Raw genomic sequence first — 120,529 nt, 5'->3', positions numbered from 1 at the left:
GAAAATAAAAGACAGGAAGAGGGGTGGGAAGAGCAGCCTTGTGGGGCAGTGAACAGCCCACCAGCACTGGAGAGTGATGGGCCAAGGGCAGCCTCCCAGCAGGGCTCAGGACAAACTTCCAGTTGTACTGGGAAATGAGAGCACTTCCACAGTCCCAGCACACACCTGGAACACCATTCCAGAACTGAGCAGTGGGATGGGTGGGAGTTGCCACTGGGACTCTGAAAGATGACAGAAAAACTCAGCAACAAATTCCAGGCACAGCTCCCACCCCATCCCAGAGTCCTCCTGCTGCTCCTCCCCTGGGACACTCCACCCCTGAGCTGCACCTGGGCTGAACTCAGCACTGGGATATCAGGATCACCTCTAGGCTTGAGGAATGTAACAGTATCAGCTCTAAGGACTGGCCTTGCCTCAGCTGTGGCAGCAGGTGGGATTTGGCAGCACCCCACAGTGCCTGCTGATAATGGGCAAGTTTGGGGTTCAAAACCCCAAGTTCAAGAGTTAAAGGGCAGCTTCAGAATTCAATCCCTACTTACCCGCAGCTTACACCCACATCAGCCAAGGAATGCTGCCAGGCATCAAAAGGTTAAATATAAATCAAAAGGTTCAATATAAATTCCCATTCCTTGTCAGGTTAAGAGCTCCTGACATCTGAAACCCTCCTGCCCCAGACTCCAGCAGGAGTTCTGCCACTTCCTGCAGCGTGGCTGTGCTTTCACTGCACCCTAAATGATTTGGGAAAAGTCAGGGAGCAGTGGGAGGTCCCTCCCTGCCAGCCCAGACACCCCCAACGTGGGTCTAGACCTGTGTGAGCATCCAAGGTCCTGCTCTGCAGGGCTCCCTGGAGAGGGGAAACCTGGGAAACACACAAAGTTATCACACACAGGACAAAAAAATGACAAAAAGAGGAAATCGTGTCCTTCCCTCTACCCAGAACCAAAACCTGAGCCTCAGGGCCACGAGCACAGACAGGGCAGTGACAGCCCCGGCCCCTCTGCAGCTGGGGGGTCCTGATAACCTGTCACATTTGTATTAAAAAACAATTTCAAAAGGGGTCACTAAAAATAAAGAGAGTCGATGCTGAAGGAGTTTTCAGAGCTGAGAAAGATTCCCACGTGTAAGGTGGTTCCAGCTGCTGGTCCTGCCTGGATCCCGGCTGGAACAAACACCTCAGTGGGACAGAAAGCCCTTCTTGGTGCAAATCTTTCCTTCCCTAGGACTTAGAGGAAACCCAGGCACTAGACAAAAGGAGGGATATGGGAATGGAAGGGAAAAGCGTAGAGCTTTAATAATGGAGCTTTTCAGTGGGAATCAGAAATGATCCTGGATTCCGGCACCGGGTCCTCATCTAATCGCGGAAGCAGCCGAAGGGGACAATCCTCCTGCAGAACCCCATCAGGGAGCTGAACGGGTGGCACAGCCCTTCCAGGGCCTTCTGCAGGTGGGAGCAGGAGTGCTGGTACAGCTGGAGCAGGAATTCCCAGATCCATGCGGGAGCAGCCTGGATGGCGCCGGCGGGCAGCGCTGTGTGCAGGGCGAGCGCGGCACCCACCGCCCCCAGCAGCAGCAGCAGCAGCAGGGTGGGCAGGCTCACTGCACACCCCTGCTCCCTGCCTGCCACCTTCTCCTTCCCAGGGCAGCTGCTGCACGGCTTCCTCCTGGGAACCAGCGTCAGTTTTGGAGGGGGGATCCTGTGGATCTGACCCACTTCAGTTTTAGCCCACACGTCCCTCAGCAGGTCCTCCATCCTCGGACGAATCTCCAGAGGTTTCACGTCGGGCAGCTCCTTCTCCCTCAGGGCCTTGACCCGCTGCTGCAGCTCCTCCAGCTTCTCCAGGCACAGCAGGGGGGACTTTTCCCTGCGGATGGACGAGTTGAGGTACTTCAGCTCAATCTCTTCCACCTTCATCTTGCTCACGCCCTCCAGCAGGGGCTCGTGTTCCCGCAGGAAGCGCCTGTCGAGCTCATCCAGAGCCCCCAGCAGGGCTTGTTTCTTGTGCTCCAAGGTGTCCCCCAGCTTTTTGAAGAACTGCCCCACCACGTCCCTCTCGCTGCGCAGGAGCTTCTCCCACTGGGATTTCTGCATGGTCAGCTTCATGTAGCACAGCAGCACCTCCCTCCAGTACTGCTCGGGCAGCTGCTCCTGCAGTTTTCCAGCAGCCTCCTTGGCCCTCCGGTGGGCGCTGTGCAGGTCCCCGATGGGGTGCCCGTGGTGCTGCCCTATGGTGAGGCACTGCCCGCACACCAGCTGCTTGTCCAGCAGGCAGTAAATGTTGAGGGGCTGCCGGGGGTGCTCCCGGCACGTCTCCACATCCCAGGGCTCTTCCTGCCGGCACTTGTCAATGACGGCCTTGAGGGCGAAGTTGACGGGCAGGGATTCCAGCCCCGCAGCCGGGATGTCCACCAGGGCCCGGCAGTTGGGGCACTTGAGGCGCCTGCGGGCGGAGAAGGTGTCGGAGCGCTGCAGAACGCCCTGCAGGCACTCCCTGCAGAAGGTGTGCGAGCAGGGCAGCACCCGCGGGTCCTGGTAAATGCCGCAGCACACGGCGCAGCTCAGCTCCTCCTCCAGCCGCTCCATGGCCTGCGCGGGGAAAGCAAACACAAACAAATTTGGGGTGTCAGCTCTTCCCACCGTCACCTCCGGGACAGGAATTGCCACCTCGGCATTTACTGCCAAGGGGGGGAAAAAGGCAAAAAAAAAAAAGGGGTGAAAACGAAGAAGTTCAAAGATTGCAGCAAAGTCTGAGCACCCACGGCCAATCTCTGTCTCAAAGCAGCAAAAACCACCCCATGGTTTTTACGGTGGGAAACGGTAGAAAAGAGTGGTAAAAGCAGAACTGGGATTTCTGAATAACCTCAGAATTATGAACAATTTAATTTCTCCCAGCACTTCCAACATAAGAATAGACCAAGAAGTGCAGAGACTTTTTTTTTTCTGCCCTAACTTGTTTCAATTGTTCCCTTTGCAACATAAAATGGTCATTGGAACATTAAACAGCCACATTTACTAGAAGCTCTCTCAAGGTTCTGGCACTAAAAATCCAACTCAGCAGCCCTCACAGACACCACCAGCACCAGGAATTAGATTTGTGTGTTATTCCTGGGCTACTTTTAAGCACCAAACTCAAAAACTAACTTTCACTTTCCATCCTTTGCGATGCTGCCTCGTTTTTCTTCGCCAGCTCGGTGAAATCAGTGTTAAACCCCAAATAACAGTAACACTAAATCATAATTCTGATTTTCATTCTGCTAAAAATATGAGGGAATTGGTACCAAAGGTTTCCTTCTCTTTGTGCCCCTTTTTCCTGCCCCTCCACCAGTTTTAATCAGAGACTTTGCTGCTGAGTTTTCAGGGTCAAACCCCACCAATTTGGGGTCTAAATCACAATCTGCAAACAATAACCTGGAGCGGAGCTCACAGTGAGGGAGGGCAGGAGCTCAACACCCAAACCCCAGGGTTCGATCAGCCCCGAGCACAGAAACAAGCCTGGCTTGGCTCACTGGGTGAGACAGTGCCAACAGAGCAACTAAAAAGTTTAATTTATCAGCTTATTTTTAATTTATCAGCACCCAAAACAGCCAGTTCAGGCTGCATGTTGTTAAGTCAACTTTGCATTCAAAACACACTTCGATTAATTCAGCTCTAAGAAAAAAAAAATCAATTCAAACAATCTATGCAGCACACTTTGAGGTAAATTAACACCAAATGTTGGGTCACTTCTTTGAATTCTTTTTTTCAAAAGAGACCTTGACTACAGCTGGGAAAAAATCTCCAAGAGGGAGACATAATTCCATGGAATTCCTAAGAACTGCCCTTTAAAAGCAGAGAGTGTGAGCATCTATAACCAGCTGGTGCATTCTCCTCAGTAAAGACAATTTACATCAGGTCCAACAGATATTTAACAAAAGACCTTCATGACAACGACACTAAATCTATTTTTTACTAAACAAAGGCCATGAGGTTATTCCTCTTCCCCTGGGAAGCCACAGGCCTTTATTTCCCAGCTTTTCCAGTCAGCCACTGTGGCAACACTGGGTTATTAATGCTATGGTTTTAAGTGATGTTCAGACCCTGGAGCTAAAGAAATGTGTCAATAATGAAGGGAGATGAGGAACAAATCTACTCCTCTGCCTAGATAATTATTTTTTATCATTAATTCCCATAGGAAATAAATGTAAAGATTTTTATTTTATTTATATTTATACAAATATTTTTATAAATATTTATATATATGGATTTATATAAAAGGGTTTATATGTTTATATATTTATATATAATTTATATATATATATAAAGATATTATTAATCTTGGGAGTGTCACTTCCATTGAAATGAAAGGAAAAATAAGTTACTTTTTTTCTCATAGTTAGAAAAAAAAAAAGAATCCTTAGTAGACATTCACTATTTTCTCTTATATATATATGGAGTTAATATAATTTTTTAAAATCTCCTTGTTTAAAATCACTGATTCTTCCCAAATCCAGCTGTTGCAGGAGGGAAATTCCCTTTCTAAAGAACACACATCCAGTCTATTTGAGCTGCAGAAGGAACGAGGTAAAATGAACCCTCATCAAACAACTGTTTGAACTCCAAGGAGCCCCTTTGCTACCAGAAAAACGAAGGGAAAACTTCATTCCAAGCAGGATTTGGAATGTCAGTGCTGATTTTTGCTAAAGCACCCTGTGCTTCCTTAATTTCTTCTAGCCAATTCCCGGGAGTTGTAGCAGGGAAGTAAAAGGTTTGGAATTCCCAAAATTTCACCCAGCACTGGCAGCACAGAGGAAATATCCATACATTGATTTATTTCCACTGCTGTTCACCTGCAGACTGCTGGAAACAGGGACTGGAACCAGCAATTGGAAAACACAGAGAGAAGAGGCCCAAAATCACAGAGTTAAGCAAAGAGAAAGAAAATAACTTTTCTAGGAAAAAAATAAAATAAAAGCAGTAGCAGGAAGCTGGGAAATGCTTTCCTGCACAGAGCAGATACTTTTCCTGGCATGTTCCAAACGACTGTGGCAGCAAATCCATGTGCCACATGTATAATAACAGGATAATAAATATTCAGATTTATTGTAAGAGTCCCTGCGCATTCCTTGATAACTCTTCCTCTCCCCGAGATCTCCTGCTCCTCCAGCTCCTTATGCCAGAGGTTGTTTAGAAAAAATGATATATATTTGCATATGTAAATATACAAACTGTGGAACACAGCACCCATCAGTGTTCAGGCGGATAAATAACTGGTTTAGAGGACAATCCCACGCACCCCATTCTACTCCAGAGGACTGAATTTGGCACTGGATAACAATCCATTCCAAGGGCACCCCCAGGAGTGGGAGCTCCAGGCTCCCTGCTCCTCCTGCTGCCAGCCAAGGAAACCTCTGCTGTCTCCTGTGGGAATGCAACCCTCGACTTCAAAACTGTGCTGAACTTCACCCACATCCACGCAGGAATGCCCAATCCCTGTCCCACAGAGATCCATGAAATCCTCTTTATCACCGGCATGGAAGCTCAAGTTTATGTTGTGCAAGAAATAAGAGATCAAATGACGTTACAACGTTTGCCATTTATAAATCACCTTCCTGGTAAAGGAACAAGAAATAAACCCAGCAGGAATCACAGACAAGCCTAAAAAATCCCTATTCCAGCCCATTCCAGCCGTGCTGCTGCGTTATCCCACACCGCGAGTCACAGCAGCGCTCAGCCGGGGATGTTCTGCCCCGGTCCCCACTCCTACACCGGGGGCACAGAGTTTTACACTTTTTGGGTGGTTTTTTTTTTTTTTTTTAACAAAGTTTCGGGGTTTTTAATGACCCGGAGGAGGCGAACACAGCCCTGTCCAACCTGAGGGTTCCCCGCGGTCCGTCCCTTCTCTGGCTCCTCCTCCACACGCACCACTCGACACGAGCTCCAAATTCAAACCCTCCGAATTCGCCCCGGGATCACGGTTACCGGGGATCCTGAGGGAATCCCTGACTCCCGAGAGCGACCCGGGCTGTTTCGCGGATCCCCCCACAGTATTATGCGTTGTTTATGTCATAAAAAAGAGTTCGGTCCCAGCCTCGGTTCGTGTGGGACCCACAGCGATTTTTCGCTCAGCTGGAAACTTCCCTGCCCCACCTCGATCTCAGAGGTTTCTCAAGACCATCATTTCAGTTAAGAAGTTTTCAACAGGCACTCGCGCTGGCGATTTTTAAACCAGACTTCAGGAAAGCTGAGAGAGAGCAGAAACCAGCGCCAGGACTTCGATGCCCCCCGTGGGTCCTTTCCAAGCCTGGATATTCCGCGGTTCTATATCCTCCCTCCGCCCTTTCTTTCTGTGCTGAGATCCCCCTCCATCCCTTATAACTCTGTCAAAGCTTCTGGTTTTGAGCATTTATCCGTCGCTCACCTCACAGCATCGGCGGAGGTGAAGGATGAACACACTTTACCTGCGTCCCTCAGGGTCCCTCCTGCCGCAGCTCCCACGCCGGCAACGACGGGCACCGTCCCCGGCGGAGAGACTGGAAAACGGGATCAACACCTGGAACCCGCCGAGGTCACAGGGATAAAAACGAGCGGAGATGCAGCGAGAGAGCGGGCGGGTCGGCGGGAGGGCAGCGCTCGCAGCCCCCGACCCGCGCCGAGCCCTCACGGAGCGCTGAGGGCGCCCCCGGCCCCCATCCGGGCAGCGCCGCGGGGCGAGGGGGCCGCTCCCGCCGCGCTCCGAGCCGGGATGGACCCCCCGCTCCCGCCGCCCCCACGGGGAGCAGGGGGCTCCACACGGGGAGCAGGGGGCTCCGCACGGGCAGCAGGGCAGCTCCTGGGGCAGAGGGAGCCGCTCCCGCCCGGCTCCTCCACGCCGGGATGGGTGCCCCGCTCCCGCCGCCCCGCAACGGCCGCGCAGTTTGAATGTAAACGGCGGGAAGGGGCGGGAGGAGCCGGGGGCGGGCATGGACACAGGGCAGGCACCGGCGGAGGGCGGGGACGCGGCCGAGGACGGGGCAGCCGCGTCCCCGCAGGGTCCCCCAGCCGCCAGGAACCGGGGGGCTGTGTGTGAGGGAGCGGCTGAGCCGCCCAGGCGGAGGGGACGGCGGGGGAAAGGAGGGCGCTCACCGGGAACGGTGCCCTGGGTGCCGGCATCACAATCGTGGAGCGATCCATCGGCTGAGGAGCGGTGGAACCCCGCCCTGCAATCCCCGTGTTACCAACCCCATTCCCCTTCACGAATTTACCCAGAAGTGCAAACCAGGAGACTGAAACCTCCTGCTTTGGGGGCGCAGGAGCTGACCCGGAGCTGCCGACCACAGAAATCAACATTAACGCGTGTTTAAACTGCACGCTTTTACCGGCTTGGGCTACTGACGATTGTTATAAAGTACCTTTGACAAGGGCCTGGAGCGACAGGACAAAGGGAATGGATTTAAACTGGCAGATGGAAGGTTTATATTGGATATTGGGAAGGAATCCTTCTCTGTGAGGGCAGGGAGGCCCTGGCACAGGTTGCCCATCCCTGGGAGTGTCCAAGGGTTTATTTCCAATTCATTTGAACTAAACTGTAAAGTTATCCTCAGCTGCTGCATTCACAGTGAACTTGAAATCGAGAAATGAAAGTCATTTAATATTTTCATTTAAATCATAATACACCATCCAAAATTCACCTAAACACCTTAAAACTGGCATTTAGAGGACCTCATACAAATGCCTGGGAAATATTTGGAATTATGTTTTAAGTAATAAAAAAGTCAGTGTATCTCCCACTTCTAGTTTTTTTTAGAGTTTGGGGTAAACTGGGGACATTCCCCCTTTGCTTTCAACACTGAACAATAATTACTGGATCCTCTTCTCTATATATTTGACAACCATTATTTTTCTATATTTTAGATTACAAGTCTGTAGCTGTCCATGGTATTGTACCACTCCCCTCCCTCTCCCACCCTGCGCTCAGCAAGGTCTTAAATCTATTTAAACATTTCTCCAAAGATGCTTTTCCAGCTCCTCAACACTCTTAATTTAAAAGTGCATCCAAGGTATTAACATACAACAAGTTTTAATGACAACTCTTTTCAATGAAAGCTCTTCCTCAGCTTTGGAGCACATCAAACACAGGACCCCCATTTAGGATGGATTTACTAGCAAAAATGGGAATTCCTTTAGGGAAATTAGGTTTCCAATCATCACTTTTCTGTGGATAATCAACCAGTATTACCTTTTTTTTTAAATCTATTCTTTGTGCCATTTGAGCTTCACTGCACCAGTAGCTAAAAATGACTATTAAGAGTTTGTAACTTTGCACGTTTGCTGCTACTAAGTTTCCTCTCACAAATATTTGATCCAGATGCAGGACTTCTCTAATTGTTCCCAGCCTCGGCACCAGCTTTCCTGCCAGGAATTTGGTGCCACGCAGAGATGAGGAAACATTTACAGTTAAAAGTGGCAAAAATCTACAAGTTTTAACATGAAGATGTTCTTAAGTTATAAAGCTGCCTTAGCCAGTAATTCATTTGAATAGAAATCCTTTTGTTATCTTGACATCCTATCCATAAATTACTATTTTTAAACAGACTAACCTGCTCCTCCACCACCAAAGCAGGTCACAGCTCCCTGGCAGTGCCTGTGATCCACCAGAAGATGGGAAGTACCCTAAGTCGAGCTGAAATGAGATCTTTTCACTTCAAAAACACAGAAAAAGTTGATTAATATCCAACCTCAGTACGATCAATGTTCCCAAAGGCAATCCAAGTTATGTCTTGTTAAATCCAAGACTCCCAAGCAACTCCCTTTCCCCAGCAAAATATTTAATTCCATTACCTCAAACTGCAACCGTGGGGGAAAAAAAGGCACTGGACAAAGCGGTTTCAGTTTTGCTCCCAAAGAACTCCAGCAGTGCCACCCTGTGGAGGCTGGAATATCTCAGTTATCCATGTTCTGGTAAAACAACAGGTGACAGGAGCTGCTGGGAAGAAGGGCAAGAGGATTTTTCATTTTAATAAAAAGGAAAGGCAAAAAAAAAAGGCAAAAAATTTTGAAGAGCATCAGCTTCTGGTAATTTTCTGTAATTGTATTACATCAGGGAAGTGCCAAAAAAAAAGGCATTTTTGGCAGTAAATATAGACTTTGCCAATGTTCTGAAGGGGTTTTGTGTAAGAAAGCTATTCAGAGTTCAGAAAAGTTGCCACAAGGATCTGTTCTCCTCCTCCCCCAACAAGAAAAGATTCTAATAAAAGCAATTTTCTACAGAACATCCTCCACAAAGGTGGTTTAGTGTGAAGATGGCCATTTACTGAATGGAATTCCCCTTCAGAAGGATTTAATTTCCCTTCACTTAACATGAAAAAACCCCTAATTTATCAGTGAATACACAGAATATTATTAAAGATTTACACCAAAATAACTATGTGCCTCCACACCACACCAAAAAAACCCCTCCCCCCAGAGACTCAGGAAGCCCCTTTCTTCAAACCAGCTCTGCACCTTTCCATGGAAAACAATTATATTGCAGAAAGAAGCACCCAAAGCACCAGAATTGCAAGTTTTAATGTTTATTTTCCCCAAGACAGCCTAGCCTGCACTCTACTTGGATAAATTCACAAGCTAGTTTTCCGCTGCTTCTAGTTTTAAACTTTTAACCATGTTTCTGATGACAAGGAATGCTGCAAAAATACTCTAGTCCAACAAAGAGTTATGATCACAAAATAATCTTTATCCATTCTACAGTGTTTCAGAATTACCAGTTGATTTTTTTTTTTAAACACAAGGTAGATATAGATGCTAATAATGGTGGCTAATCTGGTATGTTTTATTTATTATAGCAAACTGTTGTTCATGCAACACTTGTGCTCAAAGGGGAAGGCACAGCATTTCCTACAATGAGCCACCTTATAAAGAGTTCGGTTTGTACAAATTTGTAACCTCGCCTCGAATTTAGTGTGCAGGACCTCAAAACTGAGGCATTCCTCCAATTTTATAAAAACACTTGCACATCCTTTTTGTGCAAGTTTGAAAAATACAAAGTTTTTTTTTTCTCTCTAAAGTGGCTCAAAATAGATTGTTCATGGCTGCCTACATCTAAGATAAAAAGAGTCTAAAACAATTGGATTAGGCATATTAAAGGTGTTCAAACCATGACTTGATTTGTACATCTATTCACACCTCTTTTCTCGGTCTTTATTCGGCAGTACATATGCACCAAATTTCAATTTTTAGACGTTTCCATATCATTTTCATAGAAAACAAAGTTTGAAAACAAGTAACATTGAAACACAGCACGGTATCCTACCACAACAGAAACATTTTGGTTACAGGACTCAACAAAATCTAAAAATGAGCTATGCTGTAGATTACCACATGCAAAGGTCTTCATGTTATCTTTGAAAATGAAAAGGATGAGATTTTTTTATTACCACATTTTACTGCTTTCTACTATTATGGCAACTTGTGTACTGCAACACAGTCTAGTTTGAAGGGAAAAATGAATGATTTTTTTTTTTTTCCATGCAAAAATCTACAAATTAGTTTTGATGATATGGAAAAGCTTTTCATAACATCAAACATTCATCTGGTGCAAATGCACAGGGAAGCCTTCCTGAAATTCTGACTTTACAAACAACTAAAGAAGCCGCACAGGAAAAGAAATTAAAAACAACTCCAAAAGAAAAATAAAAGAGGGGGAGAAAATAAAAACAAAACAAAAAAAGAAACAAAAACAAAACAAGAGAAACACAGGCTGCAGGAGTAAACCAGAGTCTGCTGCTAAACCGGTCTGGTGTCCAGTGTAAGGTGACACTCCAAGTCGGATGGTTTAGGTTGTTCCAGCCCCCTGAAGGCGACTCAAGCTCCATGCGCTCACAGACAGCATCACACCCACTCTCTCATCACACGGCAGGCCCGGAGCTGGCCCCGAGCCCCCGCTGGGATCCAGCCCGGAGCCCCCGCTGGGATCCAGCCCGGAGCCCCCGCTGGGATCCAGCCTGGCAGCGAGTCCAGACATTCACTCAACGTGTCCATTCACACGGTGCTTCATAGCAAGGCCTGGGCTCATTCTCTTGGACTTATGTGGGCATCCTATTCTCTTATGCTTACGAGGCTTGATGATGATATACTGCATTTCCCCCAATTGCTCTAGGAAGTCGGTGTTCTTTCTCAGGCACTGAAGATCTGTGACCTGTAGCCCTTTTTTTTTTCTTTGAACAATCTAAATAAGCATTCAGTGTGAAGTTTTTCGTTACATTTTGCCACTCATTCTCACTCGCACCCACTCGCCATCTTGACTTCATTTGGGCTTTTTCTGTGATTCCAAATGAAATCTTCACATTTGCTTTCCCGATTTAATGCAGCAGCGGATCCCATGAGCCAAGATTGATGGATCAAACCTTTTTTTTTTTTGTTTTATTCAGTGCTGCATTGTACCTAACTTCCAAAATACCACTCTAAAACTGGAACCCTTCTGCTGGTACATTGGCAGATGAATTGAAACCAAATGTTCCGCCTTGTATTGCTTCTGGAACAAGGCTTGGATCTTCATCAATCTGGAACGGAATGGGAACACTGTGAGTGGGGACAGGGACACAAAACCTCACTAAAAAGCAGCTGCACAATCCAAGCACCATCTCCCTCTCCACCTAATGAACTTCCTTGCCTTGAGTCTTCCCCCCAGTTTAGCAGAGCACTAAAATGAAGTAATCTAAGCTGAAATGTTTTAGCTTTCATTTAGCAGGAAAGGCACCCAATAATATCCTGTTTATGGAATTTTCATTCCTGGAAAAGTATTCTGACAGTCTTCTAAACAGTCACCGTTCTTAAGAGATGACCAATACCATTAAGTCAAGCACGGATTAAAGCCAGACTGCAGTTTCTATTTGAACTGGGTAGCACATATTTGGTAACACAGGTTACCACACTGGATTCAATCCCAAGTCCTGCTGTTTATGCAAAATTTCAGTTGCTAAACAAGACTTGGACATTTATTGCTCACATAAAAGTGAAACTCTGGCACAAACTGATCTTCAAGGTGCAAACAGGGCAGGAATGCAGCTGAGCTCTGCCATTCCTGCAGCTCTCCAGCCGAGCAGAAACCCCTTTCCCTGCCCAGCACACACTGCCATGATTGCACTTCCTTTCTCTGCAATCACGATTTAAAGTGCACACAAATCAAACCTCCTTTGATTTGCCTTGCATGGCTGAACTGAAAACAACATTCCCCATCAGCACATCCCACCCCTGACGTTGTCCCAGCATTCCAAGCCGGGAGCAGCAGGAGCTCCTGCTCGGCACTCCAGGCAGCAGGGAGCTTATCAGAGGGGAAGTGTCAAGCTCAGAGTTAAGGGAACTATTCAAAGCCTGGGATTTTAATCCCTGGAGATGAGGCTTAAATTAGGCCTCAGATCTTCTTTAGATGCTCCGTGGGGAGGGACGGTGGGAGATGTGGGTGGTTCAAACCAGGGCTCTCTGCACTGAACCCAACGAGCCCCACAGAGCAGCTTCACCCTGAGCCATCCCGATAAACCACCCCAAGGGCACTCACATCATCTGAAGAGAAGAACTGATCAATGATCTCATAAGCCAGTTTGTAGATGTCTTCATTTTCATGGTTTTGTAGCTGTTCAATTTTCTCCAGCCCTGTGACAAAGGCACAAGGAATCTCAGGACACCAAGCTCAGGCAAAACAATTCCCCAAGAAAGACATTAAGAACTACTCTGGGAACAGAGTGGCTATGATTAAGGTGCTGTAAACTCCTATTTGACATATTTACATGTATTTTTATATACAGATAAATAACATGTATTTTTGGAGCTCTGACAAGCAGAGTTTGGGCTCAAGAACCTCTTTCCTCCTCCCAGCCGTCACCAATCGCTTGATTTTTCTGCCCTCCCTCAAGATTTGGTATTTTAAAAACTATTCTACTCCACGTTAACAAATCCCCCCCCAGTTTTTTTACCTGTGCCCAAATTTAATATCACTGTTTTTCATCCCTGAGAAGTTTCAGTCAACTTAGATAACAACTAATATAGAGGAAGTCTCAGAGCCATCAGGAAACTAAAGTTATCATATTTCTAGAATGATTTTATGTGGAATTATTTTTTCCAAGTCCACCTGGACATGACTTGTGCATGACTAAGGTAAGCACATCATCCCTGCATTAACAGAAACTGTCAATGAGAATAATTTCTCTAATCAGTAACTGTAACAGAATTAGCATCTAATAAGTTTTATTGCCATTATCCAGCTCCTCCACATTTTAACTTAGGAAAAGCTGGGTATACTTCACCTGACAGGCATGAAAAGGTCACTTTAAAAAAGGTTTTAACCAACACACAGCAGGAAGCCAAAGCATCAATTTCTGCAAAAAAACCCTCAAAATTCAAAATATTGACCCTCCTACCTCCACACTCTTCTATAAGGTTGGCTATGGTTTCTGCTTCATCTTCAGCCATTTTTAATATATTACTTAGTCCATCCAGAACCACTTGCACAACTTGTGCATCTTTTACTGTCAGCAAATTGCAAAAGGGAGGGATTACATTTTGCTGGATTAAGTAAGCCACCTGAGGGGGGAAAGGCAGGAGTTACACCAGGAACGTGGCAGGCAAACAGTGCAGCACAAACACCCACGCAAACAAACTCCATGGAGTCCCAGGACTCAAAGTTACCCACCCAGGTGGGTGGGATTCAAAAATCCCCTTGTAGAGCATCAAAAGGTAACATTTATGTTAATTATTATTATGTAACTATTATTATTATTAAAATGTAACACTTACAGATCAAGTTATAAATATATTTAAGGGCTACAACACACAAGTAGTAGACACTGTGAATTTTTCAGTATCAGATGAGGAGCTTCAACCTCACCTTTGAAAAGCAACAGCACCACCCCAACCCTGCCACTAATCTGGGCTTACAGTGAACTGGTGTAATTCTACTCCTGGGATACCACCCTTGGAATCACCACATTGATGGTTGGGGAGCAAAGGTAAAGGAGATGTGGAGTGCCCAGGAATCCCAGCAGAGCCTGAGTGAAGTCACTCCCAGCTCCCAGGCCACCTGAAGATGTCACGTCACTCCAGAAATCAACGAGCTTCCAACTGGAGCTCACCCTCAAATCCCCTGTGGAACAGGGAAGAGTTCCTGCACAGTGGAGGAACAGACACCTCCATAATCCTGGCACTCCCTCAAATGCACCCAGGACAGGGAGTGGACCTCAAAGTTTGACTCACTTGGTCTTTTCTTCCGCTGATCGTTAAGTTGCTTATTGCCCAAGCAGCTTCCTTCTGAGTACCAAAGTCACCCTAAAAACACAACCACAGGCAGAAACAATCACTCTAGGATTTAAGGCATGCAGCATTCCCAGAAAAGCTTGCACTTGTTGCAGTCCACCCTGCACAGTACCCCTGTACCAGCTGTCTGTAAGCAGGGAGGTAACTCCTAAATCCTGTTCTGCTCATCCCTCCCCTGCAGCCACCTCTTCCAATCGATCTTCCAGGGGAAGGGAAATTTGTTTACACCAAAGCACATGAAACTGCAGCACTCACTCCACTCTCTCCCACTCCTTATCAACAGCTGTCATGTCCTACAGGCAGAGATAAGCACTAAGTGTCAGCTGTGATAAAGCCCTGCGCACACTGCAACTGTGGCTGTCTCTGATGTTCCTCAGCTCAGGGCTGTTTATTCAGTTTAAAAGGTCTCCAATTATTTCTCAAGGATCAAGAAATTGGCAGTTAATAGAACTATTTGTGAATAGTCTTTCTCCCTAAATACTTCCTGCATCCTATTAGCCATCCCCTTTGTTTCTGACAAGGTAGATCCTCGGGAGCACAAAGTGATCTGGAAACTCACACTTCAAGACAAAAAGAACCCCAAAACTGAGAACAAACACAGGCATTTGAAGTCCCACGTGAGCATTCAACACCAATCCTCGTGGTCTAACCTTATCTAGAAGATGAATTATCATTGGAACAAGGTTTGCATCTATTACTGCCTGAACTTGCTGCTGGTTTCCTGCAGTGATGTTAGAGAGGAACCACACGGCTTCCTGCAAGACAAAGGGTGGCAGGAATTAGTTCAGACAGTCTTCTGGAACATTTACTCCCACTGCAGCAAGATCCTGTATCATGCACGTTTTTCCAACTCCACCAGACTCCCCAGACTGTTACCAGTTTACAGCCAAACACTTCAGATTAAAAGGAAAAATTATTTGGAGATTAAAAAAAAAGGTCACAAATGAGCACTCAGTAATTGCCTCCACCTCTGAGAGTGACTGCTGGAGCAGTTTCAGCTGATGGCCAGAGGAGCTCCAGAATGCATGACAGCATCGTGTTTTCCACACATGAGAGTGGCAGGACATGTTCTTTACCTCCCTCATAATGTCTCTCTCCTTGGCTTCAATCAGCAGGGAAACACAACACCTATTACTTAAATGCTTCATTTTCAACAGTTATGGGACCCTTGATAGTCCTTCTGTCCACAAGCCCAGGACTCTCCTTCCAGCAACACCCAAAAGCAGGTGCCTGGCACACTGTGCAAGAACAGCTTTCCCCCAGGAGCCCCTCCCAGTCCTGAATTAAATTAATCATTCAATTAAAAATTAAATTAAAAATCAGATTTTGAACTAAGCCAAAGACTGTGCCTGGATTCTTATGTTAAGCAAAAATCAGGAGTCCTCACCCACCTTTTTAAGTGGGAATCGATCCTTTAGTCAAGAAATAACAATTTCACATTAATTTTTCAGTATATTCAGAATTTCAGCCTCTAATCTTACAGCTGAAAGATTTCTGCCTTCCTAGAAACCCCCCATCACTCCCCAATTCCCTTCCCAACCTCTCTGGAACAACAACTGTTTTAGCTGAATGTTTCTCTCCACGTGAGAGTCTGGAATTTTCACACGTCATTCAACTGAGTCTCCGAGATCAGATCACAGGAGCACTTTCATCAGTGACCCTGTTAGAGATTTAGGATGCCTGGGCTTCTCCTGGTGGGCTTGTTTTGGGCTTTAATCATCGGCAGTGTGGCAGAGGGGCCCCAGAAGTGCCCAACACGCCTCAGATGCACTCCGGAGTCAGCACCCAAAGTCAGTGCCCCCATTTAAAGCCTTTTCCATCCATCCACACACACATCCCCCTCCCCACCCCCAGCTGGCTTGGTTTAAATTCCATTTCTCACACACACACACTCCATTCAAAGACATCCAATTATCTCTATTTCATCACTTCCAAGAGAGTCAGTTTAATTAAAGTGACATTTCACGTATCGAGAACTCCCAACTTTTAAGTCAACAGCCAGATTTAGAAGATAAAGCTTTGATTTCATAAAAATTCAATTAGAAGAAAATCAGGAAACAACATCCTTGTCAAGCACAACTCTGCAGCTCCTCAGAGATTTCCCTGTGGATGTTCATCTCCTGAAAAACCTCAGCACTTGCTGCAAGCTGCCCTAAACCGCTGTGAGGAGCCAGCAACTCAAACCATGGGGCGGAACCCAAGCTCAGCCAAACAGCAAAGTTCTCAACGAGGTGCAATCACTTGCCTTATTAATTTTTTCTTTGGGATGTGTCAGAAGAGCTGGGAAGTGGGAGAGAGCCTCGCAGTTCAGCACCACCTGTGTCTGCTCGTCGGTGCCGGTGACGATGTTCCCCACGGCTCTCAGCGCGGCCGTCTGCACGTGAACACACACAAAAACACCTCAAAACACAGCTCTTCTCACCAAAATATTGTTATGGCTGAGCAGAAACAGCTCAGAAAGCAAAAGGAAACCAGCTACTTTCTCTACTGGCACGTTTTGAGCAGCACTTCCTGCAAGGGATCCAGACTTACTTGCACTTTAACTTCTTGATGGCTGAGAAGAGGAACCAAATGAGGGACTATTCCGGAGTCTATGACCATCTGGATCTGCTCATTGCCAGCATCCGTTAGATATGAGAGTGCCCAGACTGTATCTACCAATATCTGACAGGAAACAGCACAGGAATAGCACAAGTGTCACCAAAATAATTAAAACTGCACCATTTAGAAATAAATGAAAGATTCCTTTCAATTAGTGCTGTGCATTCACACACAGAAAATCTGATTTAAACAGCTGTAAAAATCTGAACATTTTCAACTGACAGCTTACAAAAACTGAGTGTTGTTTTAGCTGACAACTCCTGACTGATTGAAATGCAGCCATTTCCAAAATTCAAATAAGCTTAATTTCACCTACTTACAGACAAGACATTAAATAGCATAATTGCTATATGAACATTAGTTAATATATTTAGACATATTTTTGCAAAGCACAGTTGCCATCAACTCAGACAACTGAGCTACAACTTCACTAGGAAGCAAAGAATCTCAAATTCTCATTTATGTTTAGGCAAAAAGATGAGCTATTTTGTCATTGCAGTAAAGTCTTGCTCATTTAGTTCGCTACTAAATAACAATGTTCATATTTGGCACCTCAGAAGTTGCATCTAAACCTGGTATTTGACAGGTGTAGCAGACACTGTTTTTTCTTTCATTTACATTGATTTTCATTACAGATTTAAGTGCTAGGCAGAAAAAATTCCTGTATTTATCTGTCAATGAATGCTCACAGAAATACAACTGAAACTGCATTTTATTTTTAAGTGTGCAGGGAAAGTACATGCAAATAAACACTTGCACAGACACAGAAATATCAGGGGGGAAAAAACCCAAACTGATACTTGAAAATAAGCAGTTAAAAGATACCAAAATAAGTTTGCCCTAATGAAAGGGAATATCACAGTTTTTCTTTTTTATAAAGAGGTTATTATGACTAATCTATGCTCTTTTTGAAGCTGAAATGCAAAGAAGTGCATAAAAGTGAGTCCAAGTTTGGTTCCTTACATTTACATCCGTGTGGTGAATTAAAACACAGAGTGCTGGAAGGATCTGAGGAGGGAAAGGAACAGATATTTAATATTTTAGAAGTCATTTCTGAAGGCAGACAAAGCCCCAGCTGGGGTTGGGTCCCACTGAGCAGCAATTCCATCACCTCCTGAATGGTCTCCATGGGTGGAGGGGGGTCTTTGTGGCGGCACAGGTTGACCACGACCCAGGTGACGTTCCTTAGGAAGGTGATGGGGATGGATGGGCTGATGAAGCACAGCAGAGGCTTCACTACTCCAAGGCTAATAACATAATCTCGACACTGGGGTCCATCACCTGCTCGAGACAGCACAGAATTAGTGGGATTTCAGCAGCAAAGCTCCATAATTCATGGATTTATAAAAGTGTGGGCGGGGGAAAGGGGGGGCAGACAACACCAAACCATCGACAACAGTAAACAGCCCAACAGCCCTGCAGATTCCATCAAAAACTTTATCAACAACACTCAGAACTTGGAAGGAGTAACACCAACCTATGATATTTCCTAAAGCCCACACAGCTTGCTCACAAACGTTTTGATGAGGTGAATGCAGCAGCCTCAGGAAAAGCGGCACAGCATCTGAAAGGCACAAAAAAAAACCCACGGGACGGTCAAAAAACGCTTCTCAAAACACCAAATATTCACATCCTCAACCTGCACATAGGAAATTTTTCTCCTAGTAAAGAGCTGGGTAAAAGTTCACTCATTTCCCAGGTGATACTGAAATAAAACACTGCAATAATTCTTCCTTCTGCCCTTCAGAATATTAAAAAATAAACCCTGACACTGAATTTGTTTGCAAGTCTCACAAGTTTCCTGCAGCTTGTCAGGGCTCCAGATTTAGCACAGGATTTCTGAATTCAATAAATGTCACTAAGTTATGCACTAAGAATCAACTGCAAAGCAGGGACTTTAAGACCAACCTCACCCACTCCAGTGAACCAACTGCAGAGTTAAGTAGGTGCACACTCTGTTATGGACTGGGAATGTAGGAAGAGGGCAGGAAAGGCTTCCACATTTAGATATTTGATCCTGGTTTATTTTTCCCCCCCCAGCACTAAGGTGCTTGCTTACATAATAGCTGAGTCTATAAAAAACCCATTTACTTTAGATCACAGATTTCAAGAGAAACTGGTATTTTTAGGTGCTCTCTCAATGTAAACCGTGTTTTACTAGAGAGAAATAAATCACTGCAGGAGTCTTAATTCCTGCTAAATAAGGGTATCTTATAATGCCTGCATGCAAGGGGGGAAAAAATCCTCCCCAGCAAGCATATATTCCATATTTTTGGAAAGATCACAACAGACCATTTTTTTTCATTGAAATAAATCAAATTTTCAGGTGTCAGAGCTGTTAAATGGACTAATCAGTGCATACACAGACCTAGAGAACACCACTGACAGAAGTGCTCAATTCATGGATAAACCAGGTTTAAATACAGTGTTCTAGAGCAGATTATCTATTAATTAGATTATTAATCAATTAAAGATTATTAATTATGGGACAGATTATCTGTTAATTAGATTTCCAAAAGAAAACTTGGGATGCAATTGGGGAAGAAAGAGGATGGGAAAAAGGAAAATTAAAAATATTAAGATACACAGCAAAAGGGTCAAATCCAAATTAATCAAAGTCAACAGGTATTTTAGCACTGAGGTTGGGAAAGCAAAGGACAACTAATCTTGCAACCAGAGTAAGTTTTGTGTATTTTTTCCTGAAATTTTAGGCAAAGAGCTCATTTCACACTATGTTTGACTATTCCATGCTATTCCTTCAACTTGATTTTGGAAGAGTTTGATGTCAGGCACCCTCTGGACTTGGCCCAGAGCTCTCCCTCACTTTTTGCAGCAACAACCCTCCAGTTGTTGTTTCTTGTGGGGGGTTTGTCGTTGTTTTTTTGTTTGGTTTTTGGTGTTTGGTTCAAGGTTTTTGTTGGGTCTTGCTTTGTTTGGGTTTTTTTTTAAGTTTGGAAACTGGAAGCCAACAGATCCCAACTCTGCTCCAATACTGGGAGTTTCCAGGAGATGTTACTCACCATTAGGAAACACAACTGAATTTAAACCTTGAGAAAATAAAGACCAAAAGCAGGCCTGTGATTCACCACCTGCCACAGGTAGAACACCCGGGCAGGTGTTCATGGGCAGGTCTTTTGGTGATTGACAACCTGATTTCAGCCCAATCCAACACATGGCTTTGCTTGAGAGGAACAGGGGTGGGTGTGGATGCTTTTTACAGGGTATTCCAGATGTTGTTGCTGTTGTGGCAGCTCCAGATGCTACTCCTGAGCAAACCCTGCTGCACTTACTGGACTGAACCACGGCCTGTGTCTGCTCCGAGGTTCCCGAGGCGATGTTGGTCAGAGCCCACGCAGCCTCGAACTGTAAGGAAGGACTGCAAGGCAGGGGAAACACAACAATTATTGTGGCATGAGCCCTCAGATCAGGCTGCACATCAGCTGCACACACCAGCAGTGAGAGCAGGAGATACTCACTTGTCATCTCTTTCAAGACAGTGCACTAAGATAGGTAATATTCCTGATTTTATTAGATCGTCGATGGGTGGGTTGCGGTCACTGGAGAGCAGCTTCCTGAGGGGAAAAAGGGAAATAAAACACATGTAGCAGACAAATCACAGTGAGGAACCCACAGCAGGGCAGTGATGGCTTCCTGCAGCTGAGTTTGGAGTCCCCCCAAGCTCCCTGGCAAACTGTTCCAGTGCCACACCACCTTCTGGGCTAGGAATTCTTTCCCCAGAGTGTCTCTGCTCTCAAAGGCCAAGGAAGATTTCACTTCAAGTGAAAGTAACAGAGCCACAAAATTAAAATTACTGAGCTGCTGGAAAAGCCAAAGGCATCCCATCCAGTTCCAGTGCCTTGGATGTTTATCACCAGTCAGTAAAATAAAGCCCAGAGTTCTCCAGCTCCACCCTCCTCCACCAGCTCCTTCCTCCTCCACCCACCAGGGAGACACTCACACCTTCTGCATTTAAAGCTAAGCACTTTACAGTCCTCCTAATTACATTTTTTATTCTATTTGTGAGATGCACCAAGTTTGCACCGAGATAAATCCATGTATTTACCCATAATGACAATCCACACTACTTAAAAGTTGTCTTCTGGGTTTTTTTTAAGTTTTCTACATCAAGTTTTCTTTTCAAAAAAGTAATTTAATTACATACTATTTCTAGTTAAGCCAGAACATATTTTCTGATAAAATAAGAATAAACCCAAGATATTTGAGAAAGCTGTGTTCTTACCTTGCTGCCTGCACAGCACTTAACTGTATACCCTGGTTGTCACTTGAAGCATTCTAAAATTAAAAAAAAAAAAAAAAAATCAGATTTTCCACACGTTTGTCACCATGACATGAGGAATATTTGAACAATCAACTCGGTTTTACCTGTACTATTGCCTCCAAAGAAGTGTTTTGCTGGGAAGACAGACACAAAACCAATTAGAAATTCAAAATGTTTTTAAAGAATGCAAAAAGAAGATTTGCTTGAGAGTTAATTCTTACCACTCTAAAGTCACCATCTATATCTGAATCTTCACAGATATCTTCGTGGGGAACATTCCTTCTCTTTAGGAGATGCTCATCTCTCTTGTTCTGCAAGAGAAAAACGAGTGAACACCCTCAAAACTTTGACTCAGGACGTGTGGGGGTGTCAAGGAAGGAAGAGGAGCTTCTGTTTCAAACAAGCCTCATAAACATTCTGTCATTGATGGTGTGAAAATTAACAACAAGTTGGAATGGACTGCACAGAGAAGCACATTTTGGAAACCACTGCTTCCCAAAAAATCCTGCCTCCAACTTGATCTACACAGCAACAACTCGGGCTGGGAGTTCACAAAGCCATGGGCGCTGACATCACAACCTGTGTGTCATCGTTTACAACGTGACACAGCAATTCCCAGGGGCCAACGTTCTGTTCATCCCACAAGGGAAACAATTCCAGCTGGGATTCCTTTCCTCAGGAGCCAGTTTTCCAACAATTCCAGGCTTACCTTCAGACTCCTCCACTCTTGTGTGCTGTAAGAAAGCAGCTTTCAGCAGGAACAGCTGATTTTTCAAAGGGAAAAACCAAGCTTTTTATAAGTGTTAAAAACCTGGCTGGAGGAGTAAGAATGATTTATTAAATTATGAATAAAGCCCTGTTTTTCAGGGCAGAAATTACAGAGCTCTCAGGTATAAAAATTTCAGAATTTCCTTCTAAGCTGAAGTTTAGATTAGAGAGACAAAGAGACAGTGGGACAATGTTCTTGGCAGATACAGAAAGAACAAAGTTTGAAACAGAAACTCTTACATTTTACTGAGTAAAAATCCCATTTAATAACAAAAATCCTGGGTCATCTCACCTTTCTCAATTCCACAACAACTTCATTTCTTTGTCTTCTCATAGTCTGCAAAGAATCAAGACCAAAATACATCAGATTCTGAACTCAGACCAATTTTAAAAGTTCTTGTACGACTATTTAAGTTGATGCACTTTAAATACTTGTACACAAAGGGTTTAATTTTAATTATAAATGCAGAAATCCTACAGGAAATGGACACAACTATATTATTTGTGACTATTTTATTTCACAGTAAAGCGGTCTCCTAGGTGTTCATGATGAGGAAAAAAGGGTGTAAATAACCAGGAATAAACAGGTGTCCCTGAAAGGGAAAAGTTGAAAGAGTTGTGCCTAAAACAGCCCCAAAAGCTTTATAAAGACCAAGGCAAAGCACCAGCGAAGCAGCTTTATAAACAAACTCAAATTAAGGTACCTTGTAAGCAAAGCCAGGCTACAAAACTGTTGCATAAACAACATAAAACCCTCGGTACTTCAGGAGCACTTTTTTTGGAGTTATTTTCTCTGCAGCTCCCACTGACAGAATTGAGGAGCACAATCAATTGTAAATATACATAAATTGCTTTATTGCTGCTTTGTTACTGCAGTCAAAACAGGAGAATAAATCAGTCTGGAGTGACTGTGTTCCACACTTTGAACTTTGCTGTTCTCATTCACTATAAAGTTCAAAACAATTCCACTTTTATTGTGACTTCACTTCCACCAGTCCCAGGGAAAGCCTGAAATCCTGGAAATAAAGGACAGGACAGAAGGAAGCAGCTGATCTGAAGAGAAGGATTAAAAGCCTGACTTTCAGAAAATAATTATTTGGATCAAAAAAAAAAGTGCATTTCTTTAGAATCAAATTTCAGCTCGGAGCAGGACCAAGCACCTGCTCAAAGGAAGGAGCTCCAATAAAAAAAGGAGAGGAGCAATTCCCTGTGCTCCTAGAGAAGCTGATCCACTCCTGGATCCCATCCCACCACTGAGAGGCTTTGGGAAGAGGCTCCAAATTCCCAAGTCACCGATCTGCTCCAGGCTCTTGCTGTCAGCCTGTGCCACAGTGCTCAGGGCAGCCCCTCCAAGGCTAACCTGGCACATCCAATAGGAAAATAATCCGGGGAAAAAACTCTGATAATGAGATTGCAGAACTGCACCACACCCCTGATGAGCTCACAGGACCATCAACACCTTCCCAAAGCACGGGACAAAAGCAGCATTCCTATCACAAAGCTCCAGTGGGAGGGAGAGGGATGATCCTTCCCACACATTACTGGGCACCAAGAGCAAGAACCCAATGGGCATTTTCAAGGAGGAAAAGGCTGAATTGCTGTAACACCGACTTAAAAGAGATGTTAAGCTGTAAAGGAAATTAAAAGGAACTGCCACAATTAGCAGGGAGCCCAGAAGGAAAGGGGTTCCAGCTCAGGTGATAACAGCACCAGGACAAGCACATGTGACAGGGACAGGGCAGGAGGTGAGTGGCACCTAAACCACAACAAAGCCTCAGCTGTGCCATTTACAAGTTTCTTTACTTGAAAAGTCATATGTGCAGTTGATTAGACTTAAAAATCCTCTGCTGGAACAAGAGGAACGTCCTCCTTGGCAGGTTCTTGGTTTCATTCCTGCCTGCTCTGCAGAGACCTGCACACCTTGGACTCACAGAAGCCTTCACATGCAAGACAAGCTACCAGTGAAGTCACTCTTGGGCACAATTCACCAAAATAGGGCTCCACTAAAATAATCCTCTGTGTAAACAGTGGTCTGTTGACAAAACAGTTATTACTGTTCAACCTGTCACTGCTCTTCCTCCTGGGAAGAGGAAAAGCACAACAAAGGAGAACTGAGGTCAGCTCTGGCATCACCACCCAGGCCTGGGGATGAACAGTTTGGAGAAATTGAACTGCCAGGCAGAGTCCAGATCAACTTGTGCTGTCTTTTGGAAAACAGCTCCAAGGGCAGACAGGGAGGCATCGGAAAGGGACGTTATTCCTTCTGTTCTGTGGGAGATGTCACTTGTCACACTTCTCTGAATCAGTTCCCAGCTTGCACTCGCACAGCTGTGAGCAGCAAACCAGCCCCAACTTAAAAGTTTTGGAAGCAGAGTTCAGGATGGCCCTGGGAAGGGCTCCAATCACAGAACAGGCATCGCTTCAGCAGGAATCCGTGGGGCTCTTTCAGTCACTGGCTCCTGTTTGTCGTTTGCCACATCAAAAATCAAATGATCCCATCTATTTCTGTCAGCCTGGGACGGCCACCCCTCCATCCTCCTTTTTTTTCAATTATATTTAGCTTCAGATTTCTCATAAGGGCTATTTCTGACCATTAGTCATGACTGAGCCCTTCAGCTTATCATTCAAATCTCGTGGTGGGTTTTTTTTTTTTTGCTGTTATAAAACATTTCCCTTGAGCAGCTCCATTGATACACCTGCACCAGGAAGGGCTGACAGCACACAAATAAAAAAGGCAGAGCTTCACCTGTTCCTCTCCTCCCAGGGAATGGTTTCCAAAGACACAGAGTTTCTGTTGGGGAACTGCAAAGGCAACAGTTGCTGCCCAGCAGAGCTGGCTGGGACCTTGTTCCTTCCTGGGAAGTTGCTACCAAACAGAAAATAAACCCAACAAAAAACAGCCCAGGGGGGGTGTGGGGGTGGAAACAGATTATTTATCCCCTAAAACTTTTGTGGGATGGATGGCATTTTTGAGGATTTTCTTACTGAAACACAGCACTCAGACTGCAGACTGTGGATGGAGGGGATTTGTGTCCAACCACAGCAATGATTGGGAAACTTTGGCCTGTCCTTCCCAGGTCTAAGAGGCACCAAACCATAAAAGAAGGGAAGAGCCCTCCAGGTACATCCAACTTCATAGCTGGGTTTGATAAAATCCCCACTCTTCACATCCAGTGTAATCCAGTGATCCCCCCTATTCCAATCCTAGGATAGCATATATATTTATGTATTTATATATATAATTCCTCTCCTAGACTGATCCATTACAAACTGGAGCAACCAAGTGTTCTCCCAAGATCACTGACACAAATCCTCTGGAGTTCTAAAGCCAACACAGCCTCTACAAGATGCTCCCCAAAAAACCACATCTCAGCAACTGTTCCCCCTTTCAGAATAACTGTGGGATTCTCAGTTATGGATAAATAAACAGAAATCAAAAGGATTTGTGCTGTCAGCTCAGTTTTCCCTGCAAAAGTTGTGCCTGGCAAATCAAAAGCCTCATCCAAATATCTCAGGATCATTTTTGAAGTGACAAGATGGATGAGCTTCACCACAGAACTCCAAGTCAGCTTAAAAGGAACCTATTTTTAACTCCGTGAGTGAAATTCCTGCTCTCCTTCAGTTCTTCCACATTTAATCCCAAGGATTTGTGTGGGATACAGAAGAGGTTGAAATGTCCAATATATCACCTAAAACCACCTTTCTCCTGGAACTCCCCTGGAGCTTCCTCAGTGTTCTCAAACACATCATTAAAGTCCAGTGGATGTTACTGGTAACTCTTCAAATCCTGACACTGCTGATCTCAAAACATCTCGATTCAATGGCTGCTCCAAAATCAGTTCTGGAGTGCTCTGCATCACAATGTTATCATCATTTCACATCATGCCTCTCTCAATTACAGAGCAGAAATATCTATTTACCACTATTAAAGCAATTTTTTTAAGAGCCAGGGAAGGAAAAGCCAGCAGGAACTCAGCAGATTCTTCCAGTGTTCCCAGAGAAATGATAGGCATGAAATATTTTTCTATTTCATCTCCAAAACAACCCCCCTAAATGTCAGGGAGATTTGAATGCTGCAGCAGGCAACAGTCACCACCAGAAAATGAGGTGTTGGATCACCTGGTGAAACAAAACCCAGCAAAAATAACCCCCCCCAAATCTCCTCAAACCTTCCCAAAACAGGGCTGCACTCCAGGCCCCTAAATGCAGTATTTCCACAGATATTATTTAAATAAACTCTTCACAAAACCATCGCAGACACAATGAATTTGCACTTATCTGGCCTGTTCACTGTAAAGATCTGGGGGACTACAATTAAAAATAAACTGGAAAGAAGATTTGGTGGCAGCACAGCCAGACCCACAATAAACAGAAAAAAACAAAACAACCAGCTCATCCTTTCTTATTCAAGGAAAAAAAAAAAAAGCCCAAGTAAAACCTGTTCCTCCTTGAAGAGACACCAGATGAAAAAAGTCACCTTAACCAGCTCCCTAATGGATCAGCATTTGCATAATTTAATATTAGAGTCCAGATAGGCCCTTGTACAAGGAAGATTTGGGGGCTGGATGTTACAAAAAATAAAAAAGTGACCACTTCTGCAGTTTTTAAGGCTCCTCTTTCTGCTGCAACAACACTATTTTTTCCCCCCACAGCTCTAACAACTCCTAAATCTTGAAGGCCTTACCTAGACCTGACCAGAAATCCTAAAAAAATCCAGATACTGCCTCAAACGACTGCTCTCACAGCACAGCCTCCCCCGGTGTTAAAAAGTTTATTGTCCTGTGTATTCCTTGGAGCGGGACCATAAATAAGGAGAAAAGACAAGGAGATATTTTATATTTGTGGCCTCAGCTCCCACTTTATTCCCAGTGCCATCACCAATCTGTCATCTCCAAACACATGGCACAATTGTTTACAACGTGCCCCTGCCACCAGGGTTTACCCAAAGCTCCAGAATGGGAAGGAATTTTGCTGAATTTCTCATGTAAAACAGGTGTGTGTGCTTTGGGTTTTTTGTCTTTTTTTTACCCCTTTTCTCAAGGGCAGAATTTGGTATTTTTAGCAGCACATTGATACGGGAAAAAAAAATCAAAGTTCAACTTTGAGTCGTTAAAGTATCTAAAAAGGTAAATATATGCTGAGTACTTTAAGAGATAAAACACAGGAAATTCCAGGGGTTTTTGTAAGGAATACCAAAATCTTCTGTGAATATTTAAGTGCTGGAAGGTGAGGACAACCTGACAGGAACTGCTGGCAATGGACTGATCTGAGCAATGTGGATTTACAGACAGAACATTTTTAGGTTTGTATTTTACAACAGTGTCTAGAAGTATCTATTAACTCGGGAGTCACCAAAATTAGAGGGATTTATGATTTGCCTGCAAACTGTGAGGGATAAGAAAAATAAGATTCCTCGGAAAAGCAGCACATGGTGAAGGCAGAAATACAGTGGAGGTAAAAAGTGGGAGGAGTGAAGGAGAGGGAGGAGGGAAGGAGATAAAGATCGAGGGTTGGCTTCCTCTGCAAGTAACTCGACAACTTCGTGCCCAAAGCAGCGGGAATTGGGGGGTTTTGGGTTATCCCACCCGGCCAGGGCCAATTCCCTCTCACTGATGACAAGTGCCATGTGGGAGCGGTTAATTAGCAGCGAGGACAGCCAGGAGCCCGAGCTATTGTATGAGGAACAGCCCTGCACGGCGGTTATTTTGGGTACCCGGCATATGCTCCAGGATTTTGCTGGATAAATGTCAATCCCTAAAATTTCACACGGCCCCGCTGTGGGTTTTCACTGGGTAAAAGGCCACTCAAAGTGCACAAGCAAATAAAGAAACCCACTGAGGAGATCCTCTCCTTCCTGACACACACACACGTGCTTGTGTCCCTCTTGGACCTTCCCCACCTCAGCCCATTTACCCAAAAACTTCGTGCACAGGCACCAAAGCAGCTGAATTCCAACCTGGATCTTCCTATCCATCCCATTTTTTCACTATATTATCATTTCCACGTGCCTTCCTGCAGTTGTGCATTGACTGATAACAGAATTTATATAAAAACAAATGAACATCCGAGGGCGAGTGGTTACTAACCAACCTCCCAGCAGGGCAATTAATTATCCCCACTCCCAGTATTTTTGGCACCGCCAAACTTTGTATGTAACTAAATAACAAACTGTTTTATCAATCCACTCGGAAATTGAAGGGTTCCTGACTTCTGAGTGGCTCAGATGGGAAACTCGGCTGATGTTTTAATTAACGCCAGCAACGTAAATGAACCTTTCACTTTAGGACAGAAACGCTGTACTGCCTTCACATGAAACACTGGAATATTGTGGAAAACGCTGGGACACCTGCAGGCCAGTGAAAACCGGCCGAAATTCTCAGCCAGAACCCTGCACTGACAACCTGAAGCTCCAACCAGCACTGCTGGGTGAGCGCTTGAGGGAGAGGGGCTGACACCTGGTTTTAAAATTTTACTATTTACCGAGGAAACCCCGAGTTATTTATATATTTTATATATATATATATAAAAATATTCTGCCGCGTTTAGGAAGCACCTTCTCAGCTCAGGCAACGGATGTGGCAATGCGGCCACCCAAAAAAAAGTTTCGAGGCCCCGTGCTACGAAGTCAGAACCGCTTCTCTAAAGTAAGAGGAGGGGGGAAAGGGAAAAGCAGGGAAAGAGTAACATTTAAAAATAAAAAAAAACCAATAGAGAGAGGGAAGTGGCTGGGGGGGGGGTTAAAATAATATTTCTTCCAAAGGGCGGGCAGTTATGTATTTATTTATTTATTTAGAGGCACGCAGCACAACACCCAGCTGGGGCCTAATTCCTGACTCAGGGTTTTAGGGGCTGCTCGGAGCGACTGTTCATGGGGAAATTAAGGCCGGGCCGCCCGGTCCCAGGGGCGGAGCGGGCGGCGGCGGCAGTGGCAGTGCCCGGCCCGGGGGTGGCCGTGCCGGGGTGGCCGTGCCGGGGGTGGCCGTGCCGGGGTGGCCGTGCCGGGGGTGGCCGTGCCGGGGGTGGCCGTGCCGGGGGTGGTTGTGCCGGGGGTGGCCGTGCCGGGGGTGGCCGTGCCGGGGGTGGCCGTGCCGGGGGTGGCCGTGCCGGGGGTGGCCGTGCCGGGGGTGGCCGTGCCGGGGCCCGCGGAGCCGCGGCGGGGCTGGCGGGGCGGGCGCTGCTCCTCGCCGGGCTCCGCCGGGCCGGGCCGGGCCCCACGGCGCGGCCTGCGCCGCTCCCTCCTCCCGCGCCGTCCCTCCCCGCTCACCTCCAGGTCGCGGCCTTTGTTCTTGAAGTTCTTGAGGCGCTGGTTGTCCAGCTTCTCGCTGTCGGCCATGGCGGGGCCGGCGCGGGGGGGGCCCCTCCGCCTCCTCCTCCTCCTCCTCCTGCTGCTGCTGCTGCTGCTCCTCCGGCCGGGGCCCGAGCGCGCCGGGGGGAAGCCCCCGCCGGGCCCGCGGCGCGGCGGGCGGGCCGGGGCTGCGTGCGGCGGTGCGGGCGGTGCGGGGCTCGGTGTGCGCGGCGGGAGGGGCCGGGATGGGGAGCGGGATGGGGAGCGGGGCTCGGGCCGGTCCTGCGGCCCGAACGCGCCGGAGCCGCCGCGCAGGGGAGGGAGGGCCGGGCAGGGACGGCGCGAGCGGGCGGGGGAAGCGGGGCCAGCCTCGCTCTGGGCCCAGGCCGCCCATTGGCCGCGGCGGCGAGAGGGAGGGAGCGGGCGCGCGCTGACGCGGGGAGGGCGTTCGCCTCAGCGCCGCCGCCATCTTGGGCGGTGCGGGCAGGGAGGGGCGGCGGGAGCGGGCACGGGCGCTCCCCGCCCGCCGCCGCGCCTGCGCCGCCGCCGTCACCGTGCACAAAGTTAACGTTTTAATACCTCCCTACTACTTGGTTTGGTGTTCGCTCCCGGCGTGGAGGCGAAAGTCGGCGCTTTAGTCTTTCCTACCGCGCCACACTTTGCGTTCGTTCCCCTCATGGAGTCCAAAGTTAACACTTCAAGCCGGCCCCGCGCATCATTTTTGATTTGCTCCCCTCGTGGAGCCGAAAGTTAACGCTTTATCCTGTGCCCGCACCTGATTTTGTATTCGCTCCCCTCACGGAGGGAAAGTTCACACTTTAATCTTTCCCCGCACTATACTTTGTGTTCATTCCACTCACGGAGCCGAAAGTTAACAGTTTAATCCTTCCCCTCACTACGCTTTGGATTTGTGCCCCTCGTGGAGCCAAAAGTTAACAGTTTAATCCTTGCCCTCACTAACTACACTTTGGATTCGCTCCCCTCATGGAGCCGAACTGGACTTTCTGTTCGCTCCCCTCACGGAGCTGAAAGTTCGGCAGTTTAATCCTTCCCCTCTCTAGAGTTTGCATTTGCCCCCATCATGGAGCCAAAAGTTAACACTTTAATACGCCCCCTCACTACAGTTGGTATTTGCTCCCCTCATGGAGTCGAAAGTTGGCGTTTTAATCCGCCTCGCTGCACTTCGCGTTCGCTCCCCTCACCGAGCCAAAAGTCAACAGTTTAATCCTTCCCCTCACTACACTTTGGATTTGTGCCCCTCATGGAGCCAAAAGTTAACACTAATCCTTCCCCTCACTAACTACACTTTGGATTCGCTCCCCTCGTGGAGCCAAACTGGACTTTGCATTCGCCCGCCTCATAAAGCCAAAATTTGCCAGTTTAATTCCTCACCCCACTACACTTTGTATTCACCCCCGTCCCAGAACCACTCCTAGCTATAAAAAATTACTTACTGGAAATTCATGTCTGACAAACTATTGCCTTTTGACAGTGAGTCTTCAGAAATACAAAAGAAATCTAATTCTGCGCCTTTTCCGTGCTGCAGGTGATCAAACTACAGAAAGTTTGTGTTTAGAGAGATCAACAAGAGCCTGGAAAACAAAGTGGTTTATTTACAAAATACCCAGTGTATTTCCTTCTGAAAGCTCACAGCACCCATGATATCTGGGACACAGCTTTAACTTATTATGAAAATAAGTTGTATGTGTTTGTATATAGATATATATTCTGGCCCGATCCTGCATGTGGTCTGTACTCACTTCTAATGACTGAAAAATCAACCAGGGGTTGTGGGGATTCCTCTCTCTTGTCTTGCATGTTGATAGAAAAGAAGTCAAAGCTCTGGTGGGAAATGCAGCCTCCCAGGCGTGAAAACTGAGTCACTGAGTCACCAAGTCACTCAGAGACTGATGAGTATCCGAAAAAAGAACTTGGTTTAGCTCTCTGTGAAAACAGAGAGGATGATTTTTCAGACTAGGAGGAACTGTGTGTTTGGATGTTTCTCAGAGGAGGAGGCTCTGATGGCTCCAGAGAGTTCTCACCGAGACCAGGAGTGGCAGAAGCTGAGTCACCACAGCCACATCTGTTGCATAAATGTAGCAGCGATGTCACAGCAGCACGAGGAGGGTAAATTAGTCAGGGCTAATTAATCTGCTGGTCTACTGATACGTAAAGTGTTCTATTCCAGCCTGGTATAGGGACAGCAGCCCCTTCACATCGCAGTCTGGGAAGACAAAAAGGGCATTTTCTTGATACAGCTATTTACACTTTAAAAACTAATGCACTTTGTCCATCTGACAACATGGAGACTACATGGAGAAAGAGTGAAAAAATCATCTCTTTAGTTAGTGCTCTGTCTCATTTACAGGCTGGCAGAGCTGGAGAAGAGAAGGCTCCAGGGAGAACTGAGAGCCCCTTCCAGGGCCTGAAGGGGCTCCAGGAGAGCTGGAGAGGGACTGGGGACAAGGGAGGGACAGGACAAGGGGGAATGGCTTTAAACTGAAAGGGCGTGGGTTTAGATTAGATATTGGAAAGAGTCCCTGATGAATAATGAAATTGGACTCTAATCCATTGTGTTACATTCCTGCCCATGCCCTTGGCCTGTAACTAGACAGGCCATGAAGGTAAAACATGCACACTGTCCAGAAGTTTATGAAAGTAAAGCCCTTTTCTTCCATCATCACATTTCTCATCACCACCTTTGCACATCTTTGCTGACCCAAACGTGCTCATCCCACCTCCACCGCCTCCCTCTGTCGCCCCCGAGTACCCGAAGCGTGTGCTTTGGGAATGATGGAATTGGAAAGGCAGCACATCCCGGAGCGACCGGACTGACTCAGCGCCCCAGCTGGTGACAGTGACCTTTCAGTGGGGTCATCCCTGCTGACCTTCCCTCTGCCTTCTTGGAAAAACATTGACAGAGTCAAGGGGCTGAGAATAACCACGTTTTATGAGTAACCATTTGAAAATAACTGAGAATCACCCTGGAGAATCCTCCTTCAACTCCAGAGCTGCCTTTGGGCGTTGCTGCACCCCCAGGTCCAACCCCCCCCTCTGACATGCACAGTTCCCTTCTGTGCCACTTCAGTGAAACACAAAACATGCTTCGCTCCTCCTAAATTATGTATGGACCGAGGAAGACAATCCTTCGGCGCTCTTTGATCTGGTTCCATCTGAAGAATAATTTCTATTGTGACTTCACTGAAGACATAATCAGCTGTTAATCAGGCACGCTTTGTGTAACTGTAGTCTAATTAATCTGTTTGGCTCTCTGAGGAACAATTACCACGTTGTTTGTGTTTGATTTTACCTCAGATCTGCGGTGCAAAAACACTCAGAAGGCCAATTTGGAAGAATAGACAGGATTCCCTCTGAATTCTTGATCCAGTGTCATTGGGCTGTCTTTAAAAACACCCAGACAACTGGATATTTTGAGTCTCAATTAGCTTTTCCTAGAAGGATACTTTTTGGCTCAGTGTAGGTGTCTACAACATAATAAATTATGCATAAAACACAAATTCTCTTGTTATGATACTGCTCAAACTTCATGTGCTACTGCAGTACAAAGCTCTGCATCTTTGATATTTTTGCATAGTTCTCACATTGGGAAACAGTACTGCGAGGATGAATTTTTTATTAGCAATATATATATAAAAATTATATTATGTATTTACTAAACATATATTTAGGTAAAAGGCAGTTCCTGCGAGTGGCTTTTCACAGCAGGTAAAACTATCTCCCTACTATAAGAAACAAAGTGTTAGGTAAAACCTCAAAGGTTTGTGGTGCACATAGAGAAATTCCCATTATCCCATTATTCCCATTAATCCTGGGGTTTATACTAATGGAATAGCACTACTGGTAGGATATTTTCTGCATATCTTTTATCTGGTGTGCAAACACAGCGTTGTCCTAAAGACAGGTCTGAAGGTGGGTTTGGATGGAATTTGGCTGAAGGCCTTTGGATGACAGTGGGAATAAAAGATGTGGCCCACAGACACTGAAACAGCTCTCCTGTCCCTGGCTACGTTCTGATCTCAGCCTATTTCTGATCTCAGCACTTCTGTTTTAATATCACTTTTTGTTGAATAGAACCTTTGATTTGGGGATTGCTTTTAATTTCCACTGGTGACATTTTTTTACAGTTCAGTTTTTAGTGCACTAGATCAGACAAAATTATAGATCAGGAAATGAGCATTGGCAAATAATGTTTCTTGGTACGAGAGCTGGAGTCAATCCCAAAAATCCATCAGCTGCAAATAGCCCAGGAAGAACAGGAATTGATCATCAATCAGCAGATTGTGGAGCTGCACTTCCCTGCCTGTGTTCCAGCTGCTCCACCTTCCCAACAGAACAATTCCCTATTAAAGGCAAGGGAAGAAAATTTACCTTGAGATAAAAAGTGAGGAGATACGTAGTGAAATGAGCTGTTTGGGTGTGGCCTGAATGATCCAGGGATATAGTCTGTCCATTTTCCATTCATTTCCAAAACAAATCCTTCCTAAGAAGCCCCTGGTAGCACCACTGATGGTAGGACAGGCTGATCCTCAGAGCTGTGTCAGAAAAATTAATGCTATTATATGCTTAGATGATTAAATGCTGGTGTGAGGTGTGTTGGACACAGAAACACTGAAAGGATCCCAAAGCCAGCAGCATTTCTGGGAGCATCTCAAAATTTAAGCTCTCCTAACCCTGCCAGGGAGCAGAGTTTAGCACATGAAACGGCATCAAATCCAAGATGCATCTCTGAGGCAACAAAAATGTAAATGTCCAGATGCAGATTGCCATTGTCAGGGCTGCTCCCTCTGACAGGAAACTGGAATAGGCACTGAGGAAGGAATTCTGAAAGGCTCAGGGCAGAGATGTGAAAACACTTCAAGCTTGCACCTTTGTTTCCCTGTAATGAAGAAAATGAGGGCTCTGAGCAGCTCCAAGGAGGCCCCTTCTCCCAAGGATTAGGATTGACATTTCCTTGATTTCCCGCTGTCTGACAGAGGGGAATATTTCTATTTCAGCTTTCCTTTGAGGGGGAATAATGGCCAAAGAATTTCCCTGAAATACTCAGCATTTTAGCAGCTTCAGGAACTGAAGATCACCGAGATCAACCCTTCCTTTTAATATTAATTTCTTTATATTCAAATCTCATTTTAGCTGTGAACTGGTTTTCAGGGCTCTTACAAATCACAACCAACTTCATGTGAAAAAAAAACCCCAAACAATAATGGCAATTCCAGTTTAGGAATCTGCTTGTTTGGACCTCACTGTTGTGAAATTTCAGTGCCACGAAGTTCTGTGCTTGTGAAATGTTCATCTTAAGGCATAACGAAAACAACTGTGAACTTGACATTTATCGGAAATTCATATTTAACAAATTGTTACTATCAGATTTGAAATACTTCATGCCTGAAAATAGATCCCACCAACACCGTCATTAGGCTGGGTTTGTTTAAAAGAAAAAAAAGCGAGGTACAGTATTTTTAGCTGTGTGGTTTAAGCCTCTCGGGACGAATCTGCAGCCCCCCAGTTTCGTTTTGCTGAGCTGCAGGACACCTGACACACCACAAGATGTCTCAGCAAGGAAACACTGACTTCTATGCAAGAATTTTTTTTTATAATATCGGTCGGTGAGATAAAGATTTTCTAGTGTTTGCCTTGGCTTTTAGGAGCACATGGGGAAGAAAAGCCTCGCAGTGTCAGCAATAAATGATTATTTGAAATAATCAGTGAACCAAATGACTCGTTGGAAAACCTTAAACTTCCAAAAGGAGAGGCTCAATCAACTCTCAATAAGCATTAAATCTTCCTGTGTAGGTTAAATGGAAGAATTATTTGAAAGTATATTTGATTTCCAAGCCATTTGATTTCAATAGTGTGTTCTATATTTTTAATTATTCATACTCAGGGTTCATATTGGTTGGAGTTACTACAAGCCAGTTATTTGCATAATAATTTCTCTCGGGTTCCATCTTCGGGGCCTCATGTCACTAAAATCCACGAAGCTGTTTCCTCCAGCATGGAACGTTTTCAGAGGGAACCAGGCAACTTCTGACCTTTTTTTCTGTAACATCCTCTTTCTTATTTTGTTTAACCTTTTCCGAGGTATTCAGGCTGGGTTTGTATGCACACAAACACATTGTGACCAATATATATATTTTAAATACATTGAACCTTACAGTGCAAATCCTCAACAAAGGCACAACTACGTGAATTCGGTCAGAAATCCATGGCCTTTTGTCGGGAAGAGCTGAGGAGATTAATTTATCAAACATTAATTAAGCTGTTTGCAAAATGCCCTTTACATTTTGTTTGCATCCAAACGGTAGGAGGGATTCTCACAGGAATCTGGGATGGTCCTGTACAAAACAGAACTTTTCAAGCCTTCTGGATCAGTTGAGGGAAGGTTGAGAGCTCCACATTCTTCCTTGATTAATGTGTGTGCTTTAGATAAAGCAACTGAAAACTATCGATGAAGGCACAGTTACCCTTTAACGGCCAAGGAGAATTCCAAAGCGGATTAGCCTTTGTGTGGATCAATGAAATTGTTGCTGCAGCTCTCGACTAGATTTGCTAAAACAGAAACAACACACGTGGCTCGGGTTTCAGAGCCTGGTGGTTTATTAAAGTCACAAAATTCCTTGTTTTAGCAGATATTTCACCAGATTCGGGCTACTTTTAGCAGAAATATAAGAGCTAGAAACTTCTCAGCAGTGCAGAAACCCAGAACAAAAAGGTGATCTTTGCACCAAAGACAGCCCTACAAGGGAACAGATGAATAAATATGGGGAGAACAAGGAAATAATAAAAACTACTCATCAAAAGATATGGGTCAGGGCCTGGTCATAAAACCCTCCCAGCCATCGGCAGGAGCTTTGCACACATCGTGGGAAAGGAGTGCTTGGAGGAAGGACCCGGAGAAAAACAATGCCATGGGATTGTAAAAGTGTTTGGGTAATTCCAGGCACGAGGAGTGGCCTGAGAACGAGCACAAAAGCACCCTGGAAATCTGATAAAGAGAGCAGGAAAACAGACCTTGCCTTTGGGATACCTGGTGAAGGACGGGAAGGGGGGAAAGCTCTGCTGGGGGGACACCTGCAGGAACACAAAGTGATGCACAGTCTGCTAAAATCCCTTCAAAATCACATGGGTTTGGACTTGTCCCCGTTCATGAATTTACATTTGCAAATGGTCCCTGCAGCGTGGTGTGTGCTTTGGAAGCAGGGCCTCCACCCTCCAGAGCTTCCATCCTAAATTACAGAGCCTTGGATAATCCAGGCTGTGGGATCTGAGGAGATCCGTGTCCAGAATCTTGTGCTGAACAGAAATACTTGAGCTAATTAGAAGTGGAAGAAGCCTGATTGTGGCTTGGGTCATTTGCTTTGGGAGGAAAACTTGCTTTGAGCTCTTTAATGTTTATGCAGCACTTCAAGGGATTGTTGTCTCCCTTTGCAGTAGTCCTGAATTCCTCAGACATCACACTTGCCTCTGGATCTGCAGTGCTCCATTTACTGGAGAGTTGTCTTCCAGGCAAAGGAGGAGGGACTATTACCATCCAAACCTGGAGTGCTCCACACCTTCCCTTAAAACAGCATTTCCATGAGTTATTTCAGATCTCAGGAAGCCCATCGTGACTTCACACCACAGTGATCCTGTCAACAAGTGGCCAAAAGGGCAGGCCCCCATCCTCAACATTTACACTGTCCTCATGGACAATCTGTCAGAGGGCACAGGGTCCTGCATGCCCTGGGTCTCACAGATCCTTCTGCCCCTTTTCACTGCCACACAGGGCAGGTGCTCAATATTCCAAGTTCTCACCTTCCCAAAGCCTCCACAAATCCTAAAATTGCTTTTAGTGAGTGACCTATAAAATTGTAAATAATGAAATAAAATACAAAAAAACCTATCCAGGAATAACTTTTGCTTATGGTGCTGTGGAATGCATTTTTAGCAGCAGTAGAATTCCACTCTGCTGTGCTCTGAAACTCCAACACACAATTCTGCTCATCTTGCTCAGCCAAGCAGCTCCAAAGATCCCAAACTCTCTGGAGCAGGATGAAGCTGTGAAGCACCTTTGGGTGTGATTTCACCACGGAGCACCTAAGGAAGCCCTTGAGGATTCTGCTTATTCCTGCAGGATGGAAAAGACCAACCAGCAAAGGAACTAATTAAAGGCAGGCTCTGTGGATTGATGATCCCTTGGCTCTGCTGTGGCTCAGAGGGAACATTTATCTCCCTGGGGATTCCTTTTGTTCCTCATCAGCCTTGCCCTCACTGGGGGCACTGCTGTGGTCACTTTTCTCTGTCTCACTGCTTTGTTTTTAATTGAACATTCAGGCATGTGATTCCTTTGAGAACCTGCACCTCCAGCTCGATTGATATTTATTTTAAAGCTTCAAAATTATTCCCAAAGGTTGGGGTCTCCATGGGCAGATATAACAGGCTTCACTTCTCTGGGAAACCAAGCTCTTAGAAAATTCAATTTTTAAGTACTTGATATTCCGTAAAGTGAATGGAATAGGGTTTATTTCTCTCCTTTAAAGCATAATGTAAAATATTTCTTCAAGCTGATGTGTCATTTGCTGTAATTTGATAACCTGCAGAAGGGCCTGTGTGCCTGAAAGCTTGTTCTCATTTTTAGCTGTATGAGCCGGTCTATTATAGGACTTTATTTCTCCCTTCAGAACTTGCTTCTTGTCTAATTAGAGACCCTGGTGCACCCTCATTAAATCTCTCCAGAGTGTTTCTCCCTGAGGGAGTCCCGAGTCCATGGAACTAAATTGAGGTTTATAACAGACCCATGATTGGATTAAGAGAATTCAATATATACCATAAAATGCAAATGCTTAGGAATGTATTGATTTGAAATATTACTTCTTTTAGCATTGAATTGTGCTGGGTTTGGAAAACTCATGTTAATGACTTTTAAAGATCTTCCTGGGGACAGAAGACGATATTTTGTATTGAACTGAAATCATCAGCCCAGGCAATGAGAAATCCAGATCCCTGCTCTCCTTTTGGCTCAAGGTGAGTCAGGACTTAGCCCCTGGTAATCAGTCTCAGCAGTAACAACAGCTTCTGTTTGAGAAACCTCCCTTTGTTTACTATTTCAGCAAATTCACCTGATGATTTTTTGCCCTTTGAATAATATATTCATGAGACACCAGGGGAGGGCTGGGTGACTTTATTGCTGTTTCACCCTCCTGGAACTTGAAATTCCTGCCTGTTTATTAGTAAGAATGAAACCCAGTTTTCCTCTGTGAATGACTTGGCATCATCATTTTGTCACCAAAAAAAAAAAAAAGGTGCACAAGAGGACCCCTTTTCCAGGGTCATGGCCACGACTTTTCCAGAGCCCGTGACTGGGAAGTTCATTTTCCTGAGGTGCTGTTGAGGTTGAATGACTTGTCCGTGGTCAAAGACTGTGGCAGGAGTAGGGGATAAAAAAATCCAGGTATCTAGGAAAGCATCCTAAGCACTGGGGCATCCCATCTTCTGCCAAGGAGGCAGAAGGAATTGGGCTGGATTTTCTGGGACTGTACAATCAACAGTTCAATGATCTCTTTTCTCCTGCTTTTACAGAGCAGGCCCTTAAACTGTCAGCCTTAAACTGTTTCCATGGTTGATAGAGTTCAATTAGTCTTCCAGTTATCAATCCTTCACTGCCTTAATTCAGAATACTAATTCCCTCCTTCAGCCAGCAGGAAATCTGCACAGAAATGCAGATTGAGGCTGATTGAGGGGCAGATCCTGCTTGTTAAAATCTGCTTGGAGTAATTGTTTCTAGAATGCAGTAATAGCCAACAAGTTCTCTTGTACCTCATTAAGCATTTAACCTCTAAACCCACTATTTCATATTAATATATATAAATATACATATAAAAGAAATACATCCACAGAGTATTTATTACAAAACAGCATTTTATCATTGCTGAACAAATTACTTGGCTCGTTTGCATCTTACAAAATGACCTGATTTTAAGGGATTTAAACGCTTCTCACCTATTTTGTTTCCAGGTGCTCAAGTCCACCTTTCTCATCGTTCAGCAGCCACATTTCTGAGCTGAACAACCCCCAGCAAATAAAAAAAAAAATAATAAAATGCTGCCGAGTATAACAGTAGACCTCAATAGTGTCAAAGTTCTTTATAAATATTTATGTATAACAGTTCTCCAGGCTCCAATATTTCCAGGTTTGGTCTGTCCAACAAAACACGTTAACATCCTCCAGAGTTTGATGCCAGAAATCCTTAAAGTGTTCAGATTTCCTTCAGGATTGTGAAGGACTCCTTGGATCTGCTGTACTGTTTGGCGAACGTGGCCACCCTTTGGAGAGCTTCTGCCAGCCCCTCTCCCGTGATGGCACAGCAGGGCTGCACGTACCATGTCCTGTCACTGCAGAACTTCTTCATCTTGAACCTCCTGGTGATCTCCTCAGCGTTCAAAGCCCCGGGCAAGTCCTGCTTGTTCGCCAGCACCACGACCGGCACGTCCCTTATGGAGTCGTTCTTCAGGATGAGCTCAAACTCCCTCCTGGACTCCTCCAGCCGTCGCTTATCCGAGCTGTCCACCACGTACAGCAGTCCATCTGCACCCTCCAGGAAATTGCTCCAGACCTGCCTCATTTTCTCTTGCCCTCCGACGTCCCAAAACGTCAGCGTAAAATCCTGCCCGATTTCAATCATATCGACGTTAAAGCCGATGGTCGGGACGGTCAGGAAAGCATCTTTGTACCTGAGCTTGTACAGCAGCGTGGATTTCCCTGCACAGTCCAGCCCCAGCATCACTATGTTGGCCTGCTTCACTCTGCGGGGTTTGGTGTTCTGGTGGCCCATTTCTGCCCTGCAGTTCCCCTCTCCAGCCAGGCTGGGATGTTCCCCCTCTCTCCCCTGAAGCCAATTTGCATCGATGTCTTTCCTCCTCCGGGAGATGAAGCACAAAGAGGCAGGAAGGGGAAGAAGCAGCTCCGTGCTCTGCAGTCAGACAAACCTCTGTGCAAACAGCCCGTGGTTTATCGGGTTGATAACAGCCCAGCAGCGTTCCTGAAGGTGCACCCTCCGTGCCAAGCCTGTGGGTGGGACACCATGAGTAACCTGCCAATTGGTCACGGGCACAAAGGTTGCTGCCTTCCAGCAGGTCTGAACATCCACACTTCCAGGCCCAGCAGCCTGGCTGCGCTCCCTGATCCGTGGGCTGGGGAAAGTCTGCGTGCTCAGAGATCAATTCCCTGTGTCCACATCCATTTTGGGAAAGGAACTGTGTATAAACACAGCCAGTGAGGAGGGGAAATCCTAAGGTTTGTCCACGCTTATCAATCCATAACCTAACAAGGTGCCCTCAAAGTGCATGTCTCAGCAACAAACTGATGCCACCTTGAGTTCTGTGTGCAGTTTTGGGCACCAGAGTATAAAAAGGATATTAAGGTATTAGAGGGAATCCAAAGGAGGCCACAAGGGTGGGGAAGGGTCTGGAGAGGAAGCCACAAGAGGAGCAGCTGAGGGCACTTGGTCTGTTCAGCTGGAGGAGGCTGAGGTCAGACCCCACTGGGGTCTTCACCATCCTCCTGAGGGGCAGCAGAAGGGCAGGCACTGATCTCTTCACTCTGTGACCAGTGACAGGACCCGAGGGAACAGCTGGAGCTGAGTTGAGGAGGTTTAGGTTGGATCTCAGGGAAAGGTTCTTCCCCCAGAGGGTGGTTGGCACTGAACAGGCTCCCCAGGGCAGTGGGCAGGGCCCCAAAGCTGCCAGAGTTCCAGGAGGGTTTGGACAACGCTCTCAGGCACAAAGTGTCCTTCTTGGGGTGTCCTTTGCAGGGCCAGGAGTTGGACTCGATGACCCTGCTGGGTCCCTGTTAGCTCAGTGTGACTCTGTGATCAGTGGGTTCTAATCGGAGTCTCCCCAGGCCCAGGGACTCAATCAAACTGTAAGAGAACTTGAAAGGTGGGCTCTGCTCCGGCTGCCTCTGACCACAGCACTGCCTCCTCCTGCCAGGGCTGTGAGCGGGGGTTCTGTCTGCATGAACGAGTTTAACTGCACTCTGTGTGATGGTATAATGAGTAAATGCAGACCTTACAAACCACTCATCGCTGAGACTCTGCCGCCTGAAATCAAAAACCTCTTCATTCTGCTCTGCTTTGTGCTTGTCCACTGATGAAGATTTCCTTCAGTAAAGGGACAAGACAAGAATCAGGGAAATAACTGTGTCTTGATCATTTCTTTTGCCAGCATTCTAAGCAGTAAAATAAAACAAGAGGAGATAGAAAATTTAGACTATTATTATTGAATTCCTATTGAGTCTCCATTTTTCAGACAGTAGACAGACCTACGCTGGGCAGGCCTAACACATACCAAGTGCTGCAGTCCTTGCTTCAGAACACACATAATCAGCAAAAAGATGTGAAGGTCTTGATGGCCAAACGAGCTGCTGACTGATAGGACAATCATTCCAATAATTACGACATTGATTGCTCACATATTACACGTTGCGTAAAACCAACCTCAGCCTTGCCAGACAAGTTATAATCTGGTATCTCTTGAAGCTAAAAGGGTTAGACCAGAACTAATTGGGGGCAACAAAAGATGACAGTGCTCAGTGCTGTGCATTTTTCATCGCTAATAACACGTATGGATTACGTGGAGGACTTTTTGCAGGAGCAGGTCACGATGTATTAAATCTGGGAAGGAAGGGTTTGTGTTTCCTTATAAATAATGTATAGGAATGAACTGAAAGATGGGGAGGCAACTCTCTGATGTGTAATACAGTCAAATGAATCAGAATTCCCTGGAAAAGTGTGCAGTTCTGAGGAAACATGGTGTCTTGAGCAAGGGCAAAGCCTGGCAGGGAATGGATGGTGCTGTGATTTGAAGCTCACACAGTTCTCTGCTCTGTGCTTGCTCCAGCTGTGCTCAGTGTTTAAGGTCACCACTGTCATTTCTAACATCAGGCTGTCACCTCACAGCAGTGATCAAGCAGAGCCTGATTTTCACCAGCTAATTAAAGTGAAGGCCAGCACGGAGCAGCTGCCCTGGGAGGGCACTGTGGTCTGGTCATCTCTAACTGTAGCAGAGCCCACACGAGTTCGGTTCAGAGCAGGATCCTGTGATCCAGAGCCACTTCCAGTGAGGATTCCCTGCACTGCTTCAGAGCTCACCACCAGTGTGAGATCAATCCGCAGGACAGGGTGTGATGCAGCTCCCGCTGCCGGGTTCTAACCCCGTATTTGCTCCTGAGCACGGATGGAACATCCACCTTTGCTTTGTCCAAAGGTGTGTTTGGCCGGCCGGGCTCGTGTGTAGGGTTTGCCTGCAGGTTCGCTTGCATAACCCCGAGCCATAAACCCGGGGACAGCTGATTTAGCACCAACTAATCTGCGCCTAAAACTGCGCACAGAAACCAAACCCGGCAGCTTTGTGTAAACTCTGCAGGTGGCCGAGTTGCCCGGGCAGGTTATTCCACTCCGCGCCTCGCTAAAGTGAGGTGGATGCTGCGATGGAGGCAGTGGATCCTCCCCGGGGCCATTCCAGCGGCACAGGCAGGACGGGGAGGAAGCGCCGCTTGCTCCTCCCGGCCCTGCCCGGCCTTAGCTCGGGAGGGATCGCCCGGGATCCCCCGGGATCCCGGCGGGGGAAGGCGGGGACCGGCGGGGCCGCTCCCGGCGCTCGGGGAGGCGGAAGGGGAGGCGCCGCTTCCCGATGCCCGCAGCGCCAGGAGGGACACGGTAATGGCAAATTGCAATGGGAATGGGAGCGGGGGACCCCTCTGGCCGCGGCTCCGGTGCCCGATTTTAATAAAATCCACTGGGAGGGCTTTAACTCTGCCCGGGCTCAGCAGAGCCCCTCGCACAGCCCTCCCTGCGCTGCTGCATCCAGAGCCTGGAACAGAGAACCGGGGTGGCTCGGGCGGGCAGAAAGGAGAGCAAGTGGTTGTTGGAAAGTCCTTTAAATCAGTTCTTAGAGTATTGTTACCCCGGCGTCTTGCAGAATTTCCCCTAGATTGGTAAAGCGCAGGGAGAAAAACATGGAATCACTGGCTGAACTGGGTTGGAAGGACCTAAAGGATCATCCAGTTCCACCCCTTGCCGTGGGAAGGGACACCTTCCACTGACCAGGTTGCTCAGAGCTCCATCCAACCTGACCCTGGGGCCAGGGACAGGAATATATTTCCAAATGATTTCTGCTGGTAGCTTTAAAGAGTAAAAGGATTAATTTTTCTATACATCTAGCCTTAAGATACTTTAAAATCTTTAAATTGGACGATATCATGGTTATTGGAATTGTCAGTCTTCAGCGAATAGGAGAATTTCCCACCTTTGTCCTGCCAAGCATGTCCGCACTCCGTGATTCCCGGGCTGAAGCAGAGTGTGAGAGATGGATCTGAAATCCCTGTGGAGCGTGTTCAGCACGTGTTGCCTCACATTTGTTCCAGAGTTCATCGGTTTGATCTGTTGGCACCATCTCAGAGCCAGCGAGTTGTGAGCTTGGAAGGAAATGAAAGGAATTCCCTGGCAGGAGCAGTTCCTGGTGCTGCTCCTGATGCACCTGCTGTACAGCTGGAAGGGGACAACTGCCAGCAAATAAAGTTACTTACTGGTTTTGAGAGGGATCACTCCAAAATTCTTCTATTAAATACTTATTTATACAAAATTGCTTTAAATCCATTTTAGAGATACATCTTTGGTGAATTTTAACGATACATCATTTGTGAAATGTGCTCCAGATTTTTCTTTTAAAGGTTGATGAATTTAAAGCCAGATCCTACACAGGAATATGAGCAAATCAAATCCCCTTGGATTCTGGTGTGCTGTGCTGGGGGTTGGATTTATTTGTCAAATACAAAACATTTACAAGCCCTGTGGTGATATTTTTTGAAGATAAACAGTAATTAATCGTGCTGAGGAACTGAACCTTCCATCACCCTTGCTGTGTCTTTGTGAGTACTTTACAGTGCAGGGTAAATGTCATTACTGCAAACATCCCAAATCCTCTGGAATTCCTAAAGATGTCCAATGTATGAGCAGAGCATGTGCAGTTTTAAAGGAATACAGGGAAAGGAAACAGTGGTAAGTGGAGGGTGCAGGGTTTAAATTGAGTTCTGGGAAGATGTATTGATTGGAATCTCTAATCCTGGCACTGCAGGAATGGCTTCTGCACAGATTCCATGGGGTTTGGAAGTACCTGCTGAGGACACACACCAGGTACAAGCTGTGTGTCCCAAATCCAAACATGGCTTGGGTAATGGTAAAAATGGTGATGGTTTGGGTCAAAAATACCTTTACTAAATCACTTGATTTAATTAAATGAGTTGATTTTTACCTTCTTTCTCCTTCAGAACAAGCAGCTGCTCAACCCTTCAATAGGGGATGAAATATTTTTGGGTGCTTTTGCTGTCTTGGCTGATCTACTCCAGCTCATACAAACTAATAGGAAAAGAGAAATCCCACATTTTGAAGCCTCTGAACTTCATAGCCCTTGGATTTTGTTCCTTCCTCGGGGTGGAATCGAGTGGGGGCCGTGCCAAGATCTCTGGGATGACAGCACTGACAGAGCTCAGGTTGATGCAGAGGGGATTCCCAAGGTGACAGCCGTGAGGTTTCCGTGCAGACCACGCTCCGTGGAGCATCCATGGAGTGCAGGATGGAACAGCTGCACCAGGGAGGCTGGGATTTGTCTCCACACCACACCTCCTGCTGACACTTAAGGAGAAGGTAATGTTTGGATAACACCACTCTGAATGTTGCTTGTTCCTTTCTTTTCCAGCAAGAAAGATGCCCCAGGACTCGTGGGATGGATTCTGAAGGTCAGCAGTGCACTTCCACACGCACCGACCATGACGCTGGTCCCAGCGGGTGCCACGTCCACCAGGCCCCTGCAGTGGGTTTTTGTGTTCCTCCTGGTGTTCTCCACGCTAACAACGCTGTACATAACCTTTCCTTCCAAGGCTGTGCTTGAGAAGGTGAACCCGATGTATTTCTACGAGTATGAACCCGTTTACAAGCAGAACTTCCCGTTCACGCTGCGGGAGCGCTGGAAGTGCCAGGACGTCCGCCCGTTCCTGGTCATCCTGGTGTCTTCCAGGCCCAGGGAGGTGAAGGCCAGGCAGGCCATCAGGATAACGTGGGGCTCTCGCAGCTCCTGGTGGGGCCACCGAGTGCTGACCCTGTTCTTGCTGGGGCAGGACACCCCTAGAGGAGACAGCGCCGTGGAGCTGTCGGTGCGGGACGAGAGCATCCTGTACGGGGACATCATCCAGCAGGATTTCAGGGACACCTACGGCAACCTCACCCTGAAGACCATCATGGGCTTCCGCTGGGTGGCCGAGTTCTGCCCCGGCACCAGGTTCCTCATGAAGACCGACAGCGACGTTTTCATCAACACCCCCAGGCTGGTGGAGTTCCTGCTGCGGCGCAATTCCTCGGAGAACCTCTTCACTGGTTACCCCCTCATCAACAACTTTGCCTACAGGGGCTTTGACAAAACCAGATCCATCTCCTACCGGGAATATCCCTTCAGGTCGTACCCTCCGTACTGCGGTGGGATGGGCTATGTCCTGGATGGAAAACTGGCCCTGAGGATTTACGAGCTGATGGGCCACGTCAGGCCGGTGAAATTCGAGGATGTCTATGTTGGAATTTGCTTAAACATCCTTAAAGTCCCCGTCAGTGTCCCCGAAGATGCCGAGCAGTTCTTCCTGTATAGAGTTAATTTTGATGCCTGTAAGTACAGACACCTGATCGCAGTTCACGGCCTCACACCGAGTGAACTCATCCAGTTCTGGCAGGATTTGTCATCCAGCAGCTCTGTGACTTGCCTTTGATTCTGGATTAACAAGGAAAACTTAAACCTGTTTGGTGTAAAAACATTTAAAGGGCAGGGAAATGCAAACCAAAAGCAGTTCTAGTGATGCCTTTTGACAACGCTGCAGTGGCAGCATCTCCCTGGAACATCGCAGTGCTCTTAAATAAAAACACCAGGAATTCATAAAGCACTTTTCCATGTGCACTCAGGGTACTTTGGAATGCTCAGGGTACTTTGGAATGCTCTGTCCCATCTGCCTCTGACACCTCCCCACGTGGTCAGCTCCAGGGATTTCTGCCTGAATCTTCTGGAATGGAGGAAAAGTCACCAAGGAATAATGTTATGCCAAGAAACCAGCTTTGAGGACGCTTCCCAAATTCCTGCCTGGATTGTTTTTGTTGCTTTATGGCCACTCTCAATTATTTGTTCTCTCAAAACAACCTTCTTTGTGTGTCTCACCTCTGTGACCCTTCTGAGAGTGTCACCCCCGGGTATTTAAAGGTATCACCTCTGTCATGCTTCCAAGAACACTCCAAGCCTGTGGGATCTGCAGGAGCTGATGGGAAATTCTGGGAAAAATGGGGCACTTTTTGTGTGTGTGTCTCTATGGTTATAAAATAAAACTGCTTTGGGGTCTCGGACAGTGTTCCCAGACTCCTGGGGGGCAGGTGGAGTTCATGGCTTATGAGATATCCCAAAACCCCCACATAGAAACATCTCTGTGCGTGTCCTGATGCATCCCAAGAGCTTTGGAACCCCCAGGGAAGATGAAAGCAGAATCATTTCCTGGGGGATTTGTGTCTGTTTCTCAATTGGTTTCCTCCCCCCACACTTTAGAATGCAATAAAGGAAGGAACCCCCCCGATATTTCTATTTAAAGGAGACAAACTCTGCCCTATGTGTAAAGACCGGTTTTTAATCACTTTATTCATAATCAGCAAGGCCCAGTTTTCAGTAGTTTACACTTCTAAGAGACAACAATACAGAATTTGCAGTTGCATGAACATAATTAATCTGGACACATCCACTACACGGGGAGGAGACTACGGTGACATCCTGGCCACGGAGCAGCTCCCATTCCCAGGGATTTTTGTTTTTGCCTGGCAGAATTCCACAGTGTCTCCTCGAGACAAACCACAGAGAGGTGCAGAAACCTCCAGGAACCACGGGGGGGAGGTTTCACCAGTGCCTTCATTCCCTTGTGGGCAGGATTGAGTTTGGCTCTTTCCAAACAGCTGCACGTGGGGCTTGGGGTGGGGTGGGGATCGCAGGATTTTTAGGTATAAAAGTGAGGGTTTGGGGACATCACTCTCCAGACAAGATGTCAGTGTTCTAAGGGTGGGTGTTAAGCTCAAAGTTTTTAAAAAATAAGGGTGTTTTTTGTTGTTGTTAAATAGCTGAAGATACAGTGTTGGGTGAGTGAGGGAAGGATGCTCCTGTGTTTCCAGAAACAGGGACAGCTGTGCCACGGGTTTGGGATCTGGGATTTGATTGCTCTGTGGGCAGATCCTGAGAGCTCTGTGAGAAACATCTGCCTTGTTCTTCGATTGTTTTTACACCTCAGAACCCACCCCCCTCTGTTTTTCAGGAGCCTGCCATGCTGCCTGTTCAGAAATAAATTATTTGCCACAAGAACGCTGATGCTGCAGCACAGTCTGTATTGCTTCCCCACCCCCCCAAAAATGGAACTGTGGCTCTGCAGGCTTCAGAAAACAGATAAAGCAGAGAGTGCTCCTGGTGAGGGAGAAAGGAGGGTCACAGAGGACCAGACACACACCTATCAAACCTGCAGCTCTTTGGGGTTTATGTGCCCCAAGTGCTGACACTGCTCAGGGTTTGTACACACTGATCAGTTTGAAATGAATTGTCATCTGCAGCGACAGCGACTCTGCAACAAATCCCACTGGAAAACAGCCCTGGTTTTCTGAAAAAAAAACAACAAACCCAAACCTTTCCAAATTTGGTTTGTATTTGAGTCTGACCTTATTATTGCTGTAAAGTTCCTAAATGTAAAATTCCTAACTAAGCTCCTGTTTCCGCTTAAAGCCATGATTAGGGAAGTTTTTAGCATGAGCAGCCATGCAAGAGGTGAAAAACCTGCAGACCATGAGCTAATCTAAGAACTGAACTCAGGGGTGGGCCCAAATTTTATTGCATCTGCCTAAAATAGTGTACTAAAAATGCCTAAAATTTTTCCAGATCCTAAGTTTTGTTTGTTTGGTTGGTTTTTTTCCTCTTATGCAGTAAGTTGTTTAAAAGCTGTAGTAAATCAGAATTCCAAGTACTTGTGATTTGATAGGGATCTCATTCCTCCCTGGGAGGGTTGGGGGGCCCTGGCACAGTTGTCCAGAGAAGCTGTGGCTGCTCCTGGATCCCTGGAAGTGTCCAAGGCCAGGCTGGAGCAACCTGGGATAGTGGAAGGTGTCCCTGCCCGTGGCAGGAGTGGAACTAAACAACCTTTAAGGTTCTTTCCAACCCAAACACACCCTGGGTGGAATAATTCACACACTGAGGGCTCACAGGTGATTTTCCAGCCCCTGCTCCTGTTCCCTCTGGAGCTGCTCCACTCTGGAGTTTGCCCTGTTAAAGGCAGGTGGGTTTGAGCTTTGGAAAAATTGCCTCCCTAAAGGGTTGGCCATTTCAATGCAGGGGAAAAGTGCTTTATTTCCCTATTTTTAACTCATTCACAGAATCACAGAGTGCTTTGGGTTGGGAGGGACCTTCGAGACCATCTCATTCCATCTTCCTTAGGACTGAGCAGACAGGAACTGACCTAATCCAGGAAACCCATGGAAGTGGGGTTTTAAATTCCTCAAGAATTGCCCCTGAGCCTCTTATTTATGGTTCTAGAAAGGCTTCAGCTGCATCCATTTGCTTACCAGAGCACCCAGACCACCCAGCAGAACTCTGAGTTACCTGAGGGAGAACTCTAAACCAGCTGCTTCCCTAAACCTTGCCTGGTCAGCACCGTGGAAATAAAACCAATTAAACTCCAAATCAGTATTAACTGTGTAGATCTCTTTCTTTTTTGCTGAGTCCTCAGGTTTAGAAAGGTCATTTCTGAATATCTGGAGCTCACCAAGGGGCAGCAGCTCCGGGCTCTGCAGTTGCCAAATTCCAGCAGAACACCCTCAATTGTAAACTTGGAATTTTGTACAGAGGCCTAAAAAACCTCCTTTGGGAAACGAAAGGCTGGTAAGTTGTGGGGTTTTTTTGTAGTAAAATCACTCACTAAATGGCTCTCTGTGTGAAACAAGTATCAGCTATGTTAGCAATATATCCATATTATTTAAAGCAGGGCTGTCCTGTGTCCTGAGAGGCAGCTGATGCAGCACTTCAGTTCTAACTTCTGGAGCCTAAAACCTTCCCAATGTTTTACTTTTATCCCTGTCAATGGTTTAAACTCTGGAAGAACAGCAGCAGCACCCCAAGTCAGTGGGCAGTCCATGATGCTGGATGGCATTTGCCTTATTTATATTTATATTTATATGAAATCTAAACAATCTCTCAGTAAAACTGGCTCATTCGTGTCAAATTGGGTATTTTCAGACCTTTTAGGAGTGGAGGTGATGCCACCCTCACAGTGTCACCTGTGCCACCCTGGGGGATGAGCTCCCTGTGCCTGGTGCCGGACGGTGCGACAGAAGACGATGTGGGATGAGTTTGGTGTGAAACAAAACCATGTCTCCTGCCAGCCCTGAGATGAGCAACGAACTCCTGACTCCAGCCTGGGAGACAAGGGGCAGGGGGGACTTGAAATCCCTCCCGTTTTGCCACAGGGGCCGGGAGAGCTGCTGTGGAATTGCAGGGAATGCTGCGGCGTTCCCAGTGCCAGGGCGGGCTCGGGCCACTAGACGGAGCCACAGTGCCACCAACACAGGCAGGGAGAGTCCCAGCCCTCCCAGGAATTCCAGGAAGGATCAACCTGTCTGAACCTCCCCACAGTGTGTGATCAGAGCGACGAACTCCACGGCAATCCACGATCCCAGTCCTGATCACCGAACATTGACACGTCCCACGTGAGTTAACTGGGACCTTGTGACATCCCACAGGGAACAGCCCCAATTCCTCGAGCACCGGACCAGCTGAACTACTGACAAAGGTACATTTTGTCACGTTGGACCACGGGAAAGATGCTCTTTGGCAGCAACTCAGTCCATCAGTTCTGTGCCCCGGGAGGCTCTTCCCGAGGGCACCGATGTCCCCAACAGAGCCACTCGGGCTCCAAAGAACTTCCATGGCAAGAGGAGCTCCCAGCTGTGTCCTGGCCACTGTCCCCAGGAGGCAGCTCTTTCTCTGGAGAGGTGCCCAGGCAGCAGAGCAGGCAGAGCAGGTGGGAGGAACCCCTCGTGCCAGGGCAACCCTTCCCAGCTGGAGGATGGAGGTTAAGGCAGTGGGAGAACCCTGGATTGTTCAGGTGGCATCAGCAAAAAGGTGCATCACTCACCCTCGCCGTCCCCCAGCTGTGTCACGACGGGATTTGGCACAAATCAGCGAAGTTCAGTGGAGGTTTGGGGGAGAAGCTTTGAGGATTGGCAGCAGAGAGCACTGCTGGGCACTGGGCATGGAGCTGGGAGAGCACAGGGAGCCTCTCACCTCCTCCAGGCCTGCAGCTTCCAACCTAAAGCAGCTGAAACTTGTTTTTTAGAGTAATAAAAGCCCAAGTCACCAGGCTGGACAGAGATTGTTGGCCTGGGTGGCCAGGATGGTGCTGAGGGATGGGGAGAGGAGGCTGCAGAGGAAGCTGAAGCTGCTCCAGCAGCTCTTGCTGCAGCTGCAGACACTGGAAGGTTGGAGCAGGGCTGATTGGTGCCTGCCTGGAGGGGCTGGGAGTGACAGAGGGAATGATCCTGGAATAAACATCCAGGCAAACCCCTTCTGTCCTGCACTGCACTGCTTTCCTAAATCCCGAGAGCAGGGTTTGCTTCCAGAGGGAGCCACTCTCCCACTGCTCCCTCATGGCTGGGAATTCCTGCCACCTCGTTTTCCTGTCTGTCACGAGTGCTGGAGCACAGCCAGTGAGCCAAGCTCATGGATCCCTCAGGGATGCTCTGGAGAAGGTCATGGATCCCTCAGGGATGCTCAGGAGAAGGTCATGGATCCCTCAGGGATTCTCCTTCTCTCCTGGCAGCTCCCCAGGCTGTGCCCTCCACAGCAAAGCTGGTGCAATGGGACCTCTCCTGTGAAGGACACAGGAAAGGCTCTGCCTGGAGCTCTGACTCTGCTGCTGTGCCATTCCTGGCTCCAGGACTGAGCACTCCCATGGAAATGCCACCCCAGGTTTGCATTTCCCAGCCTTCTGACCTCAAATACCTTTTCAAACCAAAATAACTGAAGTGCTGTGCAGTTTTTGAGGTTTCCTGGGAGCTGCTCGATGGAGCTGCCAAGCTGCATTGCCAAGTCACTGCTCAAGGGATTAAAAAAGTCAGGAGCCTCCCATCCTCTAGGGAAGGAGCAGGGCTGGACACTTCCCTCTCCTGCTTTCCACTTTTGAAAGGGCTCTACCTGGAGTGTGGGCTGAGCAGAGGCTGCCAAGGGGATCCCCTACACATTTTGGACAGCCCTGGTAAAGGCAACAGATCCAACTGAGAGCTGTGATTATCCCCAGCAAATTAAAGGAGGGAGGTTCCTTGGGGAAGAGGTGACCTAGGAACAAAACTGGAAAGACTAAGATGGAAATTCCCTCTCGAGCAGGAATTTTATGCTCTTTGATTTTTCTCCTTGAGAGACTCAGACCTGCTCAGCACCCAAGAACAGGCAATGCCAGTTAATGCAGCAGATCCCTGATTCCCCTCCAGACCCAAACACCAACAACCTCCAGCACCCTGAACCTTGAGCAGATGGTCCAGGACCACGTTTTGCAGGGAGATTCCAAGGATTATTACAATTATCCAGCCTGGTCTGTTCATCTCACACAACCCTGCCCCTCTGCAGTTGTTACCACGGGCAGAACAAACTTACACCAGTCCCAGGTTCCAAAATACAATTCAATACTGAAAGTTAGATCTAAGCAGGCTTTTCTCTAGATTTAACACAACCTTTCATCTCTACTGCTGCCTGGCATTTGTACATTATCCCAAAACACGGTTCTGCCCCGGGATGAACACCACGAATCCATCTGCAGTTGGTACCAGGGATAACCACCTGGACAGCCCTGACTGGGGTAGCTCTGAGGAAAGCCCTGCTTTGATGAGTTTCCCAACAGTCACTAATGACATTAATTTTACCTTGCATTTCGCTTGCCAAGTCCAAAATAAGGTCAGGGTGACTCCTGGTGCAGGACAGACATTCTGCTCTCACAGCTGAGCTCTTTTCTCATCCAGGAGGTGTCAGAACCTCAGAGTATTTTGCTGAACTCTGCCATCAGTTGGTTTGGATACAATATGGCCTAGAACTGTTACAGAGTAATGCACAGCCTGGATAAACTTGTGGCTTCAGGTAATTCAGCAGCTCTACCTACTCACATGCTTGGCAGGGATTTACTGGGGTGGGGGGAGGAGGTTAAATGAAGCGAGAGAGCCAAGAGTGTGGCAGCAGGGGCAGAGTTGGCTCCTCTTCCTCCTTCATGCCAGAGGCCAAAAAAATCACCAACCTTTTCCTGTTCAGCCTTATCACTGTGGCTTAAAGGGATGAGGAACATGGGCAGTGCCAGCTCTGGGGAAAAGCAGCAGCACTGCCCTGACCCTGCCGTGCAGCTGGACCCACCCTGGAGCGTCAGAAACGGGAGGGGAGCGGTCGAACCGCACGGGATCCGGAAAGAAAACGGTGCAATGGAAGGTTCCAGTGAGTTCTGGAGGAGCAGCGAGGTTCACAGGAGGCAGGGGCAACATGGGCAAACTGAACTGCTGTCACTGCTCAGCGTGGACTGGTTGTACTGCTCCCGGTGTCAAGCACGGAACGGAGGCCGGAGGGATCCGCTCCTCCCGCGGACGATCCGAGCGGCTTTCACTCGAGCTTCCCGCTGCGTGCGTGCCGAGTCCAGAGGGAGCCTCTGCTCACTGCTGCTCCTCTGCTTTGCTGCTACTCCTGAACTTCACCACCATGACCGTGATGTTGTCGGGGCAGCCCCTGTAGAAGGACTGCAGGACGATGCTCTTGGCCCCGAAGTGCGGCTCGTCCAGGCGCTCCTTGATGAACCTCACGGCCTCCTCGTTGCTGAAGGCGTCCCACAGCCCGTCAGAGGCCAGGATCATGAACTCTGGCTGCAGTTTGTCCAGGTCAAAGCTGAGGATGTCGGGGTCGGGGATCACCACGTTGAGGTTCTTCAGGGGGTAGTCCCCCAGGGAGCGGGACATGGCCAGGATCCCCTGCACGCGCCACGAGCCGTTGAAGCTGATGAAGCCGCCTGCAGGGAGAGAGACACCAGCACTTAAAGCAGCTCTTTGAAACCTTAAAAGCCTTTCTCTGGTTCCTGCCAGGCCCAGCCCAAACTCCATCCTGAGGGTGCTACAGAGCTCAGCGTGCTGGAGGTGCCTTCAGTGCATCTTGGAGTGCTGAGCTGGATTGCAAGAGGAATCGGGAGTGGATCTGCTTGCAACCAAAGCAGCTCCCCCAGAGAGACCCACAGCTCATGAGACAGCACAGGAATTCCTGTTCTACACAGCTGACTGCTCAGGAAAACCCCTGGCGATGTGCAGAGATAAAAACAGCGAAACAAACCTTTACATTCCTGTTCGTGAACACCTTTTCCCATGTGGTTCACGTTTCCCATCCCAGATCCCTGAAGGAGGCAGCACTGAGAACACCCTGCAGTGGCACACACACACCTCCCTTCAAGGCCCAAAGCAAAGAAACAAGTGCAGAACCATTTACAGGCTCTTCCCAAACCGCCTCTGTCAAACAGGACCAAAAATCCACGGATGTGCCGTGGGATCCGACTGGTTTTGTCATCACCAGGATTAAGGATCTGGTTGAATCTGTTTTCTTTAGGGCTTGCTAAGAGGGAGGTGTGTTCAGCACTGGCTGCTCCACAGGGCCAGTGTGCCAGGAATGGCAATCAGGCAGCACTCAAGGTCACAGAGGAGAATCTGTGGCACCTCCAGTTCCTGTGCATCCATCTGCACACCAGCAGCTGTTCCATCACAGTGTTCCTGTCATCCTACCAGGGGGAGGAAAAGTCACTCGAGGACAAACAATTTGCAAACATGGAACGTTAAATGTAGGACAGGGTTTTCTATCTGCACACTGTCTGCTCTGGTGTTCTTACAAATGTCTTTGTTCTTCCTTCAGCCTGGGTGTTATTTGTCACCTGTCTCCTCAGTCTTCCCGTGGCATTCCCATTCCTGGCTGGCTGATCTTATCTGTAAGTCCCCTCTGCTTTCAGGTGAAACTATTTCATTTAAGGATTCTCTGTTGCCTACAGGTTGAAGCTTGATTTGTGTGAAAACCAGCAGAAACAAAGCTCTTGAACTGCCTGTTCTCATGAACATTCCTCTGGAGCCTCCATGAGGTTTCCTTCCCTAATCAAAAGGAGGAAGGACTTGGGAGCCTCCTCTTTGGAAGCACAGCCAAGCAAACCTTACTCCACATTTACTCCAGCTCTGCAGGCCGAGCTTATGTGGACAAAGAGCCCGAACTGCCCCGTGGCACAAGTGGGTTCCTGAAGTGTCTTTGGCACTTCTAATATTTTCTTTTATACAGGAATCCATATCAGCTCCACAGAAATGCTCAGGAAAAGCAAACACTGCAGTGCTGGCCGTGCCTGGAGAAAAAGGCATTAAAGGAATTGAGGCTTCTTGGCAACAGCACAAATGTTTTCAGTGTGAGCAAGGGCTGAGCTCGCAGGATTAACGCTCAAGGTGAGTAACTTGAATTTCTGTCACCTTGTGCTGCCTCCCAAGCCAAACCCAGGCTGTTCCAAGGGCCATTATCCCACACCAACAGGGCAGTGCAAAGCTGGAAAATCCCAGTGAAAGCTGGTGATGTGGTGACTGTCACCTCCTTCTGTTCCTCACAGCAGGGATCTGGACGGTGGAAAAAATCCAGGTGCCTTTTGCCACAGGAGCAGATAATTCAGCTGGGGCACTTTGCTTCAATTTTACACTTAGGAGATGGGAAAAAAAAGGGATGTTCCAGAATGTAAAAGTACCTGGCAGTGGAATAAAGTGGAGTGGATGTTTTTAGCAGCACTCTGAGGCCACAGCAGTGATGAGGTAACAGAGAAGGGAATTCATGAAGTCACAGGTCTAGGGAGAATATATTTCTTGTTCTAACATTTACCTGCCCATGAAAATAATTTCTTCCTGAGTTGGAAGTTCCTGCAAAAATCCAGGTTCATTTTACCTGCTGTTGTGTTACAAAGCCTCATTTTCAGACAAATCAAATAATCAGATTATTTTTTTCCTCCTCAGTGAATTCCTCCTGGGCTTGGCTGAGAGGGAAGTGATTTTACAGGTGGATTTTATGAATACATCCCCCAAATACAGAAGGGGAAGCAAAGAGAGACCAGGATTTTTCTATTCCTTCTTCTCAGGACTTGTATAGTTTTCCTTTTCCCCCCAGGGGGGAGCAGACGTGGCCTTGGCTCTGCCATCACTTTGACGACCTGTGGGTTTTAAATATGTTTTGTGCTCATGGAAAAACTTGTTATTTCCATTTTACAGAGGAAGGCTGGGAGGCAGAGAGGCCCTGCCCCTCAGGGGACAACGCTCAGGGTGGGGTTAACACAAACCAGAGCAGCTTCTTTCCTTCATCAGATAATTTGCTGCTGCTGCTGCTGCTGGGAGCCAAGGCAGAAATGGGTTCAAAAAGACTTCTGACAAATTCCTGGAGAATTGGCTATTAAATCTGATGATCCCAATGGAATTTCTAGCCCAGGAGGGGGCTGAAGTGACAAGTGAGGAAAGCGAGGACGATTCCTTGCAGAAAGGCTCCTGTTTGTCACATCCCTTCCCTCTGCTCCTGCCACAACTTCCACGTTTGTGCTCATTAGATGGGAAGTAAAAAATTTGATGAGTTAAATTCATGCTCTGCTTATTTTGGAGACTGAAGCTGGCTCAGGCTCAGACCCAGCCAGGCTGTGGGTGGGGTTGGGGTGAAGCTCCTGGTTATTCGCTGCTCCCTGCAGAGATCCCAAGGGATGGGATGGTCCATGGGCTGATGCTGCTCTTCCTACCCCAACCCCAGCTTGTTAAGGAGTGGATCACCTGCTGCCACCTCTGTCTGCAGTGTGATATCCCACTGGAAGTGCTGTCTGGATAACGGGAGCTTTGCTCTGCCGATCCCTCAGTCAGGCACTCAGGGAGTCAACCTCTCTCAGGGCAAAAATGAAGGATTTTCACCGCCCCAAAGCCAAACCAACTCACCAGCTCTCTTGATCCTCTTCCTCTCCTTCAGCTGGTAGGGCTTGTGGTCGTGGGACAGGGGGATGGCATTGCCATCCTTGTCACACAGGACCCCTCGGGAATCGCCCACGTTGGCCACGGTCAGCTCCTTGTCGGACAACAGCGCGATCAGACACGTCGTGCCTGGGAAAACAGAGGCAGAGGGGAGCCCAGGGGACACGTGGAGGGGGGGTGTACATGCAGGCATGTGAATTATTAGCTGGGAAATGTTCTTGCTGTCACAGAATCCCAGAATCCTTGAGGCTGGGAAAGCCCTCCACGACCATGGAGTCCAACCCGTGCCCCACGCCCACCTTGTCCCCCAGCCCAGGGCACTGGAGTGGTTCCCATCTCCATCCTGCAACTGGGCTTTTCCTCATGGCCAAGGGAAGTCATTAAAGTACAAATTACCCCTTGGCTGCTCCCAAGAACTGAACCTGCAGCAGTGGAAGGTGCTGGGACAACCTCAGAGCTCCCTCCCCTGTTTGTTGGCTCACGTGGCAGGAAATCACTGGAAAAATGGGGTGGTTTTCAGGTGTGAACATTATAGTTTGTATTTTCCTTATTTCACTGATAGAGGGGGGTGGATATTGGACAAAGCAGACCTTATTAAGACCATGACTTTTCTATATTTTCCTTCCAACCACCAGGACCTATAAAAACTCCAGCTATTACAAATATTCCTGGCACGGGCTTTGGACCAGACAGCACCATTTCATTCAGGCCCCAGAATCCAAAGATGGCAAGCAAGTTTTTAGACATGCAGGTTTAAAGGGAACAAAGATTAAAAGGGAATTTTAGCACTGATGGCACAGTTACAAGAGGCACTCTGGTACCTCTCAACAGTAAATAAAATTAACTTCATGCTGCGCCCTTTTTCTTTCAGGCAGACCAGAGAAGCACAGGGTTGAGTTTTCACCTCTGTTATTAATTTACATGTGATTATTCATCGATAAAAAAGGTTTATCGCAGCTCTGGGAGAAGCACTTTGGGACCAGCCTGCCCAATCTTGGGGATGAAACCCCACCAGCAGCGCTGGTACAGAGCAGACCTTCAGCCTGTGCCCTGTGGCCTCAAAACCAAATTCTCGTGGCTGCTGTTGTGGCACCTCTGCCCAAAACACAGCTCTGAGTTCTGCTTTGCTGTTCCCACGGCAGCAGTTAAATATCCCGTGACTGGGATAAATAAAATAGCCAGGAATAAACAAGTTGTGTTCAGATACCCTGTGTCCCCAAGGTTTATTTTGGACCTAATGGGCTGCCCTGCACAGCCCTAAACTAGAGCTATTTTTTCCACAAGGCAGGCACAGATAAATACATATCTATTTACTAATAATTTTTTTGCAGTGGATGGAAACATTGCAGACCTTTATGGATGTGGCTTCCCATTTGTTGCTAAACTGCCCAGTTTAATGGCTCACTGCTGACAGGACACAGGGAGGAACCTGCCCACCAGGATCCCCTCAGGATCCCAAAAAACGAGTGTCCTGCTCCAGAATTATCCCCTCTGAAGGCTCCAGGAGCTGGCCCTGAGGGTGTGAAGGCTGTGCCGAGAGGGGCAACGAGAGAATCACAGCACCAAACAGCACCTGCCTCGCTTTTCTTCCTGGAACCTTCCCTACAAAACATCCCAGCAGCCTCGTGCTGCCCTCCTGCAGCCTGCAGGGCTTGGGGGGAAGAGTTCAGATAGGCTGAAATGTATTGATAAACAATCCGTTGGGTTGGAAAAGGGATCAGCAACTTCAGGGAGAGAAAGAACAGCTGCCTGGGGAGTTTGGGTGGGAAGTAAAAGCTGGGAGATGTAAAAACCAACGAGGAGACAGAGGGTGATTTGCAGGGTGATTTAGGGAGGATCAGCTCCCTGATGGATGGCTGGGATATCCTTCCATCCCTGACCTGCCCCGAGAAAGTGAACTTATTTATTTCCCTGTGTTTTCTTTCCCATCTATTTATATTTCGGTCGTTTAACCTCGTGCAGGGCGAGGAAACGCCGAGCCCTTGGCAGCAGCCTCAGATATAATGCCCGATGGAAAATTCCCAGCAGGAAAAGGGCCTGGAATTGAGAACCCCCGTTACAGGAGTGCCCTGATGGGGCAGCCTCACTAAGGCACTGCTGAGCTCTTTGCAGAGGAAATCAGCTGAAAATTTAAAGCCTGTACTACACTGGCTGTGGAGATGTTTTGTTTTTTTTTAAAGCCAAGCAAGATTATTGATGTATTTTAGTGTTTTAGCATCAGGCAAGGCACCTTGGAGAAGTCCAAGTAGCAGTTTGTGGATAGTTGTTTTATTGAGGGGGAGAAAACACCTGATTACTAAATTAATTATATTTATATAATTAATGTATATACTTATATACTTTATATAATAATGTATATATTTATATTTATAAAATATATTTGAAAAGTGTTCTGTAAATAATATGGAATATAATTTCATATGTTATAATCAACACATCAATTATATTTATATAATATATCTAGAATGTATATACATATATTTCCTATACTAGAATATAATATATTTTATATGTATTCTATATAATACATATTGTATATAATATATATTAAATAATATATAAAAAATGTGTGTGTATGTATGTATGTGTATATATATACTGGATTGATTAAAACCCAAACAAGAACCAACCCATAAACTCCATTCCCATCTTTTTTGCACAGTGCTCAGGTTTGAGTTCACACAACAATTAAGCAAGAATTGGTATTTTCGAGCTTCAATAACCACCAGAAAGAAGCAGAATGACTGAGAACAGTGCAAAGAGCAGCACAAACCACAGTCCAGATTTACATTTGTGTTTGTTCCCCACCAGCAACTCACACCACGTCCCAGCTTCGCTCTCATTTACAGACCACACATCTCCGTTTGCCTTCCAGGGATTTTAAATCCTAACCAATGAGACTCCAGCGCTTTCCAGGGCAGAAATGTGACATTTTTATGGCTCTCTCTGTGTCCCTCTGTGCCCATCTGCCTCAGCCCCTCCACGGGTCTCCTGCACTTCTCTTTTCCATCCCCCTCGGGCCATGCAAATGAAACTTTGATCACCCACCCCTGGAACTGAGGGCAGGACTGAGACAAACCACCCTAAATAAGTGCAAAGGGAGTCTTTGGCTTCGGAATGTGGATAAAAAGCTGTGCATCTTTCAAAGTGTGTGGGACCAAAGAGCCAACACACCATCCAGGCATCAATTCCCAAATCCCCCAGTGCTGATGTTTCCCAAAATCAGCTGCACCTGCTCCTTCTCCCAGTTATCAAAATTCAGTTCTGCAAAGCCTGAACCTAAAAATAACCCTCCTGAAAATTCGAGCTCTCACAATTCTTTAATCATCTCTACATAACGTGGGGTTTTTGTCCCGAAAATTAAAAGAACTCCTTCTTTTAAAATAGATTAAAAGAAACATCGGGTTCTTAGAGGGATGTAGAAATTACTTTGAATCTGTAAGGTTGAAGCTTAATCTCCAACACAGAACAATTCCTACCTGGCTGTTTAAAGTACTGTTTTTACTTCCACTATCCCAGAGGTTGCTCCAACCTGGCCTGGGACACTTCCAGGGATCCAGGGGCAGCCACAGCTTCTCTGGGCACGCCTGTGCCAGGGCCTGCCCACCCTCCCAGCCAGGAATTCCTTCCCAATATCCCACCTAAACCTAGACAGTTAATCCTGTTCACCATTAATCTTATATTCCCCATATTTGGGGTGTATCCACAGACTAACAGGTTCCTGTAGATTTCTCAACACCAAAAAAGCGTTTTCCAGGCAGGCAAACAAGGGCTGGGAAGGACATTTTGAGCAGCCTTCTGTGGAAAGCAGAACCCCAAAGCACAAAGACTCTGGATCAGGAATTTTTTTTTTTTCAATTTTAAGGGAAGATATAAACCCAACAGATTTATTCTGCATTTTTAATGGGTTACTCTGAGAATGACCCACCACATCCCAGGCCTGATAACTTATTTATCCTCACAGCAATAATGATAAATTCCATGTTAAAGCTCTTTGCAGAGACAAAAAAAACACTTTTCCCTAACAAAGCATTTATTATCCCTGTTATTTCTGATTCCTGCTGCAATTTTCCTGCTTTAATGTTCTCATTTTCTCCTTGTAAGCACTTTCTCTGGGGGGGAAAACACCTCCTTTCTGCAGTGGCAGGAAGGGAGCAGGATCATAGGAAAATTTGGGGCATCCTGGGGTTGGCTGAGCTCAATCCCCCCCCCTCACCCACAGACAGCAAATATCAGCTCAGAAAACACATTTTTGGGCTGACACCTGGCTCTGGATGCAGCTCCTAAATATCAATATCTTCCCTGACTGCTTGACAGCAGGGAGAGCTGAAATTCATCTCTTCTGTCGGGCAATAATGAAACTCAATTTCTGCAGGACTCTTGAGGGGAGAGGGACCATCCGTTAAGGAAAAAACCAATTCCTTCCAGGACAAAACCACCTCTGGAATCTCCCAGCAGGTTCAAGCTTCCTGTTCAATTCCAAAATGCCTTTTAAATACCCAAACTTTGCACTTTTTTTTTTTCTTTCCATCCCAGATGTTTGGAGATGCCACAAATCAAAGGAATGGGATTAACGAGCCGACAAAGCTGCGTCGGGAGAAAATATTCCTGCCCAAAATTACCTCGGCCTCAGTCAAGAATGCCACTTTTTAAACTAAGGGATTTAAAGATTATGAGAGGATTTGTATCCATCTGTCACTTTTGGCCTCCTTTTACTTTGTAAAGCTTCCTTAGTCAAACCTCCAGTCTTGCCAGCATCGACTGTTTTTCCAGACGGATTCGTTCCATTTGGGTGCTCTGAGGGATTGATTTCCTAAAGGGAAGGGTTCCCAAAGAGGCACTGGGATGTTGAGCCCCTGGAAGCTGCATTTTATTAATACTGAATGTTGTCAGAAAGGCCAAATCAACCTGCAAACTTGTGCCAAAGCCCAAGTCATTTAGGCATGTTTGATTCGGGGCAAATGGATGCAGATGGATTCTATCTGCTTTGGGAGACACCCCTGGGAGAATGGAGTGAGCTGGGGGTGCAAACTCCTGGAAATGGGAGGGATGGGAAAGGTTTCCTGCATGGGAAAGGTGTGGAAGTGCTCCTGTAGATGCAGCTATCAACCCCTGGATCACCTTGAACATCTCCCTTTCCAGTTCCCCGGGCTGACACGTGGCAGAATTCCATGGGATTCCAGAAATTAAACCCTGGACAACACACTCCAGGGTGGGTCTGCTTGATCCCTCACCTAATTCCCTTTCATCACCATCCCTTTATTTCCCCCATTTGGATTTTGAAAGATTGTTTCTTTCATTTTTCACGTCTCCCACCCCCCAATCAGCTTGAGTTTCTCACTGAGCTCATTTTGGTGTGGAAAAAGGCCAAGGAAAAGGAAAATGCCACCACCAAGAGCTGAGTAGTTGGAGCCCCTGGGATCACCCACAGCTGCTCAGTTCTATTTAACCTCCCATTTTCTGTGCCTTGCTCACAATCACAATCTCATTTCAAGAGTTGTGTAGCACCATTTTCTGCCTTTCCTGTAAACAAGTGCCATGATCGGGATGATGAGAGGGCGCCCTCACCGTGTTTTCATCTCTACAGGTGTCCCCACCTGATTGGGAAGCTGAAATTCCAAAGCAACGACTTTGGAAGCTGATCTTTTTATGCATCACTAAAAAACAGGCCACATGTCATTACGGAGATATTCTGCACCCTCATTTTTAACTCCTGTCCTTTGAGAGCTCCTCCTGTTTGCAAAGGGGCTGGAGAGCATCTCAGATCACAGGAGCTGAGAGCAGCAGCCTCATTTCTCGGGTTAATGAGGGGATGTCATCGATGAAGTGACACAGCTTGGTAATTACTTGACTCCAGCAAAGCTCCCCAGCCCTGTGAGCACCCAGAAAGCTCCGTCTGCAAATGGCATTTTGAGCTGCTCGAGCGCCCTCGAGATCAAAGGAGCTCAGAGAGAATCTTGTTGCTGGTGAGGGGGAGGCTGAGGAGGAGCCTGAACAAAGCTGATAAGTAGTTGGAGCATCTTAAGCACTTCAGGGCACTTCAGTGTGAGTAGAAATGATCGAACCAAGTGCCAGCAGCTTGGCAGGGCTGGGATTGCCAGAGCTGGGAGTGACGAGGGACTCGGATGGTGGCAACTTTATCAAGGGTGCAGTGACCGACCCAGAGGGATCCACAGGGCAGTGTCTGCAAAAACCATCTAAACAGGGTGAAAAACCATCTAAACAGAGTGAAAACCCATCTGATCAGGGTGAAAAACCCAGCTATGAGTTCAAGGCTTCTGCCTAAAGCAGAAGGAAGGAAAAGCTGGAGCTGAGCTCATCACAGCTCTTCCCAGGGGCACCAGTGGGGGACAGAGCAAGAAGTGCCACAGGGGGTAAGAAAGAGCCCCAAAATGGGGACATACTAAGTATAAACCCTCTTTTTGTACTCCAGGGCTGCCTGAGGCTGGTGGTGGGTGGGGCTGTGGATGAAAGGAGATGATGAGAGTGGAGAACAAAGAACAGCATCTTTCAGATCTCCATACACACCTCCAGCCCAACTGCCTGCCATGAACATGAATTCAGCAGTAAAATCATGAACTGCTCTTTCAGCTCCATTCTTCCTTTACAAGTTTGCAAGTTACCAACTTATTTAAACACTAAGAAACTTGGGAAACTTCAGGGCAAACGGCACTTATTGGGGGCTATTTTGGAAAATCAGTGAAAAGCATTGAGAGTGTGTCTTTTCCTTGTGACTGTAAAGGAGTCCCTGCATCAGGTAAAAGCTGCAAGACATTTCTACCTACCAGAGAACAACATGCTAGTAAAAAGTAATTATCAAAGCAGAAAACCCCTGTAACTGCACTGTTAAAATGCCTCCAAACCCACATAAATTGTCTGGGTTTTGCTGTCCACGTGCATCGTGGACATTTAAAATCAGGTTCTGGGACCAGCAAGCTCCACTCTGAGCTGGGAAAGCCCAAAAAGAAGTTAGTTGTGAAGGAGAAAAGAGCAAAAAGCAGGTGGCACCACTTGCAGAGACAATCAGGAGGCACAGGCAGATCAATCACCATCAGTGCACAGAGGACAAAGAGCTGGGAGAAGAAGAAGTGTCCTCTTCAGTTGGTTGACATTCCATCACTCAAGGGGGAACATTTTCCACCTCAGCTTGAGGAGAAAGCAATATTTCACCGGGTCACCTCCTGCCTGCGAGGACAAAGCTCAACCTTCCAGCTCAAGGTGTCTGGAGAGCAGGAAAATGGAATTCAAAAGAGACACAGCCCTACCTGCTTCATCGTAGGACACCGTCAGCTTTTCCAGCATTTCCCGGTCAATGGATAAGATCTGCTGCTCCAGGATGGTCTGGTAGGACAGGACACTGTTCTCCTTGTCCTTCTCGTAGTCTTGAAGGTGCTGCTTCAGGACCTCGGGCAGGCGGGACTTCACGTACTCTGCTGCCGACTGCGGAGCCGAGAGGCAGAGCTTTAATTAATTCCTGGCTATTAATTAGAGGCAGGGATATAATGGACCGAATTCCCCTGAGCTGGGGCACAGCCCACCCTCCAGCAGAGAGTTTGGGGCAGTCCAGAGTTACCCACACCCCCCCCCTACACACACACACACCAGCTCGACTTCACCACGGGTGAATTTGGAAAATAAAACCCGCGAAATCCACCGCCTTTATTCCAAATTTTAAAGCACAAAGCGCATCCACACACTTGGGAAATTGGTGGGATGCCTTTCTCCTGACTGCTGGAGGCCAGGAGGAGACAGCAGCTGACACAAGGTGGCATGGTTGTGCTGATGTTCCACAGCCTGGTGTAACAACGTAGTAACTTGGGAGCAACCAGTGAGAGCATCTGCCCCTTCCATCCCTCTGGAATTGGGCTCTGAGAGACCCCAAACACAGCCAGGCTTCCTGCTTTTCAGCACTGCCACCCCTCTCCTGGGAGCATCACACTCCCACCAGCAGGAGGGAACAGAAATTCCCTCCTTCTGGCCCGGGTTTGAGTGGGGTTTGGAGCTGGAAAAGCGGGATGTGGCAAGGGATGCTGCTCCCTGCTCCGGCTTTCCTGCCAGTTGAGACACAAAGGAGGAAAATAAATTGTAGCAAGGTTGTTTTATTCCAGGCCTGGGACTGACCAGGAGTTACCTCTGCTCTCCAACAGGCTCTTTCCTGGGGTTATATTTAGTTTTCCAAAGTCAAGCAGCACCGATTAAATTGCAACCTTAAAATATCCCTCAAGTTGTGTCCCAGGTTTCTGCAATTCCAAGGGAATTGTTCTGGGAAAACTAAAGGAACTCTCCACCGGAGTCCAGCACATCTAATGTTACATTTTTATAGTTGTTTTCTTCCCTGGGAAGGCCAAAGGATACACTGGATTAAGGATACAAAGGATTTGATTTATTGGTTATTCTCACTCATCCCTGTGGGAAAACAACTTGGAGCTGTAGCCACTTCTTTTATAAAATTAAAACTCCACCATCTCCCATGGATCTGCTTTCAGTCTGAAACACCCTCCTCCTCCAAATTAAATAAAGGATTGGCTTTAATACCTTAATTGACTTTAGGGTATTTTGTCCTACCATGGAAAATTAATATTTCATATAGAGAGGATCTATTTTAAAATACCTATGTACAGTGAAATGCACTTGAAGGGCTTATTCACCAAAAGGAAAAAAAAAAATCACATTTTACTCTGTTCACTAAAAAAAAACCCTGATAAAAATCCCATCAGGAACTGCTGAAATCCCTGGTTCTGCAGCAACCTGAACCCCAAACACAGCCAGTGTCCTCCTGTCACCCCCAAATCTGCCCACATTTTTGAACTGCTGAGAAATCCTTACTCACAGGAAATTTTCCTTTGTACAAATTATGCCAAGCACAGGCTGAAATTTGTTCTGCTTTTCTCAAGAGGATCCTTCTGGGAGCCGCTTTGTACGTGGGGAAGGAAAGGTCCAAAATGGTTAATTAAAGGCTTCTTTATGAAGCTACTTCAAAAGTCAAGTGGTGGCTTGACAAAGCATCTCCTCACACACTTCCTTTGGGGGAATTTTTGGGAAGGTTTCCAACGTGCAGTGGAGATTTGGTGGGTGGGAAGTCACCATATCCAGCAGGGGCAGCTGCATCCTTCCTCGTCCTCATCCTCATCCTCATCCTCATCCCCATCCTCATCCTCATCCTCATCCTCACCCTCATCCTCATCCTCATCCTCATCCTCATCCCATTCCACGGGCTTTGTTCCAGGAGTTGTTTCTTGGCATTCTGGGAATGATTAAAGAATATTCTTTGCGTTCCTGCCTCCCTGAGAGCTCAGTTTACAGCAAACAAACCAGGCAAAGCTGGTGGTGATGGAATCAGACACCAAAATTCTGCTTCCAGCCCCACTGACTTCAGAGCAATTCCCATTCCCGAGCTCCAGCTCTCCCATCCCACACTCCTATTTGGGATCAGCTGCCTGGCCTTCAGCAGCAGGGCTGTGAATAACTGCCCTGAAGTCAGTGGGATTTTGCTGAGCCAAACCTCTTGGAATAAGGACATGGAGCTATGAATAGTTATTCGAAGGGAAAACATATGAGAGCAAAACATAATCTGCTCTCAAGAGGATAATGCAAGATCTACAAATGGCACCAGGACAAACAGTTTGCCCTCTAAAGCAAAGAACTATTTAAAGGACAAAGATGCCAACAGAAACTGTGGGTAGAGTTTTCCTCTAACACAAAAGTCTGGGACATTTAGAATATTATTTCTATTAAAAATATCTTTTTTTTTTTCTCCACAATGACCACTCAGTTCAATACTATCGAACTAGGAAAGCCAAACTCACGATTTAAAATCAATTCATTAGCTGAAAATGAAAATGTTTGAGGCACTCAGAGATCCTCTCCCCCAGGATTTTCAAATTCAGCACCGCTATCCCTTTGCAGCCCCAATTATTTCCATAGCAGGAAAAATATTAGCCTGACAAACATCTTCACTTAATCAGACGCTGTATAATCATGAGAAAATTATCTTCCATCTTCCCACGAGGGCGTGGTCAATGAGAGGTGCTTGTTTGGCCCTTAAACCCCAATTTTAATTAATTAATTAAAACGAACAAAGACACGCTCCGTGCAGTGCCACAGATGAGGAGAGACAAGGCAGAGCTTCAAGGAATATTCTGGAATCTGGATGTCTAATTAAAAGATTAATTGTATCAAGGCAAGGGAGGGGGGCATCATTCTAATTATCTTGTCTGGCATCTTGAATCAGGACCAGGGCACTTCCCTGTCTCGTCCTCTGAAGGGATAAGTCATTTTGAAAAATATGAAAATATTCACAGACAGGGTCTTTCACGGCCCTTGGAAGTTAATTATCTTTGCTGGGAGAGGATAAATTCACATTCCACAGAAAACTCTTCAGGTTATTTCCAATCTGAATGCTCTGTTATCTGCGACTTTCAGCCACTGAATCAAGTCAAATGTCTGCTCACCTACATTCCCCTTTCTCATGTAAATACATGCAAATGCCTCAGATCACCCCATTATCTTCCCATTGATGAACTCCAACAGCTGGAACTCCCTGAATGGCACATTAGTACCTGTCACATTTTTCCTGCACCCTTTTTCATCTTTTCTGCCATTCTCCTTTGGAACACTCTTTTATTTTCCAGCTTTGCTCTTTAGGGGGGGAATCATCACAGCAAGGCAACACACCACGGAGAGGGAGGACAACTTATTAACACCAAAACTACTTCCTTATTTTTATTAACCTTGTGCCTGGCTCACCACTGCCTTGGGATCTCCTGGACAGCTCATGGAGCCCCTAAACCTTCCTTTGGGACCTGTGCAGTGCTGGATGTACAGACTTGTGGTTGATTACACTGAATTTCAACAAGTGAATCAAATCCCTCTGGGTGGTTAATTGAACATCATTATTTATCACTTCTCCAATCTTTGATGACATTTTAAGTCACATCCTCTCCAGGACCAGGATGTTCACCGACTTCAACCCAGAAGGCTCTGGAAGTCAAGGCAGATTGGGAAGCTTTCAGCTCAAAAATTACAGGTTTCTGTGAGTGGGACCCAACCACGATCCTCGCCTTGGACAATTGTTATGAGACTCATGGAAAACAACAGGTGGAGTGGGAATAATTCTGTGGAAAAAATCCAGGTGGAATAATCAGCAGCAGGGAAAAAAACCCCACAGAGTTCATCCATCCTCAGGGGGGGTGATAATTTATGATCCTTCTGAACGGGCACAACAAGCTGAAAGACAGGAAATTCCTTTGAAACCTGAATAAAAAGCTCTTTTTTCCATGGCCAAGCACTGAGGCTGTGGTGTCACCATCCTTGGAGACACCAGAGCCCAACTGGACTGTCCTGGATGATCCTGCTCCAGTTGTCCCTTCTCCAGCAAACACTGGACTGGGTGGTCTCCAGAGGCACCTCAGCCCCTCTGTGACCCTGTACAAATATTTCCAGGGAATCCAACGGGGTGGCTGCTCCACCCAGAATATTTATTCCAGTTGTTTGGAAAACTGCACAGACTCACTCAAAAACATTTGGTGAGTGTATTCAGGATGATGAGAGCAAAAGGAGCTTATTCCCCTCGTGAAAGGAAAAGCACTTAAACTGCATTTGCACTGACACAAACTCTGAATTTTCATCGTGCTGGGAAGGCAATTATTACCCATGTCCTGTATAGGAGAAGAATTAAGATTAGTGGGGAAATTAAACTGAGAATTAGCCACAGACAAAGCACTTTTAGAACCTGTTAGTTTGAACAAGCAGGAACCTGAAAGCTGAGTGTAAAGGTGATGGATTTCCTGAATCCTGGAAGATGCACAAGCACAGACACAAAAGAATTCTGATTCCCACACTCACGTGGCCATAGGTAAAGGGCATTAATATTTGGGATACGAGAACCAATATTTTCATTTAGCAAAGGGCACCATTGAGTTGATTGAACAATTGAGCAAAGCAGAATATGTTTGATTGAAGTGCTTAAAGAAAAAAAAAAGGTCTGTCAAGATTTCACCTGATTTTTATGCTAACTGGTTGTAAATATTAACATAGATGAGCCAGATGATAAAACAGGATATATATAAAAAAGGTTTTAAAATGCATGAAAAGACCTGTCCATTACCAGCTAACAGTGCAGGAAAAGCTAGGTGCCAAATTCCAATTTATTTATTGAATATAAATAGCTCTACAGCAGGGACTGCCCTTGCTCAAGGCCTGCCAGAAACGTTTCACCCAACCAGGATGAACTGAGACATCTTCTTTCACCACTGAAATCAAATCTAAGCAAAGGGAGATCATTTTTTACATTGGCATCAACAAGCAGAAGTGAGAGAAGGAGCAATAAACCAGAAAATAATGGTCAAAATGTCATAAACCAACTCACTTTACGTGGGTGCTGAAGTGCTCACGTTGCACTCCTTTTTGATACAGCAAAATACTGCAGTTTGTCTTTTACTGAGCTCACCAACCTCAGCACAGAAGGGGAAAAAAAATGAGGTTTGCAAAACAACTGCAACTCGAAATGGCATTTAAAACTCGGTGACTGTAACCCCGAATCAACGCAGAGCCTGCACTGGGAAAGCTTTTATTAGGAATTAAAATGCCTTCAAACTACTCCAGGGGATTTCTACAGGTGTTTCTGTGCTGAAGCTTTTGCAAAGAGCTTTTTTTTTTGGTTTTTTTTGAGTGAAAAACCGGTTTTACCAGAAGCCTTTCATTCTGTAGTTGAGGGGAAAAAAATTGTATTTATAGCCTATTAGACTCAATTAAATGGCAAGGAGCATTCATCTTTCTCTGCCATTGTTCTCTCCCTCCAAGCACAGTGGAATATTTTAGTCTAAATGGTCTCTCCTGATTTAGAGATATCACTTTCTGCCAAGCAGAAATCATCACAGAAACTAGAAAGATTTGTTACATGGGAGACCAAAAAGGCTCCATTTTCACTCCGAATTCCACCAGTGCTCAACCATCTGCTCCCAAACCTGTCTCCCATTCCTCCTTCTCCTGCTCCAACATGAAGCATTTCCATCATTTCACCCAGGACGGCTCCAAAGCTTTGCAAGTAGAAAATGGAGAGGGGTTTTCAAGCGACAGCTGAGTGTCAATGGCCCAAAATGTTATTATTTTGCCTTCCTGGGCCGTAAATCACCTGCACATCCTCAGCTGAGAGAACCAGCAAAGCTGGAGCAGGAGCTTCAACCCCGGAGCCAAGTCCTGTCCTGGTAAGGCCTTTCCTAAATGGGTTAAATCCAATGCTGGAAACAATTCTTAAGCTCTTGTTTGAGTTTCTCTTAGGAGTGACCTTAAGAAAACCCCAGTCTGTGTTAAGCAATCCTGTTACATCCAGTGGGGAGAAGGAGATAAGAGCCAGGTAAACCCCCTGGGTGAGAGGAGGAAAGTCCAGGGTTAATCCCAGCAGCTCCCAGTGAGGGATCCATGAATGGAGACGCAACTGGGATCTGTTCCAGGTGGATTTACCAGAGTGTGTCTCTTCCAAAGCTCAACAAACCCTGCACACCAAGAGTTAATGAGGAAAATGGAGTCCAAAATGGAGTCCTTTCCATAATTCACCTCCGGCCTGATGACATTTTGCTTCGACCACATCTTAAAATCTGGGAGGAGAACAACTCTGGGACCGGCTGAGCTCTGCTTAAAGGTAATTATGGCTCTTTTGTTTAGGTCCTCTCCTCTCCCTGGCTCTGAAAAGGCCACTGTATTGACCCGTGTCACAAATAACGAGCGAGGAAAGCATTCCCAGATCGTGTCAAACCAATCCAACGGCATGCAAAAATAAAGCAAACTTTTGTCTCCCCTCCGGGTGCTACTGCAAGACCAGCCTGCCAGGAAAAGAGATTTCTCCTGCCTGCCAGCCTTTGTGATCATGTGGGTGATAAGCAGCTGAAACATAAGATTATGGGACAACACAAGTGTTTAAAAAGGTGACTGGAATCCCTGACGTGTGTAAATAGTGGGGTGATAATGATTGCCTGTGGTGAAGTTACTGTGGAGCTGTTCAAGGAAAACTGTGTCCAGTTGTTACAGCTGGAATTTGAGGATCAAGAGAACAACAACCAAAAGAGGAAGCAATCAGGAAAATAACCTCAGAAGGTTATTTCCTCCCAGAGAAGGAAACTTTCCCTCTGAGGAGCTACAGGTCTAAGAGATGAGGATGTGGAGAAGGCCCTGGAGCAAGAGGGGCTTAGAGATGCTGTACTGAGACTGACTGGATCACAACTTCTCTTCCTAAGAAGAGGAGGAATCAGAGAATTCCTTGGTACATCAGAAACTGAGGAGAAAAAGAATGGCCTTGGCAGGATCTCAGCCCACCCAGCTCAGCTCATCCTGCTCCAGAAGTGACTTCACCCTGGGATTCTCCATTTCCATGGGGTCTTTCATCTCCCCAAGCTGAAGGACCTGGAAACTCAGATTAAATAAAACACCTTCTTCAGTAAGAAAAGACAAACTTTCCAGAGTGGCCTGAATTGATGTCAGGGAGTAATTAGATAAACCACTTAATTGAATGGCACAGACTCGAAGACAGGGACTTCATTAAATATAAAAAGCAGCCAAGTCGAATCCATAAATAGTTTCCAAAGTGTGTTCATTTTCTGGGGCCATTTCACTACATAAACACTGAGAGCTGTGCCCTTGAGAGAAGGAGAGGCATAAATCAGTCAGGACAAACACCAGTGCCTGGGTGTCATTCCTCCTTCCCTCTGAAAGTGCACACGTCAAGGAATAAACCTGGAATTGCTCCTGCACATCTCTGGTTTCTGAGCCCAACAGCACATGGGGAGCAGCAAGCAGTGCTCACATCATGAAGGGCCTGACCAGCCAGATCCCACCAAAGAGGTGGGAAAATAAGGAGGAAGGAGACAGATGCAGGGAAAAAAAGGATGGAGATACTAATTAAAGGGAGAAGAGCGAGAGGAGGGGAATGAAGGCAGAAAAAAGGGAAGATGAAGCCAATTTCCTTCAAGGAATGACTGGATGTGGCACTTGGAGCTCTGGTCTGGTTGACAAAAGTGGTAGTTGGTCAAAAGTTGGAGCTGATGATCTTGGAGGTCTTTTCCAACCCCAATGAATGTGTGATTCAGTGCCAGGGAAATGTAAGTGACCATTTGAAGGACATTTTCCTGAAATGCACTTTAACTAAATAAGGTGGTACACAGTAATTTTGTTTCTCTAGCTCCTTAGGACAAGGGTTGTTAAATTAACAAGGGAGAAGGTCAAGCAGATTTTCCAGCTATTGAATGGATGGAGAGTTGGGGGCTGAGCAGGGAATTACTCAGCTGAGGGGAGAAAACTGAGTTCAGGATACGCTGATTTACAGACAGGAAGAAGCAGAGCCTGGTGATGAGCTGAGCCCTCACCCACAGACACCCACTGTGACATTAAAGAGCCTGTTGTGGTCATCCTTTAGTGCTTTTTCCATCTCCACACATCACCAGGCTGTCCCACACCCAAACTGGGACGCTCCAGCAGCACCACCCTCCAGGTGACAGCCGTGCCCAGGGCTCCTCCTGGCAGGGACAGGCCCAGCCACCTCTCTCAAGTGAGGCTGATTAAACAAATGTTCAAGCAGCTCCTTCCCTTTCCTGCTTCCCTCTGCAATTTCTTCCTATTTCCAAGAGCAGCCGCAGCACGGATTAAACATCCATGATAGCACGCTATAAAAACTTCAAAGAAGCAACTGGAAGTCATTCTGCTCCTGCATTAGAGAACCCTCCTCGAAAAAGCTCCTGGGCTGCAGAGATAAGAGCCCAGCTTTGATTCGAAGGCTTTTGTGTTGCTTGGAGTGTTTGTGTATTAAAGTGACACAGCCTGGAGTTTTCAGATTTCACGGACAACAAAAAAAGCACACACCTTTTATCAGGAGCAGGGAGCAAAGCAACTCATGCAAAACACAGCCTGATATTTTGGAAGCGTTCCCAAAAGAAAAATATTCAACCTTTCACTTCCAGGAGTTTTTAAGCAGAAATGGGAGCGAGCCTGAGTTTTTCTAAAGAAAAGCAGATTGGAAATTCGGAGGAGCACAAGATATCACAGCACCCTGGGAGATGGAGATGGATTGTGCTCCAAGCCACCCATCCCAGGGACCTGAACCTTCCACTTGGGAATGGCTGGAGTGGTGCTTCCTTTACTCCAGAGCATCACTGTTGGGATCCCAGCATTCCAGCATTCCAGCTCACGGTGCATCTCAGGAGAAGAACAGCATTGGCTCAGATTTGCACCAAAAGCAACACCAAAATATAACGTGGCTTTTCCCTACAAACCACAGCTGCTCCCCTCAGAGCCTTCCCTTCCCAAACCCCTCAGAATCTTCTGAGTCCGAAGGGACCCACAAGGATCAGCACCTGCCTCTTGGGAATAAATTCCTCAGGTTTTCCTGATTCAGTTCCCTGGGAGCTGCAGAGTTGAGAGCTGGTGAGATCCAGCAAAAAGGGGTGGCAGCAAACCTTTCTTGTGCTGCCACTCAGGTTTTGATTTGTTATTTTCTGTATTCATTAATATTTCCCCCCAAACCCTCTGGCACTTGGTCTCTTTGGTAAGATGCTGTGCCCTACCTTCAGCGTTTTTCCCCTGAGGATGGATGAACTCTCTTGTTTTGGTTTGGTTTTTTTCCCCCCTGCTGCTAATTATTCCATCTGGATCCCTTCCACAGAATTATTCCCATCCCACCTGTTATTTTCCATCACTTTCATAACAGTTGTCCACAGACCAGGATTGTGGCTGAGTCCCACTCACAGCAACCCCACCAGCTGTGACTTCCCAATCTACCTTGACTTCCAGAGCTTTCTGGGCTGAAATCCAAGCCAGGCAGCTTTGGGGATATTCCCACAGTGCCGCAGGATGAAGCAGTGGAAGCACCACTCTAAATCCTCTCCTTAGAGTCCTCCTCTCATCCTCTTATCCCAGAGAGCGGGAAAACCCCGGGATTACTCTCAGGATGGATGTCTCCAAGGTGTTATCTCTGACTGAGCTGTGCTCACTACACCTGATTACTAAACCATGTCTGAACCTTCCCCCGTTGTTCCAGCACATCCTCTCCAGGTGCAGCTGCTTTCAAACCCCCCGTGGGTGACACGTTCCCTGCGGGCACTGCACCATCCCAGCTGCTGGATCACCCTTCCTGCTGTCACCCAGATTTATTTCCAGCCTTTCAAAACCCTATTTTGAGCATTAAAAAACGAGCTGTGGCGAAACCAAAAGCAGAAGAGCGGAGCGGAAAAATATGTTAACCCGGAGCATCTTGACAGATCTCACCAAAAAAATGTGAGAAAATAGCTTAGAGCAGGAAACTGAGGGAGGTTGTGGTTTCCCCCACCAGAAAGTGGGGTTTGTTTCTTGGCGACCGAAGCTGGGCCACAAACGGAGAGGGAGAAAACAACGTCTGAAAAAAAAATCCCAGTGTCGTGAGTCGGGTTGAAAAAATGCTGCCAATCTTGAGCAAAAAAAAAAGATAAAACAGGATTTGGGAATGCTGTGGGTGTGATAGAAACTAATCTAAATAAAGACAAATAAAATATCACCAGGAAATGTTGGGGGTGGGGGTGGGAAAAAACCTGGCAGACACACGGGGTGGAGAAGGCTGAGAAACCAATTTGGGAGCCAACACATGGGAACAGCCAAAGGATGATGGCAGGGGAGGGAAAGGGACAAAGGGAAGGCCAACCACCAAAAAACTGATTAAAGGAAAGGAAATTTGAAGAGACACCTCTGAAGATGGGTCTGATAAGAGGCTAAAAGAAGTCAGGGGTGCCCGGTGCCCTGACTGAGGCACCACCCAGATCCCAGGGATTCCCTGTTTTTGGGGAAAAGCTCATTTGGGTGGGATGAGAGCTGGGAAGAGCACCAAGCTGGACTTCTCTGAGAGAGGAACCTGCAGCCCAAGGTGCCAGCTCAGGGCTCCCAAACCAGATTAGTTCCCCCGGCTTGGCCTTTTGATGGAATCTCGGCTATTTTTAATGCATCCCATTATAGAAAGGAGAAAATCCTCCCTGCAAAGTAAACACTGAGAGGGAGCTTTGCCTTAAAGAGTTACTGATATGCCTGTATAAAACCAGGAATGCCCCCCCAGAATGGGGAATGTGAGAGGAAATTAATGGGGTGGGATAAACTGGACACATGAGCGGCTTTGGGAGGCAAGAATGCGGCTTTGAGGGAAACATTTCATTTCATTTCCCACCCAGGAGGCTTCACCAGAACAAAATATATAAGCAAAAAGCCCAAGAAAATGTAATTAGGGCTATTTCTGAACTCCTTATCTCAATTTGTGAGCCCATAAATCCCCTTTTCCCCTCTATGTAGGTGCAGGATTTTCATAAAGTGGATTTTAGTCAAGTGGCAAATCAAATTTGCAAGAGCAATGGCTGCAGGAAATCATGATAAAATGCTTGATGTTTCCTGACTCTTAAAATAATATTCTAATCTGGTTTTCTAAAATAATATTCCAGTCTGTTTTTTCTGAAGTTTTGCAATAAACTCTGCTCCTTGGAAATGGGGAGAAACCCTGGGAGGGAATGAACTCAAATACAAAAATTATGGCATGAAAGTTTCCACTGGATACAAATAGGAGGGATTATATTTTTAAAGAACTGCAGATTAAGCCACCTGAAAGTGAAATCTTTAATCCCAGCAATCAAACTGAGAGAGAAAACTGAGTTTATCCTGATTTTATGGGTAAAAGGGAGATCCTAAAGGAAAAAAGGGATATCCACACACAGATTTCTGGGGAGCTGGTACAGAAAGATCCTGGATTTCTCTTCCACGAAGGTTATTTTGGTCACTACTCAAGTTTCACACGGACACGAGGAGCTACGGGCTATTTTTTGGTACCAGGATGATCTTTATCCTGCTATTTTTACTTCTCATTGCCAGGCTTTTGCCCTTGGCACAGCTTTCCCACTCCTGTTCCTCCCCCACACTCGGATTTTTGGCGTCCTTTCCCACAGCATCCCGCTTTATTCTCCTTAAATCCTTTCACAACTTCGAATTTCTGGGCTCAACTTCCCAACCTCGTGTATTTTGTCCATAATGAGCCCTTTTGAATATTAAAGTGTATTTTACAGGGGTTTTTTGTGGCAATGACACGTTAAATATAGCAGGGCTTGCTGAAAAGGCCTTTCACTGCTGATCCCTGTGCTTTTATACTGGTGGCAGCTTTTTGCCTTTCTCGGTGTTAAATGAAATCAAATCAAATACATAAATACAGGGTCAAGCAAAATGGCTGTTAAAATATTTTCAGAGTGAGGTGTCCAAGAAATAATCTGATTTTCACTTCGAAACCAAATCAGAAACCCATTCATTCCAACAATACCTCGGGCACTTTTTTGTAGGGAAACCGATTCCAAGAAAAATCTGCGCTCTCCGTTCTTCTCTTCCCAAATATTGCCACAACAACACAATAATTTCCTTTCTAAGAGGACTTCCAACTTTGAAAGGCCTCTAATAAAATAATTTCTGTGCAATTTCTCTCTGAGAATTCATCTGGAAAAGGACATGAGCTGTAAATGCAACGGGGAATTCGGGGTAAATCCCATCTTTAATGTCCCAGAATTCCCGGGACTGTTTTGATTCCCATTAAAGGTGTTTTGCCTCAAAACTTAAACCACGTTTGGCATTTTGAATTTTGAATAAAACACAAATGTTTAAACCATAAAGAAGGGAAGTAAAAAAAAAAAAAAAATCTCCCTTAATTCTTTCCATAACTTTTTTTTTTGAACCTTCTTCTATTTCTTTTGGTCACGATCAACTCCAGCAATCCCAGGTGACACAGGGCAAACCTGGCTTAAATTTCTGCATCCTGGGACACTGGGATCAGCACAAAATATATTTGATTTATGCCAGAGGTAGAAAATTGAGGTTTTGCTCAGACAGATGCGGGGACTACGACTCTTGGGGAGATTCAGGCCTGGAATTGGGAATATTTTATTATTTTTTCCCCGGTTGATGATCCCTTCCTTGGAAAAACCGGCTGTTTGGACCAAGTTAATGAAGAATTTAGAGCCATTTTACCAAGGAATGGGTCAGCAACTGGGGAAAAAACCCAAATATTCCCACTTCCAGACATGAATCTCCCCAAGAGTCGCAGTCACCTCATCTTTCTGAGCAAAAACCTCTGGCATAAATCCAATATATTTTGTGCTGATCCCAATGCCTTTTCTGACTGGAATAAATACTTGGAGGCGTTATGTTGGATTTAAAAATGGGGTTTTTTTCGGCCTGTCTGAAGGCTGGGAGGCACCATTATGTGTTGCAGTGTAAAAACCCTGCCTTGAGCTTTACTGCTGCTTTGCCTCGTTGTGTGGAATTAAAGAGCTCAGGCAGGGCACAGGAAAGACAAAACCAAGGCCACAAACTGCTTAAATCAGAGTCACAGAAGAATCTCGTTAAAATTAAAAAAAAAAAAAGTGGTGGCCACGCTTAAAAAACTCCTGGAATTGAAGGAGGATTGAAGGAAGCTGCAGAGCAACGGTCTGAAGAAAACAGAAAATATCTGAGGAAAAAAAAATCTCATTGTCCTGGAAAGAACAGGATAAACTGAGGGGGTAATTTATAGATAGCTTCTAAATAAAGTGGTTGGAGCATCCCATCCCATTCCTGGAGGTACCACATTCCAGGGGGATCGTTATGGGCAGCATAATTTAATTAATTTTTTCACCACTGCATGCGTGCAGGTAGATGTAGAACTGAAGGAAAAGCCAGCCTGCCTTAACTATAACTCATAAATCAAATTAAACCTCACTGTATTAAAACCACTGGCACAGAAAATGCTTTATAAATACATAAGCAACCCCAAAGTTCACAGATCCTTTTTCAACAAGGAAGCAGCAAAAAAATATTATTAACACCAACATCCTATCCAGGGTTTTGTTTGCTGGTTTATTTTAGATGGTGGGGAAAAAGAAAATAAAATGACAAGGTCCCTCTTTGATGTGTCCCTTTCAGTGTTTTCTTAAGAGACATTTTTGGCAGTGGTGTCACCAAAAAGTGCACAGGATGTTTGTATGTTCTGTGTTTGAAAATGGAATTATTGTGCCCTGGAACAAACAGCAACCCTTGATGTTCAAAACACAGGCGCTTCCCGTGGCAGCTGCCAGAATAAAAGTTGGAAGAGCATTCCACCCATGAAGGTTCCTGGTCCAAAACCCACCCTCTGGTAGGTTTGCACAGCCCCACTCACATCAACCATCTGCAAGGAGAGGCAGGGCTGGGACTTTGGGAGGCAGACACTGAATAGAATTAAAAAAAACAAAAACAAAAACAAAACCAATAAAACAAAACAGAATTAATATAAGACTGGAAAACCCCAACGATTAAATGATAAATGATTAAAACCCCAAGACCCCTTAAAATGCAGGTGGTTTGGGAGGAGAAGGAAGGTGGGAAGACAGGAGTGTGACCAGATAAAATTGATAACACAACAACAAAAAAAAGCCCCGTGGTCACATTTTTGTTCCAGCAGCAAAAGCGCTCCTTGGCCAAACTATTTCCCCCACAGATGCAAGACAAGCCTGATTTAACAGGAGTTATCCTCAGCAGGGACACTCCTGCTCCCTCCCACCACCAGGCCCACATTCCCATGGCACTCCCATCACACCAGGAAAAAAAGTGGCCAAGGATTGCCAAGGATCAGCCAAGCTCTGTGTGAACAAACCCCACGTTGCTCCTCAGCTTTGCTCCCCTTCCCACTGACTCCAAATATCCCATCATTTACCAGGAAGGGACTTTAGGAAGAGCCCTCCTAATTCTCTCTCTACCCAGCAGCGAATCTGTAGCATTAAAAGCTTCTCATCATCAGTGCTGGAGCTGTTCTGGCCAAGAAAGCTTCCAGAGGAGCGTTGGCTGGACTGAGACACTTGGTCCTGTTTCAGGAAGCTCATTTATTGAGCCTGCCCAAAATACAGAGCTTTGCTGTGGGTCTTAATAAACTGTATTCTTTCCTAATTGCACTGGATGTTGCACACTCCCAGTGTCCAACACACAGCACGGGATGAAAGCAGCTGAAAGGAAAATCAGCTCCAGGGAATGGTACACACAAATTACCTTTATTTTCCTTTCAGGGCAACCTGATTTGGAAGGGAATGTGAAGAAACACAGAAAAGTGAGTTTGCCCAAAGGGCCTGGATTGAAGCTTAGCCCTGTGAAAGTATTCTTGACAGAGAGGAAAGGAGAAAACACATAATTATTTGGGGAATTTCAGTAGGAAAGGAGTAGGGGTAGAACAGAGTAGAGACACCTGCACTGAACACACCTGGGGTAAATGCTTTTCTATTAGGACAGTCCATTCACAAACTTGCTATTTACTAACCACCACCTCTCCTTAACCAGCAAAGTCCAAATGTAAACCACAAGTTCAGTAGCTCAGGATAATACAAGAATTGCTGCATTTCTCCTAAAGAAAGAACCTGAGACCAGGCACCTTAAATAGGGGAGATAAATCCATATACAGAAACACATATATGAAGTTATCTCACCAGCTGGCAGGGTTTTGGGGGCAGTGACATCGGCACAGTTCAGTAACTGCTGACAGCTGCAAAATAAAGCCCTGCACTAGGCAAAAAGAGAGAAGAGGGAAAAAACCCCAACAACCTGATAAAAGAATAGGAAGTGATTTATGAGAAGTGGAGAAAAAGTCTTGTGGTGCAGTTCTGAAGGTCAGTACCTGGAAGAACTGATAAAAACCCTGCCAGGTAACACAGCAGAACAAAAGGAGGAGATGGAACAACAACCTGGCTCAGCAGGGCTGGGAGATCAGAGGGAACAGCTGGGGCATGGACAGCAAGAACAGGAGCCTGAGCTGGGATGCTCCTGACAGAGCTCGGGGCCTTGGCAGCACCACAGGAAAAAAGGAGCCTGGAACCAGATGGTTTCCACAAAAACTTGGGCTTCTGCAGGTGCTGCTGGGGATCTGCAGGTCTGGAGACCTGGTGGAGGACAAGGGGGCATCAGAATCACAGAATCACAGGATGGTTTGGGTTGGAAGGGACTTAAAGCCCATCCAGTCCCACCCTCTGCCATGGGCAGGGACACCTTCCACCAGCCCAGGTTGCTCCAGCCTGGCCTTGGACACTTCCAGGGATCCAGGGGCAGCCACAGCTTCTCTGGGCACCCTGTGCCAGGGCCTGCCCACCCTGCCAGGGAAGGATTCCTTCCTAATCTAAACCTGCCCTCTCTCAGTTTATCCCCACCACCCCCTGTCGTGCCAGGATCAGCTGCCCCAGGAGGCAGATGTGGGGCCTCCCTCACACAAGGGCACCTGGGAACCCTCACAGAGGTTTAAAAGCCTCAGGCTGGAGCAAGACACCTGATGCAAATGCTGTATTTATTCAATATATACATATAATATAAAATAAAATAATAAATTTGCTGCAAAAGCCACCAACTCTGGAAGCAGAAGGACAGAGCAGAGAAATCTGAAAGGTCTCATCCACAGCTGCTTCCCAGGCTGTGCAGCAAAAAACTCCAGGGAATTCAAAAGGATAAAACTGGAACCTGTGCAGGAATGGCGAGATGAGTGGGATTATCAGCTTAAACACATCACTTGATGGGTCAGCTTAATCACAGAACCACGGATCAATGTTGGGAAAGACCTTTAAGGTCATCAAGCCCAACCATCCCAACCCAGCACCACGTTCACCGTTAAACCACGTCCTCAAAGTGCCACATCCACACGTGTTTTGTACCCTCCAGGGATGGTGACTCCACCACTGAAGGTGTTTTATTCCCAGGCAGGATCTTTATTGACTTACAACTCCCTGTACCACTGGTTTGCTCTTCATTCCAGCTCTAAATGCACGTGGTGAGCTCTGGGCTCAGGTTGGCAGCTTCAATTACTGCCTTGTTATTTTACACCATTTCAGCTAATTCAGGCTAATCAGAAGAAATTGCCCTCCAAGTAACAGCTGCCTGCACAACTCACACACACCACGGAGTGTTTGGGGAAAAGCCACAGCATTATTAATAATAAAGGGTGGAAATAAGAAGGATGAAGAAAGTTCTATTTAAAAATAAAGGGATGATTACAAGTAACTACCTCCACACATTCAAATTGTTATTCCCCTCAGGAACAGCTTTCTCACAGCTTATTCAAATTCACATATTGTCTCTGTGGTAGATGCAGCGTTGGAGAAATAATTATAGAAGATGACAAATAAGGTAAATTGTGCCCAAGCTGTGGCTATAAACCAAAAAAAGCTGTCTGCTTCGTGGTGGATGTTTGGAGGCAATTTTTAAGGAAGTTCAGAGGTTAATCCAATAAATATAAAGGTGTTTGGCAGTTTTAGAACATAATTCTCCAATAAACCACAACCCCCAGCATCTACAGAGCAACGTAATTTACCCCAGCAAAGGGAAGATCCTGCTCCAAGCCCTTCCAGAGGAGATGCAGAAGTGAAAATGTAATGAACAGACTGCAGAGAAAGGGGTTGGAATTTACTGCTTAAATAAAATAGCTGGTTAATTGTGAGCTCCTGGGTGGCAGGTTCTGAGCTGGGAGATTAAAGCCTCGGAGAGGAGGTGAAGTTTGGAGCCAAGGAGGCTCCTCAGGTTTGGTGATGATGAAGATGAGGATGATGAGGATGGTGAGGATGGTGAGGATGCAGGTTTTGATTCTGGTCACATCACAACCATCTCAGACTCCTGGCTAATCACAGGAATGATGGCACTGATGCCCTAAAAGGCCATTACATCTTCTCCTGCCTCCAGCAGCAGCTCTACAAACAGTTGGTATTTATTGCTTCTTCTCCACTTCATTAAAGATGGGTTATTACAGAAGGGAAACAACTGTTAACTGTTATTTACATCCACCCCAGGAGTGCAGTTTTCTGGACCAGGGGGAGCACAAGTTAAACCACTGCAATTCTGGAAATGAAAATACAAACTGGTTGGCAGAAGGTACCCCTGACTGTAGGCAAAGTGTTGCTGTTTCCTGACACACCTCAAGGCTGAATCCCAGGGAAAACAGGGAAATAAACTGTCCTTTGTGAAGGGAGGGAATCTCTAATTGGATATTTCCTGTCAGGGGTTCCATCACTGCCCTCAGACATCCTCCCTGCTGCCTCCAACAGATGAGCAGCTTCAGCAGGAGAACGGAGTGAAGACGAAATCACAACCCTGCATTTTAATTTAATCAGGTGCAATTATTTTTTTTTTCTTCTGTTAATGCAAAATTAGCAGCAGATTGTGCTTTAAACTGCTGCTGGGAGATAAAAAAAAAATAAATCCAAATTAAATCCAAAGCCACAGCTAAAAGTGGGAATAGCACAGAAAGTGAGTGTGGGGGAAGCGTGGGACACGCTGCAAGGATCAGAACTGAACTCCAGCATTTCTGAATTTAGGGGATTACAGCCCTAAGGATGCTTTCCTTAGGATCCTCACAACATTTTGAGCAAGACTGCAGATTAAAGGGCATTTTCCTACACTTACTGTATTTGTGAGTGCCTTTGGCTCTGCAGTTGCACAGTTTATTGAGCACGTGCTGTGCAGTGCCTAAAAATCCCCAATCACCGAGGTTTTATTCTTGGCAAAACCTAAAGTGGCCAAATCGCTGCTGACACGGCTCACACGTCAGGTTTTCCCCCCTAAATTTACAATGGCACAACCATTCAACACACAGAGCTCAGAAACCAAGTGAAACACCTCAGAACCAGGGGTGCTGTGACAGAGGCAGGATCTGAATTTCGGGTGTGATTTTTGCTCCGGCTGGGAATGCGAAAACGCTGAGCATTTTGAATGTTCAACCAACGTTCCTAAATGTGAATGAACTACAAAGAGAGAGTGGAGGCTGTGCAGGACACCCCAGAACCTCCTTTTCTCCAGGCTGAGCCCCCTCAGCTGCTCCAGCCCCTTCCCAGCTCCGTTCCCCCCCCTGCACACACCCCACTTGCCTCCCAGTCACAGTGCCACCCTTTTTTAGCTACAACAAAATCTATTTACACATCAGAGGAACAGGTAAAGTGGTGTCCTGCTTCTCTGAAGCCCATTCTGGCTTTGGCAGGGAGGGAACAGGAGGTCAAATCTCCCCCAAGTCAGAGGAGAGCTGTGCCTTGTTCTGCCAAAGGACAACACCAGCTGAAAGGGGGAAATCAAAGAATAATTCTGCACTGTTACTCCCTTGGGAAATTCCAAGATGACACCTGGGATGAGCCAGGTTCAACCTTCTCCAGGGTGAGGCTGCTGCTTTAACATCAGCCACGGATTTCCTGCATTAAGGAAGAGCTCCCATTTATCCATTTCAGGAAGACGAGAACTTGCCCCTTTTGCCACACTCCCACTGCTCCAGCTGCCTGTTGCTTCTCCAGTGCTGCTCTTGCAGTGCAGCTCATTTCAGAGATGAAAATTCACTCTATAAATCACTCTCTAAAATCTCTCCAAAGATGGAACAACAGAAAAGTGGAAGGGAAAGTCTGGCTGTAGTTGCAGGCATGAACACCCCTGGATTCAGTAACTCCTCCTGTTACTACGCTCTAGTTCCTGACCCTTCCTGAAGTGCTGGTTGCTGCTCCATAAGAGTCAAAAAAGCAGGATGAAGACATTATTTTGGGAGTTTCCTGCCCCAAATGTGGGATTTTTTCCATCTGTCCAAGCAAAGGAACCCACAACAACATTTGGGGACCTGATGGGTCAGGGGTGATTCGTTAAAGACGCTTCTGACAGTGATGTGCCCCAGTGGCAGCACAGTGTTGGTGCTCTCAGGCTCTTACATTAATTATGTCAAAAACATCATTAAAAATGCTTGTGCCCTTTACACGTCATCAAGGACCAGTAATTTACAGCAATAACTCGAGTATTGCAGGTATTACATCAGCATAAACAACATATGCTCTAATACGTGCATCCCCTTTTTCTCTGCACGATATCACATATAAATAATATATCCAGCTTCTGTAGTGCCAGGCAAGCACTACACAGGTCCTTGCTTTACAACTGCAACAACATTTATCTCTCCAAAGCTGCTGTCTCTTTGAACTCCGAAGTCAAAGCAGAGAAAAAGCAAAAGAGTTTCAAGATAAATGAGGCGCAGCCGTTGCCAGAAAAGCTGGAGGGGGAGATGAAGGAAAATGCTCTCCTTGCTTTTCGCTTCAGAGAAACCAAACCTGCTTGCTTTTGTTGTTTTTATGACAGCAGTAGTAAAAAGGAGATGATTTGTTTGGGTTAAGTGGGGGTGGGAGTGGTAGAGTATTTTTGGGGACTTGATGTTCTGTAGCCCTTCATGCCAATCTGAAGCCTGGCAGTGGCACAGAGGAGAACAGGATTTGTTATCCCAAGAACAACATTCACTCAACTGCTGCCAGAATCACTTGGAGGAGGACAATTTTCTTTGCTGCATTTCTCCACTTTTTGGGGATGCCACAGGAACTGACAGGCTTTAATCTACACAAGGACATTAATTTATTACTGCAAAAACAAAGCAATGGGCTTAAACACCATTGCTGGAGTCAGGACATGACATAAAAATGACAAACCCAGTGTACACAAAATCAGATCCCCAGTAAATCCTCATGAACACGATCTGTTTTCATGAATTCTTTACCAGTGCAAGTCTGGCACTGGGGTTTATTGTGGTGCTATTCCAAATATGCACACAAATTAAATCAGCTTCATAATCTTGGTCCTTGGCTGTACACTAATTACTGGTAGGGGTCCACCATGGAAAACATCACCAGTTACTCAGGGAAAATGCAACAACACCCAAATGGATAAACTGGGCACAGCCAGGCTTTCTGTCATTCCTGATCAGCTTCTACAACCAAAATCCTCCCCAAACTGAAGGCTCTCAACAAAATCATTCCCCAAGATGTGCTGTTTTCACCTACGTGGGACCAAGGAACACTTTGGAAGCCAATTTACCACTGACAACCTACCAAGGCAAACATTTCCTGCACAGACAAGCCTTTCTCACCTGGAGAAACCACACAAAGGAAAAATGATGTTATGGCCCAACAATCCAGCACTCCTTCACCCGGGCCAGGCAGCCCAGGAACTTGTAAGGTGTGAAATATTTGTGTACACAACCTGAGAGTGCTCCCTGAACAGCCCAAAAACCCACAATCAGTGCCAAGGCCGGGAATTCCAGAGAGATGACGCTTCTCCAGAGGAGGAGACGCATTCCTGCAGAACTCCAGGCTCACCCTCACCCTCCCTGAGTGCAGCTCCACAGCTGCTTCTGCATTGTGAGCAGGATTTTGGCACACACAGCCCCACTTTGTCACCCTGGTGTAGACAAAGCAGATGCACTCCCAGTGACAACTCCCCCCTGTAACTGCTGACAGCACCAGAGCTGCTGCTTTGCCCAGAGCAAAAGTGACACTTTAAGCCCCTTTTCATAAACTTAAAAACCTCAATAATTTACTCCTGCCCTGGTATCTGAAGCGTGTTGATCAGCAGCTCCCGTCCTTCCAGCAGGAAGCTGTCAGGCTGATTAATATGAATATAAAATTACACTATTAATACTACCCAAGGGCAGCTTTTTTTTTTTTTTGCTGAATATAAGCTGTCAAGAGCTGCTCTGCTGGATTTCAACCTGCAAACTGCCATGAACTCCATCAATAAAGGGGTGTTCCCCTTCCTTTTTCAGGAGAAATGCTGAGGTAGGAAGAGGGTGAGGGGTTTGCTCCAGAGGGAAGGAGGAAAGGAGAGCACCAGGAGAAATAACAGCTCTTTTAAGCTGGTTTTTTAAGAGAGGAATACCTGACTCTTCCCTTTCTGGGAAACTAAAGGGAATAAGAGCTGCCCTGCCTTGCAGGGACACGGCAGCTGGGAAAGGGTAAGAAGAAAAAAAGCCTAGGATGGGATGGTTCAAGGGAGAGGTGATCTTATCCCAACATAAAACTCCTGTGTTACATCCAAGTTCCAAATATCCAGGCAGCCCATGATCCAAACCTTGGCATTTCCACCACAGAAGGCCAAACCCCAACTTTTTAATGTATAGTTTATTTATATTTGTATTTATATTTATATTGGCACATATATGTTTATGTGTACTGCAGCAGTCTCTCATTCTAAACAATGAAACCAAAATAATCCAAAGGCCAAAATGATGGGACATAGGAATTTCAGTGAAGTCTGGAGAGTTTAAAACACTCTTGTGAATTTTAAGTGTTGGGAACACTCTGCTGCCTGTGGTTTTCCAGCTGCTCTCCCTTAGGAACACGACAGATATCTTATATATCAGTATATTCAGTTCAGTGCAGCAAATCTCATCCATCACAGTCAACTTGACAAAATCTATTTCCCTGCAAATCATGCCTGAAAGATGAGGGCCAGTTATTCATCACTCTGCTTATGGGTGCAAAGCACCTTTAATAATGCACTATATTTGGGCTTCAGCAAGGAGTTACAACTCAGTTGTGAATCCAAATATTTATGACCTGTGACTGAACTCCACTGAAAACAGGGACTGGAAATAGTTCTCCCCAAAAAAAAACCCCATAAAGCAGGACACACATTTCATTTCAAGGTCACCACCAGGCACTGTTTGATGTTGTTGTCAGGATGCTGGAGCTGAGGAGGAGGAGGAGGAGGAATTTCTGCTTTAATTTAGCAGTTAGTTCTGGTCAGGGCATGGGAGAAAAGGCGGCTCTTTATATATAACCACAAAAATGCTCTTCAAAGAAACAGCTTCAGCTGCAAATGAACCGGGACATTGGTCAAGAACAGCCTAGAAAACAACCAGAAATATTTCAGGAGCCAAATTCTCCTGCAAACTCAGTGCAGGGTTGGATTTGTAACAGGGAATCTCTAGATGAATTTGGAACATCTGGAATCCACAGCAGAGCTGGATCTCAGACACCAAGGTGGTGCTGGCAAGAAGGTTTCCAGCCACTTTCTCCCCCCCAGCCCCTGCCTTCCTGAGCCTGGCTTTGAAGGGTCCTTAGGCTGAGCTAAAGCCACGTCACAGCTCTCACTCCATTAACAAAAACACTTCCCTCGAGAGCCCAGAAATAGAAATGCATTTCTATTGTTGGAAGAGATGCATCTTGCATGGTCAGTGAACACCTTCAGGTGTTCTCCTGCCTCACCTCCAGCCTAATGGACCGACAGCAGAGCACTTTCCCTTTCTGCCTTCTCAGCTGCTCCAAGATAAATATTAATGGCAAAGTATGGAGCCAACACTCCAGTGGCTCCTCTGCAGCTTCTTCACACTAAATAAGCGCTTTAAAGTGTTGTGGTTTTTTTTTCCCCCTCACCAGATCTTTTCATCTGAACGTTTTCTGGGCTTTGCTTGGGTTTCTCCTCAGCGATATTTAAAGGCTTACATAAAACTGGGTTTGAAGTTTGGGGAGGGGAGGGGAGCAGCTCTGAGGCCTCTGTGGAAGGAAAATGCAATTTGTGTTGAAACCTTTCTTGGGGGAAAAAAAAAAAAATACCCTCTGGGGGGTGATTTTGTACCTCTGAGCGTTCACCCTTTGGCCATTGGGGTGCCAACACAACAGCACCTTTACTCTGTGAGTAAAGGATACTTATTTCCTTACTCTATGAGCAAAAATGATACAGAGAATAATTCAAGGCACAGGTCTGTTAAATATCTACTTGCAAACATTCCACTGATGCTTTTAGTGGGGGATGGAGGCGAGATGGACGTCGAGCATCCACCGGCAATCGCTCCTGTGGAGGTTTTTTCCTCTCATTTTATTCTTTCATCGAGGTTTTTAAGGCTGTGTCTTTCTTTCCTACAATAGGCAGAAAATTAACGAAGCAGACCAAGGCAGCACAAAACACCTGCATGGTTTGAAAGCAGCAGCAAGGCCCCGTGTTCTCTGCTCTCCTCTGAGCACACAGGATGATTTAGCAGAGCTCGCTCCGCGCTCCCTGGGATGAAACAGAGTCTAAATCCCCAAGTAAATGTAAAATGAATAGTCTCCAGTCTGCACACTCCAAAAATAGCTCCCACGTACATTATGCTATGAATAATTCCTCAGTTTAGGAATACTGAAGTGCCTTTTAAGAGTGAGAAAGCAGAGTCTGCAATTTGGACGATGATATAGCTGGGGGCACTTCTGCTCACAGGGGCCAAGCCTGGATCATCTCCCTTTAATGGTGCTGTTGCCAGAGCTCCATTTCTCGGCATAATTTGCTCTCTTTGATGTCATACTTCACACATCCATATTCATGGAGAACACCAAGGGGGTGTTTTCCATTCATAACTCACAGATCTCTTTATACCTGCCAAGAACTCCAGAACGGGACGGTCTTGGATGATCAGCCTGTCCAGGAGGGATGGGGGGGATTGGAATGCAGGAGGGGGGACATCCAGACCGCTTTGGGATTTCAGTCTGCCCAAAAAGCGGCAAAACAAGTTATTTTAAGAGACTTCCATAAAAAAACGAGCTGGGTAAATGCACATTCCAGATGTGGACGGCATCGTTTCGGAGACGCATAAACACGAAATAATTGCTTCGGCTCAAGGCAGACAAAATACCCTTGCAAAACTGATTTCAGCGGGATAGAAATAAATCTGGATGAACTGGATCACCACGTTAATTAGGAGCTTGTTTTCCTTGCAATAATTGCATATTGATCGCGGCAATTTCGGCAGAGGAAGGCGGAGAGATGGTTTAAACACGTGCCAGGCAGTGCCAACACCACTGATTTCATCTCATCTGGAGACAAAAGCCTTTTTAAGATGAAACCCTGCTGAATTTCTCATCGGATGAACTTAACAGCTACTTAAAAGCAACTTAAGAAGAGGCATGTTTTTAATTCACAGCTAATTGCCCGAAGGCTTCTTAATTCCTTCCTTTCGAGGGAAGTCAGACTGGGAGCAAGAAAAATCATTTAAAACAGAACTTTATGGCTCAGAGAATATCAGCCTATAAATAGGATAAATGTTGTGCTGTGATTGGTGTGTCACCCCACAAAGCCCCAGGCAAAGGAACCTGACCTGGTGCCAGCAGTGGGACATCACAGCACAGGAGATCCCAGGGAATGTCTGTCTGCAGGTGTGACCCAAAAAACCCACCAAACCTCAAATTCACTGAGGATTTTATTTAAAAGAGCAATATCCAAGTCCCAGGTGGTGGCATCTCTTGAGGCTGATGCGCGGTGAGCTTTAATAAATCAGATTATTCTTGCAATGAATTAAAGAAAAATAAACGTTCACGTAAGAGATGCACCAAAAAGGACTCCTGAACAGTGATGTTGCTTCCCACAGCCTTTGCACAGTAACAGTGTCAAAAAGCCACTCTCTCTTCAGTTCCTCTTTCCTTCTGAAAGCCACAATTATTCCATCGACCCAACATGCTCTGCCCCAGCAATTTGTAAATGAAAAATGAGATGCTGTTCATTAAGACAGGCAAATTAGAAGTGACTGTGTTTGTCAGGCTGGCTGTGCAAAGGGAAGGAAAAGTGGATGTTTCCCTCCATGAACATCACTGAAACAGGCTCCAAGCTGGAATTTCAGCTGCTTCTGGAAGTTATTCCCAGCAGCCACTGTCAAATAACTTTTTAGCTCTTTTAAAAAATACTGAGTTCTTCAACAGAAAAGAAAAAAGGCCATGAAGTTAAAACCACCTACCAAAAGTTGCAATTAAATTGCTGAAATTTTATGTAGACGTTCTAAGTGCGAGCAAAAATAAATTAATCACTCACTCTCAATCACTCTCCATTTCAGGTCAGAAAATCACTGGATATTCTGAGTTGGAGGGGACCCGTGCACAATAACTGGGATGTGGCTCTGACAAACCGAAGGAGGGAGGGAAAGCACGTGGGATTTTGGGATCTTCAGGGAACCAGCTTGAAATTGGGGCCTGCATCTCCCTGAATACATAGTTCTGATAATGAATTCCTGCTGGTGATGGTGGGGGAGAAACAACTTCATCCCATTCTTTTCCCCTTGCCCTCTAATCCCAACCCTTCAACATCCCTTTGGAGTGCCTCGTAAAAACACCCCCAAATTCAAAGCGACGGACCAAACAAGATTAATCCCTTTTCTCCCTGCACACATCCAGCACCAGAAAGATTTATCTCTCCCATTTCTGCCGTTTTGTTTTTAAAAAGTGCCCTGAGGAAAGGTTTGTTTGCTGTGAACCAGGAGGGCGCTGGGTTGCTCGGGGCAGGGGAATGTTGTAGTAAATAATGAGCCATTTAGTGGCCAAAGCAAACAGAAAACCCTACACAAGAGGAGTGATCGGCGCACAAAATAAATGTAATTTCGCAGCGCTGCGGGAGGGAGCGGAGCAGCTTTTCCTGCTCCTTTGAGGAATGTCTGGAAGCACTTCCAGCAGGTACAGCCAGCCCTGGAGGATCCTTCGCAGGATCCAGCCCCGGCTGCAGGAGTGGGGCGGGAGTTCTGACACGGACACTGCCCGTGGGACACCAGGGAGGCTGGTGGAGTGTCTGGTTGGTGGCTTTGTGCTGCCACATCCCGGTGTCCCCCGATTATAGCGTGCCACACTCGCAGCTGTTCCTCACCTCCCATGACTAATTCATTCTCCTCAGGCGGCTCCGCTCAGGAGGCAGCGCTCCCCCCTAACGAAATTAAAACCTTGCCCTCATCCATCCCGGGTGTTTTTGTTCTTAGCGTTCGAAAAATAACTTTGTTATACCTGAAAAAAATAAAAAAATCTGTTGGTTTAGTTGCTGATGCTTTTGTTGCTCTAAATCTCTTCAGGGCTCAAACCATAATCAAAATTTAAAGCAATGACAGGGCCTTGTCCCTTCCCATCCAAATCTGCACGAGAAGTTAAAACTGGTGTATTTAAAAATCCTTTAGGTGACACAGCGGGTTTAAAATTAAAAGTTCCTCTTAGAAAAAACTGTACCTACTTTCCTCTTTCGGAATGGCAGCTGGGCCACCCCCCAAGTGCCCAGTGACATAGATGGCTCTTCCCAGAATAGATGGGAAGGGAGCTGGGGGCACCACTGCCACGGGCTTTGCATCAGGAATGCAGGGAGAAAACCAGTGCCTGAAATCAGCCCTTCACCTGCAAATAAATCCTCTGCACGGTCCTTGTAAAACCAGCCGTGGATCTGCCTGTTGCCAGGCTCGTGCCAAAAATCCCATGAAATGCAAATCAACCCCATTTTCTTATTTCTATGTGTTCCCTCACAGGGTTCCAGGGTCATTTTTCCTATTAGGATGATTCCTAATACAATCCTCAGCCTGTTGGGAGAAAGGACATGGAGATGGCAAGGGACAGCCACTCCTCCACCCCACCTGGGTGGCCCTCCCTGGGGAGAAACTGCTGCTCCCACCTCCCCAGCTTCCCAAAAATCTTTTTAAAAGGTGACTGCAGCCGATATTCAGTCAATATTGACAGTCAATATTTAGTCTGGGGTAAGAACTGGCTCATTTAACACTTCTGTGTCGATATTGCTGCATTTGCTGTGAGGACAGGGAGGGATGTTACAGACTGATGGGCTGTAACTGTGATCAACCCCACAGCTGAATTAGGAATTTTGAGACCCTGTAATGCTCTGCTCGAGGCACTGAACAAGGAAATCAGGCAGGGAGAGATATTTTTAAGTTTCTGGGTTCTAAAAGATACAGATGGGTAACTGTCTCAATCCTGTTTAACTGAATTAGGCCTACAGTCACTTGGTGAATATCTCAGAAAATAACTGCTGGGCTGTATAAACACCCAAAACATTTTGTCACCCGTTTATCTGTTCCACAGTCAAACTTCAGGTTCACCAAACCTGCTGTGGAACTTCTCTGCTTTGCATTAATTCATAAGCACAGCTTGCAATTAAAAAAAAATGCAACAGAAAAGGTATTGCAGCCTCATCCATCACCTGCTTTGGCTGCAGTTAATGATGTCAATTCATCTTTTAAAGCCACAGGTACCGAGCCAAGGATTCAGAGTTACAGCTCCCTCCAGCCACTCAACACTTGACGTGCATTAAGAAGAATATTTCCAACTGCTCTCACGGAAAAACTACCCCAGTTTCAGCTCAGCAGCCTAAAACCAAGTGTCCCCGCAGGAAAACAAACTTCCACGTTGATGTAGAAACGAGCTTTGTTAGGTCTGAGGAGACCAATTGTACAGATAAGTAACAAAAAAAAAAAAATCCCTATTTTGGGTTATTAATTGAAAAATTGTTTGTTTAGAAGGCACATATTTTTGGGATCAACGTGCCCTCTGCTGTAACCTGAGCTGAGGTATCTGAAGGCCTGTGTTGGTGGTACTTGTGGTGCCAGGAAGAGTTTTCCTCCTGGTTTCCCAGATGGGGAAATGCAGCACATGGAAATGAAATACCCACCCGAGGTCACACAGGGACTGTGCAGTGGGGAAAGGGCCAGTGATCCAATTACTGAGCCAGGATGCAAGAAAGGCACCAGGCACAGCCTTGGAAAGTTACTCTAAAGAATCCACAGAATGGCTTGGGTTGGAAGGACCTTAAAGATCATCCTGTCCCACCAGGTTGCTCCAAGCCCCCTCCAACCTGGGCCTGGACTTGGAAGCCCAGCTGTGACTACAGGGATTAGCTCTGGGAGACAAGAGCTGACCATAAAGCTCCCAGGACAGACTGGGTCAGAAAGGAAAACTGGAACTGAAACAGTTCTGGAGAACAACATGGTCCTGTGATCACTGATTGCCAGTTCCTAGTGTTTCCTGATCTGTTCTCTGTGGGGAGCAGGGACAGCCCCCAGGGAATGGCTGGAGCTGTGCCAGGGCAGGCTCAGGGTGGATCTCAGCAAAGGTTCTTCCCCCAGAGGGTGGTTGGCACTGAACAGGCTCCCCAGGGCAGTGGGCACAGCCCCAAGGCTGCCAGAGCTGCAGGAGGGTTGGGATGATCCTCTGGGGCACAGGGTGGGACTCTGGGGATGGGGCTGTGCAGGGCTGAGGATTGGACTCCGTGATCCCTGTGGGTTTCTTCCAACTTAGCACATCCTGGGATTCCCAGGGAACCGCCAACATCACAGGCTCAGGGTTTTATATTCATTAAATAAAAAGGATGCACATCCAAGTGGGAAGCCATGAAAGGATTCACTCCCACACTGGGAATTCAGTCTTGTGCTTCTCATGGAGCTTTATTTTCACCAGAGAAGCCCAAGAGTGTTTGCTCTTCACATCCCCAAGCCACTCACGTTACAATTAAACATCGCTGGGTAGTTTCCTACTCCTCACACTTTACTGCCTGGGGGAGGGTTAGCTTTTAGGATTTTGTGTCATTAAACATTTAACTTGACACTTGCACGGTCCTCAAGCCTGTGATAGCTAATTTGTGCCCATCTGTCTTGAGATGATTAGGGCCTAATCTAGTGAATTCATCGGGCTGCTCTTAGACCCTTCCTGAATTATAAAGACCAAAGAGCAGCCAAAGCACTGCAAGAAGCTGGGTGTTATTGTGAGAGATGCTGATCTCCATAATAATGGAGATCTGCAGGAGGGAGACACACAGAGCTGATGGAAGGAGCAGCAGGGTGTGTTCAGGTCACTTCAAGAATCACCGCCAAGGGTATCACAAAACGAGGTTTAATATTAAAGCCTGGCTCAGGTGTGGGAGATTCACTACAGCTATCTGGCACTGAGTATTTAAATATTGATTTTTCTCCCTGTTCAGATGTGTCACTATAAGTTACCTTCACCACCCCCAGAGCTCAGCAGATGGCATCAGGCCGTGCAGGGATGTAATTAAACACGCCGCTGGACCGAGCCGCTCTGCAAACAAAAAGTGACACCAAGATGAATTTGCTCCCATCTTCTTCGAATACCTGGGTGAAAAGCGGTTTTTAAGCAAGGTATCCAGCAGCCAAAGCCCACTGCTGAATGCTAATAATCAAATAAAAAGCTCTTTTGTCAACACAGCCAAGGCTGACTCCGAGGGGGCCGACATTCCAGCACCACAGCAAGGAGGCAAAGAGGGAAAGCTTTGCAAGAACAATTCCCTTCTTTGAGGACACCATGCCAGGCAGGCAGATTTTGGGGGTGTTTCTTGCTCTTTTTCTTTCTGTTTGGTACACACAATGGATTGTTCTTTCCTTTCCCTCACTGCACCCAAGCACCAGAGCTGCCTGCTAGGGGTTCTACACAGAGGGGGGGTTTGTTCAGCCCACCCTGGGCCCAGGACTCCATCAGATGAGCAGAGTGCTCCTCACAGCTGATGACTCCAACCCAGGGCACCTCATTAGGTGTCCACAAAGTGTCCCAGCACTGCCAGACAGTTCCTCACTCTCCTCCCCATGTGGGAGCTGCTGGATGTGCAGCAGTCGGATGCACAGCACAGGGAAATCACACACAAGCAGGAAACATTACACACAATTACACACAGCTACCAACCCAGGCACTGATTCATTTAGCACTGCACAGAACAAGTCTAACTACACTTTTTATCACCCTCTCCAAATGCTGTTTCACATGTGCAGTACTAAGTGATAAAACACTCCAGTAAATCAAGGCAGGCAATGAATAACAGCTTATCCAGCAAAGGAATAAATCAGGACTCGATGAGCCAAAGGGGGAGCAGCTTTAAGCTGAAGGAGGGTAGATTTAGACTGGATATGAGGAAGGAATTCCTTCCCTGGGAGGGTGGGTAGGCCCTGGCACAGGTTGCCCAGAGAAGCTGTGGCTACCCCAGGATCCCTGGAAGTGTCCAAGGCCAGGTTGGAGCAACCTGGGATAGTGGAAGGTGTCCCTGCCCAGGGCAGGGGGTGGAACTGGATGGGCTTTAAGTCTCTTCCAACCCAGATCAGTCTGTAATTCCATGATAAGCACAGTCAGATGTTTGCTACAACAGTGAGCAGTTAGTGTGTAAAGTTGACCAAAAAAAGTAAAATATTGGAATATGCTTGCAGAGGACTATAAAAATATTTTATTAGTACTAGTATCTGGGGTTTTTTCCTGTATTACACTCATTCTCTAACCTGCTTTGAGCTCTGCTGGAAGGCTGCACACTCATCCTATAAAATCAAAGATGACAATTCACTGGACTAAAATGAGGAAAGCTCCTCCCAAACCCACAGAATCTGTGTAGAAATAATACACAGAGATAAAGAGGAGGCAGTGGGAATCCAGGGCTCTTTCCCAGCAGGAAAAGACAAGGCAGGACAGTAACAGAACTCAGGATTATCAACAAGTGGAGCCAAGAGGGAATTAATGACCAGAGAAAGTCCCTCCCTTCTTAGTTTGAGGCAGTTGTACTTATTAACCAGCCGGGAAACACCATAAAAACATAAGGACAAAACACACCCAAGTCCCAGGAAATTAATGAGAGTGTCTCGAGGTGTTGCAAAATTTAGCCCTCAGATATATGGAGTGTCGGTCAGGGAAATTAGGATATAACAGTGATGGATGAGCAGGAGCTGGCCCAGAACAGCAGAGCTCAGGAGAACGGAGGGGGAAATGTGCACATCTGAGTGGCAGAGCAGAAAAAGAAGGGCCCAGGGGCACCTTCCAGGGCCTCTCCCACAAATAAACATATTACAATTGTTTATTGACAAACAACCTATTGATATATTCCCAGGAGGTTTATTTGAGGCTTAAAAAAAAAAAATAGTTTCTTTAGGTTCTGGAAGGAAAATTTATAAAACTACAGCAATAACCCCACTCTATTATTTCTACAGTTGGTTTACTTTGAGGGGTAATTGATTTTGCAGGGAATCAATTATAGAATTTGAGGTTCATTATTTGTTACCTTAACCTCTCCAAAAGGTTGGCTTCGTATCAGGTTTTAAGAAAATAGCAATTCTAATTTAAAATCTCTCCTTGAGTCTCGAGAACTGTAATGTAATTACGGTTTTCACCCCTCAAATTTGCAATCTGAAGCCATTTCAGGGCGTTCAGGGATTCTTATTAAGTTGTTTTATCCATTTCTCCCTCACCAACAGCTTGACTGCCTTGTGGATTTAACATAAAAACACCCTTTTTGTGGCTGGTCCTCCCCAGACTGAAGCATAAAGTAACTTTTATCCTATTTCCACAAGCTCTGCCACAAATTCCGTGCTGATAAAGCAACACCCCCGAGTGTGTTTTGTCACAGGCAGGTCTGCCTGTAGGGTTTTATATAAAACAAAGCCAGAAGAGACTGGCACCTTTATTTTTATAAACATAACAGGCAGCATTTTCCCCCTTTCCAATTTCTATCAACATTTCTTTTGGGCTGGCAGTGGTCTGTGCTGGACCCAGCACGACCTATTTTGGAAATCTGATGCAGGAACATCATCCCTGCTTTCAAATTAAGTGTCAGCACTGACCTAAAGAGACTTTTTGGAGGGCAGATGAGGCAGATAAACAAACCATCCTCCCCTTTTGCAGGACTTGGCAGCAACATTTCCCTGAAATAGGTGGAGGAAAGGGTTCAAAGGGTATTCTTTGTGTCACTGGTGGTGATTTTCAAGCGAACTTGTTAAATGTGAAGCTTTTCTTGTCCTGGCAGGGACACTCCAGAACAGCCCAACATTTTCACAGGGACACAAATCTTGATCCCAACCCAACCAGGGCTGCTCTGGGAACGTGACTGTCCCTACCAATGCTCCAAGGCCTGGAATTTCCTCCTGTTGGGGTGAATTCTGGGACTGGGACCCTTATAAACATCTCACACTCCAGCAAACAGCAGTTGAAAAGTCCTTTGCAAACACGGTTCCTCTGCAGGAACTTAAATATTTTTCAACTTCCATTTAAAAAGTGCAAATTAAGACCATTTTTCTCAATGGAAGTCCTATAATACACAATTCTATATATATATATAGAATTTACAAATACAATAATCTTAACTGCAGTTTTAAAACAAATATTGATATTTTAAAAAAAATATTTCCCTTTTATTTTGCTCTGCTTGATTTTAGTCACAGTTCTAGTTTTAGTCACAGCAATGAAGAAACTTTAGTATGAATTACTGATCTATTGTTCCTCAGACTGATTCCACTGCAGTCAGGCTGCATTCACCACACTTAAATAGACAAAAATTCACCCTAAAACACCCAGCCTAGACAATGTAAAAATAAACAGACCCCAACCACTGAACAGTTTTAGCCCCTTGGGTCTCAAACTCATCAAGTCTGAGCTGATTTCCACCTACCACAGAGGAGTAAAACTAATTAACCCATCATTATTGCTACAAGAAAATGCAGTGTTTGAGGCCATATTTAGAAAACTCCCGGCTATTATTAGATAATCGTTGATTTTTCTCTCGTTTTTTTGCCACACTGGAGGGCCAACACAAAAGCCAACATCAAACAAGACGCCTGCTTTCACATTAAAGGAATTAAAAATGCATAAATACGGCTGAGATGGTGCCAAACGGGTCAGGCAGCAAGAAAAGCCCATTTGGAACCCCCTAGGTTTTTAATTACAAAGTGAAAATAAACTGTGATAGCTGAGAACACACAGAATGCAACCCAGTGGGGCCAGGAGAACCAAAGTCACCACACAAATGCCATGAGGTGTCATTTCAGTCAGAATGAAATTAATATTGAGATTTATTAATACTGATAAGATCGATTTTTATTGATATGGGCTCAGTGAAGGCACCTGAGCTCCAGCTTCACCCACTAAATGCATTTATGGAGATATCACATTCAGGTGAACCAAAAAAAAAAAAAAAAAGGAGTGTGGGATGATTTTGCAACCAGATCATATAAAAATGATGGACCTAAAGAGACTTTTTGGAGGGCAGATGAGCAAAAACCTTCCTCCTCTTTTGCAGGACTGGCAACAACACTTGCCTGAAATACGTGGAGGAAAGAGTTCAATTTATGTAACTCCTGGTGATTTTCAAGTGAACTTGTTAAATGAGAAGCATTTAGTTTTTTTTTCCTGGCACAGATTTATTGGTTATTTTCTCTTAGTTTATCACCACTATCATCACTTTAGAGCTGAGCCAGGTGTGTGGCGGCCCAGCACAGAACAAACACCATCTGAGACCCCTCAAGCTCATTTTCCCCCAGTAATTCCCACTCCAGCCACTGGTGTGGACACAATCCCTTGTCTCTTCCAGTACCACAGTTTTTCTAGGAACACATTGCTCCATTTTAGCCACTTCCTATCTGTAAAAGGCGACTCTTACTCACAAAACCATCACCAAAAACATTAAACCACGAATAAAATCGAGAACAAGACACGTCACCCTTACAAACGCTGCCCGAATTCAAAGGTGCACAAACAGAGTTTCCTTTCAACAGGGAAAATTTAGTTTAACACAGGAGCCACACACACACTGAGGGAGGTATTTCATCATCTACCAGTGGGTTTTAGGAGCATTCAGAAGTGGCAGGTTTTGGCACATCACTTCAGATTCTATGGGCTGGGTGACAGGCTGCCCAAAAAAAAACCAAACCAGTGCCAGGAGACTTCTCCAACTGAATTTATGGAGCTCAAAATATAAAACCCTTGCAATGCTATATTTTTACTTGCCTTTTTTTTTTTTCTAATGGCTGGAAGGAGGGAAGTGCTGTTGTTACTCCTGCTGCCAAAATTCCTCCAGCTCCGAAAGCGCAGCCGCTACTTTTAGATCCGAGAGGGCCTCGGATTCAACCCCCACGAAGTTTTCTTCTCGTCTGGATCTGTATTTTTGTCTGTTTTGGAGCGTTGCAGTGCTGGTAACTCCGTGATGAATGTTAGTACAGCCTGGGGGGAGATTTTTCTGTGCCTCTGCCTATTGTGGAGAGCTTTTAAAGCTGCAAGAACAGTTGATCACATCAGAGACGAGTCACTCACTGTGCCCCTGCACAAAGGATGCTCACGACCCCCTGCTCCCAAACACCACCTTAATTTCCTCTCCTGCCTTCTCCCCACAAAATGCATCCTTTCAGAAGGCAAGAGCTGGGGCTGAATTCTGCTGCTCTGGTTTAAAAACCCAACACGCCCCACTGCAGGTCTCCCACACCGCCCGAAATTCCCGAGGAATCAATCCATTGTCTCTCCCACAGCTTCCCAGACTGACTCCACACCTCAAGCAGCTCAATGTCCAAAACGCCACACAAAGAAAGCAAAATAATTACAGCACAGGGTCAGCAGTGAAGAATACCTGTAACAGCAGGGCTGAAGGAGCCAACTCAATCTGCAGAGGCAGAGAAGGGATAGGGGAGGGAAAAGGAAAAATATTCCTAATGAGACACAGGTGTAAAAACCAGCTGGAAGGATGGGGGGGGTGTGTGGAAACAGCAGAACGAGTCACAGAAACACCTGAGGGTTGCCCCAAAGAGCCTAAAAACTGAGGAACTGCAAGCAGAACCGAGTTCTTTGGGTCATGTTCACCCAGAAAAACAAGTGCCTGGCACCTGGGAGTCCTGCCAGATGTCCTGGTTGCCCATGAAGTCTGCATTTTTTCATGGTCACTCCTCTCCCCAAGCCAAGCTCAATTCCTGCCCCAGCTCCGAGACTTTAATTTGGTTTTTCTAACACGTGGACATCGCTCAGAGCTTGCTTCTTGCCCCTTGTTTCCTGGCTTAAACCTCCTCTCTTGTTGGTTAAGTCCTAACATTTCCCCCCCCACTGCTGCACAGGCTCCTTATTAAAGAAATAAAACTAAAAAAAAAACCAAACAAAACTGGAGCCCCAGTAAGATGCTGCAGGTGGGCTCAACTGGGGCAGATCTCAACGAGCTCCAGCTGCAGCTCTGAACCAGCCCTTAATTTTACCTGATTTCAGGGGCTAAAACACACCTGGGGAGAAAAGTATTGTCCCCTCAGGGGCCAGGGGCTCCCCAGGGGTTTATTTGGCTTGTTTGCTGTGATAAACACGAGCAAACCTCACAATTTTTTTGGCTTGGAGAAGCACAGTCGACCCACCTGCATCAAACAACCTCGTTTCAGTTTGGTCCTGCTGGGTTTTTTATTAGGACAGTGCCCAGGGGGGGCTGTGGAATTAGGAATGTCCTCCCCTGGTTGTGTTATTTTTTAGCACAGCGAGGTGGTGGAGGAAGGAAAATCCACGGAGAGTTAACCCAAGAGTGAGACAGAAAAAAAAAAAGGAGCAGGGCAGGCAGGAAAATGGTGGGAAAAGGGTGAAACTCTGCACTAGAGGATTTTTAAGAGCTGTGTGCTGATGCAAAGTGATTTAGTGCAAACAAATTAAATGCCAATCTGGTGGGAACCTCTGCAAGCCAGCCACAGAAAATACTACAGGTTGTGGCAGAGCTATTTGTGATGAGCTTGGACAGAATCCCTCCCTGACTGTAAATCCCGAGCAGGGAGCTGCCCAAATTTCCTGGTGATCCCTGGCCTGACTCAAGGCTGGATCACTCTCTGCAGTCAGTGCTCTGTACAGAGGCCAGCACTGAAATGTTCTGCCATAATTGCCTCTTTTTTTGGGTCTTTTTAAAGAAGCCACAACACACTCCAGCCTGTTCTCCACATCTGCATCTCCAAAAGGCCAACGTTCAATCTAGTGCTTAATAAGCATCACATAATTTATATATATATAAATCCTGCCTTGGGAGAAATGTATATTTAATTTTGGGCATATTTAAGAGCACCAACTGCATCACAAAGCAAATTTTGTCCTTGGAAGAGCAAGAACTGTTATTTTATTCTCCTTTATTGAACTACTTTATTTGAAGGGAACTGCTTGTGTCCAGTCAAAATACCATCAAATTACAGAGGATTTCTGTTTCAACCTCTGCTTTAATTTCTATGACATAAAATCAGATTAATTCAAACTATTCACGTTTCTTTTTGCTCTGCTACCACGTCCCTCCAGTTTTTTTTAAAGGCTCCGTGTTTCCAACAGATACTGAAAATATTTTGAAAGCAAGATGTGGTTTCCACAATGGAAGAATTAGTGAGGGGAGGTTTTGGATGTCACCACTCCATTCCAGTGGCAGATCCAACACACATGGCAAAAGCTCAGCCTCTCGTGTGCCAACCTATTTTTTTTTCACTTGGCACAATTTAAACCAGCAGATGCTCAAGACCCTCTTGAATAACAGACCTAAATAATGCTCGTGGATTCTTTATATCCTACATGGATGGTCTTGACTCCACTGCTGACGTTTGGCTCCTATAAATAAAAATAAACATATATAAAAAGGTATATATTTATATATCAAATATATATATATGAATGCTTATAAATAAATTTTGTGGATGAGCAGCTGTTGCCTTCAAATGGCAAATTTCGAGCCAGTTGGTGAAATCTCACAGTGTTTCCTTCAAGAATTCTTACTTTTTGCTACAGAGATCTCTACCTTTCCTTTAACATGCCACAAACCTTTGCTAATTGGGCTCTCCCTCACAAACACTTGTCATTCCAGTGCCCTCCTGCCAACCAAGGGCTGGGAACACCAGCTGGGAGAACCAGGAGAGGCTGCACTGCCAGGCCTGGACATCACCAAAAAAGCAGCAATGACTTTGATGCTTGAACTCTGCAGTTCTCAGCCTCTCCCTGCCCTCCCTCCTCTCTCTCTCTCCTTGCTAAATCTCATCTTTTTTTGGGAGAGTTCTGTTTCCCTTTCATCCAGATCGATGCCTTGCAACTAAAAGGAGCCTGGAGAGCTGGAATCTGCAGCGGGAAGAGCTGCAGCTGCCTCAGGATTCCACCCAGGGAGCAGTGAATTATTCAGCCAACATAAATCCACAGCTTTTTTTTTTTTGAAAAATGGATGAACTGCACTTGGGAGGGCGGTTGCAAAGCTCAACCTTTACAAAGTGGGAGCAAAAAGTTACTCCAACAACTTAAAAAAAAAAAATAAATAAAAAGAAAAAAGAAAATTACAGGCCAAGCAACCATCTCCTGCAGTGGAATCACGAGCAATTCGGGCAACTGTGAGCAAACTAAGGAACAAATCACTGATCATGGAATCCCAGAATGGTTTGGGTTGGAGGGACCTTAAAGCTCACCCAGTTCCACCCCCTGCCATGGGCAGGGACACCTTCCACCAGAGCAGGTTGGTCAGGTTGTATCTTAAACACCCACGGGTATAAGAACATGTTTTATTTTAGAAACCCCTCTCCAGCTGTTAATAAGCCTCTATTAAATACCCTTTTAGGGTATGAAACCTTTCAGGTTATTATCTGCTTTCAACTTCAGTGGAACAGGAACAGCAGCCCAGATCCTTCCCTAAGGAACATCCATGGGAGTTTTGCTTCCCTGGGCTCAGCACCTGCAGATCCATGACAGTAGGAAAAAAAAAAAAGAAAAAAAAAAGCTTTGCTGGAGTGTTTTTAACGCATTTTCTTCCCACAAACACAGTTTTGTGACAGCCTCTTGAACCCTGACATTTAAATAACACCATTCCTGGGTATTGCAGCTTAATGAGTGCAGTACAGAAGGCACTGGTGATGCATTTTGAAACTGTTTACTGGGGACTGGAGATCCTCTCTGGCAGCTCAGGGCCTGGCCACCAGCTCATTCCTACCACTAATTACTTCTCCCTACAGAATATTTACAGATTTGCCGCTTTTGACCACTCAGCATCTCTCTCTTCTTTTTCTTTTTAATTCTCTCCTTCTTGCTGCACCAAAATAATGCCTGGAGGTTCTTCCCAGTGGTGTGGAGCTGTCCAAGCTTTAGGCAGTGGTAAGATCCATTTGATTTCCTCTCCTTGGGTGGTTTTACAGAATCCTGGTGAAACACAGACACCTCACTCCCACTGCATTCATTTAATCCCTTTTTATTGTTCCCAACTCACCCCTGTTCACCTTGAAATGCTCCTCGCTGCCAACAGCAATTCTCTTGCAATGCACAACTTTAATTTGGGAAAGATCAGGCACTCTTAAATGTTTTATTAAGGTAACTTTGAAAGTGAAAACCAAAACCACTTAACTGGATCTGCTGGGGCCTCTCCATGAAAAGAATCAGCCCCCTCTACGTTGCCTAATTGAACTTTTCTTATTTAAACCAGAGAAAATGACCCAAACTCCCTTCCAGCCTGCACATGGCTGCTCTGCTCGCATCCCCAGCCTCTGAAAAGCTCTTTTGGTCTCCTGGATCAAAAGCTTCCAGAAGATTTGAGTCTTCAGGGCGTGCATTTAACTCTCAACACCAGAAAACGAGAGAGAAGAAAGAGCAGGAACCGCCAGTGCGACACCTGCAGAGGCTGAGCTGAAGGCGAGAGGTTCCTTGCAGGGACTCTCCTTTGTGCTGCTCAGGAGAGGGCAGATGATGCCGAGTTTCCAAGCCCTGCCGTTACTTCCTCACACTGAAAGGCTCCTGCTGGCAAAGCAAGGGAACACCGAGTCCCCTCCCAGAGGAACAGGTGAGCACAGGGATCGTGTTCAGCTTCTGCCCCTGCACAGAACCCCAGGGAAGGGCTGGGGGTTAATTCACTTTCGGGTTTCTCACTCCTGCCTCGCTCTTTAGGTCGCTTTTTCAACCAAAAAAAACACTCTGCTTCACAGCAAAATGCCGAAAGGATGCACCTAAAACACGACAAATCGGAGCACAGGGCTTGCCCCAGGCTCAAATCAGGTTTCCCACAGCGACAGGGACGCATCAGGAACTCATTCTGGCGTGAAAAACGACCACCAAGACCATTTCCCAATTTTAAATAAGCCTGGATGCTGCTGGGCCCTGGGAGGAATTATTTTGCTGATAAACCACGTCAAGAAGAGAAGCTGAAGGCTTGCAAAGCCCAGCAGGAAGGTGATGGTGTTCCACCAAATAACAGAAGGCACTGTCAGGTTGGTGCCTGACAGAGGGAAAAGGAGCAGTTGCACCTGGGAGAGAAGGAGGAGGGGGCTATAAAGTTCTATTTTCAGCTGTGTTACTGAGCCAGGAGGCATAAGCAGAAATTCAAGCCTGTCAAATGATCTGAAAACACCTGTTTGCAGAGGTATAATGTGGTTTTGTGACCCACTTTCGAAAGGCTTTGGATCAGAAGCCCGGAGAGGTCAACTAAAAGCCACTGTGACAGAAAAAATGTTGAGTTTTCAATTTGTGCTTTAAAAAAACAAACCAAACAAACCCAAACTCGATTAAATTGTGTTTGTCACTGAAATTGTGCTTGGCTTTCCTGTCAATTGGAGGTGCTGGGAAACTCAGCAACAAAACATTCCAGTAAAAAATATCTCTCCTCACTATAATAGGTTTGAGGTTATGGCTTTTCATATTATCCAGCAACGTGATTTTCATCTTCCCTCGCTGTCAGGTTTTTTCCTTAATAGGCCATACACAACCTGCATGCCAAAAAAGCTTTTAAAACCTCCACTTGAACCAACTAATCCCAATATGCAGCTGGATCCACTTTCTTTTGGCTCCTGTGCCGTGGCATCTGAGGCTGTTTCGAGTTCAGCCATCCCAGCTGCCAGTCTGGAGAGTTTACACCAACACTTCAGAATACAAAAACTCCCAACTCACACAGCTTAAAAAGCCTGGAGGGAAGATAAAAAAAGTTGGATAAAAGTGTCTTTTTTTCTTTAAAAAAAAAAAAAAAATCATGCTATTTAAAAATAAAATTATTAAAGAAATTTGTTTCTCCAAGGCTGGAAATATAATCCATCGCCTTAATATATAATTAATTAAATGAACAGATTATAAACACATATTTGCCTCTGGAGGTAGAAGAGAAACAGAGTTACTGAACAGGTGTTATCAAGTTCAGTAGGACAGATTCAGATGAGGACACCAATATTCCATCACCTACAGGACTGCAGGTTCTCCTAAGCAGGGAAAAATGTAGTTCTTTTTAAATCCTTGGCTATCTTCTCATCCTTCTCTTTGAAGAGGCAGCTTGGTCGGGCAGAAATAGCTCCAATTCCTGTCTGTCCCACTCTAATTCCAGTTCTAACTGGACTCTGAGGATAAAGTGCTTGACCTCACCACAACCTGGCCACCAAATCCAGGTCTCAGGAAAAGAGGCTCAGTAAGAGGAGCTCCACCAGAAAAATCAACCTTCTAAGTCCCAGAAGTGTCTCTCAAATCAATTCACCCTCCAGGGGCTTAAAATGTGTAAAATTAGTACTAGAGGCAAGTCCCTCATAAATTCTAACAAATGTAGATACATCATTTGGCTTCTTATTTAGTTTTTTGTTCTGCTTTTATTTCCAGCTACAACATCCCCAAAATCAGGGCAAAAAAACCCACACCAAACTCACCAAAGAAACAAATGGATAGTAAATACTCATTCTCCTTTCCAGAAACAATGCAAATTGAAAATAATTCGAAGCAATATATCAGGATACATAACAGCTCAAAGGAATCCTAAAGCGGGAGAAAGAATTCAGGCTGATGATTTAAATGTTTGTCAATTTAAAGCAGCGCAGAAAGCGCTTATTTAAAGCGCTGATTGAAATAATTCCATCCTGGAGGCAGAAGATTGCTCCTGCCCTCCAAGTTTAAAAATAATATCCCCATTAACCTCAGCAGCAATTTTCTAATTGCCAAAGATTGCAGATCCTTTACGCAGCGTTCATCCACGGGGAAATCCAATCACTGCTCCGACTTCCGAACCCTCTGCCGCGATTGCGGTCGCGAGGCGAAAAGTCAGACTTGTGGGATGTGTTTCAGGTGACAGCAGAAAACATTTCGAAAAATGAGGAAGCCTCTCGTACCAATCTCCCTGCAAATTGTGTCAGCACCTGACATTAATATTTATATTTGAAATGTAAGCAAGAGGAGGGGCTGCTTGGAGCTCCTTGAGGTGTCGATGCCAGCTGGCACCACTGGCCAGGCAGGTGGTCCTGCACTTTGTTCCCTCTGTCCTGAGCAACAAGGACTGTCCTCATGTTCCAGCAAACCAAGGACATCAGGAGAAACAATGAGGGCAAATTTCAGTGTTCAGAGCACCCAGAGTTATAAATTCTAAGTGCTCTTTCAAGAGCCATAAAGGATTGAGGCCAGAGCTCACACTCGTGCCCGCTGTTACCTCGGACACGAGGGACATCCTAAACCACAGGAACAACCCTCACACAGAAATCCACAGGGTTCTGCCTCTCAGGGAAAAGCAACAGGACACTGAAAGTGATAGTTCTGTGAGCTTGTTGGACCGTCTGTCACTAAATACGTGGAATCACAGGACATGCTGACCTGGAAAGGATCCACATGGATCATCAGTCCAACCCTCAGCCCTGCACAGGACCCAGCCCCAGAGTCACCCCCTGTGCCCCAGAGGATCATCCAAACCCTCCTGCAGCTCTGGCAGCCTTGGGGCTGTGCCCACCGCCCTGGGGAGCCTGTTCAGTGCCAACCACCCTCTGGGGGAAGAACCTTTCCCTGAGATCCACCCTGAGCCTGCCCTGGCACAGCTCCAGCCATTCCCTGGGGGCTGTCCCTGCTCCCCACAGAGCAGAGCTCAGTCCTGCCCCTCCTCTGCCCCTGCCCAGGCAGTTGGAGCTGCAGTGAGGTCTCCCCTCAGTCTCCTCCAGCTGAACACACCAAGGCTCACAGAAATCTAAACCCAAGGCAAGTATTGATGCAAAATCCCCCCACTATTGTCCCTTTTCTCCTCTCTCACATTCTTGCCTTCAGATCTCCAGCTCCCCTTCTCCTCTCCCTCACCCACTTTTTGTGTTTAAAAGAGTTTTGCACCCTAAAAGAGATCTGAAAAGTGCTGAGACTGAAGCTGGATAATCACTGAGGAATGGTGTGAATTCAAACAGCCTACTTAATTCAAGTGACCTCTTGAGTGCACTGGAAGCTTGTCTGCTGCACACAACTCCCAGTTAATCCAAGTCAACCCTTAAACCGAATTCCTGGGAGCCCCTGTGCCTTTTTGTTCCAGTGAGAACACTGGATGCTTTCAACTGCACAGCCAGAAGAGGTGGCAGCAGCTTGTTTTCAGGCAGACCCCCAAATTTCCTCTCTTTGTCATGGTTCAGAGTCGGCTGCATCTCCAAGGCTGCTCAGCTTCAGCTCAGCCTCATTTAATCTCAGTTGAAGGAGAACATGAGCTGTAACACAACCACCTACATCAACTGCAGTCCTACAGATATCCTTGGTCAGTTTGGCACCTCCCAGTTAAAACCACTTTGGGATTGTCTCCCTCCCAGTGTTGCTGCCTCTCTCCTCCTTGGGAACTCCAGTCTGCTTTTGTCTACTCTGCACTTACTGTCCTACCCTTCCCTGTGTGATTCCCCTTTCCTTCCACACCAATAAAGGTCCAAACTTCAGAAGATAAGGAGTAAACACCTCATGAATATATTGCTTTTGTTCAGTGGGATCGTTCAGGCTCTTGCCCAACTTGCCCTCTTCTCCACAGAAATAAACCCACTGGAACCACATCCCACATAAGTCAGTTTAAAAAAAAATAAAAAACCAAACCAACATTAAAAGCACTTTTTACATCCTACATAGTGTCCTGTAAGTCTCTAAAACCACTTGAATAATAAAAAGAAAGCTGAAAAAAAAATAGAAAAAAACCCACAAACATTCACACTCAAAAGCAGGAAAGTAGATGAAAGCTCAGGGGTATAAACATCAAGAACACTAAGGAGACAAGCATGTTTCATCCTCCCCTTCCTCCTACACCCACACTCAGTTTTCATTCCTGAAGCACAGAGGCCCTGGATAGAGATTTCATTTCATGCCAATCACAATCAGAGATTTCAATGCCTGGGTTTCAGTGTGTGTTTGGAGGAAGCTCATTTTCCAGGGGAAAAAAAAATACACCTGCAAATAAATCATGCTCCCATTTTAAAATGAAGTTTTAAAAAGTGGCAGCCCCAGGACTGTATTATGGGCCAGGCACTTTCACTCAGAAGAAACGTTTCATGCCCTCCAGCAGTTTCCCATCGGGAAGGGGATGAAAAAGTAAAGAGATTTACTGCATTAAACAGAGTATTGATTGAAAGCGGCGCTGTACGACAGCTCCAGCTATTACAACAGAGCTTAATAAAATCAAATGTTTACCCCTGAAGGGGACTTGGAATAACAAAAATAAAAATAAAAATAAGACTTTTCAACGTTTATGACAACGAGAAAATTTGCAAGGGATAACGTTTTAGTGCTGAAAGTAAACGAAAATAAAGGGTCATTTCTGCGGGGGCAGCTTTGAGGTTTGCCCACATGTCGTGCCAGGGCTAATTGTGGGGTGACTTAGCGGTTAAAAACACGTCCTTTGATTGCCTGGCTGGAGATGTCAGCTGCTCCCACAGCTGGGAAGCAGCACAAGGTCGGGGATGATGAGAGCTGGGGATGTTTCAGTATCACAATCGATTTGTCGGAGCCGGGGGATGGCTCTGGGGGCTGCAGTGATGCTCCTTCCCCTGCCCTGCTCCACCCTGCTCATCACAGAGCACCCTGCTCATCACCCAGGCCCTGGCCCAGCTGCTCTCCTGCGATGACTTTGCCACAAGAGTAGAAAGAAAGGCAGATTTTTCCTCCATCCAGATTATCTGATGACCCTGCAAATCACTCCAGACCTGAAAACCTGCTCTTATCAACTACTTTCTGGGACTCTGGGATCTTTCTCTTCTTTCTATTTCCTGAATGTAACCAAGATATTTCCCTTGTACCAGATCAGGAAAGGCCTGGTGTGGTAGATGGTGTATTTGCCATTGAATGACTTTTCCACAAGACTAGAAAGAAAGGCAGATTTTTCCTCCATCCAGATTATTTGATCACCCTGCAAATCACTCCAGACCTGAAAAGCTGCTCTAAACAAGTCCTTTCTGTGATTCTGGGATCTTTCTGTTCCTTTTATTTCCTGGAAGTGAACACAATTCCCTTGTATCAGATCAGAAAAAGCCTGACCTGGTACAAGGTGTATTTGCCACTGAATGACTTTTCCTCAAGAGCAGAAAGAAAGGCAGATATCACCTCCACCCAGATTAGCTGATAACCTGCAAATCACTCCAGACCTGAAAACCCACTCTTAAGACTCTTATCAAGGACCTTCTGGGACTTTGTGACTCTGGGATCTTTCTGTTCTTTTTATTTCCTGAATGTTATCAAGATATCTCCCTTGCACCAGATCAGGAAAGTCCTGGTGTGGTAGGAGGTGTATTTGCCATCTAATGACTATTTCACAGGAGTAGAAAAACCAAGTAGATTTTTTTTCCTCCATCCAGATTATTTGAAGGCAAATCACTCCAGACCTGAAAACTGACTCCTAACAAGTCCTTTCTGTGATTCTGGGGATCTTTCTGTTCTTTTTTATTTCCTGAATGTAACCCAGATATTTCCCTTGCACCAGATCAGGAAATGCCTGACCTGGTACAAGGTTTATCTGCCATCTAAATATCAGGTCTCCAGGCATGAATGAGCAGCTGTTTACACTACAATTCACACACCCTCCCCAGCCTTACTTACCCTGAGTATTTGTCAGCATTTTGGCATCTGCAAACCTTTTTTCTTGTAAGCTGCGATGCAATTTGCATGTTTTTAAAGCTTTGCTGCTTTCAAATGACATCTCTACACTTGGCACCAGCTTTAAACTGCTTTAATAAAACCACTAGAAGTGTTTAACAACAGCTAAACGGGAGTAAAAGCACACAAAGAGCCCAAAAGGAAATCTCCAACTTGTTGCAATCCAGAGGGGTGTCTTTATGGACATCTTTGTCAGGATGGAAACTTCCCTTTGGAGCTGCCTTATCTGTAGTGTTTGTTGCTTTTTGACCTTCAGGGCGAGCTGAAAGTCCACAGGGCTCCTAAAGACAAAGGGTCATTAAACCTTCATGACCTTCTTTCACACGGGAGATCTCCTGGAGGAGCCAGAGGAACTGGTCTGTCCAGCTGCACTGGCATCTCATAACAGGCACTCATGGTGGATGGTGCTGATGGAGCCCAATTGGAGCTCCAAAAGCCTGTTCTAAAGGACACAGAGCCTCCCTCCCACCCAGTCCCCATTCCAGAGGGTGGTGGCACAAAGGATGGAATGTGCTAGCAGGGAGCACCTTGTTGAGGCACAGCATTCCCTGAATGGATGAACGGATTCCACAGCTCACTGGATGCAAAAACTTGGTCACCCAACTGCCTGGACAGCAGGGACACAGAGCAGGGGGATGGCCCAAAGGGTGGGTGAGTTCACCTAAACTTCGAGGCTTTAACAAATACTGCAGTGAAGAAGTGGAGCTGCAGCTCTGCAGATCACTCCTGGATACAATCACAGCCACTGCCACCCTCAAATTAGTTTTGAGAACTCTCCTTTCAAGGGCACAGATTCAAAGCAGAAGGAGCATACAAGGATTTTGTTCCTTTTTCCAGATCCATCAGCACTTCTGTGCTGCGCTGAAGCAAACCTTGAACCTTGAAACCCAAGGAACAAGAACGCCACATACCCTTGGGTCACCTTTCTTAGTCTGGTTTGGGTTGGAAGGGACTTTAAAGACCATCTCATTCCACGGGCAGGGACACCTTCCACTAACCCAGGTTGCTCCAAGCCCCATCCAGCCTGGCCTGGGACACTTCCAGGGATGGGCACAAAAGCTGGCTGATGGCACACCACAATCTCTCTCATTTCTGAGGAGATCCAAAGGCTCCAGAGGCTGGGAAAGGTGCAGTTTCCCTGCTGTGAAGGCAATACCTTTGTGCTGAGGAAGGCACCAAGACAGGTCAGGAGAAGAGTCCTGAGAAGAAGGGACAACTCAGAGGTGCCAGATGCAGTGCATGGGAACCCTGCCATGACCACGGGACATCCCTGCAGTGCCAGAACTGCTGCAGAAAAACTGCTGCCACCGGCAAAACCCAGAGAGCAGCAAAGCAGAGCATCCCCACAAAACACCGCCAGGAGATTGTTTAGAAAGTGAAGCTGCCAGAAGCCAAACCTCAGTTTTAAGGAACAATTTACACCATAAATATTTGGATCTGTAACAACAAGGGAGGAAGGAGAAATACTACTCTGCTCCAAAAGAGCTACTGGAAGCACGACGTTCGAGGCAGAGCTGGAGCAATCTGCTGTTTTAACTAAGCCCTCATGACAGAGGAGATGAATTTTCTTGTTCTCTCACATTATTAAACACAAAAATGTCCCAAGTTCTTGAGCTACAGAACAGAATTGATCAAAATCCCGCTGCCTTAAAACCCTATCCTCCCCATCCACAGAGATGGAGCAGCTGCTGAGCATCGACCACACACACAAACGAGTCCTGTGGAGCTGAGTTACTCGAGTTTACGGAGAAACTTCAATGACTTTCATGATCTGAAAGCATCTACAATCAAATCTGATTTAATTTCGCCGGTGGCAATCCGTGTGAGCCCAGACACGGCAGCACCAATTCCAGCAAAGCTGGCGAAACACGCTCAGAATTAACTGACTTTTTGATTTTTATCAGGATTGAAAACCACTCGATCCCACACCCAGCGATACAGCCCTGAATGGCAGCAATTAAAACTCCCTGCTTCCAATTACTGAGTTTGACACCATTTTAATCAATTTTAAGTCACAGTTTTGTGCAGCAAATGAGCATACAGCTTAGCCCTAAATCAATCAGCATGGTTTTGTGGGGCGAAAATCATAATCCTGGAACGTGATACCCAGGAATCTAAACTTGCATAAACCAAACAAAATGACGGAAATGTTCCTATATATCACGTTGGCTTATGTTTTAGGCCACTGGAGTGGAATTTATAAGCAGATTTGAGTCTTGCCTATCAACATGACCTCACCTATGTAAATATTTATTCAAACACTTGGGCACTTTGCATTAGAAACCAAAGGAAATTACTATAAAAGGAGAACCATCCCGGCAGATTCTTCTTAAAAGCTGCAAAGCCTCAAAGACCTCACCTTCCAACAAGGCTCTAACACCCAGAGAAACTCAAAAGCTGTTGTTTGATTTATTCTTACCTTTCATAAAATCCCAAGCTGTTAATCCTTAATGGCCTTTACTCAAAAGCTTGATAGATAAATTTTCATCTCTGAGATAGCTTACGTAGTTTGGTAGCAAAGGAAATGGTTTTGAATTAGAGATTTAGGGGGGAAAAAAACCACACAAATTGCCAAATTGTCAGCTTTCTCTTCTTTCAACACAGCATAAATTCCTTCTGCTATAAGGAGAAACTAAGAAATAAGGGAAAAACAACCCCAAGCACCTGGATTTTAATGCAGAGCAGGTTTATTTAAACACAGCTGGCACGGCGCCCTGCTCTCCAGGCCTTACCTCAGCATTCCCGTTTCCATAGTCTCAGACAAGGCCTCCTAAGGACTCTCACCATTATTTTCTGACCTTTCCCTTTTTTTTTAGTGGTCTTTGTAAGTTAATCAGTAACCAGAGACTTCTGCCAGCAACACTTGGTGCTGCTGCTTTCAAGGTCCTGTGAGGCGCACAGAGCATCAGCCACTTGCAGCCAGTTCTCTCCCTCCACATCTCAGCTCCACAACCTTCCCCTGCCCTGGGAATGAAAATTAAAAGGTGTATTTCACACCCCACAGCGTCATCTCAGCAGCTCTAAAACCCAATTAGATCATGCAAAAAAAGCTCTTACCTACACCTACAGATCATAAAGGACAAGCCTTGCCACGTTCCTGTTAAGGAGGTTGGAGGGAAATAAAAAAGGGAGGTATATTTTATGAGACAGTTACTGAGCTTTAATTTCCCCCCATCCTTACCCACACCCATTTATGACTCCAAACAAGCACAGGCAGAATAGGAGGTACCATCTATTACCATAATTATTTTTAAAGCCTTCACCCCACCGGGTTAGGAACAAACAATGATATGCAGCAGAGCCATAACCATAAAACTGCAGATGGTAGCTGAGCTACTTTGTTTTTGTCTAATACTGAGATCTCATTAAACTGAGTGCTTAAACCTTAAATATTTGAGAGTCAATGCTAGTTAAAATAGTTAAATCACTCTGATTAAGCACCCTTTGCTCAGCTTTCAAGCTCATGGTTATTTGGTCATTTATGGAGTTTTGACGCTGCTCCATCTTCCAGCCTGGGCAGCCCTAAAATTTCTAAATAAAGGAAAAATGGAAATGGGGAGTGAAAGCACTCAAGCCACCTTAGAGCCTTATAAAGAAGCTGATGAGAGAACAGACAAATACTTTGTTCTCTTCTTTTTTTTTAAAGTTAGATCACCTTGAAAGCTTTGGCCAAAGTCATTCAGTGAAATAACGGGCGGGAACTTTTCTACTTCTTCGACCTCCACCTGGTCTACAGAATAATAATAATAATAACAATAACAACAATAACAATAATTATTATTATTGTTATTGTTGTATTTGTAGTGGTTTTGTTTTTGTTGTTGTTATCTTGAAAAAACAAACTAATGTTTTAGAAAACACTGCACTACACACCCATGTATCGACTTTTATCCCTGAAATATCCCTGCCTTTACCAAGTAACTGCAGCAGCAAGACCGGATTCTAAGCAGCAACACAGAGCATTAATAATTATTTTTGCTTACTGCTTTCTCCTCAAGCCACCCCCAAAGTTCAAGTAAATGGCTGCCAACCGACCCAGGCCAAAACTGTAAGATGGGAGAGGAAAAGGCAGAAGGGAAAAGCAGGATTTATGCAGAATGCTGGGGATGTTGAAGCAGAACTCAGAAATCTTCCTAAATCAGCACTGCACAGTAATTCATGTTGCTTGCATCACGCTTCCCCATCCTTCCCCTTCAATGGGATATGGCAGGAAGTAATTAATGGAGACTCACTCCCTTGCATAGAGCTGGAAAGAATTAATCCAGCATCTCATTTGTGGCATTGTCTGTTTGGAAAAACAATCTTTTTTTTCCTGCATAGCACAGTTTGTTTCACACGTTAACTCCAGGGATTAGCAGTTCTTTCTTCTTTAAATACACATAAAGAAATTTAATGGCAGCCCGCATGGAAAATTTAATCTTCACAAGGGCTTTGCTACACATGTAGATAAAGTCTTTTTCACAGAGTCTTTTATCTTTTGAAGAAAATAAAGATAAACTAAGACATACAAACCCCCAATTCAAACAGAGACCTGAAATTCAGTGTTATGTACTAGGGATTAAATAAGAGCAATAATTTTTGTTATTTCGTCTCCTTCCTGTTTTCTACTCAAAACCACAAAACCTGCTTAGGCTAAACCCTGTCTTCTTTTTTTTTTTTCCTTTTGCTGCATGCACAGCACACATCTTTTGCTCTTCTGATCAGTTCTACCTAAAATTTAAAGCTAGAAACTAGTTCGAGTTTAACTTATTTTTATGGGAGCAAAGGCCATTAAAAACACTTAGGCTTCCATTAGAAGGATGAATGAGATGCTAGATGGACACATTGATAAAATACTAAATTTAGGGAGATTTGAAGAGAGATCTGTAGAACCTTTTACTCCTAAACCCCTCCTCTATGAAAGCCTCATACTTTGCCACTGAATCAATCGGAACAAGTTCTGAGGGAGCAGAACACAAAAGGCAAGCGAGCTTTCCACACGTTGTCATTAACACAGCCCATAATTCCCAGATCCACAACAAGACAAGCACATTGTTATTTAGTTATTCCCTGTGCTAGTTTGGGGATTATTTAAAGCCCCGAGTTTGCAATCAGGTGTTGGGCAAGAGACACGCAGGGCACACAAAATTCACGAGAGGCATCAGATGCCCCTTTCACACCACCCAGTCCAAGCGGGTGTCTCTCCCTTCCAGCTGCAACACCCCCAGGGTTGGTCCTGTTTAAAAACGCCACGCACACACACACACAATTCCCACGAAGTTGTTTTGGCTGCTGAGCTCCAAGGCAGCTCGCACAAAGGGGAAGGAGGCAGAAGGCAGAGCATCAGCACAAAGGAGCCAGCTGTCCCCAGCTCGGGGCTAATCTCCCTCCTGCGGGAGCCGCTTCGGGATGGATAAATACCGGCCCCTGGATTCCTCGAAGGCCCAGGGACAGCAGGAGTGGCCCGGGAATGCCAGGAAGAGCTGGCACAGGCGTGCCCCGGCCGAAACCAGGCAGAGGAAGGAGAGCAGGGGTCAGTCACCACCAGCGTTTTCACGAAGCTGACAATTTTCGGTATCCACGGCGCTCGCGTTAATTTAAAGGGGGCAAAACGCTTGACACAGTAGGAGCGGCAGGACAGTCCCGAGTCCCTTCAGAGCCTTTTCGACCCCGTGCCTACGGCCTGGATTTTCCAGGCGGCACTTCCAGGTTTAGCGGGGCAGCTGCTGCCATCCCTCTGCTCCATTAATGCCTGGTCACTGCCAGGGCTTTTCTAGGGAGGACTTTGACTCCTTGAGCTGGGAGAGCAGCTGGGGGAACACCCAAGCTCTCTCGCTGCCTGAACCCTCTTTGGCAGGGCATTCAGCCGAAAAACTTCCATCATCAGCCCAAAACCCGTGAGGTTATCTCACGCCATCATAACGCTTGCTAGAGCTAATTTGTCACTCAAGGACAAATTCTTTGTCCTTTCCCACAGTTACGAAACGTGTGCTTTGTGCCATACAAAAAGCTATGTGGCAGCACCACATCCTAAACGCAGAGGAAGCTGCAGTTTCAACGTCTCTCATCTGTCATAAATGAATCACCCCATCGAGCTGGAACACCGATTAATTGCACAGCGCGACACCAAGGAAGTCGCCCTGCCTGAAAAAGTTAAGAGGTTAAACACCACGAAGTTTCAAAATGACAGTTTTCCTGGCTTTCCACTAGGGAAGGGACAAGTGCAAACAGCACAGTTGTAATGACATAAAAAAACTACACACAATTCACAAACGCGATGCTCAGTCTCGGCGACTCAGCTCCTCGCTGGAGAGGGAATTACTGGGAAGGCACATTTTGCACACACAGCCTGCCTTCAGGAGCAGCGCTCTGTAACCTCTGTGATGAGCCCAGCTCTGTCAGGGGGAGAAACCAGGCCGGTGCCAAAATCACATCACACCACACTTGGCTGTAACAAAAGATGACTCCGGGGAGTTCGTGCTCATCATCGTTATTCCACGCACGTCAGAGCCACCTCCAACGGCTTTCACTCCAATTAAACCTTTACTACTGCAAAGGGCAAAGGGGGGATAAACACATTTATACCGTGCTGACCGTGGAAGGGGCAATGAGAGAGAAAGGCAATGGAGTATTTCATGGTCCTTATTTAGAGACACCCCCTCCTCCAAAAAGCAAGGGAGCCCCCTCCCCTCAGTGTCTCAAGACATCTCAAGATCATCTCAAGATAACACACCCCTTCCTTGCCCTGAACCGTCCTCCCTCCCGCACGCCCTTTTTTTTTGTTGCTGTTTTTTGTTTGTTTTTTTTTTAATCCATCTGAGCACTTGCCTCTCCTCCGTGCCCATCAAATATCCCGAAGATGGAGGGGTGAGTCTTGTTCACCAGGTCGGTGATCACTTCGAACCTGTCCTCCATGTGGTCCCTCCGGCCTTGGATGGAGTAGACAGCCACGTTGTGGCTCTTGAACTCCCAGGTCTTGGAGAACTCAGCGTCCAGCACGTCCAGCCCCCCGAGCCTGTCATTCTGCATGATCTCGGCCACCTTGCCCTTCACCATCTTCACCGCGTCCCTGCTGGACTTAACAATGGTTTTCACCTCATCCGTGTGGAAGAAATAACTCCACAGGGCCAGGCTGATGCACAGCAGGAACAGGGTCTCCGGTCTGAGCAAGAAGTAACGCATGATCCGACCCAGCAGAGACAGCAAAGTCATGGTATCCTCTATCATTTATTATCGCGACAGTGTATCCCCACAGCATGCACGGGGCGGCTCCGAGCCGGGCCGGCCGCTCAGCGCATCCCCGGCGGGCGGGCAGCGCCGAGCCCCGCGCCCGCCGCTCCCGGGAGCCGCTGCTGCCGGGGATCCGCCGCTTCCGGGATCCGCTGCTGCCCGGGATCCGCCGCTCCCGGGATCCGCCGCTCCGGGATCCGCCGCTTCTCGGGATCCGCCGCTCCCCGGGATGCACCGCTCCCCGGGATGCACCGCTCCCCGGGATCCGCCGCCGCTGCCAGGGATGCACCTCTCCCTGGATCCGCTGCTCCCTGCGATCCGCCGCTCCCGGGGATCCGCTGATGCCCGGGATCCGCCGCTCCCCGAATCCGCCGCTCCCCGAATCCGCCGCTCCCTGAGGATCCGCCGCTCCCTGGGGACCCGCCGGGCAGTGGCCCCGCGGAGCCGGGCGCGGGGGCAGCGGGCCCGGCGATGGGCGATGATGGGCGATGATGGGCGATGATGGGCGATGATGGGCGATGCGCTGAGCGGAGCCCTCGCCGCGGCCGCCGCGGCCCCTCCGAGCTCCGCCGCCCGGCCCCGCAGCGCTCGCAGCTCGGCCCGGGGGTGCGTGGCAGGGCCGGCCGCGGTACCTGCGCCCCGTGCGCCCGGGTGTCCCGGGTGTCCCGGGTGTCCCGTGTGCCCCGCGCCCGCCGCCGGCCCTGCCTCCTGCCCGCGGGCGGAGCGATCGCCGCCGCCGCCCCCGCCGAGCCCGGGCCCCGCCCCGACACTACGAGTCCCGGCGGCCCCCGCGGCGCCGCGCCGGGGAGGGGAGGGGCGGGCGGGGCGCGGGGGACGCTGGGACTCGTAGTCCCGAACCCTCGTGGAGCTCCGGGATCGATGGCAGCTCACCAAAGGAGATGGGAGGAAGGGAAGGGCCAGGGGAAGGAAGGGGAAGGAAGTGTTTCCTCAGCGGCTGGGGAGGCCCTGGCACAGGGTGCCCAGAGAAGCTGTGGCTGCCCCAGCCCTGGAAGTGTCCAAGGCCAGGTTAGAGCAGCCTGGGCTGGTGGAAGGTGTCCCTGCTCATGGCAGGGAGTGGAACTGGATGGGCTTTAAATTCCCTTCCCACCCAAACCATTCTGGGATTCCATGATAAGCACAGTCAGTTGTTGCTAGAAGAGTGAGCAGTTAATGTGTAAAGTTGACAAGAAACCTAAAATCTTACAATATGTTTGAAGAGCGTTATAAAAATATTTGTTTGTTGTTAGTATGTGTTTGTTTTCTGTCTCATGCTCATTCTTTAAACTGCATTGAGCTCTGCTCTAAGGCTTCCCCATCCCTGGCAGTGTCCAAGGCCAGGTTGGACAGGGCTTGGAGCAACCTGGGCTAGTGGAAGGTGTGCCCGCCCATGGCAGGGCGTGGCACTGGATAACCTTTAAATTCCCTTTCCGAACCATTCGATGATTTTTCCAGAGGATGTACTAAGTTTGCAGATAACACGAAGCTGGGAGAGGCTGCTGAGTCCCTGGAAGGCAGGAAGACCCTGACAGAGAGACCTGGACAGATCCGAGGGCTGGGAATCACCAACCATGGGAAGTTCAACGAGAGGAAGTGGCAGATTCTGCCCCTGGGATGGGGCAACGCTGGATGTATGGACAGACTGGGAATGAGAATCTGGAAAGCAGAGCTGGGAAAGGGCTCTGGGAGTGCTGGTGGGTGCCAGTTGTCCCTGAGTCAGCAGTGCCCTGGCAGCCAGGAGGGCCAAGCCTGTCCTGGGACATCAGGGAGGGGATTGTCCCGCTCTGCTCTGCCCTGGGGCGGCCTCACCTCAACATTGGGGCAGTTTGGGGGGACACAATGGAAGGGAGAGATTGAGCCATTGGAGAGTGTCCAAAGGAGGCCACGAGGATGGGGAAGGGCCTGGATTTGAAGGCGTGTGAGGACACTGAGGGCACTTGGTGTGTTCAGCTGGAGAAGAGGAGACTGAGGGGAGACCTCACAGCAGTCACAACATCCTGGGCAGGGCCAGAGGAGGGGCAGGACTGAGCTCTGCTCAGGGGGGACCAGGGACAGCACCCAGTTTTGTGTACTCATAAAACTTCCAAGAAACATAAGGCTAAATGAGATAAACAAGTAGCACCAATGAAGTGATATTTTTCATGTTAAAAACCACGTAGCTAATGATTCTAATAACACTATCTATCTCTATTGTGGCTTCTTTTAATTCTATTTGATTTTATGTTTTAGGAAAGAGAAAATAAATATGAAATAGGGAGAATACTGATCACTGCCACCTGCTAATTATTTATTTAATCCTCATTTTAATGCAATATAAAGGTGTATGTACTGTCAGGGAACAGTGACTCCTGTGCAAGTCGTGGTTCGCTGGTGGCAATTTGAATTCAGATGATGGAATTGTGAAGTGAAATGAAGTGGTTTCAGGCCAGAGAGCACACAAATCACTCTTCCAGCCACCAGCAGCATCTCCTCCTCATTATTTCAGTTGCCAAGGCCTCGTATCCATACACTGCCCAGCGATTCTCTCCGGGGCTGAATCTTGCACTGGTTCCTCCATCAGCTCTTCCCAGCCAAGAAACAGAACTTCAGGATGCAAAGACATCCTTCTGAACACTGGAAATCAACACTGAAAACGTCCTCAATATTCGGGATATCAGTTGCTGTTTAATTTGGGGTTTGCTGGGGGGGGCGAGCTCAGACTTTTGTTCATTTGTGAAAGGAAGGAAAAGCGATCTCTGAGTCAGCTCCAGGAATAAACTGAATAATTACCCACGAGGTGATAATGAAAAAGTGGAGAAAGCATTTCTTGCTCAACAGCTCCTCCTCCTGCTCGCACGGAGCGTGAAGTGATGGAGGCATCATTTGTTTGCTGATTTTGGCTCCAGAACCAAACAATCTCTTATAAATAAACATATATTCATTGTCTGTTTAGTTGTATTATACATAGAAATAGGGTGTGTTGCCTGATATGGAATAAAATTGAAAATCTGGGGTCCAAGAGGAAAAATCATAATTTTTCCTTCATAGGCAATTTTTGTGGTACCCAGAATTAGAATAAAGAATGAGATACTGGAGAAAGCTCTCACTATTTGCACAATACCACCACTGTTAACACTGTCATTGCTTGATTATATTAAAAAAAAAAAAAATCCAATGGTTTTCATTGTAAGGAGTCTCATTTTGTAAATATATTTATGAGGATAACCTAAATAATAATAACAATAACAAATCTATTTCATTTCCTCTAGTTGCAAAGTGAATTTATTCTGAATTTGTTATTATTTCACCCTGGGGATGAACAGTGAGGATGCAACACTGGTGGGTGATCAGCTTTACTGGGCAATTTCACTACAGAAAGTATTTAGTTTGATGGAAATTTCCTTGTTAAAACACCACCAAAATCTGTACAATTTCTGTTCCATAATATTCCCTGGTACCTTCTGTTACTGTTTGGGGTGTTCAGCTGGGAAGTCTTCTCCTGCTTTTCAGATTCAAACCCTGTTATTGGCACAAATCAGACATAAATGGAGTTTATTGCAGGTTAGTCCTGCAAAGCATTCAGGCAAATCATTCCCTGAAGGCTCCAGAGCCACCTCCTCTTTCTCCTGTTAAGATATAAAATCAGAATAGAAAAATCAGCCCCAATAATAACCACAAAACCAGAGTTTTGCTTGTCAGGGGTAAAACTGCAATGCAGTGAAATATCCTGGGCTTTTCAGGTGTTTTAAAGAAACAGATTTTGGGTATTTGGGATACATCAGAAACTGGTTTTTTCCATTAGTTTTGACAACAGGTAAGTAAAGTTGAGTTTTTTCTGCCCCTTTCTTTCTGATCTCAAGTGATACAAGCAACACTTCCTTGGATGATCTCTGGAATTTTATGCTGCAGCAAATCCAAGTCACTGCAGGGAAATTCTGCCTCGTCCCGCTTACACCCCACGAGGAAAATTCTCATCACGGGAATTTTGCCCGTCTTGCATCTCCAAACTGTCCAGTGACACACACTAAGATGCCAATACTCATTTCATGGAAAAATGTCACCAGGGGTGTAGTTCAGAGGAAGATTCTGGAGTTCATCAACTTCCAGAAACCTTAATATAATTCTAGAATTGCAAGAAAAAAAGTGGCTGTTGCAGGTGATAAGTAAAACCATCTCAGTAGCTGTGCAGTTCCCTGGTGATCCAAGTACATAAAATAAACTGCAGCACTGACAGTGACAACGAAACAGGAATGGAAAGCTGGAGCTCTGTTCCCACTGAACTCCGTGCTTGGATCTTGGTGCAAGCACAGCCCCCAAAATTTGGATGAAGACTCCACCTCTCGAGACCACGACGCTCTCTTGGCAACTCTCGCTGGTTGCTCTGAGCTCTCTCCCTGTCAGACCCTCTGCAGGATTACCCAAAACACATTTCCCCCCCTCGTTTTCCAGAGGGGAACTCACTGAGAATCGGGGCATGGCTGAAATAATAACACCCAAACCACCCAGCAGATAAAGCAGCAGATGATTCCAACTGCCAGAGCTGCTCCCTAAACTGTTCTTTCGGTTAAGCTGCAGCTTAACTTTGCATCACTACAGAGTGGAGATGTATTTGAAAATGTTTGGGAAGTGCTTGCTGGTGGGTTAATGCACCACAAACTTCCCATTTTTATGAAGAACTCCAGAATATGTGCAAGGAAAATATAAATAGGAGTTAAGCAATTCAGAATCACTTTGCAAACTGGCAGCATTCTTATTAAACCTCGCTCAGATCTGAGCACAAATTGATAAAAAGCAACAACAGAGCAATCTTAATTTTCTTCTTCATTAATTTTTACTCTGTTTAGCAGATGTTTTGTGTCTGTGTTATAGACTGTTTAATTTGCATTAAGCAAGAGGCTGCAAAGTTGATTTATACGTT

General features: G+C 46.3%; 5 protein-coding genes and 1 non-coding gene across 6 annotated transcripts; 1 reads left to right on the top strand and 5 right to left on the bottom strand.

Annotated features, from left to right (window-relative positions):
- Positions 1–1,351: 1,351 nt before the first annotated feature.
- On the bottom strand, positions 1,352–6,514 carry TRIM59 (tripartite motif containing 59). The gene is made up of 2 exons (XM_050308327.1): positions 6,436–6,514; positions 1,352–2,584 (listed from the first exon to the last, which is right to left on the bottom strand). The coding sequence occupies exon 2, from the start codon at positions 2,579–2,581 to the stop codon at positions 1,352–1,354; it is 1,230 nt and encodes a 409-aa protein (XP_050164284.1). The 5' UTR covers positions 2,582–2,584; positions 6,436–6,514.
- Positions 6,515–9,509: 2,995 nt separating this feature from the next.
- Positions 9,510–29,354, bottom strand: KPNA4 (karyopherin subunit alpha 4). Its single transcript, XM_050308106.1, has 17 exons — positions 29,170–29,354; positions 22,198–22,242; positions 21,359–21,448; positions 21,242–21,271; positions 21,099–21,151; positions 20,335–20,430; positions 20,149–20,234; positions 18,336–18,422; positions 17,970–18,139; positions 17,822–17,866; positions 16,790–16,921; positions 16,499–16,631; positions 14,908–15,008; positions 14,198–14,269; positions 13,366–13,528; positions 12,507–12,601; positions 9,510–11,511 (listed from the first exon to the last, which is right to left on the bottom strand). The coding sequence occupies exons 1-17, from the start codon at positions 29,236–29,238 to the stop codon at positions 11,413–11,415; spliced, it is 1,566 nt and encodes a 521-aa protein (XP_050164063.1). The 5' UTR covers positions 29,239–29,354; the 3' UTR covers positions 9,510–11,412.
- Positions 15,882–16,191, bottom strand: LOC126636507 (small Cajal body-specific RNA 7). Its single transcript, XR_007628045.1, has one exon. It is a non-coding gene; the product is annotated as a small Cajal body-specific RNA 7 (non-coding RNA).
- Positions 29,355–35,812: 6,458 nt separating the features above from the next.
- Positions 35,813–44,946, bottom strand: ARL14 (ADP ribosylation factor like GTPase 14). Its single transcript, XM_050308035.1, has one exon. The coding sequence runs from the start codon at positions 40,016–40,018 to the stop codon at positions 39,443–39,445; it is 576 nt and encodes a 191-aa protein (XP_050163992.1). The 5' UTR covers positions 40,019–44,946; the 3' UTR covers positions 35,813–39,442.
- Positions 42,875–46,644, top strand: B3GALNT1 (beta-1,3-N-acetylgalactosaminyltransferase 1 (globoside blood group)). The gene is made up of 2 exons (XM_050308034.1): positions 42,875–42,901; positions 44,940–46,644. Exons 1-2 carry the CDS (start codon positions 42,876–42,878, stop codon positions 45,994–45,996), a joined length of 1,083 nt encoding a protein of 360 aa, XP_050163991.1. The 5' UTR covers position 42,875; the 3' UTR covers positions 45,997–46,644.
- Positions 46,645–46,873: 229 nt separating this feature from the next.
- Positions 46,874–115,775, bottom strand: PPM1L (protein phosphatase, Mg2+/Mn2+ dependent 1L). Its single transcript, XM_050308032.1, has 4 exons — positions 115,234–115,775; positions 63,580–63,754; positions 56,282–56,443; positions 46,874–53,322 (listed from the first exon to the last, which is right to left on the bottom strand). Exons 1-4 carry the CDS (start codon positions 115,630–115,632, stop codon positions 52,973–52,975), a joined length of 1,086 nt encoding a protein of 361 aa, XP_050163989.1. The 5' UTR covers positions 115,633–115,775; the 3' UTR covers positions 46,874–52,972.
- Between the last annotated feature and the right edge of the window lie 4,754 nt (positions 115,776–120,529).

This window comes from Myiozetetes cayanensis, unplaced genomic scaffold (genome assembly GCF_022539395.1).
Source record: "Myiozetetes cayanensis isolate MyiCay16 unplaced genomic scaffold, myiCay2020 scf13, whole genome shotgun sequence".
Taxonomy (NCBI): Eukaryota; Metazoa; Chordata; class Aves; order Passeriformes; family Tyrannidae; genus Myiozetetes; species Myiozetetes cayanensis.
This window is presented reverse-complemented; position numbering and strand designations above follow the sequence as displayed.

Coding starts and splice junctions, on each gene's coding strand:
- KPNA4 (XM_050308106.1), bottom strand. CDS start 29,238: ATGGCCGACAGCGAGAAGCTGGACAACCAGCGCCTCAAGAACTTCAAG. Junction 21,449..22,197: donor TTGTTGTGGAATTGAGAAAG/GTGAGATGACCC, acceptor TTTCTCTTGCAG/AACAAGAGAGATGAGCATCT. Junction 15,009..16,498: donor AGAAAAAATTAATAAGGCAA/GTGATTGCACCT, acceptor TCTTGCAGGAAG/CCGTGTGGTTCCTCTCTAAC.
- B3GALNT1 (XM_050308034.1), top strand. CDS start 42,876: ATGCCCGCAGCGCCAGGAGGGACACG. Junction 42,902..44,939: donor GCAGCGCCAGGAGGGACACG/GTAATGGCAAAT, acceptor TTTCTTTTCCAG/CAAGAAAGATGCCCCAGGAC.
- PPM1L (XM_050308032.1), bottom strand. CDS start 115,632: ATGATAGAGGATACCATGACTTTGCTGTCTCTGCTGGGTCGGATCATG. Junction 63,755..115,233: donor TTGATGGGCACGGAGGAGAG/GCAAGTGCTCAG, acceptor TCGGCTCCGCAG/TCGGCAGCAGAGTACGTGAA. Junction 53,323..56,281: donor GAAGAGGATCAAGAGAGCTG/GTGAGTTGGTTT, acceptor CTCTCCCTGCAG/GCGGCTTCATCAGCTTCAAC.
- TRIM59 (XM_050308327.1), bottom strand. CDS start 2,581: ATGGAGCGGCTGGAGGAGGAGCTGAGCTGCGCCGTGTGCTGCGGCATT.
- ARL14 (XM_050308035.1), bottom strand. CDS start 40,018: ATGGGCCACCAGAACACCAAACCCCGCAGAGTGAAGCAGGCCAACATA.